At 36.1% G+C, this 124,453-nt stretch overlaps 2 protein-coding genes and 1 non-coding gene across 5 annotated transcripts; 2 read left to right on the top strand and 1 right to left on the bottom strand.

Annotated features, from left to right (window-relative positions):
- Positions 1–5,137: 5,137 nt before the first annotated feature.
- On the top strand, positions 5,138–80,406 carry LOC131155001 (protein ENHANCED DISEASE RESISTANCE 2). Of its 3 annotated transcripts, none has more exons than XM_058107874.1 (22): positions 5,138–5,930; positions 6,397–6,471; positions 18,238–18,291; positions 19,095–19,160; positions 19,426–19,526; positions 20,152–20,219; positions 20,305–20,421; positions 20,646–20,686; positions 20,795–20,895; positions 37,150–37,245; positions 71,289–71,353; positions 71,447–71,518; positions 71,639–71,794; positions 73,880–74,112; positions 74,242–74,281; positions 74,392–74,546; positions 74,670–74,771; positions 77,806–77,850; positions 77,935–78,075; positions 78,560–78,655; positions 78,751–78,852; positions 79,982–80,406. In XM_058107874.1, the coding sequence occupies exons 1-22, from the start codon at positions 5,793–5,795 to the stop codon at positions 80,090–80,092; spliced, it is 2,175 nt and encodes a 724-aa protein (XP_057963857.1). In that variant the 5' UTR covers positions 5,138–5,792; the 3' UTR covers positions 80,093–80,406. The 3 variants fall into 3 exon arrangements, with proteins under 3 accessions (XP_057963857.1, XP_057963858.1, XP_057963856.1); XM_058107875.1 differs by having other exon boundaries at positions 5,180–5,930; positions 19,429–19,526; XM_058107873.1 differs by having other exon boundaries at positions 5,180–5,930; positions 19,423–19,526.
- Positions 80,407–95,444: 15,038 nt separating this feature from the next.
- LOC131156838 (small nucleolar RNA R71) lies at positions 95,445–95,550 on the top strand. The gene has a single exon (XR_009137107.1). It is a non-coding gene; the product is annotated as a small nucleolar RNA R71 (small nucleolar RNA).
- A 15,715-nt stretch (positions 95,551–111,265) lies between these two features.
- On the bottom strand, positions 111,266–113,473 carry LOC131155000 (UDP-glycosyltransferase 89A2-like). Its single transcript, XM_058107872.1, has one exon. It carries the CDS (start codon positions 113,166–113,168, stop codon positions 111,486–111,488), a length of 1,683 nt encoding a protein of 560 aa, XP_057963855.1. The 5' UTR covers positions 113,169–113,473; the 3' UTR covers positions 111,266–111,485.
- Positions 113,474–124,453: the final 10,980 nt, after the last annotated feature.

Genomic DNA, 124,453 nt, shown 5'->3' with positions numbered 1-124,453 from the left:
GACAAACCATGAAAACTTCTTACCTCCGTGATTGACTTAGGAGTGGGCCATTCCTCGATAGCCTTCACCTTTTCTACATCCACTGCTATTCCTTTCACGCTAACAACATAGCCAAGAAACACAACTTTGTTCAGACAAAAGGAACATTTCTTTAAATTGGCATGTAGTTTTTCTTTTCTCAAAACATTAAGCACACAATGAAAATGATCAATATGCTCATCTAAGCTTTTACTATGCACCAAAATATCATCAAAATATACCACAACAAATCTGCCTATAAACGCACGCAATACATGATTCATTAACCTCATGAATGTACTTGGTGCATTGGTTAGACCAAAAGACATTACCAACCACTCATACAATCCATATTTAGTTTTAAAGACATTTTTCCATTCATCACCATCTTTCATCCTAATTTGATGATACCCACTTTTCAAATCACTTTTTGTGAAAATACATGACTCATGCATTTCATCCAACATGTCATCTAGCCTAGGAATGTGATGTCTATATTTTACCGTAATATTGTTTATATCCCTGCAATCAACACACATTCTCCCAGTTCCATCTTTCTTAAGCACGAGTAGCACCGGTACAGCGCATGGACTCATGCTCTCTCTTACGTCTCCTTTGGCCATCAACTCCTCAACTTGCCTTTGAAGTTCCTTTGTCTCCTTTGGATTACTCCTATAGGCTGATCAATTAGGAATTGTTGCACCTGGCACAAAATCAATTTGATGCTCTATTCCTTTAATAGGTGGCAATCCACTAGGCACTTCATTAGGAAACACATCCTCATATTCCTACAACAAAGAGACAACAACACTAGGTAAAGATTCGTCAAGTTCATTAGTATTAAAACATGCCTATTTGTACCAGAGTACAAATATAAGTTGATTTGTATAAAAAACACTCTTGACGTTCGCCTTAGCATAAAAACTCACTTGTTTTTTTATTTTTCTCTCATTTTCTTCACTCTCTCTTTTCTTTTCACTCTCTTTTTTCTTTCACTCTCTTTTTCATCATCTTTTTTGAACTCTTGGTCTCACAATTTTTTTAACTCATTCTCTCATTTCAATTTCATTTTATCTTCATACACTTGTCTTGGAGTCAATGGTACAAGAATAATGGTTTTATTGTCTTTTGCAAAAGAATACCTATTCTTGAACTCGTCATGAGTGACCTTCCTGTCGAATTGCCATGGTCTGCTCAATAAAATGTGACCTGAGTGCATTGGAACAACATCACAAAGTACTTCATCCTAGTACTTCCCGATTGAAAAAGAAATTAGCACTTGCCTATTTACCTTAACTTCCCTACAATCATTCAACCACTGCAACTTATACGGTTTAGGGTGTTTCGAGGTAGGTAAATTCAAATTTTCAACTAAAGTAGTGCTAGCCACATAAGTACAACTTCCCCCATCAATGATCATACTATATACCTTGTTGTTGATGTGGCATCTAGTATGAAAAATGTTCTCCCTTTGTTGTTCCATGTCATCTTTTTTGACTTGAACACTTAAAGCACGCCTAGCCACAAGTGACTCACCCTCCACTGGATACTCCACATCATTATCACAAGTGTCCTCATACAGTGGCATTTGTTCATCATCGCTCTCGCTTTCGGTTTCCACCTCTCCATCAACATGTGCGACCATGGTCCTCTTATTTGGATATTGTGAGGCTAGGTGACCTACTCCCAAACAACGAAAACACTTAAAACGATTACGAGTTTGAAATTCGGTTTTACCTTTGTTGACATTGGGAACTTCATCTCTTCTTTTTGGTGGTTCAATTTTTGCCTTTAAAATAGCTCCTTCGTCTTTCTTCCAATTTGATCTCCATGAAGTAGAAGAGCTTGGATTTTGAAATGATTGAGTTCCTTTCCTTTAAATCTGTCGTTCCACCTTTATTGCCATGTGCACCATGTCCTCCAACTCCACGTAGTGTTGCAACTCCACCACATTGGCAATGTCCCGATTCAACCCATTCAAAAACATTGCCATGATAGCTTCCCTATCTTCCTCTACATTAGCCCGAATCATGGCAATTCCCATATCCTTGTAATAGTCATCCACGGTCCTTCAGCCTTACGTAAGACTTTGTGATTTTTGATACAAATCCCTATAGTAGTGACCAGGGACAAACCACCTCCTCATGATGGCCTTCATTTCCTCATACATCTCAATAGATCTCCAATGGTTTCTTCTCCTGTTTGTCACAAGTTGATCCCACCATATAATAGCATAGTCAGTAAACTCAATAACAGCGAGTTTTACCTTTTTCTCCTCAGAGTAGTTGTGGCAATCCAAAATCAACTCCACTTTCTTCTCCCATTCCAAGTATGCTTTAGGATCGTTTTTTCCTTGGAACGATGGTATCTTCATTTTGATGTTTCCTAGTTTTTTGTCAGTCCCATCTCGCAATCTTGGGTCTCTTCGAAAACCTTTACCACTCCTTTCTCCCCTTGGCACAAACCTACCCTCATCGTTCAATGAAGCTTGATCCTCTTCATCTTCGAACTCATCCTCGTGGTTGCCATCAGAATCATCGACGTGCATACGCCTTTCTTGCCCTCTAGCATCAGGGACTCTTTGGGGACACCCCTTACGCCAAGTAGCAATAACAACATCTTGCCTATCCATCCAATCTCGAATCTTATTAAACAACATGTTCATGCATTCAAATTGTTATTGTATAACCTGCAACATGAAAGACAACTAGTCCCTTCCTTCTTTGTTTGGTGTGTCACCCCTGGAAGACATATTTTTTAAACTATAGAAAAAAAAAATGTTAGAAATAATTCCTCACAACACTCCTTTACGTGTTTGCACTCAAATTATGTCACCCACACTTGTGATTCACTCTTAAATTGGCTTTTTCCCGATATTAGTCTCACACTCTATTGCCTTTTTCCATTCGTAGTTTGCCCTTTTCAGTTCTTTATTGAACTAATAAACGTGACAACAAATTCAACTTGTAGAATTTAAACTAATACCGACAGTAAGAAAATATTATAAAAACAACGAATCAAAAGGAGATGACAAAAACTAGATTTTTTGAGAGAAATGAAACTACAAAAGTCACGATTCAAGAGAAAAAAAAACTTTGATTGTTGCTTCAATATCACCTTTTTTTTTTTGCATTCTTTTCTTTTTGACTATCTTTTTTTTTTTTTTTCTTCTTTTCCGACGTTTTTTGTCTTTTTCAACTTGGTACACGTCACAACACAAGAACAATGAATAATGAACACGAACGGAACAAGATAGAATGATAACAAGAAATGAAAGATAAAAGGATAGTAAACTTGATTTTAGAGCTTAAGTTCTGATACCAAATGATGCAAACCTCACTCGACATGCGTTGAGACCCAACAACCAATATTGGAATACTTATCTAATAAAGCTAAAATTCATATTTTTAATAGGAAATTCCGACCCAATCCAACGTTTATAAATGAAACGTGAACCGAAAGTATAAAGTAACGAACCCCGACCCAATGATTATAGCTTAATCATGAATCGAATGTATAAAATTTGAATGCCACAAGAAAAAATCCTTGATAAGTTCGCAAGTTCTCTAAAGAACCAAAAGAAGAAACAAATCCTCACTTTTTTTCTTGATTTTTATTCAATGATCAATTTAACTCTTACAATAGTGAGATATATATAGCTAGCATGTGGGACAAGGATATTAAACACTTAACAATTCTCACACAAGCATGGAAGATATACATAATAAATACACCAACTTACTAGACACATTAATGACTCTCACAACTTACTAAAAACCCATGTAAGTTAAGTTGTCTTACAAATTACAAATTAAATGTAAAGACAAAAAGTCAAAAAGTCAAATCTCATAATTGAATAACACACCATTAATAAGAAGATTACAGCCATTAAGCAATATTAGCTTTATAAAAAACTTGGATTAAGTTTATTAAATTTTCATCTTTCTTTGGGTCAAACCTGGAGTGCCCCGTTTTTGAATAAACTCAAATATCTTAAATCAACCCATGAAGTGCTTCTTTGACCTTTTTGGATATCACTTTAGTGATAGGTCCAACATGAACATGCAATGGATCCTTTAATGGTGCTTGTTGATTCTCATCACTAAGGATCTCTGCATCTTATCTTTTTAATTATCCTATGTAAATTTGGACCTACAATTATACCTTATTATATAAATTTGGACCTATAATTATACCGTATACTCCTTATGAAGAAGAAGTTTCTTATTTAAACGGGAGTTTGGTGCTCGTTTTAACTAGTGAAGATGGGTAAAGAGGGTGATAGATGGGTGACAATTATAGCCTCTCAAGCATAATGTTGATTTTGGGAGGGAATTTTATTTGGATGTTAGTTTATTTGATATTTTTATCTTTCATGAGTAAAGTAAAAAGTGACTTTTGAAAATTTTCTTTAATTTAAAATTAGACATGAAAACAAGTTTAATAATATTTAAGTTTAGATAAACTTTCGAACATCACGTGAGTAATAATATAAAATTTGGTCAAAATTTTTATTTTGAACATCATAAAAAATAAATGTAGTATATTTAATTCATGGCAAAACATTTAAAACTTACTTCAATATGGTACAACGGAATTGGCGTGTTGTAGCGTTGGGGTGGTGCCAACTTAATGTAATTAAAACAAAAACTTATCAGTCATTTTAGAAAATCCTTTTGATCTTTTCCGCACTAAAAGACAAGTTTGGCTGCCCCTGGCCTGGAATCGCGCGTAATCTAATCATTCTGTCACAGCGATTTATGCAGCGAGGCATGAGGGTGTTTGCGTCATTTCATCTAGGAGGACATATTCGTCATTTTGTCTGACTCCGAACCACAGAAAGTAGAAATTACTTTGGCAAACTCTTTTCAAATTTCGAAAAAAACCTGGCCGCTTGAGAAATTGTTACGTGCAGCCAACTTGTTCTCCACTGGTACAGCTTGCAAAGTCAAAACCCAATCATAAAGAGACACGAAGCAGATCAACCTACGACACTTTTTGGACGCATACGTGGTGTGCTCCAATTGGCCATTACGTGGCGGTACACGCTGTCCGTCGCGAGGTGGTCATCGCGACAGCCCGCCGGCTATCGGCCGTCGGGGTCGTCGCAGCGCTTCTGAAAACCAAAATAACACCAAAAAAAAAAAAAAAAAAAAAAAAAGATACAACGTTTCCTTCCGAGCCTAACCCTTTCAATTAAATGTTTCAATGAAAATCGCACAGTTCTTCACTCTCTCACCCTCTCTCTTCCTGCGAATAAGACTTCGGAGCCAATTCGCATGGTAATTCCGGCAGAACAGATCGGGCGTTCCTTGTTTTCTCTCTCGACTCTCTCTCCATCTACCTTGTCTGTGAAGGCGATTTCGGATGCCTTGGATCTTTCATGTCATTTTTTGATTGATAATCACGCGAAGAAGACTAGAAGAGCTTTGAGGAAGTCTCCGAGTTTCTGGATTCCTCGCAATGTGGAGGTTTAGCTTGTAGGTTTCGAGAATTCGGAGTCTGTTTCAGCAAATGAGGCTTGAAATCATCAATATTAATTTGAATTTTCGTTCGTATTCATGCGATTGTTTGAAAGAGCGGTTCGATTTTGTGAACTTCTGAGGACTGGAAGGGGCGAATGAGCGATCAAGTTACGTAGGTGTATCGATCTTTTGGAAGTGAGGATTGTAGTCCGGGCTTCCGAATTTGTGAGATTTTTTTCGATTTAGATTTGTTTAAGAGTATGCGAGTGAGAACGGTTAGTGGATTCTAAGGATCGGAAGTGGTTCAAGATGTCGAAGTTGGTGTATGAAGGGTGGATGGTGCGGTATGGGCGGAGGAAGATCGGCCGATCATTCATCCACATGCGGTACTTTGTTCTTGAGTCTCGGTTGCTCGCATATTACAAGAGGAAGCCCCAGGATAGTGTGGTAATGCCTTATTTTGCCTTATTTTTGGTTTGAAAATCCTATGTCAGTGATAAAATAAATTGAAGTACCTTTTGCTCGTTGGGAATTTACGACCTAGGTGTTTAGACTTCCTTGGCGATTATCCTTTTTGTAAAGGAAGAGCATCTTCTTTGAAAATATGATTGATTTTTTTAACTGGTTCCGGAAAAGAAATAGAAGAATCTTATCTTAAAGCATCTCCTTTCAGGCATTTGATTCTTTAGCATCGTTCTTTGCAGTCAATTTTTTTTTCCCACATAGTATATGTAGAATTTTTTTGATTAGTAACTGCACATAGTTTTTCTATATAAATAAGAAGTGGAGAAAAAATCCCCAAAAGGTTTTTCGCTGTGAATTATAGATTTTCTGTTTCTACCTTTTCCCTGTTTCTCTTTCCTATGCGTTTTGTCTGCTGTTGGCACTCAAGTTCTCTTCTATGTTTAATCAGGTACCGATCAAGACCCTTGTTATTGATGGCAATTGTCGGGTGGAGGATCGAGGCCTGAAGACTCACCATGGACATGTGAGCTGTTAATGTCATTTCTTTGAAAAAAATAAAAAAACTGAGAAATTCATATGTGAAGTGTTGTGAGAAACCAATATACTAATTTGCTTGAACAAGTCTAAACTAGTTGTTGGTAATACCTTGAAAATTGGTTGCTTTGGTGCATACAGCTTTGTAAAATTTATTTGCAGACTTTCGTGCTCGTGAAAACTGAGCATGATCATATAGAATTTTGAGGATGCACTGAGTGAATTTGGAGAATCAACACCATTTTTGCTGTACTGCATTATTTATTTATTTATTTTTTAAAAAGCTGATCTGTGTCATACATAGCTACTATTGATATAGATGACAGAGTTATTAATTGAATGAGGCAATGAGTGTGCCATTAGGAGGATGCCTTGATTTTAGGAGTCAAGAGCTTTTGATTCATGTGTAAGTGCAAGCAGAGGCAATACAATTGCACAACAGGGTTCCAGTGCTCTTCTTTGATATGATATCCATGCTGAGAAGGGTGTGTAAAAGAACGTTTGTTGTAGTGTGTTTAGTGGGCATTCCACGATCTGCATGCAAAAGCTACACACGCTAGTGTGAACCACGTGCCTATTACACAATACAAATGATAAAAGTACATACCCAATTTTAGTAAATCTGCCTTATTTTTGTAACAAAGATCCAGTTATTCTCAAATTTGAGTCTTGGAGAACTTCATTGCGTTTTTTCTGAGGAGCTGTTGTTAATATTATTATTATTATTATTTTGATACAACTTGCATTTAGTACTTTGTATTTGTGATGTAATATGAAAACGTAGCACTTTGCATTGGGTTTGATTTTTGTTAGACATGGAGCTAGAATACAAAGTTTGGTTATATTCGGCTTAATAATTAGAGGGAGAGAATATGACATACATTCAAGGAAGAAAAAAAAGGAGAGATAAAGATTGAAGTTGGGAAATCTACTCAATTTGTTTAGCTCCTTCAATTTAAGTCTCCATTTTGGAGGGAGCTCTTGTCAAATTCAAATTCTAAATTAGGAGAGACAAAGGGAGAGTGTTAAAATTTGAGTAAATAAAGAAGGGTGTTTTTTTGGTCCAATTAAAAAGGGTAAAACACTCTAAGGTCCTAACTATCCATGCTTTTATGTGTAGTATAATAGGGTGGAAAATCTTATTCTTATTTATTTATTTATTTTTTAAAATATAATATAATATAATATAATTTTTTTTATGTATCATTCCTTGTGGTGAAAGAATTACAAGGTTTGGGTTCACCTTAAATTGAACCAAATGAGCCATTTTTTTCACATTTGAACTAGATTATTGATCCATTTTATTATAGCTAACATTACAAAATAACTCGACAACACTTAAAATACAAAAACAGAGAATTTGAACACGATAACTATCATAACTGTTTAATACAATACACAAGGTACTTATATACCCACATTAAAACTAAACATATAATTACAAAATTGCCCCAAAATACAAAAAAAGTTAAAATAACCCTAAATTAATTAAATATCTAAAATAACTAAATTTCAAATTCAAATGTGATAACTATCATAGCAGGCTAATGCAATACACGAAGTACTTGTATGCCCAACGTAAAACCTAAAGCAAATAATTACAAAATAGGCCCAAAATACTTAAAATACACAAAATAACCCTAAATTAAGTAAAATTTTAATATAAGCACAAATTTCCAAACTAAAATAAAAACCCTAATTTCCACAACTATAACTACAATATAAGCATCTAAAGTTCTCTATTGACGATCCTGCGTCACCAATGTTACCTAGAATGCAGAATCTTCCCGTTCATGGAATGGGAATGGGATTGTGGTGCGACAAATGCCCTAAAATGTTGAAGTTTAGGGGAAATGGTGGTAAAATATTATGGATGTTGCTTAATACTGAGCTCTCGAGAAGACTCTTATTATAGGCCCAATATTTGAGTAAATATGTTGCAAGTATCATGAGTTGTTTTTATGCATGCCCTGATATTGTGCATCTTGAGACTGCACTTGGATAGTTATGATATTGAAGTTTCTGCATGGGTATGGCTTTATGATTCGCAAAATCTTGAATTGAGGCATGGACTGATGCAAATTGGGTTGGTTCAGCATATGGCTCATAATCGATATTTGGATTTGCACCTTTATTTAGAAGGTTAGGGAAGTAAGAAACAAATTATGGTGGCTAAGTATTCTATATAGTGGAGCTCAACTGTTTGGCATGCATGTAAATTGTTGATTTGTCTTCTCTTTTTGAAGAACTTGGACTACTCTCATTGTCAACTGAATGTAAGAAGGCAGTGGTAGTATGGCTCATAATCAATTTAACATGATCAAGAGAAGCATATTGAGTTTTATAGATAAATTGTTATAAGAATGATTCGGAGTGAGGATATAAATCCCTAGCTTTTGGAAGAGTTTATCCAAGTAATCATGTTTCCTGTAGGAGTTATAACACTTGTAGATAACACTCTTTTTTCATCTCATTATTATATAGGTCACGTTATTATATAGGTTTGGACCCTCTATTTAATTTAATATTAGGAAGCAAATTAGGCTGTGAACTCAAACCTTGAAGCTTGAGTTAGACAATCTTATGATGAGTTATGACATCGAACTTGATATTTGAGAAAAAAATTCGAGATTTTTCCTTCAAGAATGTTGGAGGCAGCAGTAGGGTTGAGGATCTCACTGCAGGTCTCTCCTTGAGTTGTAGAACTGGTAAAACCTTCGGTGGCAGCTCCGTGGGTTGGATTGGCCTCAATGGTCGACCTGACGATGCTTCTCCTTATTTATCCTGGAATTTAGGGCACTGGTAGTTGGATATGATGTTTGGTTATAAAAATTTTATCCTTAAATTGAGTTTTAATCTTTTAAGTTATGCTTTTAAAATTTGAAAAAGGGAGTTGGACGAGATTTTAATGAGTTTTAGAAAAAGTTAATAACTCTGATGGCCATTACACTGAATTTATGCTTATAATGGGATTCCTTCTTCAGTCATAGATGCGGATGCCTTTTTGTGTTCATCATATCACTTTTCTTTGTAAACAGTTTTTTTGGATAGAAAAAGAAGCTTGAGTGAAATTAGCAAGGAGAAACAGATACGATAAAGGAGGACAAGAAGTCCTCACTCATTAAAACAGAGAGAAAAATCAACATCAACTTAATAAAGCTACCCAGTGATGAAGAGAGAGAATTGTGGGAGAGAAAAAAGAGAGAAGAGAAGAAGAAGAAATGAGAAGGGAGAAGAAGAGAAACTGCTGTAGGCTGAAAAGGAATTAGAAAAGGAAAAGGAAATAGAAACAGAACAGAGTAAAGAACCGATAGAGAAAGAAAAGTAGGAGAAGGAAGAAGAGGAGGGAAGAGGAGAAGAGGGAGAGGCTGCATGAGAGGGGGGAAACAGCTTGGAATTTTGATTTAAATCTAATAACTGATAACTCATTACAATACATAAGACACTATTTATATACCTAACATTATGACTTACAACTAAAAGAAATAATTATAAAATAGCCCCATAGTACTTCAAATACATAAATAAACCTAAATTAACTAATAATCTAAAATGCCCAGAATATTTCCAAACTAAAATAACAATGCTGATTTCTAAAGCCATGGCAATATAAACATTCAAAGTTTTCCATTGGTGGTTCTCCGTCAAACTCCCCTTGTTAGAGAAAGTTCAACCTCGAGTTCTGAAATGGTGTAGTAACTTTAGAACTCCACACGCAGGACAAAGTTGAACATGTAGGCAACAGGAGGTAGCAGAAACTCGATTGCATTGTCTATTACCATGGGAGAGTATCTAAAAATTCCTCGAATTGCAAGTAGCATAGAAGGCTGCAATGTCCTCCAATAAAATTACAAGTTCTCCAAACAAGAAATCAGTTTAATATTCAAATCTATTGGCAGCTCAAACAAATATACATTCAGTCCATATTCTATAAAGATGAAAAATGCTTCACTAGATTTGGGTAAAGAAGATGTCGAGGGAGAAGATGCAAGGGATGGGGGCACAAATTTACCAATGTTTTCAAAACCAGGTCGGATTAGCTGGTTTGGCTGGTTGAACCAGGAAGCGGACCGTTCCTCTTCGGTTCGTTTTGAGCAGATTTATTTACAAATATAAGACCTAGAAAAATCTGGTTAAAACCGGAGAACCGGCCAACCTGGACAAACTGGATGGAACCAGTTTCATTGTGTTTTGGGAGATTTAGGAATAAAATATTTTAGTACTCCATAGACGTGGCGAGATTAACAGGAAACAAAGACAAGCGACGCCCATGGTTTTAAATCGCGGTGATGGGTGGCGTAACGTAACGGTAATGGGTGTAATGGGAAGCGGGAGTAGCGGATGTTACATAATGGGAAGCGGGTGTAACGGTCGTGAATTTTTTTGTAGCACGCACAACCTTGTGCATATTAGCATACTTTCATGTTTTAAGCTTTTAGCCCTTCTTAGAAAGAGTTTTAGTGTATTTTGGATCCTTTAGTTCGAGTAACTAAATTTTTTGGTAAGGGTAACAAGTTTACATTTGTTTTAAACCACCATTGATAGAAAAATTACGCGTGTGTACATATTTATACTTCTCATTGTTCTTATTTGTGATAAATTCTTATGTGTGCTAAATTAATTAATAAAACAAAATACATTATACACTCCATTAATCTATTAGACACATAAGACATACGAATAATACAAATATAAAATAGCTAGAAAAGAAAGAAGGTTAAAGTTGAAAAATATAGAACATAAATATCACATTACTAATATTGTCAAAATAAAATATTTTCCTAAGTTAGTATTTTTCAAATTGTTAATTAATGCATCTCTTGTGAGTATTTAAAGAAATATTAAATTTTGTATCATTGTCATCCTCACTATAATCTTTTCCCCCTCTCGCCATATGGTATATTGAGAATGATTTATGGATGAGAGGGAAAAAGTGAGAAGAGAAAGTAAAAAAGAAATAAATTTTTTGATGTAACAGTCCTGTAGCAGCTACGTAACGGCTGTAGCGGCCTTTATGTAACGGTTGTGGTCCGCAACGGCCGCTACAGCTGTAATTTTTCTTCCCAACAATTTCGCGGTGTGTAACGGTATCGGTAACCCAAAAAACTGTTATGTAATGGCGTTACGTAATGGTCTTGGCCTTTATTTAAAACCATGGCGATGCCCATGGACGAGAGAGATGGAGATGGAATTATCCAAACACCAAACAGACAATTTTGGAGCAATTTTAGGGAGATGAATAGATTTGAGAGACAATAAAAGAGATGCCAAGAGTGAACATAACATATCTGACATGCTTCAGGAACAAATTTTAGGTGGTGACTTCATCTTGGTAGTGGATCAATTTCTCTGTTAGCCATTTGCAGGTTGTAGGTTCAGTTTGTAATGGGGAATGAGGAAGGTTGTAGCAATTTCTCCTTTAAAACAAATTCCTCTGTCAGCCGCTTGCAGGTTGTAATGGAGAATGGGGAGAGAATGGCCGACTAGGTACAGTGACAGAATAGGTTAGAATTAGATTAGTAACCCTATAAAGTATCTGCTAATTTACATTACCAAAATGCCATTGTGTAAATGGCAATAAAAAAAAAAATAGTTATAGGGCGTACACAAGGGGGATTGAACCTCCAACCTGAAGGATGGATCTATGCAGAGTCGCCACCGGACCAGAATCTTTTTTTTTTTTGATAAGTAATAAGTTTATTGATAACAAAAATGAACACCAATTACAATGGCTTTCTTCCAAGCTTGTTGGGGGATTCTCAAACCTGATCTTATGGCTGTGTTCCATCATTTTTTTGATATAGGTCAGTTTGAGAAAAGCCTGAATGCTACTTTCATCACTCTCATCCCTAAAAAAAAGTGAAGCAATTGAAGTAAAGGATTTTCGCCCTATTAGTCTTGTTGGGGGGGGGGGGGTGGTTTGGTTGTAAGATCATTGCTAAGGTCTTAGCCACCAGAGTTCGCACTGTTATGGAAGATATAATTTGAACTTCCCAGAATGCTTTTGTGAGTAACAGGCAGATTCTTGACCCTGTACTTATTGCTAATGAATGCCTTGCTAGTAGATTAAAAAATGGGATGCCAGGGCTTCTTTGCAAATTAGATGTTGAGAAGGCTTTTGATCATGTAAATTGGGGTTTTCTTATGCAGTTACTAGAATGGGGTGGGTTCTCTGCAAAATGGAGGCGGTGGATTTTCTTTTGTATATCTACAGTTCATTTCTCCATTCTGATAAATGGCACTCCTTGTGGATTTTTTGAGAGCTCTATGGGGTTGAGACAAGGTGACCCATTATCTCCTTTCTTGTTTGTCTTGGTTATGGAAGCCCTGGGGAGAATGTTGGATAAAGCTGTCCATGATGGTCACATGTCAGGCTTTGGTGTGGGACGTATAGAGGGAAGAGCTTTGGTGGTGTTTCATCTTCTCTTTGCGGACGACACTCTAATTTTTTGTGACGCTGATCTGGATCAGATTTTTTCTCTCCGTGTGATACTTATGTGGTTTGAGGCGGTCTCTGGTTTAAAGATAAATTTGGGCAAGTCAGAGTTGGTTCTTGTTGGTACGGTGTATAATTTGACTTATTCTTGCACGTCATTGGCTGTAAACAAGGTAATCTTCCTATGAAATATTTGGGTCTTCCTTTGGGAGCCAAATTCAAGGAGAAGACAATGTGGAACCCAATTTTAGAGAAGATAGAACGAATGTTAGTAGGGTGGAAACGTTTGTACTTATCTAAGGGAGGTAGAGTCATGTTAATTAGAAGCACCCTATCTAATTTACACACTTACTTTCTATATTTATTTCCTATTCCTGCTTCTGTGGCTAACCGTATTGAGAAACTTCAAAGGAAATTTTATGGGGTGGCATTGGTGATGAACCAAAATTCCATTTGGTTAAATGGGATACTGTTTGCTATCCCATTTCTTCAGGTGGTTTGGGGATAAGGAAGGTAAGGCAGTTTAATGTAGCTTTGTTTGGGAAGTGGTTATGGAGATTTGGGATGGAGAAGGCTGCTCTTTGGAGGCAAGTGATAGAGGTGACCAAGTGCTTAATATTTAGTATATAATCATAAACTTTTCAAATTTATAAAAAAAAAGAAGAAACGAACAGACTGACCAGCAGTCCAATTGGTCCAACCTGAAGGATGGATTTATGCAGATTCGCCACCGGACCAGAATCTATTTGTGTAATTAAGTGCTTAATATTTAGTATACAATCATAAAATTTTCAAATTTCTAGAAAAAAAACCAAACGGTCTGGCTGTTCAACAGGTCCAATGAGAAGAACCAGAAACTGGATACTGGATGGCCTCCCAGTTCGCTGTCCAGTCCAGTTTGAAAAACATTGATATTTACCAGAGGGACATCTCAAGGGTATTTTCAACAACAGGATCCATGATTAAAGAATTTTTTAATGTACTATGGACATCTCAAGGGTATTTTCAACTGTTCCATGATTAAAGAATTTTTTAATGTACTATAGAGCAACAAATTGTTGCCCGTTCTTTGGGTCAGAAATGGCACTTGGGGTTGAAGAGTTTGGGTCATTGACAAAAGTAAGTCTCAACAACGCAGTTTGGTGACAAATCAAGGTCCATTTCTGCCTTAGAAGCGGAAACAGTGTTAGGGTCTCTAAAGACAAGTCTAAGGACCCTATTTTGATAAGAAGATGACTAACTTATGTCCAACAAAGACTCAAAAATTTGTGCACTATTAATATGCAAATCATTTTATGTAGCTGTGAGACTCAATTATGCAACAATTTGCTTCAACTCTTCTAATATTGATTGTTTATCCTCAATAGTTTGAGTTTTCTCTCAACGGCAATATAAATTTTGTTTATTTCATTGGATAGAGTTAATTTCAGGGCTTCTTTTTGGGCTCAATCTTTGGGTTTCTTTCAAGGAATGTTAACGTGAAGATTCCAACACTGCTCAACCATATGAACTTCTCGTCCACCATGAGTTCACTTGTAGGAGGGCCTCTACCTTGTCCATCTTTCCACAACAATCATTTGAACCACCCAGAGAACTTTTGCGAGTGCTTGGTTAAAAACTAGAATCACCTTGTGTGTCGAAAGCAATTCTCTCATAGCCAAGGATTGAAATACTAGATGCAAGGGTTGGAGAATGTGTGTTGGAGGAAGCATGAAGAACACATGAATAAACATTAGTAAAGGATGGCAACTCTGCACTACAAAGAATCTGGGACCGGGTTGCTTCAAAGTTGGGTTTCAAACCCGCTAGAACCTGAAGAATTGTCATATGCTCTCTTTATTTTTGCTTCTTGCAAATATTGTCGGTTATGGGTTGCAGGATGTTAAGTTCCTTATGGATACATTTCTGCAAACTACTATATTACACTTTTGTTTCCCTGTTGTAACTGAAAGTAATCTAAGGAGAGATCATACATACATGTAATGTTACTGGAATATAGGAGCTTGATATTACACTTTTGTTTCCCTGTTGTAACTGAAAGTAATCTAAGGAGAGATCATACATACATGTAATGTTACTGGAATATAGGTGCTTTATATAATTACAAATCTCCTTGCATACTTCTAGGTGCATGCACATCCATGCAATCTGGGGTTCCCATTGAGTACCACAAGAGGGAGACAATCAATGCAACTTTCCTGAATCCACACATATTTCTTTTCATCATCATTGGGCCTGGATCAGAACGTGTTTAGATTTACCTAACCTTGTCAAATTGATTTTAACAACCTTAGATTACTGAACATAATTCTTTCTATCCAACTTTTTAGTTGTCCTTTGTGGCAGTGATGAAGGGAATACTTTTGGGATTCATAGGCTCCATCCCAACACTCACATATGAAACCAATGATAAATAACGTGAACTTTTGGAACAACTAGAACAACTACAAATAAGGTTAACCATTGACACAACCATGAACAAGTCACCAAAACGTGACATAACATTGCCACAACTCCCCAAAATTAACCTACACAAACTGCCACTTCCCCAATGGACCAACGGATCACCTTAATAGTACCAAACAACAACTAACAAATTGTTACGAGCTAACGATAAAAAAAAATTGGATCTTTGAACGAAATACATGATCAACAACTTGATATTATGATCTATGGAAGGATTTAAGTCATTCTAGAGAAAATCGGATAGAAAACAGGTTGGAAAGACTAGCCGGCCTAGCGTTTACTGCAATTTACCAACAAAACACTTTCATTGTCATTCAAGCAAATATAAGTGGAAGCAATAAGCAACTTATGAAAGCAGTGACACTTAAGCAATAAACATTGAAGCAACGTAATTCATTATCAACACCTCCGTTAATGAAATGTGTCTAGCGAGGGAGGCAAGTAGGCTAAACACGTTTACAATAGCTAGTGAGTTTTACAAGTTGATGAACACTCACCCTCCCCTAAATAGTTTTCTATGCTATTCTCACTTTGGCACTAGGAAACATCAATATGACCAAGAAGTCATACTCCCCTTTTTAGCTTAGGGAAAAACTATTTCTGAAACATAACCCTACACTAGTATTTACAAGATGGAAACCCATCTCGAATGCACGAGACAAGCGGTCATAGGCAAGCATAATGCCCTGAACAAGCTCGGCTCGTGGCGTGGGATGGACCTTCTGGCATTTGGCTGGCGCGTGGGGGCATGTGGCTGCTCCTCTGGGCAATGAAATTTCACCTACTTACAGGTTGGAGGGTTCTGGGACTCGGTATAGTATTGGTTTGTGAAATATGGAAGGATTGATCTGAAAAGGGCAGCACTGTCTAGGAAATTTCCAGCGACTGCTGTGTTTTCTGGTGACCTTTTGGACTTGTTTATGATCTCTAGAGGTACAGCTGATCCTCCTATAATGGCAGATTTGCATAGGACAATAATGTTTAGGGTTTGGTTTTGTGGTAGGGATTAGGTCAGATATTACCATGTAGAAGTATTGAGTAAAACAAAAGACCTAATTACATTGATAAGTCCCTCCCTCTATTTATAATATATGTCAAGTACATGCCAATGACCATAATATCCTTTCTAACTCATGCTTACTAACATTTTTTTTTTTGAAAATAAGAGGAAGTATATTAAAAGAGAGAATGTACAATTATAGCGAGGATACTAAATCTTCAAAAAGAAAAGAAAAAAAAAACAACAAAAGTAGAACTCAGAAAGAAAAAAATAGAAGCAAAATAAAATTAAAAACAGCTACAATTAGCCAAGAAAACCCCCCTTTAATCCCTTCACATCATAGTTCACTGAGCACTTCAAATTACGTAATTCCATCTGACCATTCACCTTAGATTTGTCCCCATCCAGCCTAACTTCATTACCTCCTTGATTAGACAACATGAGGCCCAAGTTATCCAATAAGCTCTGAGTTTCAATGTCCTTCCCAGAAATATCTTGTACTGGATTAGGCAGAATTCCATCCTTAAATTTTTTGTTCTTCTTTAGAGACCTCATCTTCAAAAATATTAATTCAATCTAAAGCCTTCTAAAGGAGTTGGCGGCACATAAGATAAATTCCTGAGGCGATCAGTAGAAGAATCAGAGGAAAATACATGCTGATCCTGAATATGATCCAAAAGTAATCCTTTTTTGCATTCAAGATCAGTACTCCATATGCTATCCTCGTTCGAATTATCTCCTCATCTCTTACTATCCTTACTCAATTTGGTCCTATCACCTATTGGCTCCTCCACTAGCACACTCTAATAATGCTAAATGATCAAAATAACCATTAGCAATGCCCTTAAATAAACTAACTTTGTTGATCAAAAAAATAAAAAACGAGCTAGATGCTAAACTAATAGGCTGAAGCTTTGAAACCTGAGTTGACCTACTTTTCTTAGGTCTAAGGTAATGGAGGTAGAATTAACACTCTTCCTTAACTTTCTAGTTCCATGAAACTCATAAAAAACCTTCATTCAGTCCTCCCTTACGACATCCTGAAAAAAAAAAAGCTATGTTAAACTCATCTGGCCTTGGAGCCTTATCCCTCTCTAAACTAAACACAATTGCCCTAATCTCCTTCTCCTCAGAAGGCCCCTACAACTAAGACAATTGTGTATCCAAAATAGGAGTATAGGACTCCACCCCAACCCCTCAATTCGTTTCCAAATATTTCTTAGTATACAAAATTTAAAGAAATCAGCTGCCTCTTCTGCTGTATCACCCTAACATCAGTCACTATTTTCCCAGCATTATATCATACCAAAATTACCTCTCACTTCTCTTACCACTTTACCTAGAAGGATAAGCTATTTGGTTGTGGGCTAACAATGTATATCAAGCTTCAACACCCTCCCGCACCACAGATTGCAGGTGGAGTGAAAAACAAATGATAAATAACACCCATTGAAATGAATAAACTAATTTTTAACCACAACACAAATGCGGGCAACATGACCAGAAACTAGGTCCTTTTGGCAACCACAGCCGTGATACCTTGTTAGATTACCGCTTTACCTAAAAGCTCAAGCTATTAGGTGTGGGCCAACAATGTATATCAACCTTCAACAGTTTGAAACATTTTTGTGTAGCATCCTTCTCATTCCATTTTGTGGTTCTTGGGCACTTAAAATAGTACTCTTTATATATATATAAGTATTGGAAGAATTAACTTGAGTGTATATATATAAGTATTGGAAGAATTAACTTGAGTGATGGAGCTCTTAGTAGAATTATGCATTTTTTTTTGCTTTTAATTATCTATTCTTTTTTAATCAATCAATATTTTTTATTTTTTCTTTTCTTGGCAGATGGTTTACGTTTTGTCTGTTTACAGCAAGAAAGATAAGTACCATCGGATTACGGTGCGTTGTTTTTACCTTTGTTGGAAATTTCTTTTTCATTTTTAGTCTTCTGTGCACGAGCAGTTAGTTGAATGAAATTAAGCTGTTTGAGATTTTTTCATCTTATAAATTTCATTATATTTGGTTCGTGGAATAGCTATGCTTTGGGATAAGATGGCATATAGTGAAAAAATTACGAATAGGGGGAATAACTATTCCTTGTATATTCCTAGTCATTTTATTCAACATGCAATGAGGAACAGACATTCCCATTGTGAAAAATTGCGAATAGTTTATTCCTAGTCTACTCCTTGTTATGGACTCATAAAATGTTTCACATTGTTATTTGCTTTATAATAACAACATAATTTTTTGTATAACTAATTGTAACTAACTTTTTATAGCTAATATGTTCTTTGGAATAGGCATTCCGTGAACCAAATGTAACCTAAAATTTTCCATCTTATAAATTTCACCGTCACTGTCCAGCATAGGATTGGGAAATGTAACAATGGAAGAAGACTGGAAATCATATTAGTTACAAAAGGACTCTTCTGCAAACTTTTTGAGTTTCCAACTTTTTATGCCTTCATTTGTTTTTCCTATTGTACCGTGCACAATGTACTGAGTGCTGGAAGCATGCTGATCAGTATGGCCAATATCAGGTAGTGAAAGCATTCACTGTGTCACATATGTCATTAGTCTAGCTTCCCTGTGCTTTGTTGTGTGTTTACTTTTGTATGGTTACTAAACTGCTAGAACTTATGCCATCCAAGTCATTGCTGGAGAAAAAATTATTCACATGGGAGATATTTTTGTTCCAGATGGCCGCATTCAACATCCAGGAGGCACTAGTATGGAAAGGAAAAATTGAGTTTGTCATTGATCAGGTTCATTTTCTTTAAACTTGTATCCCCTGGGACCTGTTTAATTTTTTTTCTCTTTTGTTTTTAAGTTGTTGCTTTCCATATCTCACTCTATACGCTCCTTTGAATTTTTGAAGAGGAAAATTTATTTTTCTGAACTGTTGAATGGTTGGTTGGTTTTTTTGTGATTGCCTTGTGCATATCTTTCATCACATCAAGTTAAATAAGCTTTTGTTGACTGTGCATGCATGCATTTGGGATTTAATTAGACAGTGGTGATGTGCAGCAGCAGGGGGCACAAGTTTCTAATGGTAATAAATATATTTCTTTTGAGTATAAACCTGGAATGGATAACGGGAGAACTGCTTCCTCATCTGATCATGAAAGTCAGTAAGTAATCATCTTAACTTATGCATTTTTTGTTACCTGTTTATAATTAGGCTTATTTAAAATCTTGTTATGTTGCAGACTTGCAGTTACATTACTCCTGCTGTGCATTTTCTTTCCTTGTGTAGTGTACTTTGATATGTAAGGCCCGACATATTCAGTCTAGATTGTATTTTTGTAATATAGTTTTCTAAAACTTCTTTTTCTGTTTTTTGGATTTCTCATCCTCTTCGTGCTTTCTTCTTTCTTAACGAATTTCTTCTTTTCCAAGAAAAAAGAAAATTTTCTAATATTGTCTGAGAAATGGGGCTTGCCTTGGACCAAAATTATACTGTGGTTGCTAATAAAAAACTGCCAGGTTTCTAGCGAAATTTCACTGATTTTTTTTCAAGTTTTTACAGTCACATTAGAATTGATTAGGTTCATTTTTAAATTTTTGCAGATGTATGTGAGAGTGATTATATTGTTGTCAGTTGTCACTTTCTTCCATTGCCTTGTGTGCTAGTCAAATTTTATTTTTTTCTAATTGTATTGCTGCGAGATAATTATTTATTAAACACTTGGTTCAGATTAGTGTCTATTTACATTTGGGATGTGTTTAGATATCTTTCTTCCATGTTTTTTGTAGGTTTAGTGCGCAGGAAGATGAAGAGGATGCTCATCCAAATTTGCTGCGGAGAACAACTATTGGGAATGGTGGTTCTTGATTTCCTTGTGTTTTCTGCCTCTTAACAGATCTAGGGCAAGGTCAAGATGACGTTTTCATCTTTGCTTGTGGCAGGTCCCCCAGATTCAGTATTTGACTGGACCCGGGAAATAGATTCAGCTTTGTCAAACCAGAATAACAACAATCAAGCATTTTCTAGAAAGAATTGGCGTCTTCTCCAATGCCAAAATGGTACTAATGCTAGTACCATTTGTTAAGCTGTCATTATTGTTATTATATTTGTTATTATTATTGTTGTTATTATTAGTGTTATAATTATTATTCTTATTCTTATTGTTATCATTGTTATTGTTGTTATTGTTTTTGGGTAAATCAAAAGGAGGTAAATTGAGTGGTTCTGTTCTTGTTGATGTCAATGAAAATCATTATTTATATTTTTATCTGTTTCATTACAGGACTTCGCATTTTTGAAGAGCTTCTTGAAGTTGACTACCTTGTATGATTTATTTTTTATTTTTTTAAATTTACTTGATGTCTGTTTGCTTGATTTTCTATATATTAGGTTGTCAGATAAGATTCATCACTTACAATTTTCTTTATGCAGCCAAGGAGCTATAGTAGAGCAATGAAGGCTGTAGGTGTTGTTGAGGCTACCTGTGAAGAAATATTTGAGCTTGTGATGAGCATGGATGGAACACGGTTTGAGTAAGAGTTTCTTATTATAAACAATTCTATGAATACTTCTAATTTTATAGTCTTGTTGTATTTGACTTTAGTTTTGAAGCTTGTATTGGGCTTGGTGTACATTTTTGGCCCACAACCTAACAGGTTAAGCTTTTAGTTGGAATGGTAATCCAACATCGCTTTACCGCCATGGTTGCGAGGAATGATTTTTGTTGTTCATGTTAAGTTTATGGGGGGGGGGGGGGGGGTACATTTTTTTTTTTTTTTTAAGTTCTTGTAAGTGTTGTTCATCATTGTTTATTTTAGTTTGTGTTTGACATATACATTTTTAGCCTGCAGCCTAACAACTTTAAGCTTTTAGGTGAGTGTGAATCTAACAAATCCTACTTGGTGCATTTTTTCCATTTGTTCATTGCTGTGATATCATTGTTTTTTGTATGGATACTGCAAATGATCTTGCATGTAAATGGAAGAGGAAATTACTTCACTTGAATATTTCAACCCATCATTTTGCTTCTTGTTTTTTGAATAAAAGACTGAAAAGAAGGAATGTTGACTTGTTTACTAGAAAATATTAGTATTAGAGTACCTTTAGTTTCTTTCTTATAGAGTTCTATTTCTTTTAGTTGTTCAGGGTTATTTTTGTTATCATATTATTTATTTATAAAGGGGTACGGCTGATCTGAAGTTCAAGCAAGCCAAAATCTCTGTCCTGCCTCTTTTTCTAGCCTCTAATGTTCTCCTGTTAGCAATCTATTCAACTCAGGTTTCTCAGGCTTACAACATGGTATCAGAGCACTAATTCCTTCCATACTTGACTAATTTGAGTTGCTTTAGATCCTTCTTTTAGTTCACCCTGATCAATTCTTAGACCAGAATCTTCTTCTGGTTTGAGTCATTTGGGGTTCCTATTCCTCTTGATTTTTCTGTGTGCATCTGTGATTGGATGTGGTGATTGTGAGTGGTTTGATTGTGATGTGAAGAAGGTTGTGCTGTGTTCTGCACAAATTGAAGTTGCTGTTTTTGATGGGTTGTTGATTGGTTTGCACTGTGGCTGATCTAGTTCAGTCCTAGATGCCTCTCGTCATGTTTGGGACCTGCTTCCTGTTGCAGAAAGATTGCTGATTGCTCCAGTGCCTCTTTTCATGCCTGAGACCAGCTTCTTGTTGCAGGAAGATCACTGTCCATGTTAGAGCGGCTGTCTTATGGTTGTAGATGTAACTTCCAATTTGTCCCTGCTCTGCAGTGGCTGTTGGGGATTTATCATAGTCTCATCTGCCCTCACTCATGCCTGCCACTCCTTCTTTAGTGTTGTAGCTATTATTCTGTTGTTGAGGGCTGCCTCTTGAAAAATCTGCAGTGTATCCTTTCTGCATTCTGTTCATCCTAGGTTGCTGATTTGTACTGCTGCTGGTCTTGTGAGTATTATTTTGTGCTGTTGTGTGTTGCCACTTCTCCCTATCTTCTTGCTGGGTTGTGCAGGTTGGTGAATTTCCTTTTTCCTGGCCTTCCCTGCTCTGTGGTTGTTTTTCTTTTGACTAGGTGGTGTACTTTGTGTGTTTGGCATTGTGTTGTTATGGCTTCAACGGATAGGGTTTGGCTGACAGTATCAATGTGCAGATTACAACTACAAAATTGGCTGGTTCTTCCAATTATTTGCGAGGGTGTGCATTAATGCAAAAGGCAAACTTAAGCATTTGGTGCCGAATCCCCCATCTCATGTTTCTAAAAAATATAAGATGTGGAGGAAGGAAAATGATACTATTCTTATGTGGTTCTGCAATATTATTGAATTGCTGGTTGCTGCCAGTGTGAATACTGGACTACGAAGGTCATGTGGAATGATGATCTTCATGAAAAAGTTTCTTTCAGGATTAGAATCAATATTGTAAATTTGACTTGTATGAGAAGTCAACTGTATGGGGTCAACTGAAACTGAACTGACCTAATTTCTTGGTTCCATACCCCCAAAACCAAACTGATCAAACTGTTGGTAACTTGTTAAGCCGAAAGTAGTTCTCATAAAGTGTAAAGAAGAAAAGACATTGGAGGCAGTAATATGCACAAACCTGATTAATTAATGCAAATTAAACAGGTACTCATCGTTTGAGAATTTATTTGACACATTAAGAACTTTGAATTAACCCCAGCAAATGGGCTCCTGATTGTAGAAACAGAAAGAACAAGTTAGTATAGCCATTTATCTTTGTAATTGAAACACTTCGGAATGTTTCTTTCTTCAATTGAAAAAATTAAACAACCAAAGTGTAAAAAAAAAAAAAGAAGAAGTCATCTAGGATTTTGATTCTGAATCAACTGAACATGAATCATTAGCCCACTCAAAATTTTAGGGTTTCGATTTACAAGCCACAAGAAGATGTTGATGATGAAGAAGAATACATAAGAACTTACCTGAATCTGAATCACAGAGGTAAAAGCAGAAGACGACCAAACCAGTGGTTTGGTGGAGTAAAAACGGTGGAGGGTGGCAACTAGGCGGTGACATGTGAGAGATCCGGTTGTCTAACAATGGGATGAGAATGAAGAACCTCTGAAAGGCTGATGCTGAAAGAATGTGACACTGCAACTTGCAACAGACTGGAGTCTTTGGGGGAGGCCCACTCTTTCAAAGGAGAAAACTATTTATATACATGCAATTTTTGAGGAAAAACCAAATCAGTTTTTCCTGTTTGGTTGGTTTTCAAAGGAACATCTGATTTCGAATTGACAAACCAAAAATGAAATGGTCAGTCTAGAGAATGGTTTAGCCGTTTAGGGCTTCTAGAGGTTTGGGAAAGGGATCTGTTGTCCCCATTTTTGCTAACTCCGTATGAGTAGTGTGATAATAGAACCAACTCCGCCGCTGCCGTTCTACTTCCTTCAATCCTTTACTGCATTAAATTCTTGTTTTGGAAACCCGCCTCAGACTTAAATTTGCCCATTGCTCACTGAAAAGGTACTTGAAATTGTACTCAGAAGTTCTTGGTCACTTATCTTATTGGTAATTTTGTTTCTGTACTTCATCTTCTATTTTTCATTCTTTCACCTTGCCTATTGTTTCTCTTCCTTCTTCTCATATTGATGCTCTTTCTAATCTTGGGTGGAAAATGCCATGGATGTAGAAATGTAAGCGTTAACTTCTCGATGTGTATGGGAATTGGCGTATCTTCCTCCTGCTAAGGAATTTGTGAAGTGTCTCTAGGTGTATACAATTAACCATCAACTGTGGGACGATTGAAAGACTGAAAGCCCAATTGGTGGCGAAAGGGTATACCTGGGCATATGTTGCTGAATTTTTTTGGGGGATGTTTGACTTGTGGTATCTTTCAACATTCCTTGGAATGTGATGCCCATGACATCTCATTACCACTTGTTTTTGGGCTTGGGAATCCTACGTGGCAAACATCTTAATTTCTAGGAATTAAAGATTCCCACAAAACATGAGCATCCCATTCCCATCCTCCCTTGTTGGTAAGTTCCATGGGAATTTCATTCCCATGGTAATCCTGCATTTTGGGCCAACCTACCCTTGTTATTGGCAGTTAGACAATAATGATCCTATAATGTAGCATTATTGCACTCAAATGTTATTATATTTAAAATAATGTTATTAATAAGATGAAAATGATATTATTATTGTGTTATAATAATATTATTTTATTGTTACTGTTTAGACCTCAATTATTTTGGTTAATTGGATTGTTTAAATGTTTATTTTTTAAATTTATGATTATTGAAAATTTTATGACTTGGATTTAATTGAGCACATATTCTTAGTAATATTTTTTTTTTTGTTGAAAATATATTTATTCTTTATATACTGGTTATACACATGTCAAGGTTATAATGGTTGTCTTCTTAAAATATGCCTAGCTGAATTCCCATGTTGAACCCCACAGTATTTTTGATAATAAAAGGTGAATTCATTAGTAGAATGAGAATATACATCTAGTAGAATGAGACATCTCCTTGACAAATTTTTGAAAATCCAGGAAAAAAAAAAAAACACGGAGGAACAACCTACAAACTAAACAACAAAAGAGAAAAAAAACCACCACGAACTAGCACTCCAGCATATAATGCCAATTGTGCTGAATGTCAGAAAAGCTCACCCCCTTAAAATTCCCTTGTCCTACCCACCGAAGAGAAGCCAAATAATGTATATCTTTTCCCAAACCAGCACCTGAGCTGACATCTTCCCTAGAAAAATGCGTGCATTATGCTCCATCTACAACCCCCAAAAAACTGCAAAAAAATTCACATTTCCAAAGCACTGCCCTTTCTTTTTGCTGCCAAAACTAGCAAAGGTCACTGCAAAAAAATCCTCCACTGTCTTAGAACTCACCCAACATTCACCTAAAATACCAATTAGCTTATTCCAAACACTCCAAGCATAGTCACAATGAATGAACAAATGTCATGATGATTCTGAACAATTAAAGCAGAGAACGCATATGTCTGGAGATATGGCCTTCAAAAGGTCTCCTAACCCAACATTGACATCAGAATATTTTCAAAGGTCTCCTAACCCAAAATTGACATGGGAATCTTGTGTCTATTCTTGGGAATGCTACAGTGTGAACCAAGTAAAAATATTTCCATGAGACAAGCATCCCATTCCTGAGAATGAGATTCCCAGGAATGTCATTCCATGGGAATATTTTAGATGCTGCAAAACCCAATTCTCCCTTGAGGCTTTCTCTTTACTAGCTCGACTGAATTCTGTTAATTTTGGTTGGCCTTTGTAGCAGTTAGATGCTAAGAATGCTGTACTGTGTGAGGGTGTAGAGGAAGAGGTGTTCATGGAGCAACCTGTAGGTATGGTGCTCAAGGGGAGAGTGCAAGGTCTGTTAGTTGTGTAAGGCCATTTGTGGGCTAAGCAACCTCCTAAGGTATGGCAATATGGCATGCTAAATTCAGTATGCTATTTTCTTATACAGTGCTGTTCAGATCACTCTGTTTTTGTTAGGAGGAAAGAAACAGGGTACAGAGTCTACAGACTGTACAGTGCTTCTGATGGTTTATGATGCCATCATTAACATAAGAGTGACTCTCAAGGCATGGTGGATGTGAATTTGTTGGCTTTAGAAGCAGTTTCAAATTAAAGACTTAAGCATACTTTGTTATTTTAGCATTATTGTTGTCAGGAGTAGCAAAGGATTAAGTTTGTCACATCGAAAATACACTTTACACTTGCTAGAAGATATTGCTATGTTGGGATCTAAACCAACTGATATTCCCATTGATCTGAAGTTGTCAAGAGATGATGGACAGATTTTAGAGACAACTGTCTGTACAGGGTGCTGGTTGGAGCAATTATTTATTTGATTGTGACTAGACCTGGACATACCTTTTGTGGGGTGGTTAGTCAGTTTATGGGGTATACCATGCAGCTGCATTGGGGTGCTGTGTGTGATATCCTTTGCTTCCTTAAATGTTCTTGTGGTAAAGGGTTGACATACATGTGTAAAAGAATATTTGATATGTGGGGTGCTCTGATGTCAATTAGGCTGCTTCAGTGGAGGACTGGAGATCTACTATTGGTTACCACACATTTTGTGGGTGTTAATTTTGTCATTGTTGGAGTGAAAAACAAACTACTGTTGTGAGGTAGTAGAAGGCAGAGCTCGACCTATGCTTTTAGTGTTTAATGGCTTATGTTGGAGATGAGATTACTAGACCTATGTTTTGCAGCTCAGACTAAGGCATATTTAGTTATAAAAACCAAAAATTAAAAAAGAAAAATTTTTCTTGTCCCTTGTAGAAAAATATAGGATAAGGTAATTATGATAGCTAATCCAGTCCAATTCTATTCTGCCCCATATAGTCTTGTGAAACCTTAGCCTATGAAACAAACACATCCTGAGGCCATGTTGAAATGTTTGTGCCAAGCTTGGGATGAGGATATTTATCCATCCTCAACTTAAGAGGGAGCAGTAGTAGCACTAGTTTCTTTATCTCTGAGTTGTATTTGCTCTATTTGTTCAGGGTTATTTTTGTCATCTGCATATGTATTTATAAAGCGAAGTAGCTGGTTGGGAGTATTCGCCAAAATCTCTCTCATTTGTTCGGCCTCTCTTCCATTTATAATTAACCTTAAACTTTGTTCTCCTGTTAGCAGTGTAGTCAACTAAGATTTCTCAGGTTTACAACCATTAGAAATGTTTCATTTTTCACTTAGAGCCTGTAATATTTTATTAGTAGCAATATTTTAGGGCATGTGGGAAAAACTAAAGGCCTGTTTAGTTGTGGAAAACATTTTTCATTTTTCCATTTTTAGTTTTCTGAAAAAGTACAAAAGTTCCATCTTATTTTTTGGTTTTCCAAGTTTCCTTTAAAAAAGGTAGAAATTAAAGAATTTGTTTAGTTGTGCAAAACAATTTTTAATTTTAATTTTAGATTTAAAAATACTTACAAAAAGAAAACTTTTTTTTTTTTTTTTCAGGATAATTATACAAGATAGTTTTTGAGATCATGGATTTTGGGAGTTGGATTTGGATTTGTGTGGATTTAAAAGAAGCTCTATACAATTTTATACTACATCTTGTCATAATTCACATAGATCCAAATCTAAGATCCAAATTCCATGCTCCCAATCGTAGGGTAAAAATAAGATCTTTAGAATATATTAAAAGATATTTTCCAACTATTCTATACAAATATAGAAAATCAGAAAAGAAAGTGGCATTTTTATAATTCTTTGAAAAATTGGAAGTGAAAAATAAAATTATTTCTGCAAGAAAATAGTGCAAAATTTTTTTTATTGGTTTTCATTTTTTGCATTTAAATGTTGTGAAATTGAAAAATTAGCTAAGTCTTGTAATTCTTTGAAAAACAAAATTGGAAAATGAAAACTGTTTCGACAACTGAATGGGCACCAAACTACTTGCTATGTGTACTTATATTTTATATTCTTATGAGAAAGTTGTTATCATCTGTGTGATATTAGTAAATGGATTCAACTAGTTCATGGGATAGGTTTTCCTCTCTATTTATGATGTGTCATGTCCATTACAATGATCATCATACTCTTACTCATGCTTACTAACACACAGCAGTAATGTATAATCAGTAACCAACAACACCCCATTAAGCTGGAGCATAGATATTGTGTGCTCTTAGCTAGTTATAAATGGATCTAATCGAGAACCCAGAGCTTTAGTGAATACATCAGCAAGTTGGAACTTGGGCTGCATATTAGTGATTATAACGAGCTTTTGCTTAAGTTTTTCCCGAATAAAGTGGCAATCAACTTTAATGTGTTTCATCGGTGGATGGAAGATTGGGTTGGAGGCAATATGATAGCAACTTGATTATCTGACATCAACTTTGTAGGCTGAGGATGTTGAAACCAAGTTCTTCCAACATGTTCTTTAATCTTTAGCCAAACCAATTCACATGTAATCTGCACCATGGCCCTATATTTACATTCAGCACTTAAGCGAGCCACAACAGTTTGTTTCTCTCTTCTAGGATACTTGGCTACCATCAACAAACACATTGTATTCAGCTGTGGTTCTCTTGCATTTGTTTAACCTTGGATATGAGTGTGACCCCAATCGTGATAGGAGTGGCATCTTTGTGGTGCAACTTTGAGGCATTGCACACAATGCAGATGATAGCATTCTATGGCTCATTTAGGGAGAATCAAGGAGCTTGCCCAAGACCCTTGTTGCAAAAGATGTCTGGTTGTGCGACTATGAAGTGGTTGGACTTCCCAACAAGTCTTTGATATTGTCAAGAGTCAGCAAAAAAATCACTTGCATCTGGTAATAATTTGCTGTTAGGGCCTGCATTTGTATCATTAGGTTTGGATCCCAATAGCCCAGCATGGTTTAAATAGTGATAGCAGGTCGAGTAGTGTAACGGTTATGGGTGTCACAGGAAGCGGGAGTAGCAGATGTTACATAATGAGAAAGGGGTGTAAAGGCCGTGAATTTTTTTCTAGTGCACAATCTTGTGTATATTGGTTTATTTGCATGCTTTGAGATCTCACCCTTCTTTAGAAGAGTTTTAGTTCATTTTGAATTCTTTGGTTCAACTAATTAACATTGTTTAGTAAGGGCAATGCATTTTTCATTTGTTTTAAACTGCAGAAAAATTATATATATATTTTCACTTTTTCATTAATTATGTGTGAGATAGGTTAATTAATTAAAAAAAAATACGTTATCCATCAATCTATTAGGCATACAAATAATACAATAAGCTAAACAAGCTTTATAATTTGTATTTTTTAAACTAATAAAAATCTAATAAATTGAGTAGCCATTCTTGGTCCTTGGATCCCTTGGGGTTTTATTACTGCAAATCTTTTTGTGAGTTCTTGACTAGCTCTGGTTCCCCCCCCCCCCCCCACCTCTCTATAAACCTATTTGGAATGCCAAAGTCCCCTTTAAAATTAAAGATTTTCTCTGGCTGGTTGTGCTAAATAGGATCAACACCATTAACTTGTTACAGATTAGAAGACCGTTAATGGCTCTCTCTCCAGACGTATGTGTGCTTTGTTTCAATTGGTCTGAAACTGCTCCGCTTCTTTTCTTACACTCTGATTTTGCTCAGAGGATTTGGAACAGGCTTTTTAATTATTTTGGGGAATGCTGGGTTTGTCCAAAGACAGTAAAGGAGTTTTTGGCAATTTATTTTGTTGGTTTTGGCAGGAAAAAAGAGGGTATGGAGTTGTGAAACTATGCCTTGCCTTATTTGCTGTTTATTGGGGTTTGTGGATGGAAAAAAATGCGCAGGGAAGAAGTCGTCTCTCTTGCTGGTTTAGGAGAAGATTCAAATTTGGCTTCTCTTTGGTGTGTGGGTAATGGGAACTTTGAGGGGGATGCACTTTTTGGATATTCAGCATGATTGGCTTTCATTGTTGAGTTAGGGCCTGCCAATTATTTCGGATTGTTTCTAGTGTTTCTTTTTGGTTTTTCATTTTTAGTTTTTCTGGGCTAACTCAGAGTTTGGAAGGAGATGCCTTAGTTTCCTGCTTGTACGTCCCTATTCTATAAATGAAAATTTTCTTTAATTAAAAAAATCAAATAAATTGAGACCAACAAGTTATATTGTATAATTGTAACCTAAGGTTGGAAATATTATATACAACTTAAAAATGACAAAAACTGGAAAGAAAGAAGGTTGCAGTTTATGGAAAGAAATACGAAATTACGAATATTATCCAAATAAATATTTTTCTAACAAAGTAGTGTTAACAACAAATGGTTAATTAACGCATCTTGTGTGAATGTTAATAAAAATAAACGGATCTCAGGTGGGGGATGGAGACAACATTTGTTTGTGGCATGATGTGCGGATTTATTCGAAGACTCTCAGTGTCTTATTCCCCGCCATCTATGACAGAGCATGTGATAGAGATGCTTGCATTAGTTAGCACCTTCAAGCATCATCATAGGGTTTTTTTTTCCTGGAATATTCCTTTTCGTAGGAATGTGAAAATTGGGAAATTCACCAGCTCACTGATTTCTACAGTCAACTTTACAAGATCCAGCCTCATACACTCTTGACCTTCCTGTTTGGTCCTTGGACAAGAAAGGGGGTCTTCACTGTTAAATCTTTTTACAAGAAACTTTTTATTTGGGAACTAATCAACATTCACTCCCCTTGGTCTAAATAAGGAAGACAGCTACCCCAAATAGGGTTGCTTTTTTTTTTTTTCCACTTAGGAAGCAGCTCATGGTAAGATCTTGACCCTTGACAACTTGTGGAGAAGGGGGTTCTCCATTGCCAATAGATTCACCCTTTGCGTGGCTGAGGCTGAATTAGTAAACCATACCCTTCTCTGTTGCCCTTGGACTAGAAATCTTTGGAATATGGCATTGACTCATGTTGGACAAAGGTGGATTACCCCTAGATCTGTGGGAGGGGAGCTCTGTGACTGGAGAGGAGGAAGGCTTTGTCTCTCATTCACTTGTAATTTTCTGGTGTGCTTGGAAAGAGAGAAACAGAAGGGTTTTTAAAAATTAAATCTCAGCGCTTGAGTTCAGCAAAGAGCAGTGGTTTACTATGGTTACTAGTTGGCATAGCAGGCTTGTAGCAAATGAGTTTAATGTAATTTTTGATTTTTGTGACACCCTACAAGGTGCTTGATTTCTTGTACTACGATTTGGCATCCCCTTGATGCCTTTTTAATATATATATTTTTTCTATTGATAAAAAAAATCATCCTTGTTATAATCTTCAGTCCTCTCTTGACATAGCTGATTGATTTATGCAAGGGAAAAATATAAAAATGAGAATAAAAGTAAAAGAATAATTTTTTTTTTTTTTTTTTTGCCATTATAGTTTGAAAGTGGTTACATAATTGCCATTGTGGCCATTTTGTAATGGCCACAATATTGCTGTGAATTTTCTTCTCATTGATCGGCAGTATGTAATGGTAATGGGGACCGAAAAAACCGTTGATGTGTTATAGTCATAGCTGCTATTTGAAAACCATGCAGCTCACTCTTCTAAAAATCTAGAATGTAGTTCCTTAGTGAGAAGATGGTCCCTATATGATATCTTGATACTTCAATATCTAAGAAGTACTTTGACGGATCCAAATCTTCTTTTTTTGGAGGAATGCTTCAAGTTCCAGATACCAAGGTAACCATTACCAATAATTACTGTCATCTACATACACAATCAGCAGGATTATACCTACGACAATATGTCAATAGAATATAGAGTGATCTACTGTCCATGTCTGAAGGCCAAAATCAAAAGACAACTACATTGAAAACCTTAGACCATGTAAGGGTTTTCTAGAAAACACACCAATGCTGACTTCCCCTAAGCAACTAGTAGTGGGTGTTTGCTCCATATAGACCTGTGCTTGAAGATCTCCATGTGGAAAGGCATTCTTCACACCTAACTGATGCAAAGGCCAACGACACATGAACCCTAAGAGGATGAATAAATGAATTAGGGCAAGTTTGGTGATGGGGGAGATTTATCAGAATAATTCAAATTGCACTTGAGTCTTTGTACGAGCCAAACCATCATGATTGACCTTCATTGTGTACACCTAGTGATAGCCAACCATGGAACTGTCAACAAGAATAGGTATGACTTCCCAAGTGTCATTATCTTGTAAAGCACGCATCTCTTCAACTATTGTGGTCCTCAAACCCAAAATGGGATAAGGCTTTAGAGATAGATTTTGGAAGAGCAACAATTGAGAGAGTACTAGCAAAAAAGTAATACGAGGGTGTCAAGAAATAATATCAAATGAAATTAGAGATGGGATGCTAGATAGAGGTGCATTTACCTTTTCAGACAGCAATAGGATGATCAACATCTTGGGAAATTGGATCATGAAACAAGGAAACCAAAGATAGAGGAGTAGAAATTAAGGAGACTCTTCCTTTTGTTGTCATCAAACTAGATGAAGATGTAGGAGGATGACTAGGCAAAGATAATACACTAGAGTCTAGAAAGCTAGGCATAAGATGAGGGCTTAAGGAATCAAAATAGTATGGTGTAGACTCAAAGAAGGTAACACTAGTAAAAACAAAAAAGCGGTGCCAGGTGGCCTCGACAATGATATCCCTTTTGAGTGATTGAGTAGCCTAGAAAAACACATTTAATCGCATGAGGATCCAACTTATCTGCCTAGGAAGTTAACTGATGGACAAAGGACATACACTTGAATATAAATCGTCATTAGTGCATCTACAAATTATGATGATCTAGGTAACTACAAGGATTTAAACTAGATGAAGATGTAGGAGGATGACTTGGCAAAGATAAAACACCATAATCTAGAAGGCTAGGTATAGGATGAGGGCTCAAGGAATCAAAATAGTGTGGTGTAGACCCAAAGAAGGTAACACTAGTAAAAACAAAAAGCAGTGCAAGGTGGCCCAGAAAAATACATTTAATAGCACAAGGATCCAACTTATCTGCCTAGATAGTTGATTGATAGATAAAGGACATACACTTGAATATATGAGGAGGATGGAGAGTAGATAAGCATTTAGAGGAGAAAAGGTAGGGTATTTACCACTAGGAATGGAGGATGACTTGTTGATGAAAGAGTAGGTAGTAAACATCACTCCAAAATACTTTAGTGATAGTCATTTGATATGGTAGGTGATGAGTGTGTTCAAGGATAGGATATGCCTATTTTCCTCTTTGCATCTCCATTTTGTTGTGGAGTGTGAGCGCAAGACGACCTATGAACCATACTAGACTTCAATCATATAGGTAGTGAATTGGGTATTGAAGTACTGAATCAAGTTGAGTTTTATCTCATTACAAAAGGCACAAAGGACGTGAAATAACTTAAGGATGATCCTTTATTAAAATAAAGCCAAGTCATCCTTGCGTACTCATCTACAAAAGTGAAAAAAATACCAGAAACCCAACTTTGACACAAATTGACTGGGACTTCTAACATCTGGATAGACTAACATGAAAGGGCTTACTACCTGTTTATTGACTTGAGAAGCAATTTGAACATGGTGATGCTTTTTTTAATTGACAAGACTCACACCTAAGACTAGACACGGAACTCAAAGTGGGATTCAATTGTATTAACTTGTCCAATGAAGGATGACCTAGGTGGCAATGGATTTAAAGTGAACCAACTAGCAATTCAAAGTGGTAAAGTCCACTAGTGTCATATTCTCTACCTATCGTCTTCATTGTCTTCAAATCTTGAATGATAGTAGAGTGAGAAAAGAATGTTATTCAACAATTTATTGTTTTTGTAATCTTGCTAATTCACATAAGTTTAAAGGAAACCTTGGAATATAGAAAATAGAGGAAAAAGAGACAAAGGGAGTAGGATTCAGTCCCTATTCCCTTAAAGGTAGTAGTGGACGCATCAGCAAAGATAACTCAAGGTAAGTTTTCAGAATTTTGGAGGATAGAAAAGAAATTGGTCATATTTCTCATGGTTAGTATGGTTGAATCCAGTGTTTTAAAGGGCGTTATTGAGGCCTGCCTTGAGGCGATTTGGGCCTAAAACGTCCTAAGGCGTAAGTAGAAATGCATAATTCCAAAAAGGTGTACGCCTCGGGGGAGAAGGCGTATGCCTCAGGTGTAAAGGCTCGCCTTTTTATGCCTCAAATGTCAAGGCGTATGCCTTTTGGGCTTCTTGGTTTAAAACATAAATTAAAAAAGACAGAACCCAGAATGCATCTAAAACCCTTTCCTCCCTCTCTCCCACCAAGCTTCTTCTCTTCTGCTCTCTCGACGAAGCCTCCAACAAGTTTTCTCCTCGACGATAGCCTTTGCTCTCTCTTCGACGATTCCTCCAGCACCTCCTCTCTCTTCGATGACTTGATGGCTGCTTCCAATGATTCCTCCAAGCTTCTCGTTTCTCTCCAACGAGTCGACGTTCCCTCCAAACTCTGATCTGCCTCCGACAACTCCTTCTGACATATCCTTTCCCTTCAATTAATCCTTCGGAGCTGTCGTCTCTCTGCAGTGACCCTATGCAGCCTCGCCTCTATCCGCAACCCTCTCATACTCTGCCACTGTTGGCTGCAGCTGGCTTTTAGAAATTAGAATCTTGAGACGTTTTTAATTTGGCTTTTTCTTATGGCTCATGCTTTTTTTTTTAACATATATTGTTTGTGTTTGTTAGTTAAAACTTAAAATTGGCCTATATGATATTAAAAATTATGTTTTAATATTTTTCTCCATTATTCTAAAAATTTTCACATTTTTTTATTATATATGAATTGATTTTATTTATTAATTATTTTAAAAAATACAATCCCAGAATGCTTACGCCTCAACACCTTAAGGCTTACGCCTTGCCTTGCGGAGGGTAAAACGCCTCGCCTTATACCTTCGCCTTTTAAAACACTAGTTGAATCTATAACCTAAGGACAATATTGGACAACAAGCAAGCTGTAGGATTACTTATCTGAGCAATAGATGAAATGGGAAGTGAAGCTTGCTGGGATGTCTAATATTGTAAGAACTTTGAATGTTCTCTCTAAAGTAGATAAAACGCACTAGGAAGAATGGAATCTGTGGTGGATGCATTAGTGACACATAGTGTTTTATTGTGAAGATCCTATTCAACCATTTGACCTCCTCATCCACTATGAGTTTTCTTGCATGAGGGGCCTTTGCCTCATCCATTCCTTCTACCATGGTCACTTGAACCGTCGTGGGAACTTCTAGGATTGTTTGGTTGAAAACTAGCACCTTGTGTAAAAAAAAGCAGTCTTCTCAGAGCTAGAGGTTGAAACACTTAATGCAGGGGCTAAGGAATGGGTGTTGAAGGAATCACGAAGAATAAACATTAGCAGAGTATGGCAACTCTATGCTATTGAGAATCTAGGGACCAGACTATTTTGAACATGGGTTTCAACCCAGCATGACCTGAAGGACTGTCTTTTGCTCCTCTCTGCTTTTGAATTTCACAGACATCCACTCTTATTGCATGATGTTGAGTTTCCCATGGATGCGCTTCATCTTTGCAAAGTACTGTGTGACCCTCCTGTCCCTTGTTGTGACTAAAAAGTAATCTAGGGAGAGATCTTATATATGAGTAATGTCTCTGTAATATAAGAGTGTGAAATAATCTCAAATTTCCTTTTATACATTCAAATGCATGCACATTTGTGCAATCTAGGGTTCTATTGAGTTCCTCATTAGGGAGACAATCAATGCATATTCCTGAACTGATACTTCTTTTTGTTTTTCTCATGGGGCCTAGATAGAAACAAGTTTTCAAACTTGCCTAAGCCGCATGTCAAAAAGATCTTGACAGCCTTAGACCCTTGCATATAATTCTTTCTGTCCAAAGCTCTATTGCAATATGTGGCAACAAATAAGGTATTATACTTTTTGGACTCATGGACACCATAGCAACACACACAATTGAGAACACCAACCAGAAAGATGAACAATCAAAACAAATTGCAAACACAATGATGTAACACTGTTTCAGGCCTTATTGAACCCAGCTACTGTTGGCAAACAGCCTCCAGCAGGACCATATGATCATTCCTGGAGTGCTGCGCATGAACACCTAAAGGGTGGGATCTTTGGACAAAATTCCATTATCAAAAACTTGATAATACGATTCATAGAGTGATTTGAATATAGAACCAGTTCAGGCCAAAAACACGGCTCTATGAGCCATCACATGTTGGCATGTGTAGTTTGCACTGCCAGCCTTTGATTGGCATGGAGGGAGGCTCCGGTGATGAGATTTCGGGGATTGGCAGTGTCTGTGTGGCTATCGTGCTGCTTTTGCACTTTCTCAAGGGGTCTTGGTGATCTTGAACATGCAGTGTTGTAGTCTAGGAAATTTTTGTTGACCGCATGTTTTCTGGCAGCTGTGGGGCTGGTTTTCAGTATGGTGGTGCTAGCTGCTCTCCTATGGGGTAGACATGCAGATGATTTTGGGTTTTAGGACCGATTTGCCTGTGGCTACGACACTCAGGGTTTATGTCTCGGGACCAAGCTCTAATACCAATATTAACTGTGTTGTGTAAATTGGAAGACCTAATCACAGGATAGGTCTCCTGCTCTATTTATAATGTATGTCATGTACATTAACATGAGCACATGACCATCTACCGTTACTCGACAATAAATAGTTGAGCTTCAATTATCAAAGGCCTGATTTAGCTAAAAGGTAGATGAGGTTCCTATGAATGATTTTAAAAATCTCTAACATGCTTCTACACGTGAAAACAGTATGAATAGTGGGGAAAGCAAGGCCTGTGCTGTGCAGAAATTTTGATTCTATTTAAAAAAGTGGGGCGCAAAAGCAGTCCGAAGAGTGGAGAACTCAAAGGCCTATGCTGTGCGGAATTTTTTACCTTAATTAGGAAAATGGGGCTGGTGAGGATTGAACACTAGACTTTCAGGTCAGAGAGGCTCTACTGATTTATCTAAATGGTTAAATTGATTAGTGAAGCTTGAGTAAAGGTTTTTTATATCTTCTAACAGAATTATTCTCAATTGATATACTTTATATTTGGCTAACCAACCACATATTCTTTGACCCTAGACTCTTACGGCAACCAAGATTCGTATTTTGGTGTTTGGCCCTTAAGTGATTTTACTTGTTTCTTGAATAAAACATTGTTTGCTAACTACAAAGTTCTATACATGTGCACTAAATAATATAGATGTATGTTCCTACATAATATAGTGATTTTTAGAAGGGCAAAATCCTCAAGCCCTAAAAGGAACAACTCTTGGTTACTTGAACAAAATTATTATTGGATCAACATAACTCTTTATTTATTTATTTTAGGGTTGTTTGTCCAAGATGCACTTGTTAACACTTCATGCCTCGTGCAGATGGGATTGCAGCTTCCAGGATGGTAGCTTAGTTGAGGAGGTTGATGGGCATACGGCAATACTCTATCATAGACTTCAATTGGACTGGTTCCCAATGTAATTGATATACTTTTAAATTATAGTCATTTTATCGTTCACGCTTTGTATGAATTTCTTTCTTGTTTGGCTTTTTATGGATTTATGCTTTCTTGTTTGGTCATTTTAATTTTTTGATATATTTTTAGCTTTAGTATTGTGATGTCGTTGTATCATTATCAAAGAGTTGATTGTAATGTGACTATTTATGTTCTGATTTTGTACATCTGTTACATACTGTATCTGAAAATCTGGATGCTTTTACTGCAAATAGTTTGATGGTTGATAATACTGCTTGTGTTTTTTTTTTTTTTTTTTAGTCACAATTGTTGTTTACAACTTTGCTTTTTATTTTTGGAAGTATTTTTCACAAAATTTCGTGTTTTTGTTAACGACGATGTTTTGCTTAATTATTGTATTGCTTTTGTTTCTTATTGTGTTTGGGCAGTTACTGCATCCTTTACTAAATTCTTTCATTTAGTTTTATGTTTCTTTGCCTAATTGTCGCTGGAATTAGAGTTTTTTTTGGCAAGCAAGACAGCACTTCGAATTTAAAAATGTAGGGCGAGCATTGTTAAATGTTGCAGTTTAAAAACGGCTCTGAATCTGTCCAGAAAACTGCAATAAAAGAAAGATTGGTTGCTGGAACTTTTTTACTATAAGGAGAATTGCTTGTGGATTTGTTATATGATCATAGAATATTTATTAGGTTAGTTTGAAAGCAAAGTTTGATAGGACTTCTAGAAGGCTAATCGTGTTATTTGGATTTGAATGCTTGTGGATGTTACTGACGCTGGATCTTTCAAATTTAGCATCAGCCCAAATTGACAATAGGAAAAAGAAGGGCTTTGTGGGGGTAAGCTAAAGTTCTGGGCTGAAATGTAGTGAAAATACTGATAGTGGAGCTTTAACGGGTCCACAGGTTGTAGGAGGGTTTGAAAAAACGGCCTATAACATGGTTAACTGGGGTTTCCTTGATCATGTGTTGCAAAAAAAGGGTTTTGGGACACTGTTGTAATTGGATTAGAGGGTGCCTTATGTCTGCTATTATTTCAGTGATTGTTAATGGTCAGCACATGGATTGGTTTAGGGTTTCTCTGGGGTTAAGACAAGGGTATCGGTTATCACCTTTGTTGTTTACTCTGGTGGTTGATGGTTTTAGTAGCATGGTTCTTTGTGCTCTGGGTCTATGGTTGATTAGGGGTATCTTGATTGGGAGGAAGAAGGTGGAGGTGTGTCATCTTCAGTTCGTGGATGACACTCTTTTCTCCTCAAGAATAGTGTGGATAAATTCGGAAAGGTCGATACTTTGTTTAAGCATTTTTTTGAGAAGATTTCAGGAATGAAGATACATTTTTCCATGAGTTGTTTGGCAGTTATCAAATTGAGCAGTAGGGAGTTAGAGGACATCTGATCTCCAGCAGATTGTGACTCTTTGGCTTGGTCTTTATCGTATCTTGGCCTTCGTTTACTGGGCAATCCATTGCAAGAAGCTTTCCATGATCTGGTGATTGAGAGAGTAGGGAGGAGATTAGAGGGTTCAAAGAGGGCTTATCTTTCGTTGAGGGGTAGGATCACTCTCATTAGTGCTTCCCTTTCTAATATTCTCATTTTTTAAAATTCCTTTCTTGGATCCCTACTAGATTGGCTGGGACCCTGCAGAAAATTATAAGTGATTTCTTGTGATCTTGTTTTGGGGAGTAAAACAAAGATCACCTTGTTAGTTGGGAAGTGGTTAGGTGACCTGAATCTGAGGGGAGACTAGGCTGGGCAATTGGTTTCTAAAATCATATCTTTATTTGGATAATGATTATGGAGTTCCCCCTTACAGTTTAACTCCTTACGGCATTGGGTTCTTAAAAGCAAATATGTAATTCATCGGAATGTGTGGGATGCTAGAGGGGGAGTGGCAACGGTACCGCATGAGCCCCTAGAACTTTGTTTCCCAAGTAGCTTATCTTTTCTTTTTCCTTGCTCATCTTAAAGTGGGTGATGGTGATAGAATTTGTTTATGGGAGGATATTTGGATGGGTGAGACATTGTTGGAGCTGTTGATGCCGCATTTGTTTGGACTATCATCGGTTCATAATGCACCAATTTCAGCTTTCTATTTTTTAGACAGAGCTCCTTTTCTTGGGATTTCCATTTCTTTAGGGATCTCAATGAACAGAGGTCAATGAGTTTACTTATTTATTGGGTTTGCTTGATTCTTTTTTTCTTACTTTGAGAGAGAAAGGGGGGGGGGGGGATGCAAGGGTTTGGATTGGGGATTCTTCAGGGTCTTTCTTTTTGAAGTCTTCTCTTACAAATCTTACAAAATCTTTAGAACCTACCCCCTTTTTGTTTGGACGAAGATGTTTGAAAAGAAAAAATTCCTTTCACAATTTGGGCTTTCATTGAGACTTTTATTCTCAGTAGGATTAATATGAATGATTTGCTACAGATAAGGAGACCTGATATAGTCTAGATGTTTGTACTGTGCCATGAGGCAAATGAGACTAAGGATAATCTTTTCCTTCATTGCTGGGTGAAAGTAGTGAGGTATTTGTGGAACACTTTGTTTCTTGTTTGGGCGAGGATTGGTGGCTTCACAGGATGTACTTGATTTTTCAAATTGCGCAGTGTATTCTATTTTGTGGACTCTTTGGCTCAAAAGGAAGGCAAGAGTTTTCAAAGATCACAATATTTCTATGGTTTTGCTATGGGAAAAAGTTACCCCCACCTCTTTTTTTTTTTTTCCCCTTTTTGAGAACATTCTTTGGGGTTTTTTAGGTTTGTTGCTGTCTGATCTTCAAACGGATTGGATGGTAGCACTGATGTAATTTCTTTCCCACCTTTAATGGAGGATGTCTTTTCCTCCTATTCTTGTAATTATTTTTTTTTCTTAATGGATTATTTTTGTTATATGGAAAAAAAAAACAGGTCGAAAAAGAGTTAAGAGCTTGAGTATTGAGAGGGCAAACAAGGACTGTTCAGGCTGTATCACTATGCTTCAGAACCTGTAACATGCAAAGCACAGAAATTTGGAAGGTCCTTGACTAGAGATGATGGAATGGGTTCTCATTAGGCTTGCAAAGGGAGGGAGAAGGTGTGTTGATGCACTGTGAATAGTAACCCTAGAGCACTGTAGTGATGATGAAGAAGAAAAGATGAATCTCACATTACATCAAGAGAGATGAATTACTTTCTTTTTTACAATGGAAAAACAAGTTGAATACATCCATAATTATAGGGGATAAGACTTGGGCCAAGTCCCCAAAGTTTGAAGTTTCTCATAAGACTTGGACTGTCTTTTGGACACATTCATCACACCCAAGAAATGATGTATCACACATCACAGCAAGAGACTTGGATTACTTTCTTTCATTGCATGCCAAAACAGCTTGAATACATCCATATTTAATGGGGTCTAACACTTGGACCAAGTCCAAAAGGTTTGACTTGTCTCTTCTAGATACATTTGAACTTTGTCATATCTGCTGCAAATTAAAAGAATAGGCTCATAGATTAATAATTCAATCTGGCAGCCCAATCTGGGTGTAGGGGGCTCTCCTAAGCGCTGAAAGTCACAGGCATAATGGAGTTGGTTGCGGCAGCTACAAAAGGTTAAAGGAGGAGTACCTTCTCTTGTCCTATAGGAATCAGCTCTTTGGGTAACTCTTGAACCATAAACAAAGCTTGAATTGACTAGTTACATAGATTGTTTTTAGGGGCTAATGCTTTGAAGTGGTATTATGGAGGATGCATGTCAAACGTACTAGGTTTGTCGATAGTCCTAAAGAGGAAACTAGGAGCGAGATTGAGTTATGTACTCCTGAAACTATTCAGTTTGCATACCAAAAGGTTATTGTTATTGAAAAGTACTTAAATGCTATTCTTCAATGGCATCCATTCACATGAGTGAATCATGACATAGTACGTCTTTCTTAGTGTAGACTTGTTTCATAGTGGCCATTGCCCATTCTGCTTCTTAGGGGTGTACTCCTAAGACTCTGAGCACCAATACATCACTCGTCCTAGTGCACTTTTCATTTATCCTCTAGTTTGTAGTTCTTCATTTCAGGTTTACTGTTGTCATACTAGGGGTCAAATATCTAGCTGATGTCTGCAAGTACTCCTAATTTTAGGGTGTGAGCTAGTTGACACACAGAAGTTCAAGGATCAAATTGTGGATGCCTTTGAGTCTTTTGCATATGAAGTTGAGACAGGTAATTACTTTGAGGTTGGTGATACCCATGTTGGTGTCGGGAAATGTGTTTTGTCCATTACTGTGGACAATGATGACCAGAAGAGGACTGAGGCTCATGACTTTGAGGTTGATGACACTCATGTTGGTTGTGAGGTGTGTGTGTTTTATCCACTATTGTGGATAATGACCAAAATAGAACCACTCTCTTCTGCACTTTTATTAGATGTAATAGTATAAAGTGATTTTTTTATAGTTGAAATAAAGTGAATTGTAGTTTGGTTTGTTTTATCAATTCTTTCTTGATTTGCTTCATTATTGTAAATATATTTATTAATAATTTTTTTTGTTGATTCAAAAAAAAGTTGTGCATTGATATTGGGAACATTAATGATGCACAAAAGGATGTCTATGTATATCTTTTCAATCAAAAAATTTATAAAATAATGTGATAGGTCTTGTAAGCTTGTCTTTGATGGGGTTGGTAGTTGAATGCTTTGTCTAAACTTGCTTTGGTTTAGGTTGAACTTTAGAGAAAAGCCACATCCCTAATCCTTTTTGGATAGCTTGAATTCATAGGACCACCTTGCTAGTTAAAGAGCCATGTTTAGTGCCAATCTGATTAGGAGGCTATGGGGATAGGGTCTATTGTGATTGTTACTTGTGGATATGTAGCCCATGTCCCATGGGGGCAAAAATATAATTCCTAACCATGCCAAGCGCACGCCCAAAGATTTTAAGAACAAGAATCGGGCCCATAAATTCCATATTATAGGTTGTAGAGCATTTGAAAGAGAGTTTGATGAGTGAATACCTGTTGTCTCTTGTCATCAAGGAGACCCCGTTGGTGATCAGTGAATATATTTTGAGTTGCTTCTTCTGCAGAAGATTTGTTGACTGAGTTTTCATATGTTCTCCTAGATAGTTGCCACCTATGAGAGAGATTTAGCATGACATGATTTGGTTCTTGGATCTTAATCACCTAATCTTCACCACTGTAGATTAAATCCTAAGGAGCATGCTGAATTGAATAGGTGGCAAGAGAGCTTCTAAAGGGGGAGGGGTGGTTGCAAGGCATAGCCTTATTCCTTGTATTATGCTAGGCTGTTTAACCTCAATGAAAGATGTATCTTGGAGGATCTGCATCTGTAGTAGAACCATTAATAAGATTAGCATCAAGTATAGGTTCCCCTTACCTAGACTTGAGGACATGCTTGATATGTTAGCTGGCTCTAGTTGGTACTCCAAGATTGATTTGTGTAGTGGATACCACCATATTAGAATTAGTGCAAGAGGTGAGTGAAAATTGCATACAATGCCTAGGATGGTTTATTTGAGTTGTTGGTCATGCCCTTGGGACTTCCTAATGTCCTTTAGAACTTATAAAAGGATCATGACTCATGTCTTGCAGGCATCCATGGAGAAATTCCTAGTGGTCTATTCTGGTGATATATTGGTCTACTCTAGGACCATGGAGAACATCTTCCTTAGGTTTTTGTCACTCTGAAGGAAGTTAAGTTGTATGCTAACCTCAAGAATGCAGCTTTTAGCTTTCTCTTTCCTAGTTTGCTCGTTCTTGGTTTTGTGGTTTTTGAGCAGTGCACAACACCTTTTCCTAAGATTTGAGGCATTAGGGAGTGCCTTGATCCTAGGACCATTTCTAAGGTTTGTAGTTCTCATGGCTCATATACTTTCTAGAGGTGATTCATTTGGTGTTTTGGTGCTATTATGGCTCCCAGCACTAATTGCCTTAAGAAAGGGGAGTTTCATTGCCGCTGGATCTTTTAGAGATTAAGCAGAAGATTGACTGAATACATAGACATGTAGACTGCAGTAGGGTCTTTAAAGTTGCATGTGATGCCTCTAAGGAAGGTATAGGTGAAGAAGAACGAATGCCCTATAGTATTTTTTAGTTAAACACTCTCAAGGGATAAACAGACATACCTTGTGAAAAAAAAATGTTTTATATGGTTCTAAGATCGCTCCAATATTGGAGATGTTATCTTTTGTCATAGGAGTTTGAACTTTTCTCACCACCTTGCATTGCGATATTTGAGTTCATAGAAAAGTTATAGTGCTAAGCTTGCTGGTTGGGCAAGTTTCTTAATAAGTATGCCTTTGTTCTAGTTGTATATATGGTTGTTGATGGAAGTAGTCTAGTTGTAGTCATTCCTCATTTCATGAGTGTTGAAGTCCTCATATTTGATCGCTTGAAGTATAGACATTTTACTCGTCCTTATTTCGAAGTCATTTTTCAAGAGGTGAGGGTAATCATAGAAGCTTTATACACTTTTTTAATTTGTGAGGGTGTTGGAAAGTTTCCAAATTTATCCAGTCAACTTTGCTTGATTATAGGAGAAATTTTTGTAATTATTTAAATATTCTTAGGAGATATTCTAGGATATATTCTTAGGAGATATTCTAGGAGATTTGTTAGCAATTGTCATTCTTTCCTTTTGTTATTCTTTCCTTTATCTTTTTAGTCTATTATACATTCAGATTGTACCTTATTTTAAAATAGTAAGAAATACTATTTCAATTCTTCTCCACTTCTAGATGGTATCAGAGCCTGGTTTTCTTTTCCTTTCGGCAGTCATAGCCTCTAAAACCTAGGCCTTATTGCCTTAACCCTGTTCAACCTCCATTATGTCTTAAATTTCCAAAACTTCCACCATGGCTAGACTTGCAGTTGTGGTCAACACCAAAACTGAAACCAAATTAGCCCATACCGAATCCCATTCAGTCCAAATCACAAATATCCGTCTCAATGAAGCCAACTTCTTGAGATGGTCTCAGTCAGTTCGAATGTATATCTGCGAAAGAGGTAAGATTGAGTACACCTTATTAGTGAAACCAAGGCCCCTAACAGAGCAGACCCATCATATGGCTTGGTTTGTGAATGCAATGGATGAAGATATTAGTGCTAATTACATGTGCTATTCTACTGCAAAAAGTAAAAGTTGTTGAGATGAGAATGTTTAGATGGATGAGTGGTATAATATTGAAAGATAAATTAAGGAATGAACATATTCGCGGTAAGTTAGGTGTAGTTCTTATTGAAGATAAGATAAGGGAGGGACGACTTAGATGGTATGGACACTTGCAACGTAGGCCACATAGTGCACCAGTGAGGAAGAGTGAGTTAGTTATTGTGGGGGGTAGTAGAAGGGGTAGAGGTAGATCTAAAATAACTTGGGAGGAGATAGTGAGTAAAGATTTAATATCTCTGGATTTGTCAAAAGAAATGGTCCATGTTCGCATCAATTGGCGGAAAAGGGTTCATATAATCAACCCCACCTAGTGAGACTTAAGGCTTGGTTTTGTTGTTGATGTTGTATTCTACTGCAAAAGAACTCTGGGATAATGTTAGTAAGATGCATTCTAACCTCGGAAATTATTCTTAGATTTATGAATTGCAGCAAAAAATTGGCAAGACCCAACAAGGGGAAGACAATGTGACTAAGTATTTTAATGTCCTTAAGGGACTGTGGCTGGACTTGGATCTATTCAATTATTATGAATGGAAGAGCCCTGATGATTGCAACTACAACAAGAAGATGGTGGAAAATGCAAGAATTTTTAAATTCTTGGCTGGACTCAATGATGAGTTTGATGAGGTTAGGGGGATGATTCTTGGTAGACAACCTCTGCCTCCAATCGGAGAGGTATTTTCTAAACTGAGACCTGAAGATTGTCGTCGGAATGTTATGCCAAAGAAAAAAGGGGCGAATGGAATAGTGGAGAACTCAACTTTGGTTGCTGTTAATCCTACTGTTTTGGCGACTACTAATGCCTTTGTACAATTGTCATATCCCAATAAAAAATCTTGAATATGGTGTGATTATAATGTTTTCTATGCAGATTTTTAAAATATTTGTGGGGGAATGCTATTTCTAACTGCTTGTTACCTTATTAATAGAAAGCCTACCCGTGTGCTGCAGTATATCACTCCTTTGGCATGCCTAAAAATAGGATAATTTCTGATTTGCCTCCAAAAGTATTTGGATGCACTGTTTTTGTTCATATTCCAGCTCATCTTAGATCTAAACTTGATCTCCTAGGGTTGAAAAATGCGTGTTTCTTGAATTTGCTCCCAATAAGAGAGGGTACAAGTGTTTGATTCCAAAAACAAAAAAAATTCACATAAGTATGGATGCCGTTTTTGTTGAAAATCAGTCTTACTTTAACCAAACTTATCTTCGGTGTGAGAAAGAGAGTAGTGAAGATCAGTTTTGGCAAACTTCTATACCAATGCCTAATGTTTTCCTTGACATTGACATCCCTCTACAAATCATTCAAAGAATTGAAATTTTAAATAGTGAAAAAAATTGAAATCCCAATCTGCCTGTACAAAGCATAAGGGAATCACAAATAGGGGGAGAATTGCTACAGAATAATCCCTCTTCTAAGCTTCGTGTTTATACTAGGGGCTGGTATCATTCTAATACTAAGGATCATCCCACAATTTCATGGTTGAATCAATCATCACCTCCAAAATTTGGTCATTTGGAAATCCTTGGTAATCCTTCTACTACACTACCAATTGATCAATCTACTAACCTTGATGTACCTATAGCCATTAGGAAAGGAGTTAGAACCTATACCCAAGGTCTTAAATTTCCACGAAATTGTCAAAATTTCCGATTTCCATCACCCTCAAAATCGAAATGGAAGTCGATTTCCGTCTTGCATAATTTTCGTTGAAACCTCAACAAATCACTCGAAATTTATCGAAATCTCGAAATTTTAGCGAAACTTGTCCAAATTTTAACTATACAATGAAATTTCGTCAGAATTCAAATGAGAAATTTAAGAGTGATGTGAAATTTCTATCTTAATTTATTTTATCCAAACAAAAGATTATTACAAGTGCTTTTGAAATTATATGAAAAACTATACTTATAGTAACATTTTTTTTAACCATTCATGTCTAAATTATCATTATTTGTATAATAAATAATATTTAAATGATTTTTGAATTTCATTTGTATTAATTGAAAATGTTTAACGTACATTATCTTACAAATATGTTTGATACACATATTTTACAACTTTTCCACTCATGCAAAACATAGATGTATTTAATTTGTAATATATTAGTCCTAAAACTTATATTATTATGTTTGTTAACCATTTCTAAAGTTCCACAAAGAATTACATGCTATATTACTAATTTCTGTTATTTTTTCAAATCGAAATTGAAATTTCCATCGAAATTTCTGTACTTTTGGATCTTCGAAATTTCACTCGAAATTGAAATTTAAGACCTTGCCTGTACCACACACCCCATTGCCAAATATTTGTCATACCATAGACTCTCTCATAATCATAAGGCCTTTAGATCCAATATTTCTCACCTATTTATTCCAAGGACCATTCAGGAAGCTATGTATCATCTAGATTGGAAGTTAGCAGTTCTTGAAGAGATGAATGCACTACATGACAACAGGACTTGGGAAATTGTTGATTTACCATAGGAAAAGAAAACTGTAGGTTGCAAGTGGGTGTTTACAGTTAAATGCAAGGCTAATGGCAATATAGAGAGATATACGGCAAGACTTGTTGCAAAAGGGTTTACACAAACATACAAAATTGACTGTCAAGAAACTTTTGCTCAAGTGGCCAAGATAAATTCAATACGAGTGTTACTCTCCTTAGCTGTACATTTAGCTGGCCCCAAGGACTTAAATTTCGATTTCGATGGTCTCAATTTACGGAAATTTCGATTTCGATTTCGATTTAAAGAAATTACGGAAATTTATAGTAAATGATGGAAATTTACAATAAAACTTTAGGAAATATTAGAATAGATGATTATGCTTAATATGGTATCAAAATACATTAAAAAAATGCATATATGACAAGTTTCTAGTGTGTAGGATATTAAACTGCATATCGCGAAACAAACTATGAACTGAAGAACATTCAAATGATTATAAAGTTTTGAAGCTATTCCTTTAAGATTTAAGGCAACAAATTATCATTTAAACAACTACATTTTCAATAAAAATTATACATTTAATGATCTAATACCACATGGACTTTCTTGGTGGCTCAAAGTCATCTCTCCTATCCCTATCATTAGGATTTCGAGATGACGTATATTGTTTACAATAATCACTCCATGTCATATAATTTCCAAAATATTAAGTATAGGTGTACATGTGTTGTTCATACTCCTCCGTAGTCATCTGGTTAATGGCAGTTTCTACTCGGCTAGAAGATCTTCGCGTGCTAGGATTTCTTCTTGCAGGTTCTACTTGTTGTGTATGTCCATAGGATTGTTTTGCATTTACATACTGGTCATACTTATACCCATATTCTTGACCTGTTTGTCCATACCCATAGACATGTGGTTGCCAATTTCCATATTGTTGTGCCTACTCATTTGCATGTGAAAACGGTTGGCCATATGTAGATTGTGAGGAGCTGTTCTGTGTAGATTCATAACCACCATAACTATTAGAGTCGTGCTCTGTTCCTATACTCATAGATTCCATACTAAGGGAAAAGGTATCCTCTTCTATTTGATGCATCTTCCCTTTACCTTTTCTACGACTATACTGGCTATCAACTGGACGTGTTTCTCTTTGTGGACCCTCATCTTCTAGTTGGGAAGGACGTGTATATTCCACTTCTAGTCTATAATCTTGCCATCCTTCATTTCCTCCATAGTCCCCACCATCACCACCTTGCCCACTGCTACCGTCGGGGTTAGATCCGTCACCACCAGCATCATCGTCGTCATTATCATCATCACCACCTGAGGGCATAGTGGATGAAGTTCCATATCTAGATCCAAGATTCATTTGAGAATCATCACTACTAGATATTACTTCTTCTACCATTACCTGATTAACATCGATGCCAAAGTCATCTTGTGCATGCTTGGCCATTTGTGGATGGGGACTTCCGTCTCGTTCATCAAGATGGGATGGCCTAATCCATTGAAAAAGTGGATACTCATCCTCATCACCCAATTCAACTGATATGTCAGGAAGGTCCAGGGGATCTTGTTCAGCCACTTTGTCCATTTCGGCCTCCATATAATAAAAAACAAACTGCTGAAGTCTGCTGTAGGCTAGTCTATTTCTTTGCTTTGCGTGAATGAGTGCAAATGTGCTCCAATTCTGTTCACAAGCTGATGAAGATGCGGTTTGTGACAAAATGCGCAATGCTAGCTTTCTTAGGATTGGAGCACTTGATCCATACATCATCCACCAATTAGCTGTGCAAGATGTTTTAAGAACACAAGTTAGTATTTACTACTTAGTAGATTGTACTTGAAGTTTGTAACTTTGTATTGTATATTTATATAAAAATACTTACCAGGTGCCATGGTTGCCCTAGCTGCTTTAGCAGCTGCTTCTCCAAAGCTTCTTTTAGCATCTCTAAATATAATAATCTAAAAAAAAATATTGTTATTGAATAATTAAACACGGATTAAGACTTATTTTATTTAAATTTTATTTTAAGAATATACCTCATTTCCAATTTGATCCAGGCCCAAGGAATGTGGCTCAAGGGTGTTAAAAACTTTGTGAACTGCATCAAGAAAATAAGGATCTTCCCCAACACCTTCTTTGTATTGACATTTTGGATTTAAGAAATAAGTTGCCAATTAAATAAAGTAAAATATAAATATGTAATAAGTATTTTGATATATGAATTTCTTAAAATTTATAAATATTTTATACCTGCTGCATGAAGAGGATGTTCAAGGGATCTTTCCCACCGGTCATTGATGACTTTGAGAACCCATCTTGCACTTCTTGCACCTATTTCAATGGCCTCTTTCATCACCCTTATTGCTTCAAACACAACTCCTAATGTTGGCCACACTTCACTGTCAACTATACGCAATACTCGATATATAGGCTCATAAATGTTACAAACTTTTGCCACTCTATCCCAAAATTGATGGTTAAGAACTGTACTTTCAATTTCTCTAGCCATTTTTGTTCGACTAAGAGCATGCTCAGCCCATTCATCAGATGTGAATAGAGATTTTAAACCTACTCTTTTATTTTTGTAGGCTATCAAGTGCAATGTAGTTTGTAGCAAATCGTGTGGCCCCTGGACACACAATATCCCCTTGACAGTGCTCCTTCATTTTAGCAAGCAACCATCCATGATTATATATAAAATTAGTGATCTGTCTCCCCTGCAGGATCACTATGCTTATTGCCTCTCTTTTTCCGATCTCTTAAAAAATGAGATCAATACAATGAGCGGCGCAAGGAGTCTAATACAAGTTGAATTTTTTCATTAAATTTAGACCCACTTTCTTGTAGGCACTACCATTATCGGTCACCACTTGGACAACATGTTGCTTTCCTACCTCTTGCACAACATGTTTTAATAGGAATATATGTATTCATGGTCTTTTATTTTGTCAGAAGCATCTACCGACTTTAGAAAAATTGTGCTTCCTTTCGAGTAAACCATGAAATTTATGATGGATAATTTTGTAGGGCCTATCCATCCATCACACATTATAGTGCAGCCATATGAGGTGATTTTGCCTTCTCAGGTGGAACATTATCATATATAAAAAACTTTGAAATCAACCTATTCATTTCTTCTTTTATTTTACCCCTTTGAATAAATTTTTCAAGTTTCTTTGTTTTGCTGCATCTGACTTGTAATGTTGAGAAGGCTTTGAAATATATGGCTCTATTTCTGGCTCTGTCACACTTTGAGATTGCCTCATCTGAGGTTGCCCTACACTACTACCAGCCCCTGAACTGCCTCCTTGTTGCTTACCTACAAACCTAAGAGATTGGTCTCTTTCCCATTTCGTCTGTTTTAAAGCATAGAATGCTTGACAATATGCAGACCTTTCATAGGAAGAAATGTCAGGCGGGTATGCAATATTGTCAACATCATCAACTTCATCAATTTGTTGTGATTGCATCAAGTTCCCATGCAATTCATTTTTTATTTGATCCATTTTTTCTATTTTTTTGGCCTTAGCTATTGTTTTTCTTTCTAAAACAATTCTCATTTCCTGCTTAACTTCTAGAGGTACTTTGTCGCAGAATTTTATATTATGTTGTGGGTCGTAATTTGCTAGGTGCATTTTTAATCTTGTTGCACCACCACTTTTCATTTGTATTCCGCAGTATTTGCAAATAAATCCATTCTTGACATTGGGCATCGGGTATCCATGTTCCCATGCTGGATCTTGTTTTCTTCCTTCAGACATTTTTGTAGATAATTTTACTTTTCTACAAGGTAACAATGAATCAAAAATTAGGTGTTAAATTAGTCAACAATTTTAAAAGAAAATTATTTCAGATGTTTTATTATCAATATAATCTCAATAAATAAGACAAGCATTAAAATATTAAATTAAATTTACAAAATTTAATGATAATGTACAAAATTACCAATAAATTATGGAAATTAAATTAGTCAAATAAATGAAATAATTTAAACTATATTAAGTTAATAAGTACTTTAATTTATTTAATTACTAGGCTATATTGATTAGATGTTAAATTACTCTAAATTTGTAAAAAAAAAAAAAAATTATTTGGATGTTACTCTATAATTTTAAAATAAAAATATTTCGATGCTAAATAAAGATAAATTAATTACTAAGAGAAATATTAAATTATTAAATTAAAATTACAAAATTAATGATAATTTTTAGAAAATTATTATTAAGTAATAAATTTTTAAAATGAATATATTTAAATAAATGAAATAATTTATTAATTTATTCTATAATAAGACAATAATAGTAAATTATTCTAATTTTATTTAATTATTAAATTTACTAGTTATTAACTAATTATTTATTATACATTTATACTAACTTATTGTTTAGTATACTAGTAAAGTAGTAAGTAGTAACTAGTAAGTTAGTAACATTAACTAAGGGGTAAATAGTAAATGGGAGAGGAGGGCATTGCTGTAAATATATTGGGAGCAAGGGGGATTTTGAGTAAATGAAAAAACTTAAGAGTTAAGACATCTTATTTAAAATATAAACCAGCCTTTAGGCAGCCCTTTTATTTTGTGGAGCTGCTGTTGCTCGTGGAGGGAGGGGCGACAGAGGCTCTAGGCTCTCGTCCCTCGTTTCTTGTCTCTCTTCTCTCGGTTTCTTGCTCGCAGCTCTGCGAGAGCCTCGGCAAAAAGGAAGATTGCAGGTTGTAGTTCTTGCGGCTGGCTGCGACTGTGTGTGACGTCGACAACGATGGAGGTGGAGGGTGAAGCCGAAGGCTAGAGGCAGAGGCTCGAAGAGCTGGCAGGAGGGGATTCGAAGGCTAGGGCTTTTCGGAGTTCGAACTTCAAAGGTGGAGGCAAGAGGCAGCAGAAATTTGGAATCTGGGGTTTTTTTTTTTGAAGTTTGAAGATGGAAGAAGAAGAAGAAGGCTTTTGAGAGTTTGAGCTTGAGGTATGTATCCGAATGCATGTTAATTTATAGAAATAATTTGTGTAGTGGTCGGTGGAATTATTTGGTTGAATAATGGATTTGCAGAGTGCATAGTATCTCTGCGAGATTTTTTTTTTCACTGTATAAGCTCACGGGTTTCACAAGGTGCAAAATAACTTGGGAAAAGGCAAAAAAAAATCTGAGAATACTCATAATAGTGCTGAAATTCCTTCCTCCAATTTATTATTTTTTTTCTTCCACATGATTTCCAAGAAATTTCGGAAGAACAGCCGAAATTTGCCGAAAGCTCGAAATTTCGGTGAATTTTTTCAAAATCAAATCTGTCTCTCAATTTCCTTTCGGGACCCTCGAAATTCGAAATTTCGGTCGAAATTTCAACATTTTGACCGAAATTTAAATCCTTGGCTGGCCCTTACACTAGTTGGATTTGAAGAATGCTTTTCTTTAAATGGAGATCTAGAGGATGAAGTGTTTATGGAATTACCACTAGGTTTTGAAGGTAATCTTGGCAGAGATAATGTGTGTAAATTGAAAAAATCATTGTATGGGCTCAAGCAATCTCTGAGAGCTTGGTTTGAACGCTTTGGGAAGGCAGTAAAGGGTCATGGTTACAGCCAAGGTCAAGCTGATCACACCATGTTCTATAAGCACTCAAGTGAAGGGAAGGTTGCTATTCTAATTGTCTATGTTGACAATATTTTTTTGACATATAATGACAGCAAGGAACTTGAGTAATGAAAACAAATGCTTGCTACTGAATTTGAGATTATCGACTTGGGTGACTTGAAGTATTTTCTCGGTATGGAATTTTCAAGGTCAAGAAAAGGTACTTTCGTTTCACAAAGAAAATATGTGCTTGAATTGCGTGGAGAAACAAGTTTACTAGGGTGTAAAGTAGCGGAGACACCTATAGAGCCTAATCTTAAACTACAACCTGCCAAGCCTAAAGAAGTAACCAATAAAGACCAGTACCAAAGATTGGTTGGAAGGCTACTTTATCTATCATATACACGTCTTGACATAGCCTTTGCTGTCAGTATGGTAAGCCAATTCATGCACTCACCAGGGCCTAACCACTTTGTTGTAGTTTTATAGAATCTTGATATATTTAAAGGGAACTCTAAGAAAAGGTCTATTGTTTGAAGACCATAGACATCAACAAGTTGAGGTATACACCGATGCAGATTGGGCTGGGAGTATAATCGATAGAAGATCAACTTTTGGTTATTGTGCCATCATTGGTGGAAATTTGGTTACATGGCGAAGCAAAAAACAAAGAGTGGTAGCTAGGAGTAGTGCAGAGGTAGAATTTAGTGCAGTTGCTCATGGAATTTGTGAAGTGTTGTGGATTAAAAAATTATTGGAAGAATTGAAAGTCACTAATCCACTACCTATGAGACTGTATTGCGATAACAAATCTGCCATAGCCATTACTCACTATCCAGTGCTTCACGATAGAACAAAACATGTTGAGGTCAACAAGCATTTTATAAAGGAGAAGTTGGACAATGCACTGATTTATTTGCCCTATATCTCTACTATTGAACAAGTAGCATATATACTTATGAAAAGACTACCAAAGAAGCAATTTGAAAATTTGATCGGCAAGCTGGCTATGGGAGACATCTTGAAACCAGCTTGAGGGGGAGGGAAAGTTTCCGAATTTATCCATTCAACTCTCATTGATTATAGTAGAAATTTATGTAGTTATGTAAATATTCTTAGGAGATATTCTAGGATATATTCTTAGGAGATATCCTAGGATATTTGTTAGCAATTGTCATTCTTTCCTTTTGTTATTCTTTCCTTATTATTCTTTCCTTTTAGATTATCCTTGTAGTCTATAAGACACTCAGATTGTACCTTATTTTAAAATAATAAGAAATACTATTTCAATTCTTCTTCACTTCTAGAGAGGGTTTCATGCTTAAGGGCACTAAGTCATGCATTCTGCGTACTTCTTTATGGATTTTCTAGTTTTCGAATTGGTTGTCAATAGGTTAGCTGGTCATTTGAGTAGAGATAAGACCATTGCGTTAGTTGAGAATAGGTTTCATTGGCCTTCTCTGATGATGAATATAGCTAGGATGGTCTCCCAATGTTGTACTTGTCAGCTAGCTAAATTGCGGAAATAGAAGAATGCTGGTCTTTCTATTCCTATTCCTATGCTACACATGCCTTGAAGAGGCTTGAGTATGGATTTTGTTCTTGGACTTTTTTTTGAATGCTTAGGAACATGATTCCATCTTTATTGGAGTTGATCAGTTCTCCAAAATGGTAGATTTAATCTTGTGTTGTATAACTTTCGATGCCTCACATGTAACTAAATTGTTCTCTAGGGATGTTGTCAAATTGCATGGCTGTGGAGTTCCATAGTGTTTGATAGGGACATCAAGCTTGTTAGTTACTTTTTGAAGACACTTAAGGATTTATGTCACTAATTTGATGTGTTCTTCTACTTTCCATTCCAGAATGATGCTCAAATTGAGGTTGTAAATTTTAATTTAGGCGATCATGTGTAATGGTATGAAAGTAGGGCAATTGGGACTTGGTGCTATTAATTGTAAAGAATTTAATCAGGATGGTAACGTCTATGGTTCATGTTAGACTTGAACCCCATAAATTCCTTTATAGAGAAGTGGAAAGGAGAGGATAAAAAAGAAAAGAGTTTTTCCCCACTTTGTTTGATTGACACAAGGTCGAGAGGAGAAAGACCAAAATACTCCAAGATAACTTTAAAAAGTGGGCCATGCGGTTATCATTCTCGTAAATGGCAATTGACTTTTGTCTTCTTCAACCCACCCCTTCTCCCACCCCCCCCCCCCCCGGAGGACCCACCACCACCTCCACCACAACAAATATGTCTTTCCATTTTCTATCTTGGTAAACAAATAAGGTGGAGAGGAATTAGTTTATTTATTTATTTTCTCTCCTCTCTTCTCTCCTATTTGTCGAACTAAATGGACTCTAAGGTGTCAAAGTATTGTGTGAATGGCCAAATGGTTTGGCCTTGAGTACTGTATATTATATATAGACTTTACAAGAATGCTATACATGGAAAGTAAATAAGTTCTAGCATGATTCTAGCCCTATGCATGTAAACTATAATCTGTCAAGCCCAATACATGTAAACTAAATATATGCTAACTGTACAAAATAATGAATTGAGAAATAAGAAAATAATTGTGGGCTGAAGTAAGGAAAGAAATATTTTGCTTTGCTGTTTGCTGTTCCGTTGACAACCCCCCTCAAATTGATGTGGGTTGATCAATAAGCATTAATTTGCTACTTAGGAAGCAATGTCGATGACGAATGAGAGCCTTGGTGAAGATATTCGCAATTTGTAGTTTAGTGGAAATGTGTGGAAGCGTGGTAACACGAGGCTTCAAATGCTTCGCGGATAGAGTGACAATCGACTTCAATATGCTTCGTGCGCTCATGATAGACAGGATGGGCCATGATATGGATAACACTCATATTATCGGCATGTAGAGGTGTAGGATCGGTCTTAGAAAAATCTAGCTCAACAAGCAAACCTTGAAGCCAAATAATTTCAAAACAAGCAAGAGACATCACTCGATGTTCAAATTTTGTCGATGACTTAGAAACTTTGTCTTGCTTCTTACTCTTCCAAGAAATCAATGCATCACCTAAGAACACACACCAACCAGTGATGGAGTGACGTGTATCCGCACAACCAGCCCAATTAGCATTGCTATAAGCAGCAAGGCTAGTAGAATTGCCTGCAGGGAAGAATAAACAACGGGCAGAAGTGCCTTGAACATAGCGTATGATCCTATGGACAGCAGCCAAATGAAGATGACGAGGAGTCTGAAGAAACTGGGTAACTAGCTGTTCAACGAAAGAAATGTCTGGTCTAGTAATGGTGAGATAGACAAGACTACCCACCAACTTTCGGTATAAATTTGGATCAGCAAGTAAGTCACCCTCCTCTTTGCGAAGCTTGACATTTAATTCCATGGGAGTATCAACAGAAGTACCCTTCTAAAGGCCAGCTATGGCCACCAAGTCACTAGCATACTTATGTTGATTGAGTGAAATACCAGAGGGACTACGATTCACCTCAAGACCAAGAAAATATATGAGAGACCCAAGATCTTTCATATGAAAGGACTTTGAGAGATGAGTCTTGAGCTGAACTTCTGGTATAAACTGGGATCGGCAAGTAAGTCACCCTCCTCTGTGCGAAGCTTGACATTTAATTCCATGGGAGTATCAACAGAAGTACCCTTCTAAAGGCTAGCTATGGCCACCAAGTCACTAGCATACTTATGTTGATCGAGTGAAATACCAGAGAGACTACGATTCACCTCAAGACCAAGAAAATAGATGAGAGACCCAAGATCTTTCATATGAAAGGACTCTGAGAGATGAATCTTGAGCTGAGCAAGTAAAGCAGAATTGGAACCAGTAATCACAATATCATCAACATAAACCAAAAGAACAACAATACATACCCATGTCTGATTTTCGAAGAAACAATGAAGTGTCATACTTGCTCTGCTTGAATGAAAATTGTAATAAAGTGGTGTGGAATTTATTAGACCAGGCCCTCGTAGCTTGTTTGAGACCATAAAGAGAGCGATGAAGTTTACACATATGTGAAGTCGGAGAGGGAAACAAGCTCGGGGGTGGCTTCGTATAAATACACTCTTTAAAATCCCCATGAAGAAAAGCATTCTGGACATCCATTTGATGTATTGGCTAATCACTGGAAGCAGCAATAGTCAGAATTGTACGAAAAGTAGTCATCTTAGCCTCAGGAGCAAAGGTCTCTTCATAATTGACACCATATTCCTAATTATTCCCAAGTGCAACGAGGTGAGCTTTGTAATGATCCATACTTCCATCATATCGGACCTTGACTAAGTAAACCCATTTACAACCTAGAGGAACAATGGTGGGAGGACAAGGCTCAATGTCCCAGGTGTGATTAGCCTCTAGAGCGGCAATTTCTTCTTGCATAGCTTGTCGCCAACAATCATGCTTGGCAGCGTGCGAGTAGGATGTGGGAATATCTAAATTGGACAATGCAGTAGTAAGAGCTGAAACAAAATTGCCAGAACTTGAAGAGGGAAGCCCATACCTATCCGAGGGTACAGACACTCGAGAAGAGCATCGTACCAAAGGCTCTGGAGGTGCTGCCACTGACTGGATCTAGAGCGTGGTAGGATCAGATATCAGATGAGCTACTGGAAGAGACTGTGGGGGGGAAGTGTCGTGTATACACAATACTTGGTTTAAAACGAGAACTGACTTGATGAGGATCTGAAAACTGCTCCTCAAAGGAGAGGAGAATTGTTGTAGAAGAAGAGGGTACAACGGACACAAGAAAGAAATGTTGATTTTCAAAGAAAATAGCATTCCTAGAAATGCGTGTACGATGTAATGTAGGATCATAGGAAACAAATCCCTTTTGCACGCATTATATCTCAAAAATGCACATTGAACAGATTGAGCAGATAATTTATGTCACTCATGAGGAGGTAAATGAACAAAACATACACAACCAAAGGTACGGAGGTTATCGTAACTAGCTTGCTTAGCAAATAAGCGGAAATAGGGAGACTCTATGAGTAGGACTTAAGAAGGTGAACGATTAATCAAGTAAGTAGCAATTTTCAGAGCCTCAACCTAGAACAAGGATGGAATAGAGGTTTCCAACAAGAGAGTACGTACCACATCTAGGAGATGACGATTTTTCCGTTCTGCTACTCCATTCTATTGGGGAGTAGCGGGACATGAACGTTGATGAATAATACCTTTAGAAGCCAAAAATTCCTGAGACTTAGTAGCATGGTTCGAAATCGCGGTCGCGGGTAACGTCACGTAACGGTCGCGGGTGTCGCGGGTCGTGGGAGACGTTGGTGTTACGTAACGGGAAGCGGGCGTAACGGTCGTGAATTTTTTTCACGCATGCACAACCATGCCAAAATTGAAAAATAAGCATGAAATCCATGAATACATGATTTTTAATGAATTTTGAAGGCTTTCATTCAACCTACAAATGCTTTTTAATAGGCATTATATTTTTTATATTAATTTTAGTGCGCTGTTTACAAAAAAAAACATATTTTTTTATAGTTTACATTACTTTAATGAGTAAAAAGATGTAAAAATGTAAGAATCAATTAAATAAAGTCATAAAGTTACTAAAAATGAATCAATAGACTCAATACTCAATATACACATTACACATACATGAATTTAAAAAGTGATTAATATCAAATATCAATAAATAGTTGAAAATACATGAATAGAGTATTACAAATTTATAACATAACACATGTCACCACCAAAAAGAATGACGTGGAGGGTCTTCATAATTTGCATCTGTATCTTGAGATTGGGATGGGAAATAATCTCCCCATCATTGTGGAAATACATAGTTGACTAAATCCAAGTTTGCGTCATTTCGTTGTTGATCTTGAAAATGTATTGGTGATGAAAATTCTCTTGAATAATGTCCATAAGTTGGGGCAAGGGCTGACTCTGGGTAGTGTGTACAAGAAGACTCACTAGATCCTGAGATTCCTGATCCACTGGGATAAAAATGTGAGTCACGAGATGCATAATGTGGATATGCTGGATGAGATCCATATGATTGTAATGATGAACCATCTAAACCAAAGTCGCCAAAACTACGAACCACACCATATGAATCTTTAGTAGAATCATTAGGGTCACCACGAGCACTCCTTCTCCTGGGTTGTGAAGATTGGTTCCCTGGAGGAATACCCAAGTCATAATTTTCAGGTATGTCATGTAGTCCATAAGGATCAGAAGGATATATATCCCTTGCAAATGATGTCCCTGTGTCATATCCATAATTATATTCTACACCGCCGCCTCCACCACCACCACTGCCACCCCCCCAATCCCAGCTCTAGCCCCCACTATTACCATCATCATCACTTGGTGGGCTCAAACCAAGATTGTCATCATTTTGTGTACGTTCAGGGCTTGAACTTGAATCATCATGCGCGTTTATTGGTGGTTGATCACCTTCTTCTGTAGTACCACCAACTTCTTCATTTAACCAATTTGAATTGTCCTGACCGTCGAGTAGTGGTGTCTCTCTCTCCTCTAACCATTGACTCAAAGGATCATCTTCTTCGAAAATGTAGTCCAAATTGATAGGAATGAAACCCTCTTCAATTTCTCGTTGGCTTCTTCTCATTGTACGTCTTAACTTTAACCTCATGTTGTAATGTACGAAAATAAGTTTTTGTAGTCTCATGTGCTTTAATCTATTTCTTGTTTTCGTATGGATAAGGCTAAAGGTGCTCCAATTACGCTCATAATTCGAAGCTGATGTGGTCTGGTTAAGAACTCTGATTGCTATTCTTTGGAGCTCAGGAGCACACAAGCCATAATGAATCCACCATTCAGCTGCATGAATAATTAAAAAGAGTTTTATGTTAGTATAGTGTATATTTCAAAAGTCAAATTTGAACATAAAGAGAGAAAATAGAGTCATTCATCCATTATTTAGCTATATAGCCATATTTACCTGGATTTGTTTGTTTCACTGCCCTTTGAGCCAACGGGGTTCCAAAAGTCTCCTGCCTATCTCGATATAGCAACAACTAAAAAAGGATAATTGTGAAATATAATTAATTAATTAGATGTATTAATAATTATTCTTGAAAGTATTACAGAATACTAGAACAATTCATTATTCAATTTAATGGAACCAATACTTACTTGATTAATAGCCCGAATTTGAGTATCTATATCGGGTACCAACTTGGTTATCATTTTTTTAACCCCATCCATGGCTTGTCTAGCAACTTCAGGAGAGAGTAGGGCACCATAAAGAAATTGTGGGTTCAAAAAATACCCTACAATTAAATTTAGAAACATATTAATCAATAGTTTTGTAATGCAACTATGCATAATTTAAAAGTTAAAATATTAAGAAATTGTATTTGATTTACACTTACCAACAGCGTGCAAATCTTGGTGCAACTGAAAAATCTACCGGTTGTCAATAATTTTCCAATAGTCTTTGTAAAACCGGCAATTTTTTTGAATGGCCAACTTTGCCCTATCAATTGCCTCGTATATGAAGCCCACGATTGGTTTTTCATCACCATTAACCAATTTAAGAACTTTCACTAAGGGTTCTTGCACTTTAATTATATCAGAGGCCTTTTGCCAAAACTATTTGCCTAAGATAATTTTCTTTAAATCATATGCTGGGCCTGATTTTGCCATCCAAACCTTGTGTTTTTCCAAGCATTAGATGTAAGCATTTCCCCTAGTGCTTGTTTATGCCTGACAATAGTCTCTAAAGCAATGAAATTTGTGGCAAATCGAGAGATGGCAGGGCGAAATAACTCTCTTTTATTTGTGAATTTCTTCATGAAATTCACTGTCCATGTGTGGTTGTAAATAAATGAGGTTATTGTTCTTGCATCTTCTAAGACCTTCTTCACGTTACTTTTCTTACCAATATCTTCAAGAATAAGGTCTATGCAATGAGCTACACATGCTGTCCAATAGAGATTGGGTCTCTTCTACATTAATAATTTTCCTCCTGCCTTCATTGCAGCTTCATTATCAGTCACTACTTGGACAACATTCTCCTCTCCAATTTCTTCAACCACCTCGCCCATTAATCTGAAATGAAATTATAGATTCAATAATTACTACTATTTAATTAAAAACATACAAGTTCATAATACTATTGCATATACAATTAAAATTAGAAAATTACCTGAAATAATATTCAGATGTTCTGCTTGGCACATCAGATGCATCAACTGATTTATGAAACACGGTGCCTCTATCGCAATAAACTAAAAAGTTTATAATGTGTTTTCTAGTTGGTCCTGACCAACCATCACACATAAGAGTTACACCTGTCTCCTTCCAAATTCCAGTAAAAGAAGCTATATAATTTTTCATTTCTTGATACTCTTACTCCAAATAAATTTCAGATACCTCATAGGGTGATGGACCCTTCACCCCCTTTCCAACCTCTGTAGCAATATCAAGCATAGGCTGCATAAATGGAGAGTCAGCTACATTCGCTGGAATCCGATTATAAATTAGGAATTTTTCAACTATTTTTCCTAATTTATTTCTTAAACCTTTCAGTAACTTAGTGTTGATTTTTGATTGTTTTGCACCTTGCTTCTTTTTAAAATAGGATCCATTGCCTTTAGTCTAGCTTCAGGGGCATCAGGATTGATCCATTGTCGTCCACTACCTCCAAGCTTTTCGACCACTATAAGATCGAGCTCCTGCTCTATTGAAACCACTGGTAGCACCATTACTAGAGCCACTTCCCTCTTCATAAATATTACCCCCTCTAGTTGTTTTTGCTCGAAATCTTTGTCTCTCTTCCCATTGTTGCTGTGATCGTATGCTTTCTTGTCGAGCAAATCTCATACTTTCTTCTTCCAAGTCTTCTTCATCACTCAAATTCTCAAAATCCCCTCTAATTTGGGCTTTTGCTTCTTCTTGCCTTTTTTGTTTATCTCTTTTCTTCTCAGCATACTGTTGTAGATGTTTCATCATTTGTTCTCTTACTTGTGTAGTCACATTTGAGCATCCAGCTACTTGACCCTTTTTATGTGCCAAGTGTTGTTTCAAGCGTGTAATGCCCCCTTTAATTATCTTCCCACTTAACTTACACATAATAACATGTCTATTACCGTCCACCGCAGTACCAAAATGCCATCCAATATCCTCACTAGGTAAGTTCTCATTTCCTCTATCAGGTGACATATTAATAGACTTAATTTGATGATCTCTACACAAAACATAGAGAAAATACAAAGTTACAACCTTTCTAAAAAAATGACAGGAATAATATTATAATTAGTAATTTAGTAAATATTAAATAATAAGTACTAAATAGTCCTTCTAATTTTAAATACTTATATTTGATTAAAAATAATAAGTAATGTTTAATTTATTTTTATATTTAAATAAACAAAATTATAAAATATTAGATATTTTATTACAAAAGAATATATTCCTTTATCTTTAAAAAGATATTTTCATTATTTTTTATAACTTGAATTTATTTTCATTTATAATTATAAGAAATTAACATTGTAATTTTAAAGGTAGAAAAGACTTTTGCTCTACTTTCATATACATAATACATCACAGCATCATAATAGAGATCCATATAGTACAAATTGACTATTTAACTTTTTAAGCATTTTCTCAGTATATGGATTAAAATAAAATTTTTCTACAAATTCTAGTAGTAATTAGTAAAAATTTGAATTAATGTATTAACTATTAGGTTAAAATTTTTTTTATTAAGTTATCAATTTTTATTTTATTTGATAACTGAAAACAAAAAATAGATCATGTAAAGATTTATTTTACCTAATTTTAAATTTAAGGTCAAAATGATGTTTTAAAACTTAAAAAATATTTTTAAACAGGAAATATGTGATGGAACTAAATTTTCCTAATTACCTTTCAAAAAATATAAGGCAATTAAAATATTTATAAATTAAGAAAATTTTATGTTACATAATTATTATTATTTTCTAATTTTTTACTCTATTAAATTACTCTTTTTTTTAATTCAATTTAACAAACATAATTTACAACAAATTATAATTTAAAAAAAAAAACATAATAAGAAGTGATGTGGGTGTTGAGTGTTGACTAAAATTTTAAAGCTTATCTCATATGCTCTGATGAGCAAAGAGTCTGAGTGAGACCGAGAGAGGGGAGGGGAGTCGGAGGAGCCTCGAAGCTTCGTGCGACGACTGGTGGAGGGCTGGCTGGTGGTGGCGAGTGCGACGACCGGAGGAAGCTGCTGAAGGGCTATCGATGACTCCAAGCTTCATGCGATGACTGGTAGAGGGCTGGCTGGTGGTGGCGAGTGTGACGACTGGCGGAGGAAGTTGCCGAAGGCCACTCTCAGGCTGCGAAGAACTTAGTTAGGATCAGGAAGGCTAGACGAAGGCTGCGAAGATGAGTTTGCTCAGGTTTCGAAGAAGTGAAGCCTTCTTATTGCTTCGGCCAACCAAATTTCAAGGTACGTTTTTTACTTTCCTGTTTACTCTTTGAATGTTAGATTTAGGTAGATTGAATGGTAGATGGGTGGTTGGGAGAGGGGGAAAGGAGTGCTGCAGTAGAAAGGCGATTCAGATTTCTGCAAGCTGTCGGCATGTTATGGTCTGTAATGGACCGTTACGAAGTGTAACGTTGGGGTAACGGCCGTTACGGCTATGAATTTTTCCCGAACCGCATTATCGGCTTGTATCGGTTTTGGAGGCCTTAATTTACATTACGTATCGGCCGTTACGCTACGTAACGGCCGTTATTTAAAACCATGCTTGGTAGACACATATTCACCACCAGAATCTGTGCATAATGTCTTAATTGAAGCAAAAAATTGATTGTTAACATACACTAGAAACTCAGTGAAAGTACGAAAAACCTCATATTTAGAGCGAAAAAAGTAGACCCAAGTAAATATGCTATGATCATCAATGAAAGTCACATAGTATTTAAATTTTTCATGTGAACTAACTGAGGAAGGTCCCAAACATCACTATGGATAAGATCAAAGCACTGAGAAGCTCTACTAGCATGCAAATGGAAGGGAAGAGTTTTGCTTTTACCAAGTTTGCAAGAGGCACACTCAAGAGATAAAGAAGAACGTTTTTTATTACCAAGTAAACCAGAGTTCAATACATGAGATAAGATTTGAGTATTGGGATGACCTAAGCGTCGATGCCACACCATACTAAGATCTGAAACATTATTACAAGTAAAAGACTTAATAAAAGAAACTGGAGAACATGTTGGAATAGGCAAAAGTAGTGGAAACAAGCACCCCACTTTAGGTCCTTATGCGATTGGCTCCCCCATTACTTGGTCGTGCCAAGGTCTTAAATTTCGAATTCGACTTAGATTTCGAAACTCCAAAAGTACAGAAGTTTTGACGGAAATTTTGATTTCGATTTGAAAAAATAACGGAAATTTGTAATAAAGCATGGAATTCTTTGTGAAACTTTAGAAATGGTTAACAAACATAATAATATAAGTTTTTAGGACTAGTATATTACAAATTAAATACATCTATGTTTTGTATGGGGTGGAAATGTTGTAAAATAGTATGGGTATCAAACATATTTGTAAGATAATGTACATTAAGTATATTCAATTAATACTAATGAAATTCATAAATCTTTTAAATATTTTTTATTGTACAAATAATGATAATATAGACATAAATGGTTAAATAAAATGTTACTGTAAGTTTGTTTTTTCATATAATTTCAAAAGCACTCGTAATAATCTTTTGTTTCAATATAATAAATTAAGATATAAATTTCACTTCACTCCTAAATTTCTCATTTGAATTCGGAAGAAATTTCATCGTATAGTTAAAATTTCGACAAGTTTAACTAAAATTTCGAGATTTTGATAAATTTTGGATGATTCGTTGAGATTTCGATGGAAATTATGCAAGACAGAAATCGACTGCCATTTCGATTTCGAGGGTGACGGAAATTTGGAATTTTGAAGAAAAGGAAATCAGAAATTTCGACAATTTCATGGAAAGTTAAGATCATGGGTCCTGCACAACACAATCATTACTAGAAAAATTAACAGCACAATTGTTATCAACTAATTGGCCAACAGAAATAAGATTTGTGGAAAGCTGAGGAGCAAGAAGCACATCAGTGAACATAGAAGAGGCATCTCCGACAATAGCTATTGGCAAAGAACTACCATTGGCAGTCTGAATAGCAAATTGACCAGCGTTGGGCCGAACATGACACAGGGTAGTGGGGTTATTTGTTATGTGATTAGAAGCACCTGAGTCCATATACCAGAGTTTTGTAGAATTGTTACCTTGGAGCTCCATTGTTGATAATGCCGGAATTAGCATCTGTTGCACCATTTCGGGTGTGCATTAATTCGTTGTAGGAGGTGCAGGAACAGAGGAGTCACCTGAAGAAAAGCTAGGGGCCGCAAAAGGCACTGTGGGGGGTACAATAACAGAAGTTTGTAAACTGGGCTTGACATTTCTGCGGGCGGATACGACAGTATTTGATAATGTGATCCTTCTTCTTCCAATAAGAGCAGAATTTCTTGGAACAATTAGCAGCGATATGCCCACATTCTTTGCAGCAAAAACGCTGCAAGGTGCTAGAATGCGCAGGCGGTCCTCGTCGTTGAGCAGCATAAGCCACAGGGACAAGCCTTGAACTACCATGAGATTGTGGCAGGGTAACTTGAGTACTAAGCCGTTGTTCTTCACAAAGTAACTCACCAAAACAAACATCAAGAGAAGGAATAGGAGAGCAATTCAGCAGAGACGAGTAAACATATTCATTGTCAGGGCTGAGTTTCATAAGAAACTGATCATGATGATTAGTCTTGTGAAGACGTTGAATAATGGGAAGAGAGGCAACATGAACATTTGCAATAACTAGATCAAAATATTCATTCTAAAGAGTTTGAAACCCCGAATAATAGTCTTGGATGGAACGATTGTCATGTTGAAACATGGCAATCGCATGCTCTAACTGAAAACGACTGTCACCATTATCTTGATGGTATACTGTTTTTAAAAAAGTCCACATGGATTGAGCATGCGATAAGATTGCAAGTTGGGAACAATATGCGATTCAACTGAGCCAAGAAGCCAAGACATAATCCGAGCATCAAGCACGGCCCATGAAGGACAAACCGCTGAATCCTTGGCACCAAGCACAGTCCATGAAGGACAAGCCACTGACTCCTTGGATTTATCAGGATTGCGTGCACAATCCGTGCCATCGATGTGACTCCAAAGATCCTTTCCCTTTAGGAAAAGTTCAAATTGAAAAGCCCACGTAGAATAATTGTTGCCTGTAAACTTGGCACACACAGGTGCGGAGTCCATGCTAAATAAAGGTGAAAATCAAGAAGCCTAAAAAAAAAAAAAAAAAAAAAAACAGACTGCCGAAAGAAGAAGACCACCAGAAAATTTACACAACAACAACAAAACCAAGCCTTAGTCCCACTAAGTGGGGTCGGCTATATGAATCCTTTTCCGCCAATATATGCGATCATGAACTATTTCTTTTGATAGATTAAAGGATATTAAATCCTTACTCACTATCTCCTCCTAAGTTATTTTAGGTCTACCCCTATCCCTTCTACTGCCCCCCCACAGTAACTAAGTCACTCTTCCTCACAGGTGCACTATCTGACCTACGTTGCAAGTGTCTATACCATATGAGTTGTCCCTCCCTTATCTAATCTTCTATAGGAGCTACACCTAACTTACCATGAATATGTTCATTTCTTAATTTATCTTTCAATGTTATACCACTCATCCATTTAAGCATTCTCATCTCAACAATTTTTACTTTTTGGATATTATGTTTCTTCGTCGCCCAACATTCCGATCCATATAGCATAGTTGGTCTTATAGCTGTCCTATAAAACTTCCCTTTCAATTTTAAGGGTATTCTACGATCACATAGCACACTTGAAACACTTCTTTATTTTACCCAACCTGCTTTAACTCTATGCATTATATCATCTTTAATTTCTCTTTCAGCTTGCATAATAGATCCAAGGTATCGAAATCTACAAGTGCTATTTATTTCTTCATCATCAAGTTTAACTTTGTCTCCAATATTCCTCCTTTCATTACTAAAATTACATTTCATATATTATGTTTTATTTCTACTTATCCTAAAGTCTCTAGATTTCAAAGCTTCTTTCCATAATTCTAACCCAGCCTCTACTCCGTACCTAGTTTCATCAATTAATACAATATCATCTGCAAACAATATACACCATGGAACCTCCTTTTGAATACTCCTAGTCAATTGGTCCATCACTAAAGCAAAAAGATAAGGACTCAAAGCAGATACTTAATGTACACCTATGGTAATTGGAAATTCTATAGTTTTTCCATCTATAGTCCTTACACTAGTCATTACTCTATCGTATATATCCATAATGACATCGGTATACCTACAACATACACCCTTTTTTTTCTAAAACCCACCATAGAACTTCCCTAGATATCCTATCATATGCTTTCTCAAGGTCAATAAATATCATATGCTAGTCTTTCTTCTTTTCCCTAAACTTTTCCATTCATCTTCTTAAAAGATAAATAGCTTCTGTGGTAGATCTCCTAGGCATAAAATCAAATTGATTTTCTGAGATTTTCATTTCTAACCTTAATCTTTGTTCAACTACCATTTCCCATAGTTTCATCGTATGATTCATAAGTTTAATTCCACGATAATTATTACAATTTTGAATATTTCCTTTATTTTTGTATATAGGTATTTAAGTGCTTTTCCTCTATTCATCTGACATTTTCTTAGTTTTTACAATTGTATTAAATAAATTAGTTAACCATATAATTCCGTTATCACCCCAAGCATTTCCAAACTTCAATTGGGATGTTATCTGGTCCCATAGCTTTCCCATTTTTCATCTTTTTTAGTGTAAACTTAACTTCGTTAACTCTAATTTTGCGAATAAATCTTATATTTTTAGTCTTTTCCTCATTTGACAATTATAAGTTTAAGCCTTCTATTTGGTTTTCGTTAAACAACTTACTAAAGTAACTTTTCCATCTTTCTTTAATATCTTCGTCCTTAACCAAGACAATATCATCTTCACTTTTTATACATTTTACATTTCCTAAGTCCTTGCTCTTCCTTTCTCTAGCTTTAACAAGTTTAAATATATCTATTTCCCCTTCTTTTGTACCTAATCTATCATACAAACTATTAAAAGATATATATTTAGCTTCACTAAAGGCCCTTTTGCATCTTTTCTTGCCTCCTTGTATTTTTCAAAGTTATCTCTGTTTCTACATTTTTGCCATGTTTTATACCAAATTCTTTTTGTCTTTATGATTTTTTGTACATCTTTATCTTACCACCAGCTCTCTTTGCTATTCGAGAATCTTCCCCTTTATTCACCTAAAATCTCTTTTGCTATCTTTTTAATAGAGCTAGCTAATCTATTCCAAATAGTATTTGTATCTATCCCATCCTCTATGGTCCAATCCCCATCTTTGATCATTTTATCTTTAAATTTTATTATATTTTCTCCTTTTAGGTTCCACCATCTAGTTCTCCTACACTGGTTTATTTTATCATTTTTCTTCCATTTTTTTAATACATATATTTAACACTAAGACTCTATGTTGTGTGGTTAGACTTTCATTTGGAATAACTTTACAATCTTTGCATGATAAACGATCTACCCTTCTAGTTAAAAAAAAAATCTATTTGACTTCTATTTTGTCCACTTTTAAAGGTTATTAAGTGTTCTTCTCTCTTCTTAAAGCAAGTATTCATTATACTAAACTCATATGACATAGAAAAGTCTAAGATCATCTCCCAGACTCATTTTTGTCTCTATATTCATATCCTCTATACACCCTCTTATAATTTTTATTATCTCTTCCAATGTGTCCATTCAGATCTCTTCCTATAAATATTTTCTCAGTCCCTGGTATGCCTTGTATAATGCTATCCATATCTTCCCAAAATTGTCTCTTAAGATTTTCTGTCAAGCTAACTTGAGGAGCATAAGCACTAATGATATTTATTATCTCTTGTCCTGATACCATCTTGATTTTTATAATTCTATCCCTTACTCTAGTTACATCCACAACGATATCTTTTAAGTGTTTGTCTATAATAATGGCTACTTCATTCTTGTGTTTTTCTTTTCCAGTGTACCAAAGTTTAAATCCTGATTTATTGATTTCTCTAGCTTTCTCCCCCACCCACTTAGTTTCTTGAAGGCAAATTATATTAATTCTTCTTCTAATCATTGTATCAACAATTTCCATGTTTTTACCCGTAAGTGCCCCTATATTCCAAGTTGCTAATCTAATCCTAGTTTCCTGAACTAACGTCTTTACTTGCCCACGTCCAAAATGATGTAAGAACCTTCACATATTTGACATCGTACCCGGGCACCGACACGGCGTGTCACTTCGGGGTGATGACCTAGCCCACCCTCGCCCACATTTCGCTACACTAAGGTGGTTCAAGTGCAACGCATCGCTCGTAGGGGACGCCCCAGCAAAGATTCGGTAAGGATTCATATCATAGTGATTTGATAAATTTTACGCTGGCTGTCAGCTACCTAACGCAACCCTCCTCCTTTACCCGGGTTTGGGACCGGCTGTGTGTGAAAAAATTTGGACATTAAGTGCATCACAGGCGGAGTTACCAGAAAATCTAGAAGCCCAAAAATAAATCAACACAGGTACAAAGAAAACCAAGAACAACCTGCCTGCACTAAAAAATAAATCTTGAAGCAAAAAACCTGCTGTGCTGAGAATCACAAGGACAGAGAGGCACCAGAAACAGCACCAGAGAGAACCAAGACTAATCTTCCTGCACTGAAAAATAAATCTTGAACCAAGAAACCTGTTGTGCCGAGAATCACAAGGACAGAAACTTGCTGTGCTGAGACAGGGAAACACCAGAAACCACAACTGAAAGCTGTTGCCTGCTGTGCCGAGAATCACAAGGACAGAAACCTGCTGTGCTGAGACAGAGAAGCACCAGAAACAGCAACAGAAAGCTGTTGCCTGCACTAAAATAAATGGCAACTCAGAAAACCTGCTGTTCCGACAGCCACTCAGCCACAGAAATACCAAAAGAACAGAGAACAAAAAAATTCCAGAAGAGAAGAAAAAAACCACAACAGCCACAGAAACGAGAGACACCTCTGAAACTGAGAAGACAAAAAAATTCGAAAGGGAAAAAAAACTTAGCAGTCGGCTGGCTCTGATACCATGTCAAAGTATTGTGTGAATGGCTGAATGGTTTGGCCTTGAGTTATGTATATTATATATAAACTTTACAAGAATGCTATGCATGGAAAGTAAATAAGTTCTAGCATGATTCTTGTAAACTACAATCTGTTTAGTCCTATACATGTAGACTAAATATACGCTAATTGTACAAAATAATGAATTGAGAAATAAGGAACTAATTGTGGGCTGAAGTAAGGAAAGAAATCTTTTGCTTTGCTGTTTGCTGTTCCGTTGACATTAGGACGCTCCATGGCCACACCATTGGCCCATTCTACATCTTTAAGAAACTTGGATCCAATACATATTGCTCTTATTCGTATAATAAATGACCATTAGTCCAGTTTTCAATGGGTGGACTTGATACATCGCTGAGGCACATTTGAGCCTCCTGTTTTATCTTCTAGTGCTAACTTAGGTTCCATAGTCCCTTCCTCAGACCTCGCATATGCGGGAGCTTTGTGCACCGGGCTGCCCTTTTTTTTAGTTCCTTAGGCTCCTCTGATTTCTCAGCCACACAACATTGATGATGATATTTCAATTGACAAGTTCATGGCTTCACTCATGATGATTTTCGATGAAATTTTATCCAATGGAGAGATTGTCCCGTTTCTGATGCTATATGACTAATGGAAGATGATTATGAGAGTGCTGCTAAGGGGTTGAGAGTCATACTTGCAGTCACTCTCCACTACCTCCAGAGTTGAGTTCCTTTAAGTCGGTGGAGTATCACAGAGGACTGCTGTCATCATTTAGGCTACCTATTCTGGTACATAGTCAGGCACATATTAAGGACATTAGGATGCTTGAATTAGGCTTTTGGTGTTGTGTAGTTTCCTGTTATGCTGATTTATATTTGTAATTATTTGTTTTAGGTAACCTTAGGCTTCAAATACATTGGTAGCTGTATGTTGGTTTAATTTTTGCAATTTGACTTTAATTTCAGAATGTCTCCTATTTTCTTCTCCCTCTCCCTATTTAAAACGCCGTCCTTGCTGTCTGCCATCATAAAAATTATATATAATTAAAATTTAAATTTTTGATGATGTTTCAAAATAATTGTAATTGTGTTGATTATAAAGAAAACATGTTATGCAATTATATCTTAAATTTACAGGATTTTACACTAATTGTGTAATGATACATGGTGTGGTACGTTGACTATGAATGATGTGATATTGACAATGATTTTGATAATCTCCTAAGTCTGGGTGTAGTGATTTAGGCTAATTCTTGGATAAAACTAGAACTGATAATTTTTATGGTTAGCAGCCCATGCAATTTACTCCCTACAAATCATGCATTTCACATCCTGTGTTCCATTTCCAATAATCTGACTCAATATCATACATTAATATATCAGTCGACAGTTTCCAACATTTCATAAAATATTTTTTCATATGTTAATTATATTTCTCAGTATTTTTAGATCTAAATTGAACTGGAGATTGTTATCAAAATTTTTGCCGAAATTTCTGTATTTTCAAACCTTCAAAATTCCCATAAAAATAGAAATTTAGTATCTCTGATGCCTTGATCTCTCATGTTCTTGACAAAGTGATTAGTTATGTGACTACCGTGAAAGCCCCCCATTTCGTATATTTATTAATTTGTTTGTGGCATTGATCAATTGTTGATTTCTCTGATCCTTGTCTTTTCAGGTTTGTGTGGCCCCGTGACCTTTGTTATGTGCGTTATTGGCGTCGTAATGATGATGGAAGCTATGGTAAAGTGTTTGGTTTGTCGACATCTTGTCAATTCACTTCAGTTTTTGTTGGTACTCTTGAAATATACAGAAGGTATTTTTATTATTGTGCAGTTGTATTATTTTGTTCGAGGGAGCATGAGAACTGTGGTCCCCAACCAGGATTTGTACGAGCACATATTGAAAGTAAGTTTTGTGCCTTATCTTCTTTCGTTGTTCCGGTTAAGAATTTTAAAATGCTAGAAACCTTCAGTTTATTTTAATGTACATTAAGATATGTTACCAACAGTGTTCTGATACTCTCAGGTGGAGGCTATAACATTTCCCCCTTAAAACCTCGAAATGGAAGACCTAGAGCACAGGTGCAGCATCTTATGCAAATTGATCTGAAAGGGTGGGGTGTGGGTTACATTTCATCATTTCAGCAACATTGCCTTCTTCAGATGTTAAATAGTGTTGCTGGTGAGTTCTTATCTTTGATTCATGCATGTTTGAATTTGGAAGGTTACTGTGGAGAGATCACTTCCCCCCATCCCCACTCCCCGCGCGCGCGCGCGGGGGTGCCTGCCTGAATATCCTTCAGCCTTCCCTTTTTCTTTCCACAAAAGGAAATGAAATTGTGGGCGAAAGGTTGGGTATGGAGTGGAGGTTATACATCTTATTTTCCTTTTATTTATTTCTTTCTAATACAATAAAGGGGATTCTCCCTTTGGTGTCATCTTTTAAAAATGTCATATTTATCTTTATAACTACCAATGATTATTGCAAAATACACCTTTAACTAACCACAACTATTCTAAAATATCCTTATAATTATGTCAAATTTATCCCTATAATGACTACTCATAATCATGGTTTTAATCACGACCGTTACGTAACTCCGTTATGTAACGGATTTTTAGGTTACCGATACCTTTACACTGCAAAATCGGTGGGAAGAAAAATCATGGCTGTAGCGGCTGTTACGTAAAGGCTGCTACGGCCGTTATGTAACCGCTACAGGACTGTTACACCAAAAAAATTATTTTATTTTTTACTTTTTCTTTTTGCTTTTCTCCTCTCTTTCATAAATCATTCTCAATATACCATGTGGTGAGAGGGAGGAAAGATTATAATGAGGATGACAATGATACAAATTTACTATTTCTTTAAATACTCACAATAGATGCATTAATTAACAATTTAAAAATACTAACTTATTAGGAAAATATTTTATTTTGATAATATTAGTAATGTGATATTTATGTTCTATTTTTTTAACTTCAACCTTCTTTCTTTTTAAGCTAGTTTATATTTGTATTATTCGTTTGTCTTATGTGTCTAATAGATTAATGGAGTGTATGATGTATTTTGTTTTATTAATTAATTTAACACATAAGAATTTATCATTGATGAGAACAATGAGAAGTATAAATACACACACACACACACACACACACATAATTTTTCTATCAATGGTGGTTTAAAACAAATGTAAACTTGTTGCCCTTACCAAATAACTTAGTTACTCTAACTGAAGGATCCAAAATACATTTCTAAGAAGGGCTAAAAGTTTAAAACATGCAAGTATGCTAATATGCACAAGGTTGTGCATGCTTCAAAAAAATTCACGGCCGTTACACCCACTTCCCATTATGTAACATCCGCTACTCCTGCTTCCCGTGACACCTGTTACCGTTACGTTACGCTACCTGCAACCGCGATTTAAGACCATGCTCATAATTATCCAAAAATACCCCTATAACAATCTACAACTATCTCAAAATACCCTTTATGCTATTTAATTTTTTTATAATTTCTTTATAGTTTTTTAGAAGTTTTAAATTATAAAAAAATTCACTTTTTTTTTTTTTTTTTCGAAGAACTCCAATTTTACTGATAGCCCTCACTTATGGCGGAGGAATACTGTGGATACAAGCAGGACACGTGAGATTTACAATTAAACTATCAAAGCAATACCCCCCGTTTTTTTTTTAGTTTATTAACAGCTTGTTAGCTGTTAAAAAGTGCGTTAAAATTTGTACATCGAAGAAATGGCTGTGTAGAATCTGTTTTTTCTTGCATTTGCAAACTTGAAAGAATTTTATAGCCTGCCACAGTATGAACTCATTACTGGAATATGAGAAATTGAATAACACTAGCTTTTTCAGATTCTCAGCATTCATTTTTAATATGATTTTATTTTGATGATAACTGTTATAAGTAGCCAAATGACTGATCTTTAAGGGGATAATATATTAAACAGTGGGAAAAAGTGACACATAAAGTGGGGTGCAATGATACTCTTGATTTTGTATGAAAATTTTGTCACAATTTTCCTGTTAAAAAAAAATATAGGGCTTCGTTAGGGCAAGCAGCACTCATTCCAAAAAAATTCCCATGTATGGGAGAAACAACTAGAAGGGTGTGAAGTTTTAAACATTTTTTTCCCATCCCATGTTTGTCATTTGAAGGGATTTTTTTTGCTTTTAAATCAGTCACTTTCCCTATGGCTAATAGCATCCTTCTCTCTCTCTCTGTCTCTGTTTTTCTCCCCCACTGTGACAGGACTACGTGAATGGTTTTCTCAAACAGATGAAAGGAATGCCCCTCCAAGAATGCCACTTATGGTCAATATGTCCTCAGCTTCTGTTTCTTCAAAGAATGGTAAAAAACCCCAGGATTCTTCCGTTCATCCTACCTCTCTGGATCACATGAATGCTGCTGGCAGAATTTCTGTCATGATGGATGAATACTCTGATGATGACGAAGAATTTCCAATAGCTGAGGCAGAACAAGAGGCTCGTGTTGCCCTTTCATTTCTCTCTCTCTCTCTCTCTCTCTAGTCTTCTGTTTTTCTCTTATCTTTTCAAAAGCATGTTGGTTTGATTTTCCATACTTTCTGAGAATGAGTGTTGCTCATTTTTCAGGCATACCCAACTAGGCTTGAGAATGAAGTCAACAGAACAGGTAGATGGGAATCAAATTTGATTTTTTTCTATTTATATGGCATTTGATGTTTGTTGTTGACAATGATATCAAGTAGATTTTCTCATGACAATGTTTTTCTTGCATGGAAGCCTTGGAAGAAGAAACAACAAATCAAATTGATTTGTCCTGTTTTTCTGGTAACTTACGGCGTGATGATCGCGATAATGCTCGTGATTGCTGGAGAATTTCTGATGCGAACAATTTCAGAGTTCGTAGCAAGCATTTTTGTTACGATAAATCAAAGGTAACCTGATCTTCCATTGTTTACATACCCTCTTGGGTTGTGAGCAATGTCTTAGGGCAATTTTTTTATTTTTCATTTTTATAATTTGTTCTAATTTGCATTGTTTGGACCACCTATTGAAAGATTCCTGCAGGGAAGCATCTTATGGATCTTGTTGCTGTTGACTGGTTTAAGGACACAAAACGGATGGATCATGTTGCCAGGCGGCGAGGCTGTGCAGTACAAGTAAGTATTATAGAACTCTTTCCCCTCCACTTTCTATGCATTTAGTGCCCACACAAACACAGTGCTGTCTACCATCTTCTATGCTGCGGTGCTATAAATGTCCAGAAGCTGTTTGTTTTCTTTTTGTACGGTGTCATCTGCATATTATCAATTGCTATTAAAATCCAAGGTGTAGTAATTTTTTCACATCTAATGCAATAAAATATCCAATCTATTGTTGAAAATAATTCTGTAGTGGTGGTATGAGAAACCCCTAGCTATTTAATTGCTAGTGCTTCACATAGTTCATAATATCTTTCCGTCAAATGGCAATACATCTCTATTTAACTCATCAGTTACCGATAATTACTTTAAGATGCACATTCATTTGATTTGTGAAGACCCGCATACTTGAGCAAACCCCACTAAATCCTACTCTATTTTCCAATATGTTTTGCGCATGGATGCCCATTGGATGTGCACTAGTTCTAGCATGAAAGATTGTCAAGACCCTCTTGCTGCATCCATGGATGCCTTTCTGTAATCATGTGGTGAATGCTTATTATCTGATGTCCATCTGAATGAATAAATCAATTGAGTAAACAATTTAATGAATATGACATGATTAACGTATTGGTTTTTGGCATGCTATTGCATTATATTTGGAGTTAAAAATGCCCATAACTAGTGTGAAAGATCAGTGATATTTTTTGTTCCCCATCATTAGCATGCTCCCTGGTTGCAGATGCATTCCTTCTAGTCCTTGTCAAGAGAATTATTGTAACTATTATTGCCCTCAGCTTTATGCTTTTGTGATGCATTAAATTTCTAATTAAATAAATTACCCCTAAGCATATGGGTATCTTTGTGGGTGAAATTGAGGAACGATGCTGGGCTTGGTGCTTCTAGTGATCCATGTAGATGAACGTCATATATAAAAAATTCTCTGAAATACAGTGTAGAGCCTCATCATATAATGACCTAGAAAGCAATTGTTGTCCGCATCAAGTCAATAAGAAAAGTCTAAATTAAAAATATTTGTAAGGGGGTTAAGTTGTTTACAATGTTATGCAGATAGAAAATGCAACATCTAGGGAAAAATGCTTCCATGCTATATTATAGTTTTGCTTTTTCTTTGTGGGCTTTTAGTGAATTGTTTGAATGTTTGGCTAGCTCAGAAAGCTTTGTTTTGTATTGAGGGGTTTTTTTTTTCCCTGTTATTTCTTAGTTCTCTAGCAATAAAAGAGAATATCTAATCCTATTTTTCATGTATTGATTTGGTTTTGTATCTCTTGTCTGTCATAAATTTCTTATAAAACAAGGCTTACCCCATATTGGAGGTCTCAGAAGGGCATGAATCACCTCCACATCTGGAGAGGTGGTTTTCATGTGAACTTGTGGCATTGAGGTTTGGTGTAACACCTGTATCCTTGGGTCAAGACTAGACTAGTCCTCAATGTTAAACATATGATAAAATTGTAATAAATTCGAGCTTGTTTCCCATTGCTCAATATGAGAGATGTAGGATAACGTTTAACATAGATTCATACTGCTGAGAAGTAGTTCTGTGGCAAGCTAATTTTTCATTTGAAGTTTTACAGTTACCATCTGCAGATGGCGCTTTTATTTTGTTTTTTATAAGTATATTGGTTTATTTTGAAACCTTTTAGGGTTATGAATTAATTTCATTAAAAGCAACTTTATTTGATCGGGGATGGAGGTGATGTGTGCTTTTGTACCTGACCTTGTTTGTGCATTTTCTGACCTTAGACTTTGGGTTCTTTTAAAAAGGTAGAGAGTTATAAGTCTCTTATGTTAAAAAAGGTGGGGAGAAGCTTAAATATTTGTGAGGGCGTACATCTCAATGCGATGGAAATAAACTACTGTTTGGATCAAATAGGAGTACAAGTATGTCTCCTTATTGAGTGCCATCTTTAAAGACTATTTTGTTGATTGAGGTTTAAGAGATTGGATGAGCTGTTATTTGAACAAGTTTAGTGGTTGGAGATCAAATATATTTTTGTGAAGTGGAATACTACAAGCTTTCCTAAGGAAGTTGAAGGTTTGAGTATCTGTACAATAGAGAAAGTAAGCTGGCCTGTGGAGATTTTCAGCAAAGATCTTCACATGGGAGAGAGTTCTGGGAGCATTTTTATTTCTTTGGTATTTTTCTTTTGTAACTAATATCTTCTTCTTCTTTTTTTTTGTCCTTTTATGGATATGCCTTCTTATTTTGTCACCTTTAAAGATTATTATTTTGATTTTGAGATTGGAAGATCTATAATTTGAACAAGCTTGGAAGTTGGAGATCAAGTATTACTTTTTTATGTGGCATATTATAAGCTTTCTCGTGGAAGTTGAAGATTGGTGGCTAGTTTCTTTTCATCTGAAAAGGCCAGCTTTTGCATGTGGAGATTTTCTGTAAAAATTTGAACGTGGGAGAATTGTGTGAACTGCACGTACCATTGTACTTTATATGTTTCTCTTGGAATCTTTTCTATTGTAACTGAGTTTTTCTCCCTCACCCTGTGTGAGTATGGCCCTCTGTGTGGATTGAGTTTCACGCTTGCAGCCTTGCAACATTATTTTTAAAATTTGCTCCCAAAAAATTATAAAAGAATGAATGGAGAACATCCATGGCCAATGGTTTTAGATCTGAAGAAGAGAAAGCAAAAGAGGATTGACGACGATGATGATGAATATAGTAATGCAGTCCTAAATGTGGTGTTCTATACACTGATAATTTCTAACATATATAACAGGTGCTAATTGCATTTACGGTTAGAGGCTATTATTCTCTATTATTTGCTGAAATTTTTATGCATTATTTCTAGATCCTTGAAATAAGATGGGAGTATTGTGTGCTGGGTGCTTATCTATAATTATTAATTATATGGATCAAACTGTGGATTTCTTTGTTGTTGTCGCATAGGAAAGCTGAATGACTGTCTTATCATCTATAAAAATTGGTCTTCTGCATATAAACATAGTACAAAATATATGCCTTCATATATGCCCTAATGTGTCTTTGGACCTTGTTTATGAAACTGTGTAGGTTGCTTCAGAAAAAGGACTTTTCTCTATAGCCATAAATCTGCAAGTAAGTTGCTTTCTTGAGTTTATTCTGAACTTCAGGCTTGCCACTTCAGGAAGCTGCTAGAGGAGTAATATTGTATTCTGACAGGTACCTGGTTCAACACACTACAGTATGGTATTTTATTTTGTGACAAAAGAATTAGTAACTGGATCCCTCTTGCAACGGTTTGTCAATGGCGATGATGAGTTCCGTAATAGTAGGCTGAAGCTTATTCCGTCAGTTCCCAAGGTGTGTGCCTCAATTTTCTTAAATTTGGAAGAGTGCTCAAATTGGGCTGTGAGGGCTATTTGAGGCAGTTCACACTCTTCTCATATGTAAATTCTGTTGATTCTGAATTTCCCATTGAAGGATCACCTTGCTGCAATACACTCACTTTTACATATTGACATGTACATCTATCACATTATATGAATTTGATCGTGCTTCTTGGGTTGTGTTTTGGTTTATATATAGAATATAGAGAGATAAGTAAATCGTCAAGTTTCCAATGTTTATTTCATTACCAATCTGGTGAATATAGAAATTCAATTGTGAAAAAATTCATTGGTTGGAAATAAATAATTGGGATCCATTTTTAATTCATCTGTAATATGGGGTTGATCTTAGAACCAGCAATGTGCCCCTCTTTTAGTGGAAATCTTGACTAGGGTGTTCCTTTTAGCTCTATTTTCTGCTGTCCATTTTTCTTCCATTCTGACGAACATATCTGCAGGGTTCATGGATTGTGCGGCAGAGTGTTGGAAGCACTCCCTGTTTATTGGGAAAAGCGGTCGATTGCAACTATATACGTGGTCATGACTATTTGGAAGTAAAATTCCTTCTAAATTTCTTGGTTATTGATGTTACATTTTGAGATGTTTCACATGACACCTACATGGGGTAACATAGCTTATCTTGCTGCAGATTGATGTTGACATTGGCTCTTCTACTGTTGCCAATGGAGTTTTGGGGCTTGTATGTGGTGTAATTACGTCACTGGTGGTTGACATGGCTTTTCTTGTACAGGTAATGTTCTTGAAAAACAAGATCATCTAAACTTCTGCTCATTGGGGAGTGCCTGTAGCAAGTCATGAATGATTCTACGAACATTTTGGCAGGGTAATGGGAATCATTTGGGATTATGGTCAAACAAATCATTATGCACAATCATCATAGGTTAAATACATCAGTCATGTAACATTTCCTCCATGAAAAATTCAGGTTTTTCAAGCCTTTTAATGCTAGAAAGAATGCCCAACCAATCTATCAATGCTGCAGTGTGGGAGTTTGGATTTCGAGTCTTGAATTTGGATATGGGTGGATTTGGACAAAATTCAATACAATTTTGTATTACAGTTTGTCCAATTCACACAAATCACCCAATGCCTCTCCCAAACATAGAGCAAGGAACTCCCGAAATTTGACGACTTTAAATGCATGATTTTTAAATGAGTTCTGTTCCTAGACTATGAAATGCCAAATGAAGGCATTAATGTATCTTTTCTTTGGTGACGTTTTTCATTCATCCCTTATTTTCGAGTAGTGTGTTGCACAAAGGCCCGCATATGGCCTTAATATTTGGACTGAAAATAGCTTTTCTCATTTATATAACAATTTTGCCATTGCTTGGGCACATTTCATTGTTTTTGATGTTTTATCAACCATAATTTTGAAGGCATTGTAGTAGTTAAGAAGCAGGAATATATATGGTTAGCATTGTCCTAAAAATTGATGATTAGGTTTCAGAAAGTTTATAATATAATAATAAAAAAGTAGGAACAGCAGAGTGCATTGTAAAGGAACCTTCTATTGTTTGCTGGATACCTAACCATATGCTTGTGAGGAGGGGAAGGGAGTGGAAGGAGAGGTTTTAATTACTGTGTTGTTTCGGAGAGTAATTTTTTAGATGGTGAAGGGGAATCGTAGATTTCCTAATTCCTTTTTCATCCCATCTAACTCAATTTCAAACCCTCAAATGGGGCGGTTTGGAAGTGAATGAATAGAATGACTCCAACAATTGCCCTTCTTTCTCTTCCTATGTTCTACTAAAACATACAGACAAGGGTGAGTACCTTTAAAAACCTTTCCATGTGTCATGTTGTTCCTTTGGTATGTCCTAGGCTATATGAAATGGTTGCATACTCGCTGTTTACAGGCAAATACTCCGGATGAATTGCCTGAGAGGCTGATTGGGGCTGTTCGTGTTTCTCACATCGAGCTTTCTTCTGCTGTAGTACCAACGCTGGAGACAGATGCATTAGACTGAGTGAAAACCACATTTCCTTTTGCAGATTTTATACGAAGCCATTTGTTCCAATAGATATATATACTTCATCCTCAATTCCATCCCTTCCCTTTGTTATTTGCAGAAGAATATCAATGCTCTCCAATATAATTTTTTTTGGGCCAACAAAGATAATGAGAAGGGAAGTAATAGTTTCATTGTTTTACTATTCATTTTTCATTTTTTTTTTTTTTCATTTTTTTTTTCTCTAAAGCTCAAATAACGAAGTAATTTGGTTTATTAGTAGGTGTCATGTTGATGTATAATTCTTTCCCTATATATAAAATTGTTTTCAATGTGCAGTGTTGGCAACTGAGTTGTATAAAGTGATTTTCTATGCATTTCTCTCTAATATATTGTCTTGTGATGTTTCCATGGAAATCGTGGTGGATATTTTTTCTCTCCGTGCGTTGCTAGTCAGATGAATTTCTGGGCTGTGTTAGATAAAATATATTAAATATACAATAGAAATGATAATTCATTTACTTGCATTCACAAATGACCCATAATTTTCGCCTTAACATTTTCTCACACCTGTACTTTTTTCGGGGATATGTATGTAGTTTATTTTGCATTGAGTGTAGAACTCAAACAATGAAAATAAAAGGTAGTTTGGTGTTGTTGGACTGCATAAACAGTAGAACTATTCTGTTTAGGCCTGCGTGGGACGTGAGCATGCTTGTTTTGTAGATGCTCAAGAATAAGTGTTCATTGACTCTCCATCTTTGATTTGTTTAGTAGGCAAGAATAAAATAAAATTTGGTCTTTACAATTTTACAAGTTTGTCATACATGGAATGAGGGAGTAGGTATGATGATCAACGGGTAGCGAGAGAGGGAATCACTTGTACCTTGAGCAGTTCTTTCTAATTGATGAGTCATAAATCGATTCATAGTTCAAATAGTTATTAAGAATAAGAATGGGAAGGAATAAATGAATTGAGTTTGCAGATTTACTTAAGTTAATTTGTGGACCAATAAAAGATTTTTATCTGCGAAACCTGTTGTGAAGGGACAATGTACAAGATATCAAATCATGCATAAATGGTCGAATATTCGGACGCCTTGAAAACACTATGAGGTTTTCGGAAATAGTTGAAGTAGTTGAATAGGAGATCACTATAACTATAACCCTTGGTAAATTTACCAAAGTGTTATAGTTTCATTTCTCTTAAATCCATTTTACTCTAGTGTACCAACTATAGAGCAATATTTTAAGCCAATGATTCTTTCTTATTCAATAACTAAAATAAATTTTAGTTCATCAACATTTAAAGAGAGTTTATATTCTTGTATAGAACATTCTAAGCATGGTGTCGTGGTTCTATATCAGATGTGTATTAGGAAGATTTAAGGCTTATAAGGAGGATTTGAGTTCCAACTAAGTGAGGCGCCTTTTATAGGACAAACCTGTGAGGTCAGTGGACGAAAAATGGACAATAACTCATCGGAGTTGAGCCAAGATGGTTACATTTGGTATTAGAACCTCATTCCCTGAAGGTACTATCATATGAGTGGATATGCTCTGAGGGTATTATCACACGAGTAGATCCTATACAGAGGTGTAAGTCACTTTGATGAGGATGTCAAAGATTGGATGAGAGGGTCTATTTTGGTCTCACATAATATGTGTATTAGAGAAATCACGCTAACAGGGATGTCAAAAATCGAACAGGGGAGCCTGTCACGAACTTGCATCGGATGTATATTAGGAAAATCATGTTGACGAGGACGTCAGATATTGGATGGGAGAGTTTATCACAATACTACATCGAATGTGTATTAGGGAGATCTTGTGCTTATAAGGAGGGTTTAGGTTCCAATTAAGTGGGACGTCTTTTGTAAGACAAACCCATGAGGCGAATGGGTCAAAGCAGACAATATCTCATCAGAGTTGAGCCCAAGATCGTTACGCATGACATTCATATTGAACACCTAGGTGGAATTTTAGGGTTATATGGAGCTCTAATTTGATAAGAAAATGAGAAGGTATATAGAGTAGAGTGGAGAGAGGGAATGGTTGCCAATTTGGAGGTAGTGTGGAAGCTCTCTAATGTGGGATTAGATTCATGGATCAGATCAAATGTAGTGAGAGACCTGCATGTCATGTGATTCTTTGTCTTTTTCATTAAAATTATGTCGCTCAAGTAATTTGACTCTTTAGAAACATATGTGGTATGACTTCGATAGAGGGGACATGGCACCCCTATTACAACTACTTTCTTTTTTCTCCAATGCAAACGAGAAATGATGATCCTAAACTTATGATTAATGTATTTTTTGAAGTGTACCTTCCAATAAAACCCTAGGATTGCAAAGATATCCATCTAGGAGATATTATAGGATTAAAACATATTAAAACCAATATTTTGACTTTGGGATGAGGATCACATGCCCTCCCTAACTCAAAGGCTAGATTTTCAAAGTCCAAATATTTATCCTCTTTTATTTATTTATTTATTTATTTATTTATTTTTACGTGGTGTGACTATTGAAAAAGATGAAACATTGACAAACAAGCATACATAAATTATTTTCATAATTTAATGCTTGTTTAAATCCATCACTACCAATATCTTGCGTGCAATTGTGTCATGGTTGACAAGGAATTGGGAGTGGCACTTCATTATGGAAATTGTTGTAGGTAATTTAAAGATATTACAAGAATTGCATTGTGACTAAATGAGGATAGAAAGTCATAAAAATTCTTTGAAAGGGAGAAAAAGTATAAATAATAGGAAAAAAAATTGTAATGACAGAAAACAAATCATAGTAGCGGCACCCGCTCCTCATTTGTAACTTTTTGGGTAGGTCATATGTATTTGCATTGCACATCAATGCTAGTAAATCTTAAACAATGGATATAAAATTAGAAGGTAGTAGAGTGCTAGGATTACAAAGATTATGTCATGAATTCTAAAAAGGTAAGAAAATCAAATCATTTGAATATATGATGCAAATGCTTACACTCCAAGAAGGAAAACCAAAATCTTTACTCGTTTACTTGGATTAAAAACCTTAAATTTAGTATGAGAGTAAATTAATACTTGGTCAGACCTCTACATTTATTTTGATAGTAGTATCCAAATATAAATAGTGTTACATTAAATCCATCTCAAGAGTAAATTTTCACTATTTAAATTAAATCATAGAATTAATAACATACTCTGCCTTGAACTTTCTTTAACCCAACTCTGCCATTCGAAAGTTTTCAATCTAGATTAAATGGACTTACCTATAATTTGTGCATGTTTCCTTCTCCAATGAGACCAAGGTGATTTGAGAATCTCCCTAAAAATATAAAGGCAAATTGAAATAACTATGAACATTTAAGATAAAAGCATGTCATTTCCTAAACACAAAGTTTTGCATATATGTGCACACATATATTGTCTAATAGACTAAGGAGATTTTTGAAGACAACTCAAGAATATTGTTCCTAAAGTGTAAGAGTGTGTTTATGTACCACTAGACATGAATATGAGGAACATTTAGCTACATTCTAGAAATTGCATCGATTTCCCACCTATTTGTAAGCTTATCCATATCTAGATTGCCCTCCAAAACTCAAAATAAATAAATAAATAAATAAATAAAATTGATTCCAACACAAATTTGCCAAAGGGGTGTTGCTATGATGAAATAAGAATCTCAACAATGCAAGAATTATACATCAAAGGCTTGCAAATAAAATCTATGATTGTTTTAGGGAAGGGGAAACAAGAAGACATGTGGGTGGGAGCTGGTGTGGGAAAGGAGGTATAGGTGTGCAAACCATTCGTTTCACTTGGATACATTAGGAATTTTTTTGGACAATGTAAGCAACATTTTTGTTATTAATGATGGGTATAAATACAAAGAATTCCTTTCAATAAATGGGTGCATGCCATATTATAGGAAAACAAAGAAAGTGCATCTTGCTCGTTTCTCAAAAAATATTTTGTTAGTTGTGTTTTTAGTGTCACATTGGATGCCCTCATGTATTAGGCTGTTCTTGTCTTCTGGGTACAGTAGATGACTATATGCAAGTTATCTTACATAGTTCTTCTAAGGGGAAGTTCCCTAGGAGCAAGAGCTTTTCTAAGCTTCCATTCCATTTTTTAGCTACACCTTGAATTTTCAGTCTCTAGGCAATTCTACAATGTATCTATGATTTTGTTGTAGTTGAAGAATAGGTCTCTTGTTTTAGGGTTTTGCCCACACATTCTGCAGAAGGTATTTGTTGTTTCCACTAGGAAGCTAGTTTTTTATAGAGTGATTCATTTGTTAGGGATTGCAAGCAAAACAACAAAGGCTTGCTTTGGAATGGAATGCTTATTCAAGATGATATGAGCCTAACTGACTTTTTTTTTTTTTATTCAAATGTTGGTCTAGGCTAAGGGGAGAGTGAAGCTCAATGAGGGGTTTATGTCCTAGTATACTGTTTTTTTTTTTTTTGGTGGTATAATTTGGTTCAATTCTAGTAGCATTTTTAAGTTAGAGAATATTAAGATTCGTATCCTTAGCTAGGCCTATTTATGTGGTCTTTGATTTACTAGAAGCTTGCCAATGGAAAATTCTAATATGCTAGTTATTTAGGTGGCTTTTCCTTGGAAATCCTCGATGTGTAGAGCTTTGATTTTTCAGTTCTGTATTTGAGATAGGTGAGTTTGCAAAAAATGGACAGTATGCAATTGATACTTTTCATCTTTGAGCCCCTATGAGTATTAGCAAATTATCCACAAAGCAAAGATTCACCAAATTGGTTTTTCTTCATTTTGAGTGGTAGGCTAACCCCCCCCCCCCTTTTTTTTTTTTTTTTCTGTAGTAAGCTTATTGCAAGAGCCTTGTAAGCATCTCCTTAATCCCTTTTTCTCCTTTGAAGAAACCCTATATTGAGCCAATAATCACAAGAGTAAAATGGTATTGTAATATATTCCTTAATCCAGTCAACAAAGATCTACCTTCATTACCAGCTTTGGAGGTTTAGGTTTTGGTGGTATATGAGCATATGTTCTTGAGTCTGCAGTATTATGTCGATAGTAATTTCTTGATTGGACTATCAAAATCGAACGACTAGATCCTAAATTGGAGATTAACCTTGATCCCCCCCCCCCCTGTCTGTTTCATGCATTTTTGCTTCTTTATGACCAATTTTGACCAATCCGAGTGATTCAAAATTGTCTTACAAGGTTAGGAGTAGCCTAAATAGATCTTGAGTTTTTGACACAAAAATTAAGTAAATCTCTCAATTGTTTCCAACATATTTGTTTTTTTTTTTTACCATTTTTGACCATCTTAAATGATTTGAAATGGTTCGAAAGGGTTAGGAGTAATCTGAACAGATTTCAGGTTTTCAGTGCAAAAACCGAGGAAACCTCTATCTTTGGAGCTTTTCCCATTTTCTTTGTTTTTCTACATTTTTTTGGATTTTTAATTATATTTTTGGACTTCGTTAGTATTTTCTTCCCACTTTAGTGAATTAATTTTTTAAATTTTTAATTATTTCAAACAATTTTCAAATACAAAAAGTATTAAATTTTATTTATTTAAAATAATTTTAAAAAATAAAAAAATTAAAAAAATCAAAAAATAAAGAATGCATTCAAACACACAAGGGTTTAAACAGTGTTGTTTTGGTTTATCGGTGAAAGATCAATGGTCAGTGCACACGCATGACCGCACACACTGGCGTGCTACTAGCCCACACGCACGTGTGCAAACACGCACACACAAAATAACTTCATTTTGACGTGGCACATGCTTGGACCCCGCATGTCCCATGCCCATTCCAATCACCCATTAGTTTTAACCACTCTCCCATGACACTAAACTAACCCCACTACCCTTATTTGACTCCCTCTCTCTTTTCTAACTTCCTAATCCCTAAAAAGACTAGCCTCACTTCCCCTAATTTCTCCATGATATCCTCCCCCACTCTCTCTTAGCCTCCTAATCTATAAAAACTACCCCTACATCTCTTAACTTCTCAATAAAATCCTCCTCCACTCTCTCCTCACTTCTAAATCCCTATTTTCTCTCCCACTTTCCCTACATTCCCCCATTTTCTCTCCCACTTTCCTATCTCTCTTACTCTTTAAAACCCTTTTTGGGGGAGACCTTTCTCTAATTTCCCCCCTAATATCTCTCTTTATCCTCCTATCTCTCTAGTCTGCAATCTCTCTCTCTCTCTCTCTCTCTCTCTCTCTCTCTCTCTCTCTCTCTCTCTCTCTCCCTCACACACACACACACACACACACACACACCCCACCACCATCATCATCATCATCATCATCTCTCACTCTAATCCCATCTCTCTCTTTCTCACCATCACTCTTTTTCTCTCTCGAATCCCCCCTCTCCTCCTTTAGGCTCTATCGGCGAATCGAGGCACCCTGATAAGCATGATTTTTATCCTCTCTCTCTCTCTCTCTCTCTCTCTCTCTCTCTCTCTCTCTCTCTCTCTCTCTCTCTCTCACACACACACACACACACACACACATGTTATTTTTTGTTAGCATGAAAAATCCTTATTTTATATGCAATTATTATTTTAAGAGGAAAATGTCGTTTATTTTCTTTTCTTTTTGTGTACATCATGCATGTAATGTATAGTTTGAAAGAAAATAAAAAGCCATCTTTCATGTTATCATGTATATAGATTGCATTTTTATTTTATGAAAAGAGAAAAAGAAAAATAATACATATTTTATATCAAATTTTTCATTTTTTTGCAATATAAAAGCCTGTGCAATTGTCTTTTTGTGGGATACAATCATTTTACATGCAATTTTTCAAAATATGCATACAACTTGCATTTTTAAATAAGGGACATCGTTTTTGGGGTTGCACATAGTTATATTTGTTGACTTTTTGAGTCTGATTCCTCTTTTGATAATGACAAAATACAACATCTCATTTGTGCAATGATTGTTTGAACAAGTTTATATTTCTAGAAGCACGAATGACAGATGCATAATGGAAGCCGTGAAAGTACCTAAACGAACATACCTTGGCGTATTCCATAATCATTAAAAGAGCAAAAGCACGAAGTCTTGTTTATTTTTTGAGTTGTAATAGTAATTAGGTTAATTGTGCATGCATAGTCTTATGATTTAATTTGAAGTTCAACAATGACCTTAGATTGACCTTAGGACTCTAAGTTTCATGAAAAATCTTTTACTTACAATGTCAAACTTATGCAAAAGGTTTAAAGTAATTTTGAACTTAAAAGAAGGCAAAAACTAAGTTTTTCATAAGGGTTAATCGATCGGCTGTAAAGCCCAGTCGACCGGATAGAACATGTTGACTTTTTGAGTCTGATCTCTGTTTTGATTATGACAAACCACGATATCTCATTTGTGTGCTAAGTGTTTGAACATGTTTATCTTGCTAAGCACAGATGACAGATGAGCAATGGAAGTCGAAAAACACTCAAATGCGCACACCATTCGGCGCAATCCATGAATTTGCAAAGGAGCAGAGCAAGAAATTTTTGTTTGTTTCAAGTTATATTGTAGTGCATTATATTTTCATTTTGGGTTTGTAATAATTAATGCACTGCATGCATGATAGGACTATAAGCTCAAATGACCACAGGGAAATCAATGACCATAGAAAAGACGTCGACCAATGCAGGGTTTTTTAGGCTAAATTAAAAAGCCTAGACCTTAGAACGCCCTAGGTCCCTACGCATCACTTGCACAAATCCCCTCTATCTTATAAATCATAACTATGCAAATAGGGGTAAAATATACTCAAAAACAGGACAAAGGTTTAAGTTTGAAAGGGATTTGGGCGACCGAACCTAGCGCGTTAAAATGCCTTGGTCGACCAAACTGGTAGAAAGTCAACATGTTGACTAAGGCCCGGGTGACCGAACGTAAATTGAACATAATGTTCTCAGTCGACTAAATGTAAAGGCTGACACTTTCTACCGTCCCTGGGCGCCCAAATACTAAGTTCAAATTTACCCTGGGCGACCGAATCAAAAAGTTCGGTAGGCCGAACTATGAACCGGGTAACCGAACCTCAAGCGTTTGGAAAATCGCCTTGGTTCAGCCACCCGAACATATTAGCTTTACTGTAATCCCAAGAGGGGGGTGAATTGGTATTTTAAAATTAATCCCCTAGGTAAAACCACTAGCAGCAGTATTACACAAGGCTAAGGTCAATCTAGTGCGGATAAAATAAATCAATATATATTCGGTGAAAATTAAACTGCACAAGTAATCTAATTAAGCATGCAAGGGAAAGCAGTAAAGAGAGACAACACCAAAAATGTTATCGAGGTTCGGCAAACTGCCTACGTCCCCGCCTTGGCTCACCAGCACAAGGATTACACTATGGGCTCACTTAACGGGTGGAGCGACACCTAAATACAATCAGGTCAATTAGTACAAGGCTGACCTCAACCTTCACAACCAATCCTTCCAGACTAGATTACCGCCCCTCATGCCATGCCTGGAATACAACATTATTTCAATATAAGATGCGTACAAATATAATGCTTCTTAATCAAGCAGATTTGCACCAGTAATAATCAAAACACACCGATCATGTAAGAATAATAAGCTCAAAGGCGTATATGTGCAATCAACACTCAGAATAGTGATTATCTCAAATCAAACATAAGAGTGTATCTACAAGTAAATCTTTGAAACACCTCGAGCACCACCATCGCGCTCCACTTTTCTTTTCCCGAAAGGATTTTTTTTTTTTTGGTGCCACCAGCTACCTCCCTTGCTGCTGTATGCGTTGACCTTCAGCCGCGCAGCCACCTCCAAAAGCCTTCCAAGAAGACCTCCCTAGCTGCCTCCAAGAAGACCTCATGTTGCGTGTGCCTCCCAATAGTAATAAGAAAAAGATGGCTCCTTTCTTCCTCCTCCGTGTCTCCCCAAAAGAGCCGAAAATATAAAATCCCCAGAGCTGCTGCCGCCCCCTGTTCGGCATCCCCCAAAAAACGTTTTTTGGCCTTACAAGGCTTAAAATCTTGTTTTTATGATAACAAATAAGAGGAACTTAACATATTTGGTTAAGTTATGACATTTTAGGACTCAACTATGAAAAATGCAAGGTCAAGTATTCACAAGGATCCATTAAAAGCTTATACTTCAAAGAAGGATGATCATATGAAGCTTAAGGCATGAAGTCAAGGATGATTTAATAAAGTTTGAAGATTATAAGAGCATGCATAGCCTAAAGTACATTGAAAGCTTGAAGAAAAGACAGACTCAAAGCAAGGACATACATGAAGACTTAAAGAGTTGAAGGAATCTTAAGGAAGTTTTATGTAAGTACTTTAAATAATTTCAATATGGATGCATGAAACTCTTAGGTTAATTACTTGGACCTAGATACCTTTTAAAATACTTGAAAAATATTTTTATAAGGTCAAAAATTATTTCAAAAAGGTTAAAATTATTTTTGGAATGAAAAACACCAAAATGAGGATTTTCCAAATGCTGTTATTTTTTCTACATCCGCATTGATGTACATTTTTCTCTATCACACACTCCTTATTTTAAAAAGTGTTAACATGAAATTTTTGGGATTTTCTCTTAGCTTTCTATTGACACCAAGAACGTCAAATTTGGACTTATGTAGAAAAAGTTATGACAAAAAAACTGAAGGGTGCTCGAAGTTGACAGTAGGACAATAGCCTGACCATGTTCTCCCAGAAGCCTGATAAGGCAATCTGAGAAGCCTGTCCATGTTCTACCAGACGCCTGACACCCTACTGTCTCTTTAAAAAAGGTTGGGCAATAGCCTAACCATTTTTGACAGAAGCCTAACCTTCGTATAATTTGAAATTTTAACAGTGGGGAAAAGTTTCTAAATTTGGTTTCTTGAGCTCAAAACTTTGTGAAAACTTGGGGGATACTCCAAGAAACTTGGGCAACACGAAAATTATGATTTTTAACTCTATAAATACATGATTAAACCCAAGGATAAAAAACACCAAGAAATTATTCAGCAATTAAATACTCTCAAGTGCTCTCAATTCTCAAAGGCTATCTTGCTCACATCTTGTGCATGAATTCAACTGAGTTTTTGCTGATCTTCTTCCACCAAAATTGAGCAATCAAATATGAGTCTTTCAATCATTCAAAGATTATACCGGTGATAGATTTATATTGAGCTTCAATTTTATTCCATATTGTTATTTACTTTGAAGTATATTATAGTACTGAATTGTTGTACTAATTTGCTCTATTTGAGAGTATCTTTGTACACCGAATATTGTTTTTGTTTTGTAGACGGTTCAAGTTCTTGAATTGTTGTTGGACCAAGCGTGGGATATCGCTTGGAGAGGTGACTACTCTAGTTTATTGAAGGAGTGTTGAGCGTGGGGTATTACTTGTAATGGTGTTGTTCCGCCCAGAAAGAAACTGATTTAGTGGAATCCTTTGGTGGTTTGCCAAAGGCGAGGACATAGGCTGGGGATAAGACGAACCTCATAAAAACCGTGGTCTCCTTCTCTTTCCCTGTACTCTCTTTAATTTCCAGCATACATTTAAACTGTGTGGATGTTTTAAATTCTTAATCATAAATACTACGGAATTTGGAAATTAAATAAACTAAAGTTTAAGTTGTTTTTGGGCTTGCAGAAATTGAAAGGGAGTACGTTGGTTGATCAATACTTTGCAAAAACCGTAAGGAAATACGTTAATTGGTTAACACCCAAAGACTCTTTAACAAAAAATTTATTTAAAGTCTAAGCTTTTGGAAAAAGTATTGGATTTTATATTAAGCATCATATTGAGAAAGCAAATCTATAGGGATTAAATTAAAATCATATATACAGGGCTGCAAACAAATAAAAGTTGAATTCTTGTAAAAAGTTGAATCTTATATCTTGGTTTGGATATTGTGGTTGATTAGGTAATTGATTGGTTTAATTGGTTGATTAAGTTTTATTTTATTGTGTGGTTGTGGATTAAATAAAGACTTAAAGCTTTTGTTGTAAGTTTGATAAATAAATAAGAGGTAAAGAATTCTTTAAAAAGATTTAAAAGAAATTTTAATAACCCAATTCACCCCTCTCTTGGGACTACACCTTAGTTCCCAAGATTAGTTCCCTCTCTGCCCGTGTGTGATGTGGCCTCCCAAAAGTTGCTGCTACGCCCCCCCTGGAAAAACCTGAAAACCCCCCGAAAACCTATCAAAGCTCCCTTTCTTTTTTAACCCTTTTCTCCTTTAATTTCAAAAGCAATGCCTCACAAGCTGCTAGCCCACCCAAAGGACCCGGCTGCATGACCGAGTCAAATCACCCTTTTTTTTTTCTTTTCTTGTTTCTTCCCTTTTTTTTTTTTTTTTTTTTTGAGTGCACAAACCCTATTTTGACCCTCCTACGGCCCGTAACTCTCAAAGCTCGAAACACAAAAATTGTAGATAATTTCCTTGGCTTTCCATAACATTTTGAATTATCTCGACCAGAGCTTGGACGAGAAAGTTACGCCTCGATTACAAAGTAATGCTGAAATAGTCCATGAAAACAACGTATAATAACTTCACGTCCGATTTCGACCTTGATGCAGCCAGTATTTCTCAAAACGTAAAACATGAACATTGTAGAGGGTTCTCTTAGCTTTTCATATCATTTTGAATCATCTAAATTGGAGGTTGGATGAGAGACTTACGCATAGATTACAAAGTAGTGTCGAAAATAGCCTCTCTTTGCATGCATGATTCGGCTTCCGAAAATTATCTTTTAAATGTTCATGAAAATCTCGGATGCTCACAGTCTTGATTCAGACTCCGCCTTATGTGCACGACAACTCTACATGCTCACAACCCACATACATTCTAATTTCAAATTTAATGTCAAAAAACTACCTTGCAATAATAAAACGTGAGTGTCCATAAATGTTCGGCAAAAAATAGGGTAGTTATCTTAAAATTATCGGGTGAGTTCAATGATTAAAATATTAGACAAAATCGAGCATTTAATTAAAATTATGATTTCAATGCATGAATTTAAATGTCTTATTATGCAACCTTGGCGCGTAATCACGCAGTCTCAAAAAAGTACGTGCATGGCTCACGGTCACGTGCATGACTTCATGTACATTTTAAATTTTAATTTTAATTTTCAAAAATTGTCCTGCAATATTAAAACACAAATGGCCATAAATTTATGATAAAAATAGGATATTTATCTCAAAATTATTAAATGAGCTCGACATTGAAAATATTAGACATAATTGGGTATTTAATAATAATTATGATCTTGAAAGCACAATTTTAAATGCCTAATTACGCAACTTTGACGCATAATCACACCCCCCTCCCCCCCAACTAACATTTTGGTAGTGTCTAGCAAATAATGTGAATGAAATCCAGGGCAGTACCCACAAACACTAATTCCAACAAACATGAAATGAATGCACGTGCGACACAACCGTACCTTTTCACATACAGGAATATAACCAGATTACACACAAGCTCATTCATACACAATTCACGTAACTCCGAAATAAGTCATTCATGCAAGTTTCATCATTATATAACCATTAAGAACAGTATACTCACATAAAATTAACCAGAAATTACAATTCAGAGTTAATGTAGTCATATAAATTCGAGTATAAATAGGCGAAATCTCAAAGCATATGTAATGTATAAGACTCGTTACACTCAGGATACCAATGGACACCTACAGAACAAATGTTTTGACTCGGCCTAACTGGTATACCTAAAAAACACTCAAAAATGATGAGTTCACTCATCATATGTGAGGAGAAGTGTGATGATCAAACATACCACATATTGTAAGGAACAAATGCTAAATGTATGAAGTGGACTAGTTTAAAAAGGATTCAGCCTATTGTGAGGTTTCAGGTCCTTCACCCTAACATCTTCTCACCGACTCGCCATATCTAACCAAGACCACCCTAGATAAACTTATTCACAAACTAGGTCTTCATATGTGGAGAACATGTGTCATGTCCCTGACTTTTTATTATTATTGTGTGGAGCAGGTATTAATTTTTCACTTCATTCTTGTGCATTTTGTTTCTCTTTTGTCTTTCTTTTGCTCATTATTTAGTTTTTTTTTTCTTTTCATGGTCAATTAAGACAATCATTACACTTATTTTGTTGTCTTCATACCACTCATGTGAATTAAGCTCGAACAAAAGTCCATGAACTAAGTTTATCTCTAAGGGTGGCTCAACCTTCACATCTTGAGTAGGCTACAAGACTTAAGTTTCTATCTCTCCACTAAATGTCACCTCTAGGCTAGCAAGTCAATAATAGAGACTAGTGTACAAAGAATTATCTAGAAGAAAAGAAAACTGAGTTTCATAAACTCTGATTTGATGTTAACAACTCAAAAAAACGATAAATGGCTCAAGAATACCTCACAAGGTGTCATAGTTGCCACAGGTATTCTCTCAATGCTCACAAGGAACCCTAAGTGCTACGAATCACGTGAACGTGTATATTCAGCCTCATGAGATAACATGTAAATACAAGAGTTTATATAACCAGATTAACACAAATAAACTACAAGTCAACCTTCATGGAGTTACAAAGTCATAAAGAAAAACTACACATAAATAACTCAAGTGTGTAACTCTTAGGTTATATGCAAGTATGTGAAGAGTATAAGTCAGTGTTAATCATGGACTAATCATCCATATTCAAAATTTTTTATTTTTTATTTTCAATATAGTTTCTCATCCCCCCCTCCAACTAAAGTGAAACATTGTCCTCAATGTGAAAGCATAGGGGAGAGAGGAGAGATGATAAAGAGGGAAGTAGAGATATACCTGGGTGAAGAAGTGAGGGAAAAGAAAAACTAAAACTAAGGAAAAATGTACCTAACAATAAAACAGGATAAAACAAAATGAAAAGAAAGGAAAGGAAAACATCACAGTCTATCTGGCGGAGGCTTTGGAGGAATTTCATCTAGTGGATGCAGTTTTATAAATTGAACTGGCGAGTCTCCAAATTTGAGCCGCCACAATGAACCGGTCTTATTACCTACACGAAAGTTAGCCTCAAATGAATTAATGCTCTTCAAAATACCATACAATACATGTGCAGATTGACTTTCTTGTTTTAAAAAGAAAGGATCTTTATTCAGTATGTTTTCTAGGAAATTTACTTCTTTAAGAACTAGTTGTTGAGGAAAATTTTTCGGAACATTTACCTTTAGTTCTTTAGAAGCATCAATATTAAAATTTTTACCTAAATCCTTGAAAGTTGAACTCTCACCATTCTACTCAACTTCTTCATCTGGTGCACCAATCACCTTACTGTTGTAAAGATTTGCTTCAGCATTGCAATCCTTGACATTCACTACAGTAGGCAATGACGGTTCCATGGCTGTCACTTGCACTTGGATATCTAGCTGGGATGACAGCTCCTTCAATTTTGGGCTCGCTTCCTTCGACTTTTCTTTAGCTTCATCTGTCTCAGTTGCAACTTCAGGTTTTAGGGCAACTGTTTGTCTTTCAATGAGTATCTCAGGTCGAGGAACTTCTTCTTCACTTCTCAGAGTACTAACAACCTTCTCTGTCTTAAAAGGATCCCCTAAGACATCATGTACTTGTTGATGTTGTTGCCGGTATACCTGAGGATCAAACTGAGGTTGTTCCGGAAATTCCTTTTTTTCCAGGGTGTTCAATGTCATGCTCATCTTAGTCAAATCGGTGTTTAACTCGTTGATGGTGCTCTGCAATTCATTCATGGTCTAAGTGTTAATCTGCATAAATTTCTGAAGTGTATTAGCCATCTGTGTCATGCTATCCTCAAATGATGTTGTCGGTGAAACAAGAGATTCCTTAGATTGAAATTCTAGAAGTGTGTAGCTCTAATAGATCTGCTATGAGTGATACTGATGCAGAGGAGCAAATGAATAATATGTCGGTTGCGAAGGAAGTGCATAAGACTGAGGAGGCTGTTGAAATTGTGAAAAAGATGGCTCAGATTGATTATTCTCCCATGAGAAATTCAGGTGATTCCTCCATCCCGGATTGTAGGTGTTCGAGAATGGCTGATTTGGAGCATTGTTAACCCAATTTGCCAATAACATTTGGTCAGAACTACTCTTCTTTTCTAATTTTTCTACCCTCATTTCCAGTGCAGCAACAAGAGCCTTAAGATCATTCTCCTCTTTGACCTCATATTTACCTCCACCAACGATTTCTCTAAGAGGTTGTACTGCCATTGGTGCCTAATCATATCGTGTATTCCATTGTTTGGCACTTTCAACTAAGTAATCAAAGAATGACAGTGCCTAATCTGGCTCCTTTTAGAAGAATTCTCCATTGCACATAGTCTAGACAAACTATTTGCATTCAAAAGTAAGACCTGTATAGAAATAATTGGCTAACCTTCAAGATTCAAACCCGTGATGTGGACAAATATTTATCAGATCCTTGAACCTCTCCCAACAAGCCTGAAAAGTCTCGTCATCCTTCTGCATAAACTGACTGATCTGTTCCTGCAGGTACTAGGTTCTTTAAAAAGAAAAGAATTTGTATAAGAACTCACGTTGCATATCAATCCAACTATTAATAGAGTTAGGCCTCAACGAGTTAAACCAGATTTTCACCTTATCCTTCAAAGAAAAAGGAAATAAGCGGAGCTTGATATACTTATCGTTTCCAATAAAGGTGGTACAGGTCAACTCAAAGTTTGTCAAATGTTGATACGGACTCTCAGAGTCTACCCCATGGAATTGGGGTATGACTGACAACACTCCAGGCTTAATCATGAAATTCGGTGCGTCATGTGGTAAAGCAATGCAAGAAGATGTGGTGGTGCGTGTAGGCTGTAAAAAATTCATAAGCGTGCATGGTGTAGGTGTAGCCATAATTTTTTTTTTTTTCAAAACCTTTTTTTTTTATTCATGAAGAAAAGCAAAATAAAAGAGAAAAACACTAGTTTGAAACTAAATCTGGTATTCCCCGAACAACGATGCCAAAAACTTGACTCACTCTAAGAATGAGCAGTTCGAAAGCTATCCCAAGTATAGGAGTTCAATTGTATAATAATTAGCCTAATGGCCAGATCGTCTCCTTAGAGAATGCAGTTTAATTCCAAATTCTGTGTAATTCCAAAATAAAATAAGAAAAGAAAGGTTTACTGAACACAGTTCAGATTCGGTTCCTAGGATGTTTGAGATTTTTGCAATGAAATTTAACCCTAACTAAAGATTTAATACACGTAAAAATTACCAATCAACTTGCTAATTTAATAAAGACAAACTAATTTAAAATCAACCTTAACGTAAGAACAAAAACCCTACAATATCTCAACTAAATAAAAATAAACTAAACTAACTGATAAAAAAAACTCAACTAAATAAATAAACTAGTTTTAATAGAAAACAACCCAAATAAGATTCAACTCCAATAATAATAAAAGACTGAACTTGATAATATAAATAAACTCCAACTAAATAAAAGTATCAGATTTTATATTAAGACCAAGCAAAATTAAAATCTAACAAGATTACCGAACACAAACTTGATTAATAAATACCCAAAGCAATTATTTGAATCCTAAAACAATATTTAAATAAGAAAAATACAAATTACATTGAATACTCCAAACAAAATTCTAAAGCACAAATTAATTCAAAGCGGGAAATAAGAAACAAATTAAAACTTAATACTTCTCCAAAAAAATAAACTTTAAAATAGTTTCAGAAAAATAAAGAGAGAGAGAGAGAGAGAGAGAGAGAGAGAGAGAGAGAGAGAGAAATCAAGCCGTGAGAGAGAGAGAGAGAGAGAGAGAGAGAGAGAGCTGCAGAGAGTGGCCGTGAGGGAGAGAGATTGGGGAAGCCTCAAGCTGCTGTCCGAAGGTCCCTCCTACTGTGCTGCTTTCGGGTTGGTGTGTTGGTGGTGAGGGAGAGAGAAAACAGCGTGGTGGGCAGGCCGGAGCTGTTGTGTGGCCGGAGCTGGTATTGGGCGAAGGTAGTCGGCTGGAGTTGCGGTGGCTGCCGAAGAAGAACAGAGATAGAGAGAGACGAGAGAATTCAAGAGAATGAGAGCTGAGAGACTAACGTCGGAACTGAGAAGGCTGAGAGATTGAGAGAGAACAGAGAGCTGGAGAAAACAAGAGCTGAGAGAGGCGAGAGCCTGAGAAAGCTGAGACACCCCTACTGCTGTGGCGCACCCAGAAAAAAAAACCCTTCAAATTTTTTTTAAAAAAAAACCTAAAGTAATGCCTGCCTTTTTTTATTCCCCTCAGGCGGCTGCCCAAAGAGACCCAGCGCACACACGGAAAAATAGCCCTTCACGCATGCTTCACATGGGCTTGCTGCATGGGTGGGCCACATCAGCCCACTAAGCCTCCTTTTTTTTTTTTCTTTTGTTAAAGCCCTCCAGGCCTCATCTCACATGTCTCCAAGCCTTTTCATGTTCATGGGCCTGCTTCACACACGACTTCACGTGCATGAAGCCCATCTGCTGCCACTCACACACGCACACGGCCACTATATGTTTTTATTTTTTTTTCTTTTGCATTACTTCAATTTTCTTGCATTCACGTGATTCTTCACAACTTCCTTTCATGCAAGCACACGGCCATTCGGACACAAGTTCGATCATGCGGCCTCAAACAAATACGTGCATGGCTTCACATACGTTTTTAATTTCAATTTTAATTTACAAAAATTGTCTTGCAATCTTAAAACATGAATGGCCGTAAATTTACGATAAAAATAGGATATTTATCTCAAGATTATCAAATGAGCTCAACGTTAAAAATATTAGGCATAATTGGACATTTAATTAGAATTATAATCCTAAATGCACAATTTTAAATGCCTAATTATGCAACATTGATACGTAATCATATGCTATAGAAAACCATTAGGCTATCTGGTATACTCTCTTTGATTTAAAGATTCGGGAAATATTTTATTTACAGACGGCATGCTACCAAAATTTTGTTAAATTTTTTTCCAAAATAATCAAAGCCAAAAAATCAAGTGCTAAATGTTTATAATATTATACATGGTTAAATTGTTATTGAAAGGATGAGTGATTGCTAAATGATGATTGATCTTCGTCCTAAATTGAAAATGCATGCATAAGAACATATATAAAGGAGTTGAGCACCATTCTTAGAAATAGAGCATACAAAACCCATTTACATCATGTGCTTGGCTTTTTTAATATTAAGGCTCTTCCAAAAACCCTAACCATCGTATCCAATTCTTAAAGCTTTATGATTAAATATGGGTTGTTCTTGGTTATGAATACAAAATCATGCCTTAATATAGTATGTATGTACATATATGGTCAAACATTGTATACTAGCTAGCTAATTTCTTGTGAAATTATTTTTTTGTAGGATTTGCGACTGTCATAACACTACGACAATGTCAGACACTACAGTCGGTTCGAATGTGCGCAAGTTTTGACTTTTTTGTATTTCTTGTTAATTGAAAAAAATTAATTTGTATATTTTAATTTGAATTTGTACTTGTATGTATTTTAATTTTTAATAATTTTTGAATGTTTTAGTAATTCTGGTTTCATTTTATGTATGCTAAAATGTAATTATAAGTTTTTATAAGAATTTTCAAAAAAAAAAAAAAAAAATTCAAAGCATTAGTGACGGTTTGCAAAACCATTACTAATAATGGGAAGATGAAGTATTAGCAATGGTTTAGAAACCGTCACTATAGAGTCAACATTATAAGGCCAAAATTGTCACTAAATGCCAAATATTAGTGACGGTTTCACAATTGTTACTAATACTTAATTATTAGTAACAGTTTTAATAACCGTCACTAAAAAGTGTACCATTAGTGACGGTTATTAGATCTGTCACTAATACAACCGCTTTAGTGACGAAGTTGAACTGACCATGTTAGCCCTGACAGCTACACTATTTTGATTTATATGTTTTGATGACCTATTTGTTGTTCCTAGTATTTTCCATCCTTGCAGATCTTATCTAGTATAAGTACAAAGTGTTAGATACACGGAGGTACCAAATCAGAAGCAAAGATCGGACCGAGTAGACATCAAATAGGAAAGATCAGAAGGACGCTAACTTAGAAGCACAAAAGCACATCCCGAAGTTTTTATTGTGTATAAATTAATTGTAATAAGGGTTGTGTGAGTGAGTGCATATTGTAACTCTTGCGGTGTGTATCTTGCATGATTTTTGAGTAAGAGTTGAGCCATTGTATAAGCATACTAGGACACATGAACATATAAGATCTGCACAAAAGTAAGAAACTCACAATTCATGGTTTTCAAGGTAAAAACAAGGAGTTTGTCAAAATAATCCTACACTCAATTTAGTTTTCAAAATGGGACAAGTGTTAAGTAATATACGAGTTATAAACATTTTCATAACTTGGTCCCGGTTTTGCAAAACTAGTTGTATGCCCTAAAGTCCTAAAAGTCAAGCATATTTTTATAAAGGACATATTAAGCATATAAGATATCAAAATAAATTTTAAGTGTGTTTTCATAAAACATGATATCTTATATTCAAGGAAAAATCATTTGTACAAGTATTGATCTTTATTAGGCTTAATATATTTTATATACTTTTGTCCAAGAATGTTTTAAGTCATTAAAATGCTTTTTGATAATGAAAAACAAAAAAATCGTTACTAACGTAGTGCAGCCTTGAGTCCTAAACACCTTTCGGTATTTGGGGCATAACTTTTGCTAGAAAAGTACAAAAAGGACGATCTTGGTGTCCCTGGAAAGTTAAGACAAAATTCTACAACTTTCATGTTGATTACTTTTTCTGATTCAGGGACCTCATCGACGAACACATGGGATTCTTCGACGAGTGACAGTGTGTGATTAGTCGACAAGAGCGTGGACTCATTGACGAGTCCAATGGCCAAAACAGCTCCAACGGGCAGAAAACAGCTAGTTTACCAAATAAAATGATTTTTCTTCACCCTAACGGCTAGTTAATGGCTCCTTTGGCTCTTGGGCTATAAATACAAGTTATTAGACTTGTATTAACATGGTTTTGAACATTGTTGATCATATTTGTGAAAAATATCATTTTATCCAAAACCTAAGCTCTTTGTACTTTGCGTTTTAGTTATTCTTCACAAGTGCTCAATCCTCTCTTACTCACTTATCTTGTAAGATTCATTCTGTTGGAATTGGTGTATTCCCAAGAGGGGGGTGAATTGGAATTTTAAAATTTATCTCCTATGTTAAAAGATATACCAGTATAATACAACCTATGGTCTTTCTATACAATTCTAAATGCGCCAATAATATAATATACAAAAATTTAAATCAAGCGCATCATTCACACCATAACATACATGTACAGTAAATATAAAGTACAGAAATATAAACAAGGCACACGATATGTTATCAGGGTTTGACCAACTGTGCCTACGTCCCCGCCTCTAGCTCGCAAGCCTAGATTCCACTAAAGGCTTATTTAACGGGTGGAGCGGCACCGATTACAACCAGGTCAATTATCATAGGGCTGACCTCAACCTTTACAGTCAGCTCAGTTAGCGGGGCTGACCTCAACCTACACCTTAACAGGATGGTGCACCTAACTTTCCTTACCGGGTCTAAGCCAATTCAGGACTATTTCAAAGGGCTAATCTTCTTCTTTAGGCCCGTGCCTGAAAATACATTATTATGTTCACAATCAATGGAATTGGTACAGTGATTATACTTTCTTGTAAAGCCGATGTGTACCCAGTTACGTGCAATCACATACACCACCAATAAGATATAATGAGTAAGCTCAATGTGGTTTAATATATCAACTCTCAAATATATTTGCAATCGATGTAGTCAGTACGTGAGAGTGTAATCAATATAATCTTTGTATCACAAGATGTATTTAATCTAAGTGCTCAAACAAAGATATTAGCCAAACAATATATATATATATATATATATATTTCAATTAGCAGATTTTCTCAATCGTATGAAGCTCGAGTAATGTATATGCTTGGTTTGCAAAAGGAGTTTAATCTTTGTATTTAGAAAAAGATATAAATCAATGAATATTAGAACAAAGATTTTTATCACATAAAAAAATATCTTTTCAAAGGTTTGTCAAGATAAAACACACAAGATATTTGAAAATGTTTTGAAAAGATTTTGTAACCAAAATGAAATACGAACTTCATAAGATATTGTAATGAATATGCAATACTCAGAAGTTCAATAGAAGTCTTCTTAGGAGAGACTTATTAACAAAGTCCCCTAAAAATATTTAAGGTTTTGCTCTAAAAAAAATCGTATCAATCAAGCACAACACTTAGGAGAGCAAACGTAATCAAGACTCAAAACAACTTACAAAGGATTTTTGGCAGTATAAGAAGGTAAGAATGAGTGTATGAAGCTCATAAATGAGTAGTATGAATTTTGGATTTTGAGAGAAAATTTGCTAATTTAGTTTTCTAATCTTCTCACTAATTATTCCAAATGAAGGGGTATATATAAACTTCCCCCTGATTGTAACCGTTAGGGACACAAGTGGAATAATTAGAAAAATTTTAATAATATTTAATTAATTTAACCCTGTTTAAAAAAGTTAACTGCGGTAAAAAATTCAGAGCAACCCGAGAGCACCAGACGACCAGGACAAGTTCGGTTGACCGAAGTTCTTATGGTTCGGTCGACCTGGAAAGATATGAACTATGAGTTCAGTCAACCGGACTTATATATCCAAAGGCAAATTTCCCATTTTTACGAGGTTCGGTCAACCGGGCAGATTTGAACTAAGTCAGTCGGTCGACCAGACCGTTGAGTTCCCACACGTGGGAACTCGTCAACCAGGTTGGTGATATACAAAATAATCTCGATCGACCAAGAAGTCAATAAAGTTGACTTCAGGGGAGTTCGGTCGACCGGGGTCAAATGAATTGCAAGAGTTCGATCGATCGGGCTGTGGTCAACCAGTTGACCCGATCCTAAGTCGGTCGATTGAGGGCAAATTGTTCATGAAATGCCGGTCAACCAAGTGTGCACATTTAGTGCATTTCAATCCTTTTTCAGCCAACCACACCCTATTCAAATGACTAACACATACAAGTGAGTGAGTGAGTGAGTGTCCTAGGGTCATTTCCAGGTCTTTTTGAAAACACTGAAAAAATTCGGGTTCGGTCGACCCAAGGGTAATCCCTAAGGTCTTTCTAAGGTTATTTTCATTTTGAGCTTACCTCACTTACCATGCAGGTGATGCATACAAATATTACAAGCTAGACCCTATTTACTATTACAGACCCATGATGAATATGGAAATTATATACAATCATAAATGAGGTCTTCAAGGCTTCAATTTCAACTAGGGTCTTCATTTTACTCCAAGTCTCTGAGTGCTATCAAATGGTATTGCCAAGATAAACCTGCACATCAACTCTGCAGACATTAAATATCTTAGTATTTTTCATAATCAAAACATGGTATGACCTATAGGGTCAACAATCTCCCCTTTTTGATGATGATAAATGTTTGCCTACTTCTCCTCCTTTTGGCAACAGCAAAAGCGGCCATAAAAATTATAGCTCTAGGCAATGGGTAAAAATTATTTTTATACACAATAAGTTTTGGAAAATTTTCAAAAAATTTTGGCAGAGTGCGGTTTGAAAATAGGACATTCCAAAACAAATCTTGTATAAAAAAAATGACCTGTTTGAGTTCATAGGACCTAGCAATTTATCTACAACTACCCAAACAGTTCCAGTATGATCAAAATATAAAATAGAGTTATAACCTTCAGTCATTCAAGAAATATAATAGTCATACAATGCAAAAAGAATGACAAAGATAACCTCAGCAATTAAACACACAAACAATATAACTGGTCATTTAAATGATTTAACTGACATGAAAACAAGGTTAGACTATAGGTACACACAAACCATTTGCAATTGAAACATATCATAAGACCCGTGGAAGATTTGAGTTAAAGGCACACAACATATGATACCAAAAAGAGGGTTTGAGTATAAAAACAGTCTAACCAATTCATATGCATTTTCTTACGAAGTTACTGAACCAATTATGCAATTTTGAAAAACATTTATGTATATAATAATAATGATGCAAGAGAAAAAGTTTGAGTTTTGAAGATAGTTCTTGCCATAAAGTATTGCAATAAATATATATATATATGTATTTATATAAATATATATGTAACGATCTACTTAATTTCTATATATATATATATAGAAATTTTTAAAATAATACAAAACCAATATAATAAATCCAGTAGATCATAATCAACCTAAACTCGTGGGTATCAAGGATACGTCAGAAACACAATACGGAAGCCTAAGCAGTAGAAAACATAAAATCATAAACATCTCATAATATCATACACATAATATCCATCTCAATACTAGAGTTATTACATCCATCGTATTTATAAATACACATTCCAAAAAAGAGTCCTAGGGTCACTTCTCACAAAACCCATCTGACCCTAGCAAAATACTTACCCTTCAAAAAGGGCAGGTCAGTTGTATCTATGTCAGTGAAACTTTATCTGTTCTTCTATCAGGGGCTCCTCATATAATTAGGGGTGAGACACCTCTCAGTAAGGGAAATAAACTAATACTAGTGTGTGGAAACATGAATTTTCTTGTGTTGTACATAAACCATACATAAATATAATTAGTAAACTGTTTGTATCATATCTGGGAAAGCATATACTATCATAGTATGACAGAACATACTACATTTTCATAAACATAATTCATCTCATATAATAATAATACGAAAACAACCCTGGTAGGTTAGCTAGCTGTTATCATGTATTACCCCCACATGATTGGGTTGTGTGGCCCGAAGGCGAGACCTAACAATGGTTGGCCGACCACTGCCAAGTCAAAAGTACAGTCTGTAAGTCTGATGGGTCTGCCAGACCTGGTCCATGCACCAGGGGTGGCCACACTTCTTAAACCACATCAACTATCCATCCTCAAGCTACTCCGTACAACAGCGTTAACACAATATCATGATGATCATGAACACATAGCAGCGGTACCATGCAAGTGCTAGCCTAGACCAAGTCAACCAAGTTCTGATAATCAAATTGTGATACATGAATATTTCATATTAATAATTGCTAAGTTAATATCATCACATCATTTTGCATATATATATGTACATCATGAAAAATCATCGGCCCATACGCCGGCATTTCATATTTTACCATAGCACGACCTGTACATCTGCAAAACATATCTATAGCTTGGCCCATACGCCAGCAAAACATATCCATAGCTCGGCCTGTACGCTGGTTTTCCATTATAAAAATCCATAATATCATCATGTTCCCAGAAAACGATAATTCATCATAAAATCTACTCATGCCACACAAAATGGGTATTATATATATCCAGAACATATCATCATTTTCAGCATTATTTCCCAACATAATACTCATATATATATATATATATATATATATACATATATTTTCATGAAATCAAATGCTATACAATTCTACTCATAATTTTCATAAAACAACTAACTTAGTTTATCCTCTTACCTAATTCCTAAAAAGCCCTTAAAAAAACAGTCTTGCACCTGTAAGGTTTCCTATTCAACACCCTGAAAACAACATTTTTCAAAATAGAAATTCAGTATTTTTACGCGTATTACATTCCCTACAACTGTAGGGAAGGCCAAATACTAAGTAAAAGTCTTACCCTGGATTTGGGATTAATTCCAACTTAATCCCACCAATGATCCATTCCAGCAGAGTTGAAGAAAACTTTTCCAGGAGTATCGTGGTGGCCTCGGATTGTCGAACCGGCAAAAGATTGACCCGAAATCCTAGAGAGAAGGAGGGAAAATCGAAATGAGAGAGAGAGAATTCCTGCAGCCAAAAATGGCTGAAAAATCTCGTTTAGGGCTACTTATACTATGGTCTTCGTCAACGAGTCACGTCACCTCGTTGACAAGGTCTAGAAGGCAACTGATTAGCGAACTCTCCCCCTCGTCGACGAAATTCAGAATCACTCAAATATCCTCTCGGTATCTTCTCGTTGACAAAATGCACCCTCGTCGACGAGCCCAAAGTGCCACATCGTCGACGAACGCAAAGCGTTCGTCTACGAAGTCTACTGCTACCCTTTTTTACGAATTCCATTTTTTCCCTCTCTTTAATATTTAAATGTCATTATTCTTCGAGTCATTACAATATATCCCCCTTATGATATTAGCTTAAAGTATTGGGGGTTGCTTACCAAAATCAAATTTAAAGATCATGCAAGCAACCAATAAATTTTCTGGTATTTCTATTAAGCATATACTAAAATATAACCAGAAAATCACAACCACAATGATCCTAAATATGTCAAACACTTTAAAGCAATGATCATATGGCAAATCAAGTGACTGTGGCAACAACTACATATTTCAACTTATGATTTTCAATAATAACTTTTCATTCAAGCACATGCCACACTTGATTCAAAACGAATCTAAGTTAAACATATTTGTGAGCAAAACGAAATAGGAATTCATGTTTAGATGCTCTCCCTGTCAATTTGAGTACGTGTCTAGATTCTTTAACTACTCATACTAACCAAAGATTAATTTCAATATTCTTAGTAGTATAAGTCATCAATCCAAATCTTTAAAATCAACTATACTGAGTATTTGTCAATTACATTTGTCACTTGTTTAGTATAGTTGTCCCTATAGACCGTAGATGCATCAGAGAGTATATTCTAAGCCATGCAATAACATTCATGTCCCAAGAACATTCCATATCAAATCATAAAACTTCAAGCACGGGATATAATGTTCAAGGATTTCATAAGAGCCTCAATAATTCAATAGACGAAAGTGATGTATATGGGTCATTTATGCTTCCTATAGGGATGGATTTAAACCTTTTTAAACGGTTGATGATTATGTTAGGATGAAGTTTAATTATCGATTTGGTTTCACTCATCCTTTCAAAAATATTTTAATATCAATTTTATCATAATTATCTTTAGCACAAGGTTTTATTTTGGGAAAATTCCTGTCAAAATTTTGGCAGCATACCGTCTGTAAATCAAACATTTTCCCATAAAACCTATATTTAATAGGTTCAATCAAGCAATTTATATTTCAGTTCAAGGCACACGAGAACCTATATCCTCTACCAGTATGCAATTCTCATCAATTGCATTCGCCATGTAGGAGGCTTTCAACACAGGCATGTAATTCAGTAGTATAATCAACAAATGATACAAAAGATAAACTATCCATTAGAAGATATACTCATTTAACACATAATAAATAGTAGGAATTCAGTGCTTTTCATATGAAGACATATGGGCATAAAAGATAAAAATCATGAGAGCATTTAATGTATATATATTCATGAAGAGAAATGCTCCCCCTGAGTTATGCACTTATTCAATTTATACCTTTTCTTAATTACCTACTTTCTTTAGCCAAGGTTATTAAGATTTTCAATGAGTTTAGACTTGGCAAGAATGCTTTAGGCTTATTAGACCAAAAGTTCACAATGAATATTTCTTTAAGTGTACTAAGCCTATCTCTGCCTCTTTTCTTATGAATCTTAATACGTGAGAGAGGCCCAAGCTAGAATGGCTTTCGACTTAAAATTACACAAGCATAGGTCCACTTGAATTTTATACATTCATCTAGATTGAGACCTAGGCGATCATATGAGCCATTCAACTTATTTCAAAGGATATGAAGCTTTAAGGGATATGACTTAACGTTTTGAGAGTTATGTGTATGAAGTAGATTAAATACTCTTAAAGATTATAATTTTTGTTAAGTTCGAAGAGTAATCAATATAGGTGGACATGTTTCAAGATATTTTCATGGAAATGGATAGGTCCAACCGCTTAGGCAAAGAGCATTTATGAGTATTTAAATTTTCTTGAACAATGCTCTTCGGAGAATGGAAAGTACCCTATAGATATAATTACAATCTAAAGTAAGGATACAAGTAGATAGGTGAAACCTTAGCGAATATGATCATGGTTTGGTAAAGATTTCCTATGAAGGGAATAGGTGAATCAAGATTAGAGAATTTAAATATTAAACTCAAAGGGAATAATTTGATTTAATAATAAAATACGAATTCCCTAGTGGGTGCCTCTAATTTTGATTGTGAGAGGGATGTCTTATTATTAGCACAAGATAGATATGGAATTTGTTATCGTTACTTATACCTAAAGTGATGACCAGGTTTTGATTAATGAGATTAGGGTAAAAGATATATAGAATAGGATGGATCCCTAAAGCTCATTTCTGTGCAATGGACAACAGTATGCTTAAACTTGTGATTTTCATGTTAGCATGGGTTAAGCATTTTGAATTAAATACCGGGCATAGATGACATGTCCATTTGGAAGTGGATAAAGATTCTTAGTATAACAAGATAGTTTAATGAGTGTGTATACTAAGATTTTTATTTTAAACAACAATCACTTCACAAACCACAGTCATCACAACCCCCTAAACCTAAACCTAGGATCTAATTAATAAAAATGAGACACAAGAAATTGAACGTGGTTCCCTCTAATATTGAGGCACGTCCACGAGACATGACGATCCAAATCCACTATCACCAAATTCGTACAAAGTGGGCACAAAAGGGACATGCCTTACAAATTCATAAAAGTGTATAACAAATGGAGTAAGATGAAAAAACCTCACCAAATGTTGTGAAGAAAGCTCCAAGATCCAACCAAAATCAAGCACAAATATTAGCACAACCAAAAATCCTATTATGCTAATAATAACCTCTTTCTCTTGCGAGAACAAGATCAAAACCAGGGGCTACAACTTGCTGGAGAAAATGACAGGCAACAAGCTACGGGCGTGAGTAACTGCTGCAAGCGGAGGAAGTGCTACAGAGGAAGCTGCTGCAGAAAACGAAGAAAGAAAAAATCTTGGGCTAGAGCTAGGGGTGAGCATAATTCGGGGAAAACCGAATAAACTGAATTAACTGACCGAAATTGGTCGGTTCGGTTCGGTCAAAAAATTCTGTTCGGTCGGTTCGGTTATGCTTTCCAACATTTCAGTGAATCGGGTTTCGATTCGGTGAATGGAGAATATTAATTCGGTTAACCGATTAACCGAATTAATAATTAATTAAATTTTAAATATAAATTAGTAAATTAAAATCTGGTTATTCATTATTCTGGTATTCCCTCTCAGACTCTCAGACTCAGTCTCACACTCTCATTGCTCTCAGAAGCCAAAACGCAGAAGGCCCTCCCTCACTAGCAGTGAGTCACTGCCTCTCTTTTGCTCACCTGAGCTCGGTCCTCTGCAGTCCACACCACCAGACTCCATCTTCACACGATGCCATCGTCTGTGTCCATCACCGTCGCCATCGCCGGCCATCATCACCAACACAGACTACACAATCACTGCTCTCTGAAATCGGAAGGCCATCACTGAGTCACTGCCTCTCTCTCGCTCATCCGAGCTCACTGCTCCGCACCACCATCACCGTCGCCGTCCATCGTCACCAGCACACAAGTTCCCTCTCATTCTCATTTCTCTTCTTTCGCGCACATACCAATTCACTGAGAAGTGAGAACCACCCCCAACTCATCCTCCTCATCGACGTCAAGCTCGCCTGAGCCCAATCGTCTCCCTAACCACCTCTCCTCTGCGAGTCCGCATCAGTCTAGAATCTGGATAGTGGATACACCTTCCCGGCTTCCCCCCTTCCCTCACTTCTCGGATACACCTTCCTGGCTTCCCCCCTTCCCTCACTTCTCGGTTAAATTCGGTTAACCGAATTACCCGAAAAAGAAATTCGGTCGGGTTCGGTTCGGTGAGGCCAAACGGTTCGGTCGGTTCGGTTAACAATATTCTTTAACCAAAATTTTTGATTAATTCAGTTAATTAACCGAATATGACCGAACCGACCATTTGCTCACCCCTAGCTAAAGCAATAAAATGGAGAAGAAAGATAAAAAGTCTACAGAGCTATGCGTGAAGGCTTGCTACTACCGGCATGAGAAAACTGCTTCCTTGACAAGCCAACAAAAAATTTAAAAAAATACCACTTTCCAATTCTTGAGCCCCACAAGGAGGGGACACCCAACAGTAGTTTGGTGTAGAATTTTGTCAGTTCTTCTAAAATTTCACTTTGACTCAACATCATTTCCATTTTTTGACTAGGGAGTTGATATGTACTTTGGCTCTTTTGTCTTTCATCACCATGGAGGAGAATTTTTTATTCCTACCTCCTAGGTTAAGCCATAGACTCCTTTCCTTGTGCCTCATTATCTTCCCTTTTGCTCTTAGCAAGTTGTGTAGTTCCTCTCTCTGTTCTTGAATGAATAGTTTTTATGACATTCCTTTTTAGGGGGAGCCTCTCCAATTGGCCTTTGCCAAGTTCCTCTATTGCCTCTATGATCCTGCAATTGATTTTTTAGTAGTGTTATTGGTGGAAGTGTTTAACAACATTATTCTTGTGGACACATTGAATTGTTATAAATTTCGATAAAATGTAATACAAAATCGTATTGCAATTTATCCAAATGCATGCTCTCGAATGTAGGCGTTAGGAATTTTGATAACGTGAAAAGAAAGAATTTAAGTTATGTTACGTTTGGAAGCATGAATTTTGGAGATCAAATTTGAATCCACCCATAAACAAAATTCAGTATAATTTTGGACTGCACTTTTATTAAATTCACGTAGATCCAAATCTAAGATCTCTCCCAATTATAAGATGAGGGTATTTTGAATATTTCATAACATTTTGACAACATAAGCTATTTAAAATTAAAATGAAGAGCACATAAAGGACGTTTTGGACATTTTAAAACTATAAAAACAAAAAATCTTATTTTGCATTTTAGAAGTAGTGTGATGAGTGACATATCATATGATTTGTATTGTATATATATGTTAAGCAAAATTGCTTGGCTGACATTTAAGTATTGTTAATTTTAGTGACTATTTCTTTTGTGTACAATCTACATGATACTATGACAAAAAATAATTTTGATCATTGGATTGAAAACCCATTCCACTAATGATTTACTAATTAAATTTGGGCTCCATTCAAGAATGAGTTAACTTTGATTAGTGATGTCAAAATTTTGCTCCTATTTTATTTTTTTAATATTTAAAAAATGCTTTAAGTTTGATTTGATAGAAGACTCTTCGATTTTGAATAAAACCCAAATTTAATACACAAGTTAATCACAATAAGAACAGTAATTTAGATTATCTTTTTCTGAGTTGCATGTGTCCTCAACGAAAAAATTACCAAGTTTAGAGACACATAAATGATACAAAAACACGACCATGTTTCTTTGTCTGTATGCTTACATTGTTTCTATATAAAAATAAATTTTAATACGATTGTCCAAAAGTATGAATGGAAAAAAACGAGACTAATTTTATTTTTAATCGTGTCCCTACTGCGGTGATTGTTATTCTATTTTCTATATTGGAAAAATTAAATTTCAAAAATTTCACAAAGTGTGGAATAGGCATAACACAAGTAGTGTGTCTTGAAAGGTAATTTGATGGACAAGAAAGAAACACTTATATGGGGGGTTAAATTTTATTTTATTTTTTAAAAATTTTGAAATGCATGATACCTTGCCAATGGCCCTCATAGGAGCCTCGAACATTAAAGTTCCCTTCAATCCTCCTCTCTTAGAAAAAAAATTAGGTCCTCCCGAAGGACCAACATGACTTTCCCACCAATCTCTATCATCTAATGAAAATATTCTAAATAATATATCTCACATAGTAAAACTCACATGTAATCTGATGAGACTCACTATATGGAGTATTTTTATTGAATCCTCACTATATGGAGTATTTTTATTGGATAATAAGACCTGATGGGAGAACCTAATTTAACCTCTCTCTCTCTCTCACACGCGCGCATACGTTGTGAGGACAAATCATTCACAAAAATTTAGTTTTAAGATGAAATTTATAACCAAAAAATAAAGAGATTAATCCCTAAATTAATAATAAGATAAATATTTAGCTTATATTTTTACTTACTTTTATGTTTAGAAATTTAGAATTAAAGTCTTAAATTTAATTGTATAGATTCGTAAATTTGTGATGAATTTCTTTTAAATTCATATAAATTATAATTTATGACTTCAAATTGATGTTCTCAAACACAGTCTAAATCTCTGATGGTGTGATGGTACTCCAAGACTACGAAATTATTTAAATTCTAACTCCTAAACTGAAAATTAAAAATCAATCATCATGAATGAGATAAAAGTTCTGTCCTTGGTAGTGTAATTTATCCAAGTCAATTTAAATGTTACACTGCTTCGTCAGCCATTCTATGCGAAAAATAAAATGAAAAATAATACAAAGAACAAACTCAGAAAGAAAAAAAAAACTCTGATTGAAATGAATTCTTCAACACTGTACTTCACGATTCTAAGCAAAACAAAACATATAATTTCGATCAAATCACACAACCATCTATTGAACTTTTTCTTTAATGAAATTCCCAAAAGCATCCAAAGCAGCTGCCGAGCTCGCCGGAAAACCATTTTCAAACTTAGCGCTCAGGGTCGCCGCCCTCTTCTTCATCTCCTCATCCACCATCACCCTCTCTATGCCTCGTCCTATGTCCTCTGCCTCAACCATCTCACTTAAATCTCCATCGGACACCATGTGCCCTACCTTCAAATGGCACACCACTAGCTTCGCATCAAAGTATTGGTCTCCCCTTATGGGCCACGCCAAAAATGGAACCCCTCGCCCGATCGCTTCCACCGTCGAATTCCACCCGCAGTGCGACAAAAATCCACCCGTCGATGGATGACTTAGTATCAGCAACTGCGGTGCCCACCCATGTATTATCAATCCTCTTTTCCCCACTCTGCTTTCTAACCCATGTGGGTAGTACCCTTCTACGGCCTCCGGGCAACCCGGTCCAGCTTCCCCGCCCAATAGTGTTTTGGGTGGCCCGGGTGTTCCAGAACCCGGCTGGATGACCCAAATAAACGGCCACCTAGAGGACTCCAGTGCAGCCGCTAATTGGCTATACTCCTCCAGAGTTGGCCCCACCTCGCTGCCGAACGACACGTAGAGCACAGATCCACGTGGCTTTGAATCTAGCCATTGGATCACCTCGTCCTCGGAGTGATTCGATTTCCGGTTGGGTCGGATTTCGCGGTCATGAAGAAGGGATCCGGCGGATTTCCAATACTGCTCGGGTAGGAGCGGTCCGACGCCCCAAACTGGCAAACCGGTTTGCTTTGCGACGTAATCAATGAACGGACGTTCTAGATCATCACACGTGTTGATTAACACAGCAATCGTGCCCTCAATCTCTGCCACCCAGGGGGGTTGGTGGCCTGGTTGAGGTGGCCCCATTGGAGGGCCGCCTGCACCAAATGGAGCACCGCTTCGAGGACCCGGCATACCAGGTGGACCAAACGGACCACTCATACCCAGACCGGGAGGGCCAGGTGGCCCCATTGGAGGGCCGCCTGCACCAAACGGAGCACCGCTTCGAGGACCCGGCATACCAGGTGGACCAAACGGACCACTCATACCCGGACCGGGAGGGCCAGGTGGGCCGGAGTCCCGGAGGTGGGGAGGTCGGCGTTCTCGTCGTTTCAGATCGCCTAACGTGAGGCTCATTTCCTCGGGCAAACCCGGAAGCAGTCGGATCTCGCCGGGTTTCATATCCTCCGGGTGGGCCTTCCACGCGGCGTACTCCATGGCGGCGGAGCAGGCGCCGGAGGTGAAGAAACTCACGGTGGGAACGCCGAATCGATCGAAGACTTCTTTGCTCCAGCCCATCATGACGTCGAGCACGGCGCAAACGGGCATGGCGGAGTCCGGATCTTCGGATCGGGTCGCGAGGAGGGATTGGAGGCCTTGGGCCATGTTCTGGTGGAGCTGGCGGTGCGGCTGGAAAGGGTCGGATCCCGCCGCCGCGGAAGGCGGAGGAGGGGACGGTGGAGACGTGGGGATTTCAGCGATTCGGATGAGGGGGTGATTACGGAGAGAGGTGGGGATGGAAGGGGAGAGATTAGAGGAGATGACGAGTGTAGTTCTGTAATTCCGGGAGGTGAGGTGTTTGCAGAGCTCGGCGCAGGGGAAGAGGTGGCCCTGCCCGAAAAAGGGAACAACCACAATTTCACTACCCATATTTCAGAAATTCCTGGTCAGATTTCTGGTTTCTTAATTGGCTCTGAATCTCTGATCTCGTTTTTAATTTGGTTTTCTGAATCAACGAACATATAAGAGGAGGAGGAAGAGAAAGCTTGGGGATTAAGGAAGGGAAGGAGGGTGGGGTGAAACTGCCAGTAAAGAGAGTGATATTTTGGATTGGAGGGTTTGAATGGTTGGTGCAGAGTGAAATGGAGGAGCTCTCGTGGTCTTTTCTTTTCGTCGGCGAAGTAATTGTTCATTAAAGTGTGTTTGTGATGGGGACGCGGTTTGGGAAAGCAGGAGGAGAGCCGAGAGTGTTTCTGAGAATGGAAAATGTGTGACAACACGGACCTGTCACATCATGACACGAGATATTGTCATTATTTTTACATAAAAATATTAAATATAAGTAATAACAATTTGATAAATTAATTTTAATAATAAAAAATTAAAATACTTCAATAATCCTTTCTTTTAAAAATAAATTAATAAATAAAATTTAATTTTAAATCCTAAAATATCTCAATGATTTTTATTGAAGAGGCACTATTATAATTTTCCTATAAACTACAACTCTCAATTTTATCTGATGAACGTGTAAACTATTATTATTATTATTATTATTATTTCTTACTTCAATATTTATTCTCTTATCTTTAATTGTATCATTTTTTTTATTATTTTAAAGAGCTTGTCTACACATTTACAAAAGTATTTTCAAATTTTATTCTTAAATAAGAATACTCAATTTTGTAGATAAAAATATTTTAAAAAATTTATAATACTTTTACAAAATACTCTAATTTTCTATTCTTATTTTATCGAGCATTTAAATTAATACTACTCCTATAAGCACAAAGTCTTTTCTTGGTAGTTCATTATGACAAAATTTGTAATATCTATTTTGTCCTTAATACTTAAGAAATTTTCAATTTTAGTTGCACTTACATTCATCCTTTTTATCCTTTCCTCTTCTCCAAAAAAAATATTTTCCCAACCTTTCCATTTCTTATCATTTCCTCTTCTCTAAATGATTCTTCTCCCAATCTTTGCATTTCCTCACATCTTATTTTTGGTCTTCTTCCTCCATATATATATATATATATAATAATGCTTATCAAGAAAAGATATGCCTGAATGTGTGGAAAGGCAAAAAAATCGGCATCGCTATGAGTAGATTGTTGAAAAAAGGAGGTTGTGGCGGTAACTTCAACTACTTTGATCGCTGTCACTCTTGAAAGGAGGTAGGTTCAAGAATAAACCTCTTGATGTGTAAGATCTTAATTTTGAAGAATTATAAAAATATATCAGCAATACTAATATTTAAATTTCAATGAGATGATCATCGTACATATGCTGATGATGGTCATGATGCTCTAAAAAAAGTACATGCTCTTAATTAGATGATAATGTAAAATATGGATTTTTAGATGTTTGAAAGATCTCTCCCTCTCTCATTATTTTTTTAAATATATGAATTAAATGAAATGAGTGTGGTTCAAAATTATAAAAGAGAAAGATTTCACAATTATTAATATAATCGTCACATTTGTAAAAATTTTTATAAGAATTGGCCCAACTCATTTTATTAGTTATTTGGAGTTTTAAGGGGAGGAGAAATTTAATTTAGATATTTATAAAGAAAATAATTTATTAGTCAATCTTTTTATATGTGGCTTAGTTTTTTATGTAAATATAAAAATTAATTCATACATGTGCTAGGCATGTGGAGTGACTAGTATTTTAAAAGTATGGGTATGGATTCTCACCATGAAATCCTCAAAAGCATTAATGTAAATTGAATGTACATTTGACACAAAAATAAAATGGTACTTCAAAATTTTAAGTTGACTTGTAAAATCTTTGATTTGACAAGGACTAGTGCAGTTAGTCAAAAAAGTTTTTTTGAAAAAGGATACAAATTTCTTTATTTTTTTTTTAAATTTAGTTATTTTACTTTTTAATAATTTAACAACTATAAATCCCGTTATTAAAAGACAAAAAATATTGGGGAAAAAAAAAATTTAATCTCGTTGAGCAATTTTCATTCAAAAATAGAGATTAAATCTTAAAATTACGTCACGCTAAAAATATTAAGACCCAAATCTCAATTTTTATTTTTACATTTTAAAATTATATTTTTTATTTAATTATTTTGAAAACTATTTATAATATTTGACATATATTTATATCTAGACTCAAATCTAAAATTTTAATACAAATATATATATATATATATATATATTTGAAAATATAGTCCAAATTTTTTAAGATTAAATTATTTGAAACTTGACAAATATTTAAGAAAAGAGACTCCACTCGATTAAAAGTAAAAGAGAGAGACTTAAAAGTATTTTTCAAAATAAAAATTGAATAAGTTAAAAATTTTCAACTCCCTACCTATTAGCATAGTTGAATGTAAGACGGGGGTGGCCCCACTCATACCCTTTTTCTTTATTTGTGCATAAATCAAAATTATTTAGTTAAAAAATTTTCTTTTCTTTTTTTTTTTCTATTTTTTCTTCCTCCCTAATGGCAAAATATATATTTTCGAATAGTAAAAAAATTTATTGAGAAATAACAAAATTATAAAAAAGAGAGAGAAAAAAGAAAAGAAGATATTATAGTAAGCAAGAAAGTTAATTTAAAAATATATATTTTTTGCATTAATATTTTAACCACGAGCAACTGAAAAGGTTTTTAATAATTTTAAAGAAAATTTTAAAAAACTTATATGTTGTAATCTAGAACATAGAATTTGGACCGTAGATTTAGATTCGAGTGAATTTAGATAAATTTTAATATAATTTTGTGTTACATTTTATCCAAATTCAATACAAATTTAAATGTAAAAGTTATTCAAATAGAGAGTGATAGTATTTGGAAGTATGAATTTTAGGACTTCAATTTAGATTTGAGTGGACTTGTAAGAAATAGGGATGTTCATGGGTCGGGTTGGGTCTGGGTTAGCCTAAAATTACAATTGATTCGATCTTATCGGTTTGCCAAGAAGTCAATTTTAAGTCAAACCATTGAGGATGCGGTTTGAATCGATTTGAATTGGCTTGAATCATATGGGTTGGTTCGGACTAAGGGTTTAACTTGTTTTAAATTAAAGTAGGAAAAAAAAGAAAAACAAAAACAAATATATGTGAGATGTAGATACCTCATTTTGTTCAACCAATATTTATACAGCAAAAATTACTCATTTTATCCTTTGCAATTTTTGAGATTTTCAAGTAAGATACTTATTTATATATATATATATTAACCTACTATATAAGTATATATATATATATTTCTCTTATTTCAATTAGTTTTTTTTTTTAAAATCCAATGTAAAAATATTTAATTTAATAACTAATTATTTAATTATTTAATTATTTAATTTATCTTAATTTAATTTAATTTCTTTAATTTTAATTTTTTTTCTTTTTCCCACGCCATTCCTTTTATTTATTTATCTGTTATTTTATTTTTTATTTTTCTAATTATTTTAATCCTTTTAAATTTTCGGGTCTTTACATTAATGTAACGCCCCGAACCCTTAATCCCAGGTCCAGCGCGTTATACCTAATAATCCATAATTAACATAACATGCGCAGCGAAAAATATAATCATAATCTTCATATAACATAATACTAGAGTTTACTAATTCTAACTATAATCCATAATAAATCATCCATCACCTGCATTTCCATAAATCTACATAACTCCCAAAACAATTCAGCATTTTCACAATCATTCCTTACTCAATAGCCTTAAAATATAAAGGCATAAAACATAAATATTCTACATCCCAAAATTAACATAGAAATATACCATTTTCTTTTACTATTTCCCAATAATGTTATAGAACCTCGAGCTTTTTAAGCTTGATCTCGATGAAATCCTGAAAAAAAAAAAAAAAAAAAAAAAAAGGAAGAAGATAAATTCATATTCAGGTGAGACACATCTCAGTAAGGGAAGAAATCATATATTAAAACAGTGTGTGGCCAATATGAGTTTGTACATATCATTTTATAATATTTGTAAATTATTAACATAATTTCCTAAAACCATTTTCTAATCCTAATCAAACACATACAAATGTTTAACCCACGAGATTACTTGAGGATAGGGGTGATTACCCGTCTATACAAGTAGCACCCCTCTTCTCTGATACTTAGGTAACCCTAAGGTCACAATTAAAACATACCAGAGCACCCACCTTACTTAGTAAGCCCTCAAGTGTTAAATTGATCTCGTACTCACGCATTCAACAATAGTTTACTGGTAAAGGCTTAAAGGATAGGGAATTCTACTCGCTCATACAAGTAGGTTCCCTCTGCCCTAGTGCGTTATGTAGCTACTGCCACATCTGAAACTACTAGTGCACTCACCTTACTTAGTAAGCCCTCAGGCGAAGAGTATGCATCATCCAATCGTAACATGTTTTACGTACATAAATACTTCCATTATCATAATACATCATTCTTTTCTGTCATTATACATTCATGCACATTCATTCCTATTCATAACTTAACTTTGCATTTCATTTCACTTTAAGTGACTCTTTCCCATTTACATCATTTACCTTTGTCATTTCATTTCATTGCCATTTCATCGTCATTTCATTGCATAACATTTCATTTCATTACTTTGTACTACAGCTGGTCTTTAGCCATCATCAGTTAGTCTACGTAGAAACGTGCTAGATCTACTACCACAGCTCCTTTTAACTGTCATCAGTTAGTCTACACAGAAGTGTACTAGATCTGCTAACATGGCTGTCTTTCAGTTGTCTTACATTTACATGATTGCATTTAACATACATAAGCAACATTATCCATATCATATTTTATTTTCATTACTTTACTTACTTAACCTGCATCTCATACATTTAACATATATTTGCACAAATTCTCATGCCACACAATTTAGTAATAAAATTCATACACTGCCTGTAAAATAAGTTAGCCAACATTTAATGTTTATATACTGAAAATACCTTTCATTTCTTACTTAATTATCCTAAAAATATTTACCACTTTCATCAGTTCATTTTCGCATATACATATATAAAAAACAACACTAAACTCAAAGGAAATATAATTTAAACAGTTGACATTTTACCCATACCGAAACATATACATGTACATATAACACAATTTATTTTTTCATTAAATTCATAAAAATTTTGATTTAATATATATTTTTTCCCTTACCAGATTTCTTGAACTACGCCAACAGGGACTCCGAAAAATACCTGCGGCACTCACTCGGACCCTGAAATTAAATTCCTAATTCTAATAAATTATTCTTAAATAAAATATTATTTAAATATTTTCTAGGGCTATAATTCCTAAATAAATAACAATATCATTAAATTTAGCCAAATTCTCAAATCTCACTCTCGCTTTGGAGTAGGGCCTAAAAAACCCTATTGAAAAATTACCTACGTCAAAATGACGATGACGACGATTAGGACCCCGTGGTGGTGTCCGTTTGTCGATTTAACCACATATTAACGGCGAAATTGAGAAAATAGAGAAAAATTACCTTTCCCCAGGAGCAATACCTAAGCTGTTCCCATGAAAAATATGCTCTAGTAAAAATGTCTGCAGCGGAACTAGGATTCCAACGATATCTTCTGTTTTCCAATCCGTCGCAAATTTGTCAAGTAATTGAGAGAGAATGAGAGACGAAGACGGAGGTGTGGCTTGCTGAAGATTTGGAGAGGGGGCGAGGGTCGCGTGCAAGTTTTGTTCCTTCTCTTTCTTCTTCTTCTTCTTTTATCTTCTGTCAGTTACTTATATATATAAATCTTATCTTATACTTATTATATACATATATACATATATATATATTTATATATTATATTAACCTACTATAAAAAGTATATATATATATATATATATATATTTTTCTTATTTCAATTAGTTTTTTTTTTAAATCCAATGTAAAAATATTTAATTTAATAACTAATTGTATATATGTATATAATAAGTATAAGATAAGATTTATATATATATATATATATATATATATATTTCTCTTATTTCAATTAGTTTTTTTTAAATCCAACGTAAAAATATTTAATTTAATAACTAATTATTTAATTATTTAATTTATCTTAATTTAATTTTATTTCTTTAATTTTAATTTTTTTTCTTTTTTTTCCCACGCCATTCCGTTTATTTATTTATCTGTTATTTTATTTATTTATTTATTTAATTATTTTAACCCTTTTAAATTTTTGGGTCTTTACAGTATGGTTGAATTTGTTTATTTTGAAATGAGTTTTAATATACTTTTTCAAAAAATCATCAAATTGAGCTTTGAGAAAAATGTTTTATAAAATAGAAATGAGTGTCTTCTAAAGTCTTTACCTAATAATGACTCTCGTGGTGTGTAGTTCAATCATTTTTTCACCACTTAAAAATAAGTAGAAATTCATCCACTAAGTTTGCATAGTGTTTGTTTACAATTTATTGCGGGGTAAAAATAGCTAGGATGCTTCTTCGACTCCCGTTGACCTGAAAGGGGAAGAAAAGAAAGGCTTGGAGGACCCGGGGTGTACTCCGGGGGATCACTCCGATGCCTAAGTAAGAGGAATGCTTTTAGAGAGGCTGAATGCAACAATAGAATAGTGTTTAGTGACTTACCTTGGCCTTCTCTCCAGATCCCTTCTTATAGGGGCTCGAGTTGATCGTAGGTTGGCTCGAATTTATTGCGCGGGGGCGTGAATCGCTCCCCAACCATAAGTGTGTGCACCTATTACTCGGCTATTAAAGCCATTGGCGTGGATCTCTCCTCCTCTTTATTGGGTTGGAGCTGATCTCTCATCAGGATGTCAAACCTGGAGAAGGTGCGAGCTAGGCGTTAACCTACCCTCATTGGCTAGATTATTTTGGGTGTATCAGTTGTCCCCCCCCTCAGTTTCAAATTTCTGAACAGAATTTTGAATAATTGTTTTGTCTGCATCTTTCCCCTTAGAAGGTTTAATGCTCCTACTTCCTTCTTCTTCTTCTTTTTTTTTTTGCATGGTTTACCGAACGAGTTGCTGAGCAGTTTGGGCTGAGCTATTTCGTCTGAGCTATTTTGAAGAGCTGTTCGTGTCGAGCTGTTTTGCCGAGCTGTTCGCGTCGAGCTGTTTTGCCGAACTATTTTGAAGAGCTGTTCGTGCTGAGCTGTTTTGTTCTAGCTGTTTTGTCCGAGCTGTTCGAGTCAAGCTGTTTTGTCGAGTTGTTTTGCCGAGCTGTTATGAAGAGCAATTCGGGCCGAGCTGTTTCGTCCGAACTGTTTTGAAGAGCTGTTCGTGCCGAGCTATTTTGTCTGAGCTGTTCGTGCCGAGTTGTCTGATCCGCTTCATGAAGGGAAGTTGGCAGACCTGTCTGATCTGCTCCCTGAAGGGGAGTTGGCCGATTTGTCTGACCTGTTCCATGGTGGGAAATTGACCGACCTGTTCACGGAGAGAAATTGGCCGACTTGTTCCATGAAGTGAATTTGGCCAACCTGTCTCATGGAGGGAAATTGGCTGAGTTGTCTGACCTGCTCCATGAAGGGAAGTTGGCAGTTCTGTCTGATCTACTCCCTAAAGGGAAGTTGGCCGACCTCTTCCATGGAGGGAAATTGACCGACTTGTTCACGGAGAGAAATTGGCCGACCTATTCAATAAAGGGAATTTGGCCGACCTATCCCATGGAGGGAAATTGGCCGAGCTGTCTGACCTACTCCATGAAGGGAAGTTGGCAAACCTGTCTGATCTGCTCCGTGAAGGGAAGTTGGCCAACCTGTTCGACATGATCCATGGAGGAAAATTGACTGACCTGTTCACGGAGAGAAATTGGCCGACTGGTTCCATGAAAGGAATTTGGCCGACCTGTCTCATGGAGGGAAATTGGCCGAGCTGTCTGACTTGCTCCATGAAGGGAAGTTGGTGGACCTGTCTGATATGCTCCCTGAAGGGAAGTTGGCCAACCTATCCGACTTGTTCCATGGAGGGAAATTAACCGACCTGTTCACGGAGAGAAATTGGCCAACCTGTTCCATGAAGGGAATTTGGCCGACCTGTCCCACGGAGGGAAATTGGCCGACCGAGCTTATCTTCTAGGCTGTTTTGGCCTTACGAGTCGTGCTCGTCATTTGGGCCTTTGTGTCTATTGAGTCATGCTCATCTGCAGGGTTGTTCCAGCCTTACGAGTCGAGCTTGTCAGTTTGGCCTCTCCACCTGATGAGTTGTGCTCATCTGCTGGGCTGTTTTGGCCTCACGAGTCGTGCTTATCATTTGGCCTCTCTGCCTGATGAGTCGTGCTTATCTGCTGGGCTGTTTTGGCCTCACGAGTCGTGCTCATCATTTGGGCCTTTGTGCCTGATGAGTCGTGCTCATTTGCTGGGCTGTTTTTGGCCTTAGGAGTCGTGCTCATTTATTAGGTGTTTCATCTACCCATTTTTCCAAGGCGTCGTCACATCCTTCTGTCCTGCAAAAAGATTGATAAATGCAGGTTTTAAATGTGCCATACCTTGGGAAGTGGGTTGGATGAAGCGTTCTCATTTATGGTCACCCTTCTAACATTGTGTTCGAGGCAATGCGGTCTTTTCGAGGCACCGTTTGTCCTTGGGAAGCCGCGGCTGTGCATATGTCAGAGATCTTCTGGGGGTTCATGGATTCTGTGTGTCCTTTTTTATGATCTGCATCAGTAACTCCGAGCGCGGTACATTCAGGGGTGTGTAGGTGGAGAACTTGTTGTGCTGTCCCCTCATCTTTGGGCTCGGGTGTAGCGCACTAGTCTCATGCCTTTTTACGGATCTATAGGAGTCTCCTGATTCTCTGCTATTGTTTTTCCTTTTCCGCTCTATGCGACTTCCTCTCGTATCCATCATCTCCTCTAGGTTGATGTATTTCTCTGCTCGGATCATTAGCTCCCCTATATCCATTGACGATTTTTTTCCTAGGGAGTATAAGAAGCTTCCGGGTTAGAGAGCTATTGTCAAGGCTGCCAAAGCCACCCTCATGTCTAAGTTGCGGATTTCTAGGGTCGTCGTGTTGAATCGATGCATGAAGTTCTTTAGAGTCTCATGCTCCCCTTGCGCCATACTTATGAGATGGCCCATTGTTTTAGCAACTCTCTGGCTACTAAGGAAGTGGCTAGTGAACATTTGTTCCATCTCTTGGAAGGAACCAATGGATCCTGGTCGAAGAGTTCGATACCAATTTCTGGCAATACCCTTAAGGGTGGTTGCAAAAGCTTGACACATGATGGCGTCTGGAGCCCCTTGCAAACTACATCAACATTTTAAAATTATCCAAGTGATCAATTGGGTCAGACAAACCTTCGTACCTTTCAAAGGTGGGCATCTTGAATCTACTGAGCAATGGAGCCTCCATGATTTCTTTGTTGAATGGAGGCTCCGAGGACCTTAGGGATGCTTCCCCATAGTAGGGTTTGGTTCTGCCCTCTTTCATCATCTTCTCTATACGATCTATCTTCTTGATTCTTTCTTCGAGCTCTGTGGATCTTTGTTGGTTGACGTCCACGCTGTTTGCATCTTCTACCTTCTTGTTGGGGTAGGTTTTCTCCTCGTTCTCCATTGGTTTGTTAGCTAGCTTGTCTGCGCTAGGGTTCTCTTGCGGTTGGTGGAGGACGTGCCCTTCTTGACTCTTTTGTTGTAAGAGTTGGTTGAGCATATCCTTCATTTTCTTTTGGAAAGCGAGGAACTCCTCCCTACTGACACCCGATGACTCTGTGGGCATGGATTGGATGGACTGGGATGATTCTTTTGCAGCAGGGATGGAGGTAGAACTGTGTGAGGTCGGCATTGCTGGAATGTCGAAAGTCGAGAGCAAGATATGATCGCCTCCTAAAAGCAGGTTCCCATAGACAGCGCTAACTGTTGCGGGGTAAAAATAGTTGGGATGCTCCTTCGACTCCCGTTGACCTGAAAAGGGAAGAAAAAAAAGGCTTGGAGGACCCGGGGTGTACTCCGGGGGATCACTCTAATGCCTAAGTAAGAAGAATGCTTTTAGAGAGGCTGAACGCAACAGTAGAATAGTATTTAGTGACTTACCATGGCCTTCTCTCCAGATCCCTTCTTATAAGGGCTCGAGTTGACCATAGGTTGGCTTGAATTTATTGTGCGGGGGCGTGAATCGCTCCCCAGCCATAAGTGCGTGCACATATTACTCGGCTATTAAAGCCATTGGCGTGGATCTCTCCTCCTCTTTATTGGGTTGGAATTGATCTCTCGTCAGGATGTCAGACCCGGAGAAGGTGCGAGCTAGGCGTTGACCTGCCCTCATTGGCTAGATTATTTTGGGCGTATCACAATCATTTATCGATTTTGATCTACAAACAAAACATAACCAAAAGGACCAAAATAAAACATCTCCCCTACAAAATAAAAAAATGTATTGGGGATTTTCAAGCCGCTCAGACCAAGCCCTCTTTAGTCGGATTCACTTGCACATAGCATAATTCAGGTCAATTAGGACAGTTTAATTGTAACACCCCAACCCCGAGGGGTCTGGGATATTAACTTTTTACCATTGATTTACAGCGGAAGCAAATAAACTCAATTATTATTAAACTAGAGTACTAATTATCCATATTACAATCATTTATTTCAAAAGAAGAAAAATTATATAAGCATAAATATCTGACATTATACTAATATTTCTCAACAATCTTTATTTTTCTATCCCCACCCGCATGCTTGCTAAGTCTGATTTCCAACATGCTTTTCAGAGTTATCTGAAATACAAATATGATTGGAGTGAGACGACGCTCAGTAAGTAAATAAGATTATTATTAGAGTGTGGTAAAAATGAGCTTTTTAAAATTTTCTTAAAACAATATTTAACATTATAACTTCAAAACTGTCTCTAGAATAAATATAAATTTAAAAATTTCTACATAAAACTTTTACCATCTACTATAACTTTTACCATCTACTATAACAGTAAAATTTTATAATCATATACTATAACTGTTAAATTAAACTTTTAACTTTAAAACTGTATAAATATTTAATGATAAATATACATATACTTTTCCTTATACGTTTTCTTTAGATCGTCATTTAAGTACTAAAATGATCATTTTCATGTAAACTTATACTTTTCCTTCAAATCATCAGTAACTTTGTACACGTAATTAAATATGTATAAACATATATTGTAAAAAAAACCACCCTTAGGTCTGTTTGCCGTAAGTCATGTTTACCCTCATGACTGGGTTGTGCAGTCCAAAGACTGGACTTAGCTGGCTGGCCGACCAAACTAAATCAACGTAGGTAAATTT

Source organism: Malania oleifera, chromosome 5 (genome assembly GCF_029873635.1).
Source record: "Malania oleifera isolate guangnan ecotype guangnan chromosome 5, ASM2987363v1, whole genome shotgun sequence".
In the NCBI taxonomy this organism is placed as follows: domain Eukaryota; kingdom Viridiplantae; phylum Streptophyta; class Magnoliopsida; order Santalales; family Ximeniaceae; genus Malania; species Malania oleifera.
This window is presented reverse-complemented; position numbering and strand designations above follow the sequence as displayed.

Excerpts from the sequence above, each read along its gene's own strand:
- LOC131155001 (XM_058107873.1), top strand. The coding sequence starts at position 5,793 with ATGTCGAAGTTGGTGTATGAAGGGTGGATGGTGCGGTATGGGCGGAGG. Across the intron at positions 20,422-20,645 it reads TCTTCTCCAATGCCAAAATG|GACTTCGCATTTTTGAAGAG; the intron begins GTACTAATGCTA and ends GTTTCATTACAG. Across the intron at positions 77,851-77,934 it reads CTATAGCCATAAATCTGCAA|GTACCTGGTTCAACACACTA; the intron begins GTAAGTTGCTTT and ends GTATTCTGACAG.
- LOC131155000 (XM_058107872.1), bottom strand. The coding sequence starts at position 113,168 with ATGGGTAGTGAAATTGTGGTTGTTCCCTTTTTCGGGCAGGGCCACCTC.